We start from the raw sequence: 133,966 nt of genomic DNA, 5'->3' as shown, positions 1-133,966 counted from the left end.
AGTTTTATAGATAAAAATGAACATCATTCACATGTTGACAACAAGAGGCTTGAACAATAGTTTTCAGAGCCAATCGTGACAATCCTCTCAACAACGTACATATCTACAGTCGGCGATAGTGGATATATACAAATAAGCTGCTCAACACTACGTTGAGTGAGTGTTTCCTGATGGACGCCCACAGGAAGGTGAACTTGAGTGGCAGCTTGGCAGCCACTGGTGGAGAGATCCATCATGTCATGACAGGAAGGAGAGGGCTCTGACGTCTTGGCCTGCCCTGAGAGGCCAGCGCCTGTCAGCTTAATGAGGCTCCCACTGACAGGTGATGTGGTTGTTAGGTTGTGTGTGTGAGAACGTACGTGTGTGGGTGTGGATTTTCACAGAGGTTGAACAAGTACCTCGTTAGCATGACTTCCAGACCTGAAATGTCTATTCTATCCTCTTTTGTTTTCTTTTTGTTGCTATCCTCACATATGCTTTTGTCTCCATTTATATCTCAGACTTTGGAGATTTTCCTTCTGTCTTTGTTCATCCCACCTGTGTGTAAATAAAATAGAAAACTATCACAACTTCCTCAAAGTCGCTCTGACCTAAGCCACTCCAACCTGTGTGAGTGCACCAAGGCATTTTGCGTATAAATAACTCTTTGACCTCTCCATTTTCAACTTCCCTTTTTCCCTCTAGTGCACCTCCCTGCTTCTGAAGCTCTCACCTATTCCCATCAAACCACCCACTCATCTTCCTTTCCCCGTGTGCAGATATTAGGTTCACACAGTAGAATATAGATGAGTCCACCATGGACATCTCTATTGATTTCTCCCACACCACAGACACCAGGGATAATGAAAGGACTTTCCTTGCTTCTCCCTGAGTAGCCTTATGTCATATTTCTCCAGGAGTTCTGGAAATGGAAGACAAATTGGAAGAACTGGGCCCAATTCCACTGATATGATCGACTGTGCTTGTCTAATGCGTCCACCGAAATCTTTATAAGGTGTGTGGCTTGTACTGTAAAGAGCAGAGGAACAGGTAATGAAAATATTTTAACTTCTTTTTTCATCAGCTGACTTTTCACTAAACTTTGTCCCCCGTTGCACCACCTGCATTGTAAGCTGTGCAGTTCACAATAAGTACAATAATTTGTTGATTCCACAGAGCGATAAGCAAACTCCAGTGTATAACTTTTAGGCATGCAGCAACAGTTTTCTGTGTGAAATGACATCTCAGTCATTCTTTGGCTGACTTTTTAATGTTTAGGACCATTTTGGCCGAAAGGCATAAAGGCATAATGTTATGCATAATGGCATAATGAGGCAAAGCTGTATATCTCAGAAAAAAAGGTAGCATTTTCACAAATGGAAGATCAGACTGTTTTATCTTCACATAACCCTGTTTGACTGCTTAGTTAATACACTTTTTTCATTTAGCATGAGGACTAACTGATGTGTTTGGCAAATGTAAAGCTATCTGACTAATGTGGGCTGGAGTTGTTGGAACATAAACTTCCTCAAATTCAACAAACTCTAACAACACCCAGCTTTGGCTTCCACACCATGGGTAATCACTCCACGGTGCATCTGGTTGTTGTGAAGAGGGCGTTTTGAACCATAATCTTTAACCCTGCAGAATAATACAGTTAGTTAATGATATACAGATGCTTGGCCTTGGTAGTCACACTGTTACAGCTGTATTAACTTACCTACAGCAGCCCCAGGGATGGGCAAAGGTAACATAACCCAGAATTCACTGCACCTGTTTCTCAAGTAAATGTTGCCAAGAAAGTGACAGTTCCTAAAAATAAGTTATTGTCACATTTTCGCAACCAATTTGTCATCCCACAAAATATACCCAAAAGACAAGTACACTCATTTCCTAAAAGGCTTTGAGACAATGTTTTTGTGAACAGATTGGTGTAAATACAGTTATATGACTGTTGTTAAGCAGCCAGCTGGGAAGTTTATGTCACTTTCACACTGATTGGATGGTGATTCAAGTCATACACTGTGGACTGATGGACTGCCCGAAGCGATGGTGGCCATTTGGGAGCAGCGAGGGGCTGATTTCTCTTCTTTTAATCTGGTCGCACTGGGCTGGGTGTGTCCTCATTTGGTCGCTCAGTGCTGTAATGGCTGCAACACTCTGGAGGACTTAATTACTACCCAAGCAGCGCTCAGAGACATGCTTGGAATTTGTTAAAGCCACTTTCCTTTTAATTGTTGCCATTTCTTCTCTAAAAAAGAAGCCTCTCTTTTGTTTCCCTTTGAAAGGAGTTTGGAGAAGGGCAGAGCTGAAAGGTCACACTCAAATTAAGATAAAACATAAACAATCTCACAATAAAGCTAAGGTCTGTTGGCATATATTTCCTAGATTTCTGTAAGTCTGTTAGTTCTTGTACTGAATGAAAGACCTCACTTAGAATTTACAGTATTGAATAGCATCTGTGCTTAAATATGTTGTGTCCCTATTGATTTCTCCATGAAGCTCAGCTCAGATAGAATATTGAGCTATTCAGTTTGAGCCAGCACAGACTGTTCTCCCTCTGAATTTCACTTTCTCTGTCCCAGAGGGGTGCCTGGTTTCTACAGCACAGCACTGAAGGAAAAGAGTCTTATCATGGGAACATGACAAGCAGGGTGCACGGTGCTCGTGAATGATTGGTGGCGATGCCTGCAGGTGTGAACTCTCGGTCTTTTCCATTTATGATTCTTCATCAAGCACACAGATGTGAGCTGATCAACCCTGACAAGCAGTGACAGGTTAACACTGATGAGCTCAGATTCGATGTAGAAAGATACATGTTAACTTAAGCACACGGTTTAATGGCTTGGGGTTTTGGTGCCACAGAGGCATGCAGAAGGTGAAGTGTGACGTGAAAACCGTAGCGTCTCCTGCTTATTTTCACCTGACCACATTGTACTTCAAGAGAAGCTTGTTCTGAAGATTTAAAAATAGCATTAGCTGTCCATGTAACCTCATTTTAAGTACTCCTCTAGGAGCTTTGCAATCATAACATGATTTATCAGAGTCGACACAGTCAATTCCTTTGCACTCACAGATCTTGCTGCATATGCTTTTGGTCATGAGATTATTTATTTGCTTATGAACACACAGATTGTTGACAACTTTTTTCTCACAGTAAAATCCTGTCACTTTTAATTAGACTAGTACATTTATCCATTTCAACCCAGCTGTATCTGTTACTGAAATACTGAAATACATCATTTCCATCCCTGAATTAAAATGAAACGCAGCAGAGTGAATCTATCATTTAGTCCCCCATTATAGCATTACTCAGGCCACCACTAATGCAATTCTTTTGTTTTAATTACATGACACCATCATTCTCAAGGCTGGTGAACACTGACGCATATCTGAAAAGCTGAATAACAGGACATTTCAATCTGTACTTTGACATTCTCTATATTATATAGGAAATGCACTTGAGAGAAACCTAATGTTTTATTTCTGTTAGTATTGTATATGTATTCCTCTCTTATCACTATCTCTGCTCTGTTTTTCTATATCTTTTGCTGCTTTTCCTGGTTAGTCATCTCTTTAGTTCACAGAAAGTTAGAAAAAGTGAAGGGGTTTAAATCCTCCATGGCTTTTGGTCAGTTAACTTCTCATTTTGAAACCAGACTGGCTTACCTTACACTGCCACAGATTTTGCAAATCCTCATCTATAATGTTAGGACTGCTGTTCCAGGAATATGGGATTTTGCTGGAAGGTTCCACTGGCATTTTCTCAAAAGGTCACCTGAACCATTCACCACTCAGTTACATGACTTTTAGACTATGCTTTTTCACTGATACAGTGTGTCGATAGTATTGGCACTTAAGTGTTATAGTTATCGATTGCAGGGCAGTGCATTCAGGTTCATCTGTACAGTATTGTGGCATTTCAAAACTACTGAGTTTGAACTGGATACACTGATGAGAAATGGTATGAATATTTTCTTTAAAGGGAATTAGAAGAAAAAGTAGCCAGATACCAATATGCTTTACTGTTAAATACAGTCAGTTAGATTCACTGCAATCTAGGAGTTGTTTTGTGATGACTGATTTTTTTTTTCTACATTTGCTCTTGGAATATACCTCAAATCCAAATTCAAGTTGTAACCAGACTCCAAGATACACTCATATAAACCCAGCTGAAATTAATGTAGTCTAATGTTGTCTTGCCATAAGGGCTCCCTTCATGAAGATGATACTGTTCAGTTTTTTTTAAGACGTGTTGATGTATGGTCCTTATGGAGAACAGTTTGGGCTGATGTTGAACTACAGCATGATATAGAGAAGGGGTTGTTATTTCTAATGCTTATTTCTAGTTTTTACAAATGGATTTCAGAGGGGTTGTCCAATGGAAGTGGAAGCTTTGTTGCTTGCTTAGATAAGGTAGCTTATCTAGTGATGTGTCTGTGTTACCACTTGGCTTTTGCTTGGTGGGTTGTGCATTATGTTGCTGTTGGTAGCATCATGCTGTGTAATTTAACATGGAGTTAGCTGGTTCTAGTCAGTTAGCATGCTGGTAGCTGCTCATATTGGACTGAACTTGTTATAGAGAGTTGTCTTGAGAACCAGAAAAAGGACCTCTTCTCTATCTTATGGTCCCAACTCAATGAAATCCAGTTATTGAGAGGGCAGACTGCTGGACTATTGATCAGGCCAGTGCATAGATGAAACTGCCATCATAAAACAGATTTATTTTTAACCATTATTTATCACGGTTTGGAAAGGCATAAACAAATGATTTGGTCCTGCTGACACAGGCATCAGGAAGTGCTTGTATGTGTTGTTGGGAATAGACAAATGATGTATTTTGTTGTTTAATTTGGAGGACTTGTTGGTACACTATGTGAAAAACAACATATTTGTGTGTGTTTGTGTGAGTGCATGTGCGTGTGAGTGTGTGTTTGTGTAGCTTCAAAGTGTTCATTACTGTAAATGGATCAATACTAGTTTGTGGGTTTTATGTTAAATGTGTATGTGCGTCCCTTATACAAAAAGGAACTCATAATGTGTATAGGTTACACACTGTTTAGGTCTACTGAGCAGAGCAGCTCTGACTCGCAGCTCCAGGAAGTGTTTGTTTCTGCAGCCAACCCATTGCTAAAACCAAGGACTCACTTACTTTTTCCGCACTTATGAAAAATGTGTTTGACTGTAGTTAAAAGAAGATCAGGTCATATTTTATATCGTATTAATGTAGAAAACGAGGTAAATCCAAATGGTTTTCATACTTTTTCTTTCTATTGTACAGTGCATCCTGTAGACACTGCAGTATTTTTGTAGTATGATTGCAGAGACACCGAACGATATGTATGTAAACTTAAAGAACATTTTTTTCACTGTATTCCAACAGAATTTATTGGAACTATAGTATAGTAAAACCAGGACCTGTCTTGAGCATGAAAGGTCAACTGGTGCAAGTGGACTTGCTTTCATAAGTCTACAAGGAATTATTTCTTTTTTCACTACAGCCATGAGACAGAGTTATCTGTGCTGTATTCTTGGCCTTAACAAAAAGTCAAAATTGTGTTTTTTCAATAATTCAAATAACTCTCATAGATATCATGTCTGGAAAAATTTATTAGTAATGACACTGTCTGGGTCGCTCCGTTTTCTTAAATACCAGGCCTTTTACCCTTTAAAGAACTTTCAGTAATTGGCAGATCAAACAAAGAACTCAGAGTACGCACACAGAGATGTTTCCTTTGATTGCCTCTGTGAGGCTGCTGCATATCTATTCATATGCATATGTGTGTATTTCTCACTTTTTTTGAGCTGGACTGCGAACATGTGTGATTGGACACACAAATGTGAATGTGTATGCACATGAATGGATGTGCTCAGAAATAATTGGTTCGGTATGTGGAATCACCAGTGGAACAACAGAGGACAGGAAGAGAGGAGAGAGAAGGAAGAGAGAGGATGCTTTGCTTCAGCTCATTAACCAACGCCTGTTAGCTTGGAAATAAATTGGGTGAGATTCCACCACTGGAGAGGCTGATTAGTTCATTTTTCTCCTCCCCCCGACTGATCCGTCGTAGGTGTAGTGAGGCACGGCCACTGTCTCCCTCTCACTCTGTCTCACTTACACACATGCCATGTGAGCCCAAGCACGCTTACACTCAGATCAGTGGCCCATGGGCCCTGGAACAGATGTGAATGAGGCAGGTGTCAGATGACATGCAGCCTGCCACAGCTCAAAGGTCACCTAGACCTACAGTATCTCTGTCTGGCTGGGCTCACAGCCAGTGGTCAGAGCTTGATCCAGCAGGACTGATAGCTGACAGAAAACTTGAAGAAGAGGGTAGAGTGAGGGGACTGCTTAGAGCACTAGAAAGAAAACAACATAAAACCTTCCTCTGTGATGCTGGTGGCTCTGCAAAGACATAGAGTACTTTCCAGCAATGCATTTGGTCTGCTGATCAATAAAGTATAATTCAGAGAGGAAGTGCAATCCAGAATTGGGATGATTTTTCAAAAATGTGCATTTGCTGCAGTAATTGACTTGAATATGTGTTATGCTGCTTCATATTACTGTTTTAATGCGTCTGTCTATACGCACTGTACATCCATGTATGTTTACTTCCCTATACCCACTTATATCGAAATCATCTGAAGTAATCCATTAACAGTCATCAGTAGACACTGCATGAATGAATACACCAACCATGAAAGCAAATGTACAAGCAGGTGCACATTGACATGTTAACTTTTTATCCTGGGACACACGTGACAGAAAGGCCTTTTTAAATACAGCATGCTCAAATGTCCACACATACATTAATGGTCAGTGTTTTTGGGCAGTCACGGAATGATCTGTCATTTTGTCCACGCGCTTCACCTACCCCCTTAATAACATCATTAATAAGTAAGTGTCAGTCCTGAGAGATGGGTCGATAAACAATTTGATGCAACATGCCTAATGGAAACTGGAGTTATTTACTATATTCACCTGCTTATAAATCTACAGATTAGACACTGCTTTCTCCTTTGATGGGGACCCTCCTACTAAAGGTATTATGCAATACTTCTTTTATTTACCTAGTACTTTAAAAACAACACCAAACTGACCAAAGTACTTTACATGGAAAATAAAATCATAATATCTCAAATTAAAATCAATGTGATCAACAGATGAAGTAAAACCACACTACAACACAGAGTGCATTCTATCAGACTTAACTATGTATAGGTTGTAATAGTAAGGGAACAATCACCCCAGCACTTGTATTTGGCCCTAGGAACCTCTAAAAGAAACTGAAATGATGATCAGAGGGATCTTGTTGGTTTGTGCCATTGCACTAAGGTAATAAGGAGGAGACAAACCATTTAGGGCCTCAAAAACAAAAATCAACAATTTAAAATCAATTCTAAAATGGATTGCATGCCAGTGAAGAGAGGCCAGTACTGGAGATATATGCTCAAACTTCCTTGTACCTGTCAGAAGACAAGCAGCATTTGGAGACAAGAGAAGGATGACTGACTGACACCAGAGTACAAAGCATTACAACAGTCAAATCTAGAAGTGACAAAAGCATGTATTGCTATTTCAAAATCATTAAAAGAAAGGAATGACAACCGCAGCTGGAAGAAGCATTCACAGCTGAGTTGATCTGCTTATCAAACCTTCAAGTTGCTATCAAACATCACTCCTAAGTTTTTTGTAGTTGTCTTCAGATGAGTAGTCAGGGGGGCAAGACTCTTGTCAAAGGCAGTTATTGTCACTGGATCACCAAACAGCACACACTGTTTTCATTAAGGTTTAAAAAGTTGCATGCCAGCCATATTCTCAAGTCTGTCAGACAGTCGAACGACTGTAGTGACATGCCTCTTGTTAGTTTAGGTAAATATTTATTTCTTCATAACAGATCCCAGTGGAAACGTATAATAAAAACAGAATTGGTCCAAGAACAGATCATTGGGGGACACCACAGGAGAGGGGGTTGAAGAGGAGGAACAGGTACCAATATTAACAGTAAAACCATGATTCCATGATCCACTGTATCGAAAGCAGCAGTAAAATCTAAAAGAGCCAACAGAACAGAATCTCCTGCGTCCCTAGCCAACAAATTGTCATTGCTGATTTTGAATAAAGCAGACTCAGGACTATGTTTCAATTTGAAACAGGATTGAAGTTTTTCTTCAATGCCATTATCTCTCAGAAAAGACTGGAGTTGAGTAAATACAATCTTCTCCAGAAGCTTTGACATAAAGGGCAGTTCAGACACTGGTCTGAAATTAGAAGAAAACACTAAAGGATCTAAATTTGTCTTTTTGAGAATAGGCTGGAAAACAGCACCTTTGAATGCTGCTGGTACTCACCCTGTACTTAGAGCTAATTTAATTAGAGCCAAAAAGCAGGCCTTGTTGGCATGGAATCCAAACAACACTTTGTTTACATGTGTTGAACCATCTCTGATAGCTCAGGTAAAGATAAAGGCTCAAACTGATCAAAACCAGCTGAGGACAAAGGGATATTAGCTAGCAGAGGAAGTCCTCACATGTTGCTTCTGATGCTGCAGGATGTGAAGGAAGGTTGCGTGAGTTGATGACAGGATTGATTGTACTGAACAACACCTGAGGTTTGTGTCAATTATTGACCACGATGTTGGTCAGATAGTTTGATTTGGCAGTTTTTACCGCCTTGTGATATTCCAAAAGGCAGCCCGTGAGATAGTGATGAGAAACATAAAGTTTATCCTTTTTCCATTTATGTTCAGCTTGCCAGCATCTGAGAGTCATATATTCCAATAATAGAAATGGACAGCCCGTGTAAGATCACAAAGTCCAATGTGTGACCAAACTCATGAATAGGACCATGTATGACTGTCAATAATATTTAAAAAGTCTTTGGACAGTGGGTCAGCACGGCAACCGATGTGAATACTAAATTCACCAGTGATTACAAGTTTGCCATGTTTTGACAAAATAAAACCCAAAAACCTGTGCTTGCATGGGTTTTCAACAAATGAGTGAATACTAAGAAGGGTCATGTGATCATACACTAGAAAAGTTGACACAATCCAAGTGACATTCAAACAAACAGCCGAATCAGGGGAGACACTAACACACACAGGAAAGACTGACAGCAAGCCACAAACAACAGCTTGTGAGATAGTTGAGGTCTTTCAACTGTATATAGTTTTTTTTTTTTAAACTCAGCTATACAGACTTTGTCTCATGTTTTCTTAAGTAAGGAGTTAAACAGCAGTAGAATGATCCAATCCTGCACATATAATTAATGAGTGAGAGAGAGAGGGAATAAATAGTATAAACATCAGCAAAGAGCAGTGTAAACGTACCTTATTTGCAGATGATATGATGTTATATGTGTTACTGAACAAGTCTTGACAGTAATAGTGATCAAAAGTATGATGTTTCAAGATCAGCTTTAGAAGAACCAGACTGGTGCAAATCTATCAAAAGTTGAAACATGATAATGCATTCAGATAATGTATCGTTCTGTCATTCTGGCTGGTCAATCAATTACTCAAAGATACAACTTTACTACTAATCTTTACTTGCAGTACCATTACTGCTGAATTTCAATAGAGGGTTATTATTAAATTGTAATAGTAGTAGTATCTTAAAGTGGAGATAATCTTTCAAAACCTGGGTGCAGAAATAGTATCTTAAATTGAAGTTAATATTGTAATATTATTTATTTACATATACATTATGTGTGCAGGGCAGTGCACTGTTGCCTCACACCATGAAGGTTCTGAGTCCAAAAGCAGAAGAACCAAAAAGAACCTTTTTTTTTGGTGCTTTTTTCATGTAGTCCAGCATCCTCCTACATTCCAAACACATGCATCTTGAGTTTAAGTTAATTGGTGACTCTAAAGTGCCCATAGGCGTGTATATGGAAATAAAATCAGGTCATGTGGTACATCAGTTAACTAGTTTTTATTTGCCTACATCACACCCTAGAAAATGGATCAACAAAATTTTGCAAATAAACAGTCATACTGAAAGAAGGTAAACAGTAGGCTAATTCCATTGCAAATGACCAAGACCCCCAAGACCCCCCCCCCACACACACACAATCACAGGTTAGGAGACATCCAACTTTGTGGGTTACTGAATGACACACTCATGCCAGACTGCTGGGGGAGAGAGTTAAATGGATTAGTCATGCATACACAGTTCCATCTCTGTGTATGTGTGTGTATGGTCTTATGTCCATACACACACATACATGACTACTGGCTGGAGCATCACTTGCTGTCACAAAATCATTACAGTACCTTTGTGTTTGATATAAGCTATCAAAATATTTAGAGGTCTGATGTTTTGCTCTGTTGTCTTGTTGCTGTGTAATCTCTACCTGTTTCCATTTCTTTTCAGGCTTTACAACACTTTGCTGCATCTGTTCTGAAAAACATGAATTCAAATACATGTAGCAACAATGAACACGTAAGAAGGACTGAGCTGATCTGGAGTTGGCCACTTCTCTTATCATCTTTCTGTGTCAGCCCTCCTGAGTGACATGCAGCCTGAGTGGACATGGCACTGTCATCTGACTGGGACCAAATGAGCCGTAAGTAATGACAGGGGACACCCAGCCCATTGGCTAATTGTCCTGAATAATGAGCCTGGTTCTCCTCTCTGATTGGTGTTAGAGGAGGGATGTTGGCAGTTGGCAGATCTATCCACAGTATACGGCAGTGTGTCACTAAAATGGATTTGTCGGATGACTGCCAGGGTGGCAGTAGTCTAACCTCCATTTTCTATCCACCCACTGCAACATGAACTCTGTGTTTGGAATAAGCCCTCACACTACTCTGCAGTGCATGAATATCCCTCTAAGACACCCTTTGTTTCAGGTTTGGCTTTAGTGGACTTATATCCTGAGTCTTAGCTATTATTGGGAGCTGAGACAATTTCATACTAAGTTTTTCTGGGTTATTGTCATAAGGAATTGCATGTACCTGTAACTGAACCACCTGTTTAATTGGTAGAAAAACACCTACAATTTCTGAGAATCTGTAGCTTAAGCAGTGTTGTTTTTTAAGAGTTTTTGCAGCATAAATCTACACAAAAACAACTTGGGGAAAATGGTTTCTCTACTACTACAGTAGCAGGGAATGTAGTGTGGTTAACTGGTGTATTACATGCGCTGATTGTAGGTTTACTGCTAACTGGATTGTAATCTCTATTTGAGTGTGGCTAGCTCATACTGGCTTCCTGCTTGTACTCTTGATTGGGTCGTCAGGATGCAGCCAACTGCTGTGTTACATGCAGAACACAAAGCGATTGGGAACAGCTGCTGACAAATGTGAAGAGGTGGTGGGTGGGAGACAGGATAGAGGATCGGGCTCCGCGAGCTCAAAGACCTCACACTGGGTTCATTTGTTTTTCATGTTTCAAGACTTTTGTGCGCTGCAGTCAGATGCTGTCTATAAGTAACAAAGCAATATGCAGAGACATGCAGGTATGGGAATGTTAAGGTCCACAGAAACAAAGACAAGCAGGAAGATAACATGAATTGTAGTTTTAACAGCTGAAGAGAATAATATGACATATAGGCCTATTGTGATTTTATGTTAATTGAAGATCTGTGACAGGACACAAAACCCTGGTGTCCCACATCCACACCTGCCCACCAAACTGACCCCCACGTCCTCTGATTCCACCTGGCTAAATAAAGTGCATACAGTACCCACAGTGTATCATCCAGTGATTGTAACACAGGGAACAAATGACTCTTAGTTACAAACATTCAGAACAAATTCAAATGAGATGGCAACCTTTCATCTAACACTGAAACTCTATTGTATTGTATCCAAGTATATCTATAAATCATTTTCCGTCCATTTGTGCCAAGCTCAAGCTAAGACCCTGACAGCAGATTTATGTGACAGGTTTTGGTAAATGGATGCAAAACTAGAGACAGCTGCCTGTGTTACATTGTTAATGGTTGGCACTTTTCATGGCAAATCAAAACCTCTTTATTGTATATGCTCAGCAAAATGTGTAACATAAAGCACATTCTCTGAAATACCAAAATATCAAGTCAAGTGGTATGACAAAACACATCAGCGAGGCACTGTCATTCTTTGTATTTTTATGTCATCGAGCTTATTTTGTCCTACATGTTTTCCTGTCTTCTCTCCCATGTCCACAGCCCACCCCTCCTCCCACTTTCTTTCCTTCACACACTTCCCACTCACAGTCTGCTCATCAAATCCACCACACACACACGCGCACACACACATGCACACACACACACACACACACACACACATCCATGCACCTCCTCAATCCATAGCACCTTGCAGCACAGCAGGTTGCCTTCGCCTGTCTGTCAGTGCCTCCCCCAAAAACCTACCCAGAACCGCAGTAGTATGACTCTATCAGCAGCCAGGCTGAAGCTGGCGAGCTCTGCTGTCACCCCCTAACTCCCCGCCCCCCTGCTGAGCCAACCCACTGGAGCGTGACCACACAGGTGGGTGACAGCAGCATAGTGCCAACTCTGAAAGGAAGTGGTGTGACTCATAGATCAGTATAAATTTGTCTTAAAATATCTAACAGAGAGACTCAGGTTTAAGTTCAACTGATCGAACCACTTTGCACTGTGTCTCAAAGCTACAAGGCAGATGTTCCAGAGGTGAATGTGAGTGTGACTCAAATACATGACATATATATATAGTACATGTAAACTGAATTTTATGTGTAAAGTGTTTCCTTCATTACAGTGACCACAGGGTCTGTGCAATTTTTTGTTGACGTTACGATGTCATTATCAGAGTTGGAAACTAACACATTACCTACTGACATGCAACAGTAATGTCAGTACTTTCTTCAGTAAGAAGTCCAAAAGATTACAATTCAAAGTAACACTGTGATGCTTTGATATTTTGGTCAACCTGGAAGTGAACACTGGCTGGTGGATGGATAGCAGCTTGGCTCAGTGTGTCTGCTGTATTTTCTTGTGGTTTGTGGATGTGCAGGTTTTGGAGTGGTACAAGTGATTTAATTTGATTTGTTAAAATAAAAACACTGGTTATAGAAGCTTTAACTTGCAAGTAGGCCTAAACTAGTATGATCTACCTATTAATTAGATTAATTTAAACTTGACAAAGTTGCAGTAACCTGCTAGCAAACACAATGTTCTTATTCAAAAGTGCCATTTGAGTTTTTGAGTTTGTGGTCAAGCCATAATTCAAAACATTTGTCCATATTCTCCACCATAAGCCTGTAGTTTTTTAGCTGAAGTCGTAGACCTAGAAGTTGTTGCAGAGGGTTGCAGCAACATGGGCAGACTGGAAAGTGACAAAATGGTGTGCTTGGCCAATTACAGCAGTCTTCCTCCAATGAGCTCCTGTAATGGAGTGAAAACATGCCCAGGCTGTTTTCTTGCCGCTTTCTCAATCTATGCTCAGTTCTCAGACCCTAGGTTGCTCTAATTAGCAACAAGTGGGTAAAGTCAATTGATTCATACCATCTCAATGATGAAGTGAGAGAAGGGGGAATGGCCCATCAAGTCTAGCACCCATAATGCTTTTCAAATCAGTCCATCTCGCTGTCTGTATCTCTGGGTTTTTCCAGTTTGTGCGTCCGGGTCACCATACCCAGCTCTACTTGTCTGGATAATTAGCTGCCTGGTCCTAGCTGCCAGACGGTGCGCCCCATGGATTTATGATGGTGATGGCTGGCCTGGTCTCAGGGGGATGGTGTGTGTTTGTGTGCGGGTATGTACCAATGAGGCCAAGAGAGACACGGCTGTTGTACTAATGAGGGGACACAGGGTTATTTACGGCAGGTTGGGCCAGTGTCATGGATATGGAGATAAGGCAATACCAGGGTAATAAATCATTAAGAATATGTGTTTGGAGGTGTGTGTGTGTAATCCAAACATTGAAATGCTTTTCAGCAACAGTCTCTCTCTCATACCTCTGCTGCAAGGACAAGAGAGGCTTCAACTTTATGATTCACTATCTCTCATGTCTACTTAATCAGTTATTTGTATTTGAATAGAATACATGTCTGTAGCAATTTTGTTAAATTATATATCACCCTTTATTTATTTTGCTGTGAACCAAACTGAAAACCTTGATCCTCTCCTCCACCATAGTGACTCATCTGTATTTTCAGTGCATTACAATGCAATTCAGAGCCGACAGTGAACATATCCATTGGCTACAGGTCACTGGGAGACAGGTGCTATATGCTTTTATAAAATATGTTGTTCCTGTAACATTTATGAAAAAGGCTTGTGGCTAGCATTAGTGTGCTGCTTCTTTTTTGTCACAAATGGGAAACAGAAGAACTTCAAGGACATTAGTGTCATCAAAATGCAGGGGAAGCGTGAATTGTTGAGTGTACACCAGAACCAAAGACCACTTTACTCTGATCTATGGGTTATGAAATGTACTCTGAGGGTTTTAAGCATACCCTGTAGACAACAGTTTAATCTACCAGCAAAAAAAAAATACTGTCTTTGAAGAGCACTTTCACTGGAGAAATGAAAAGTTCTCGTTAGAGGACTCCTCAAGTGTCTGTGCTGACAAGCTTCACCTGTCTGACCCATTCAAGGTCACCGTCCATCTAATCCACCACTGAGACAATTAGAATAGTCTTTTTACACAGTATGTGTCTGCTGTTGTGAAGAAAGCTTTTATCTCATAAAAAAACATTTTAACACAAAGCTCTGACAGTTATTATTGGCAGTGAGAAAGGAATTCATGTATGGCTATGAACTGGCTGTGCTGTCGTTTTGCCTCCTTATGACCTTATTAACCAGAAGTCTGACCTTCATCCTGACCTCACTGTTTTTCCTGCTTCAAGTTAAATTTTGGCTGTCAGCAAAAATGCAGACCTCTGACCCCGTGTGCTGTTGTAATTTATGTTATTTTCAGCCAGACTGAAAGTTTTTAGTTTCATGTTTCACCCAGAAAGAGGATTTATGTTAGAGCTAACATAATACAGTAGCACAATATGCTATCCACCTATGTACTTCACAGACCATACAGAAATTAAATTACAACCTTATTTGACTGTTGATTATAGTCTTAAGCATAAGCAGTTAAAGGTCCCTATTAGGGCTGCAATGATAACGAGAGAAAATCGAGGATTTCAATTACAAAAAATATCCTCGAAGCAAATTCCTTGCTATCTTTGCTATCACATGCGTTATCGGACCTGGTCCGCCTAGGGAACGTTGTTCCACACGGACCGTGATCCCTGTCGCACAGCGCTATGGCAGAGAACGAAACCATCCGTGAAAGGCAGAAAATGTCCAAAGTCTGGGATCGTTTCAGAGTTAAAAAAGATGACAACATGGTGTAGTGCGTGCATTGTAAAGTAGAAGTGGCGAACCACAACAGCACTTCGTCAATGCTTCAACATCTGAACATCTGGTTGGAAACTAAGTAGTGAACTAAATGAATAATTCATGTTAAACTGCATGTGAGCAATGCACCAAATAAACTGACTCCTAAAGCATCCAGTGTTGAACCAGAGGGGCCAACACGAGGTAACGTCATTTCAAGGTAACACGTCGTTTCTGTCATGAATTACACAACAGTATTATTGTTTAACAATGCAAACGTCTGTTTTATCCTATTACTCAAGTAATTGCTGAAATATTCAGTAGAATACTCAAATCCAAAAATGATCGATAGCTGCAGCCCTAGTCTCTATCACACAACCAGTGGGAACCAGTAAGGGACTAAGTTCACAGCCAACTTCGGTTCTCATTTTTCAACTAAACCTGCCCTTCCATCTTCTGATTGGCTGGACACACCTGATCCAGGTAATCATCAGGATTGTTGCCCTTGAGGAACATGGGTTGGCTGCCCCTGTTGTTTTCAGGCATGGCTAATCTCAGTAAACAGTGTTTGCACTATTGTAGCACTCTTTTCAAAAGTGCACATGCTTGTTTTAAAAATACCATGAAGTAAAAGCTGTACACTGCTACTGGAAAATCCACACAGTTTAGCATGTAGCCTGTTACTCTGCACCAGATAATTCCCTGAACATGCTCTTGTCAGATTTCTTCAAAACCTACAATAGAAGGTGAGAAAAAAAACATGGTGCCGTGTTGGCAGGAATCAAGGCAACCACTTGAGGTTTCAGCTTGAAACACACAATGCTGTTTTATGATTGTTAATATTACTTATACAACACAGATATGTGTTCAAAGAAGAAAGAAAGAAAATGGAAGTTCATGCTGATACAAGCACCAGAACATCAATATGAATGTGACACTGTCAAAGAGTTTCATTTCTGGTCCACTTAATATTCCCATCTGGCGTCTGTTAGCTCCATTTTATGTAGATAGCATTTTGAATAGCTCACTAGGAAAATGTAGTGTCAATGAATTACACCACATTATCTTAGCAACCTAGCTTTGTCATTCAGATGATGCGGCTGTCATCTGTGTATGCCTGGACAACTCTGTTGTCGTGCTGTTTGCCAGCATGTCCTGTTGATGTAGCCAACTTCGGCAGTGAGCTGTGACTAATGCAAAAACACATCTGACATCTGGCTTGCTGGTTTTAAATAGACGTTGGCTGGGTAAAGAATTAATATGCTCTTTTCTCAGATGATGATATTTACCCTGAGCACATATAGATGTTGTTAATGTTATACATATGTAGATACTGTACTGAGGTGTATTTTGTTTCTGAATATAAAACTCCTGACCAATTAATAGAAATAGTGGAAGGGGATATGAAACACCTTCAAATGAAAAGCATTTTTTTACTTGCCAGTTTCTTCTTCTCTAAAAGAGCTAAGGTTGGCCAGTATTCATAAGAAAAAAAAAAAACATTAGAGAAAAGACCAAAGGGAAGTAAATTGGATTTAATTTTCTATAGTGTCATTTTTATTTTATCCTTTGAATCCACATGTGACCCTCAGATTTATCCTGGGGCCACTTGTGGGGCTTCTAACCTAAGTTGGAAACCTCTGCTCTAGTATAAGCTGAAAAACAAGTTTTCTCTAATTGTCAGACTTAAACTTCTGCAATAATAATAAAATTATATTTCATAGATATGGAAGACACAAATGGTGACAGAAAAGACTGATAAACATTAAAACACCATTAAGAAATGGTGTTTTAATGGATATCAATCAACTTAAACTCTTTATGTGACCTCTGCAAGATTTTCACATTGCTGAGCATTTATCTTTCCTACTTAAAGCTGCCAACAGACAAATGTAAGTGATTAGATAGCTCTGGACATAATGGAGCATTTAGCAGCTAAAGAACCAAACATTTCCACAGTGTGAGTGTTCTAGCACTCACCCTGTGGAAATAGTAACTGTGGAATAAAGTAAATGCTGGATCTATTGGCCAACATGACTTCTCATGTACAAGATGTGGTCAGATTGTGACAAAATATTATATTAATGTAAATTCAAGAAAAGGTCTATATACTACCTGGAATATTTTCACGAGAATCTGATACTGATTCCAAAAAAATACTTTGTTGTTCTTTGGTTGGATTCCTCACATATTTTTTTTATCTCTCTAGCTTTCCACTGACATTACACTGGCTAGATGCCAGTTGCAGAGTATCACTCTTTCACATCCATATTCTTAAAAACTTCCTACAATGTTTTAAGTCCACAGTTAAAGCTGTGGACCTCTGCCAGCAAACAGGAAAGCTTATGAATAAAAGGAGGATATCTTTAAGGCAAGGTGGTGGTTTGATGCATGTTCACTGTGCTGTAAAAAATTCCTTGCCTTTAGTCTCTAATTACTCTTTTGTACATCCGCTCTCTGCCTCTTTCCCCCCTGTTGTCTTTCTCTGACCTCAGAAAAAAATAATGAAAAAAAAAAAAAAATCATCTGCTCAGTATCCTTTTTTCCACTTGCCCTTTTTTTTGTTTTTAGTATAAAGAGCTAATTCATCAAATGCTTCACATCTACATTGTCCTCAGGCCTCCTGACATTGGGGGAACCTTTTGTTTTTGTTACTACATTCTACACTCTGTTTTAAGGTACTATTAGTCAAACGATTGTTTCATTGAATTTTGGGGTGGGTGGGTGGGCCCTATGTGCTGTAACTTCAATAGCATCTGAATTGTAATGTATCAACTATAAAACAAAAATAACACATTATGCTGTTAATATTAAAATAATAATTATTTGATCACTGGAGGCTGATCTTAGGTACCATTCACTTCTTAATGGTGTCATGTATCTATAACCCATTACAGATGAATAATTAATCAACCATTAACTGAAGCAAATGATAATTAGTGCACAGTCATTGTACATCCCTGGCCTCAGGTTACTGTACTAAGAACATCCTGCAGTGCCAGCTGAAGACAAAGCAACTTAAAAAAAAAAAATTCTGTGGCTATGTTTTCCAAATTCATGCTTCAGTCTGCAGGCACAGCTGTGGTGCTTTTATTTCTTCCAGACTGTGTGCTAGCAAAGTGTGGTTTAAGTACAATAAGCCAGCTTGATTGTAAAGAGTTGCTTTACCTCTGATTTCTTAAATTATTGTCTGCCAGCATTTACCAGCTGCAGTGACAGTGAACAAGATTGAACTGCTTCTGAACAATGATAATGCATCATAAAAACCAGTTTTGTGTGCTTGTTCTTCTACTACATTTACTACAGGACCAGGTACAGTGTATTTCTGCTAATATTACCCATCATACCCGGTGGCCACATCACATAATAACCTGTTCAATGCAACAACCAAAGCATGTTTTTCTAATTAGTTATACAAAAGTACAGAAAGACTCCATTCTTTTAATCTATGCATTTTCAGCTAAACAGTGCTTTTTTTTAAGAATAAACATATGACAATGACCCAAAAACAAACTTTTACACCTTAACAAGTTTAAGTTTGTGCACATCAGCTTTTTCATGCAAAGCACCTTTGATATATTAAAACAAAAAGAAGAAATTACAAGCATATATACCTGATCCAGCAGGGGATTGTTGAATATCCTGCCAGCATATACTGTAACAACTTTGACAGCACAGCTCAAGGGCCGTGTCATAACTAACCATTTTATGTAGTCTGTTTTCCATTTTTAAAGGGATCTATGTACAGTGACATTCAACAGATTTACCAATTCATTTTTTTCTGTTTCGTTTTTTTTTTTAATGTTGTTTTATTGCAGAAATCACTTATAGTCATTGTTCCCAACAGTGCTAGGTTTCCTGAGGTTGGTTTTAGAAAGTGACTGGGCAACCCTGAGCCATATTTCATGGACCTGCAAACTGACTCAGAACATACAGATAAATAAGATATAGCAATGCATGTCTTCACTCAGTTTTTTTAATATTGACAGACTTTTCTGATTAATAAAATCAAAATGACAAGTTTTATGAATGCTATGGGCTGGACTATTTCTTTGCTGGGCACAATGACTACCTGGAGTTGCCGCTGGTTGCCAGGCAACTAGACACAGACAGAGATGGGATGCATCCTATAAGGCTGCAAAAATACTTATTAGTTTTAACCATGTAACACATCCTCTGATCAGCTCATGCAACCAAGTTCTTCACCAAAAACTAAATACTTGTTCTTTGGCCTAAGCCTTGTTGTACTAGATGTCATGTTTTTAATCCAGCTAGCAAGACAAACAACTGAAGACATCATCTCCAGACTGAGAAGCATGTAGCATATTTGATAGAATATTCCTGATGTTTGTTGAGCAATTAGAACATGAATTAAAAAAAAACTAAAGTATTATAACTTAACTTAATGCATGGAAAAACAGAAAAAAGAGGAGGGGAAAGAATAGATAGGATAGAAAAGAAAGAAACCAGTGTAGTGATCTTTCATCATAATCCTGTTGCTGATGAATAATTTAAGTATCTCCTTGCAGACATTAATTTCCTATCATCTACTTTGCCTCTAATTCACTGGGAGAATTAATGAGGATTGACATGGCTGCTCTTTCTTGTGCCATGAAAGCCAACATGGAGCTGTTGATAAGCAGGACGTGCTGCTGGAACAATGGACAGCTGGTTACAGCCTAATCATTTCTTTTACATTTCATCCCAGTTTTCATTAGCTTCTAAGAAAATAGGGCATGAAAATATATAATGTAATGCTAATTATCTGCAATAATAATTACTATCAAAATGATCAAATTATAACATATGCTGCATTTCATTTTTAAAAAGCCATGTGTTTTGTAGGAAATTAAACATATATCATCGTCCTCAGGGAGCATTTTCTTTGAAAGGTCACCTGCGGTGTAGTAGACATGTCGAGGACATGCAACAGATAGGCCATCAGTTTCAAAGATTGATTGCTCGCTGCGGCTGTTAATGATATGTCATTGTGCTTCTTAGCATTCTGTAGATCTTCACTGTTTTTCTTCAAGGACATCAGGGGTACACAACAGCATTTAAAATGACATTTCTGAATAGCAGAAAGAGAGATGCTGGGGAAATAAAGCGAGGACAGTCCAAAAAAAGGCATCACTGTCACCAGTGCTACCACAACAGTTGAAATACATTGTTGTAACATAACATTGCACATCTCTTAGAACTCATGATTTTAGGCGGCAAGGAAGAAAATAATGCTAGGGAGCGTGGCGTGTGTTCAAAGAACTGTCATGTTGCAGGCTCAGCAGGAGAACGGAGTCACGCTGACATTAACATTATAGAAACCCAAAGGTACCTTAAAAAAAGATATAAAACTGTAGAACACTGAAGGAGAATTATCTTATTTTTTTATTTTATGTTTTTGTAAAAGTAATAGTCACTGGGGTTTTTTCCTGTCTTTTTGCTTTTCTATTAGTACATGTCTTTTCACCATCACTGAAACTTGACATATTTTCTGGCACTTCTATCCTCTCCGCTTTAGTTGGGGACGTTTCCTACATAATTTGCAGTAATTCAGATCCTTCGGAATGAAAAAAATGTATCTGTACAAGATATGAAGTCAACACTATTCTTGGCACTTGTGACAGCAATTTAATTGAAATGTCAGTCGCAAGGTGGGGACTCCAAATCCACAGCATCTGTGTTATTGTGTTATTGTCTGTCCAATGTCCTCATCTCTTTCTCTTGCTCTTCTCGGCTCTTCCTTTCTCTTCCCTGACATGGGGTGAGCCATTCATCGCTTGACTCGCTCATTTGACCTGTCACCCCAACGACAACTGCTGACCCTGAGCTGCTTCTCCAATTAATCACCTAACCTTCCCTTCACGCCACCAGCTGACCCCCACCCCTTCGCTCCCATCCGAGTTGACCCATGGCGACTGGAAAACGCTCGTTGCTTCCCCTGCCCATGAGGGTTGAAGAGAGTCGTCCACCATTCCACATGACTGCCAGTATAAATCTGACGGAAGTAATTACCCATCACCCTCTGGGCGTCATGAGCTGGCTTCCCGCCCCCTCTTCAACTTCAGCTAAGTTCAACCTTATTATACTCAGCTGGGTGAAGAACTGCAGTGCATGAGTGGAGAGAGTCGTATTTAGAGTTAATTGCCTCTGGCAGGTGAGGACATCAGTTCCACTGTGTGCCCAGGCAGATGGCTCACTGGAGGCAGGGTCAATCAACTAATTGTAAAGTTCTGATAGGGCTTTGGGGAGGTGTTGACCTACAGCCGAGGTTGAGGGACATAAGACAGACTAAGCGGCTAAAGGTCGGCATAAGGGACAATTTTTATTTCACTTGCTTCGGAATTTTCTGCATGCCCCTAAATCATCTTTAGCACATTTCTGCACCTCCAAATATCAACTCAAGGGTGTGTGTACACACTTTTGCAATTCACAATACACACATACATCACGCAGGTGTGCATAAACACATGCACCTACCGTATAAAGCAAGGCCCCACTCAGGCACATGTCCTTGCAGTTGCCTCGAGCTGTGGCCTTTATTGCTCAGGGAATTGGGAGAGATGTAAATAAAGTTGTAAGCTGAGGTGAAATTACTTTTCTGGCAAAAACAAAAGGTAAGGAAGCCAATACAGAAAGAGGTGAAAATAAAAAAAGAGAAGCCAGAGGTGGTAGTCAAAAGGGACCAATCAACACCAGCACATAAACACACACATTTGTCTTCTGTGAAAAATAAAAGCCATATACTTTATTTCTATCTCCTTTTAATATTGTCTCCTGAGGTTTGTTTAGGCACAGCTTATTCACAGTTTTCATTCTACAAGCAGCAAAAGGAAAAAGTACAAGGCAGGCCATGGCCAGACATTTGGACACGATATGAAGCAAGATGGAATGGGAGGAGTCGGAGAAGGGTGAGGTGAGATGGATGGAGCGTACTTCAGAGGCTAGAGGAAGAGTGATGACAGGTCAGGTGTGCCCATGGGGCTTGTGTCAGTGAATAATCTTTCCATTAGCGTCAACTCATTTAAATAATATGGATCGCTCAGCAGACACAATGTTGCTACAAGAATTTTAAACCTTCAGCTGCCTTTAAATAAGCAGAGGTTTAAGAGTAAACTGTTGGTCAATGCTTTCCTACTATTTAAACTGCACCATGTCCTGCTTTTTGACTTACTGCTGTAAGGATGACACACTGATATTTCACTGAAGTACTGAAGGGCTTCTTTAGATTCTTGTTAGATATTCAGGTCCATTACGACTGTTCAGCTACATATAATGACTGTGTTTCATCATGTAGGTAAGATCTATAGTTTAATGTTTAATGTAACTGAGGTTTCAGCAAAGACATCTAGACATTTTTGACCAGCAAATAACTAAATGTATCATTGCTGGGACACTGTGTTCAAGACATCTTCCATTTGATTTGTTAATATTGCATTGATAAAATCCTACAAGACATGGTATCTTGTATGCCAATATGATAGTGTGTGATTCAAATGTTAAAAATAGGGCCACACTGCTGCAAATTAAAAAAAAAAAATCTGTGTCAAGCAGGCTGGCAACAGTCAGAAATAGGAAACCAGTTAATCTGAACAAATAGGTAACAAATCCAAGCGGGGTATTTGTATTTTGGATTAACAGATTAGCCAGAAAATATTATTTATCTGTTGGTTTGTCAAAAGTCTTGTATTACAAGACTTCTTGTCATGGCAACATGTTTGTTATCTGGAGCCTACTCTGCATCAGGTTTGCTCTCAGCCTTTTCAATGTAAACAAGACAACAGAACAAGCTATTGGTCCATGTCAACCCAACCTTAGAACATTTCCTTTGTGTCTTCATTCTTCCTAAGGCTGGCTACTCATAGATTTTATACCCGATTTTGAACCCGATTTGGTTAAGATTTGAAAATCTTCTAGTGTGTAACCAGCTTAGAGGAATTAATTGAACCGAACCGTTACAAATAATGGTAACAATGAGTAATGCAATACAGCAACACCATTATTTTTGGTGTTTTACAGAGTTGCCCTGTGTAGGATTCAAATCTTTATATCCCTCGAAGCTTCCAATAGAAGACCTCAGTCTGCTGGTAGCAGAAAACTGCACTCTGTCTTTGGATATTTGGATACAGCCAGAGAGAAACAAGCTGATTGTGGTTTTTAATGTTAACATATAAAATGGCCATGAGAACATACACTGGATGAGTCAGTCCAACTTTTCTAATCCACAACTCCAAAACCAAAACTGTCCTTAGATCCTTAGCCAGGATTAGAAATTCTAGTATAACAGATTTGCTGTTGGATTTGTTTGGAGACGTACCAAAAATACCCTCTGAGGAACAAGCAAAAAGTAGAACACAGGAGTATACGTCTTCAAAGTTACTGCTGGGAAGGCACAGTAGACAAATGGGCAAAGGAACAGGTGGAACTGGACAGTTTATAAACTGTGGGCTGATTAGGAAGTCGTTTACAGGTGAGGTGAGTGTCTCATGAATGAGAATGGAGGGAAAGAGAGAATCCAGAAAACTTTCGAGAGACATTAATCTGAGAAAATGAGAGTGTGGGTCAAGGCAAATCCAACATGACTAGAGTAGGAAACATGGCAGAATAAATGAAGCGACAGTGAAATAACAGTTCACTTTGATTATCTGACTAGTATGATATTCAAATTACTTACTGTATAAAATCACTAAATCAATTCAACCAATGATTTTTAAAATTTTTTTTTATCATATTTCATTACTTCCATCATTACTCAGGTTAACAGCCCACCAGTGTAATTACACGTCACTGCACTGCACTGGACATAAAGTGAGAAAGTCTAAATGGCTGTTTGAGCATGAAGCTGACCAGTGCAGTTGTAGGCAGGAGGTCATGGATGAGTTCACGTTCAAGTGGTTGCTGCTTTGAAGTAACAGTAAACAGTAATAGTGTTTTAGATAATCAGTTTTTAATTGAAGTTTGTTGGAGTTGCTGCAACTGTGAAGGGCCACTTTTACTTTGCTGATACTGAGATAAACTTTTGTTTAAGAGACAAAAGTTTGCGTTGTGTTTTCTTGCTGACATTTTTTTATTAGGATGTATAAAAAAGTATGTGTCACACAATATCAGGCAGGAACTAAGAAAGCCCCTTTGTTTACTGCGATGTTGATCAGACATCATTTTAGATGGAATATGTAATGGCTCTAAGCGTCTAGGAACTGGTGTCTCTATGATAGCATATCCATCATAAAACGTGATAGTCTCTCATTCCACTCTCAGAGGCTCAAAGTCACCCCCCCCCCCCCCCCCCCCCCACAGATTATACATTCAATCCACTTGGGATCTTTCTATTTGTCTTGTGAATTGTTGTGCTGTTGATTCACTGTGTTGTGGTGACGCACCCCAACCAAGGAGGGTGACTGTTGGTGAAAGCATAAGATCTAAAGCCAGATATGAGTGAAACCTCACCTTGACTTTGACGGGTAACTACAGGAGCAAAACAGCAATGGGTTGCTGTGGGTGAGTGGGAGAAACAGCCAGTGAAGGTTTAAGGGGTGAGTTAAGGTGCGACTATATTCATTGGGCACAGTGAAAACTCTGGTGGACAGGATTTTTCCAGCCATAACTCATTCTGCCGTGCAGCCAGTGAACCACAGTAGACATAGCAAACCAGTGTTGTTTCTGTAGGCTATTGAATTGTTTTTGTTCTCTTATTTTAGTGCAAATGAATTCAGTTCAAATTTGAGTGCAATGCTTTTAGCTCAAGCTCCACGATGAATGTATCAAATGAAGTGTGTTACACAAGCTCCTTGGCCTTGGGAGAATGGTTTTGCTTTCCACTGAGCAGCCCTGTGTGTGTGTGTGTGTGTGTGTGTGAGTGTGTGTGAGAGAGAGAGTGTGAGAGAGAAAGAAAGAGAGTGAGAGAGTTCATGTGGTGTTTGTGTGTTTCCACATATCTACCGTATGTGCGCAGACACTGATGTGCATTAGTAGGCAAGCAACAGGGATCCAAACTGCTTTCTCAGAGATGAAAGTAATGAAAGTCGGGTTGCCATGGCAACCATGATGGCAACTATAAATCATGTTAATGGTGCCTCTCATTGTGTCTCCATCTTGATCAAATTCAGGTGCTGAAAAAATTGGGCCCTGCCCAGAGAGCTGCCTAGTCTGTCAGCAAAAAGGAGTAATGACAGCAAGTCGTAGTGACAAGTTGATAGTTTCATGTGTGTCTTCTGTCACTACTGTAATATCTCTCTTTAGATGTTGGGTATCACTGCAGATGTGTTAAGAGTTGGACAGTAAGACAGAGTGTGTATGACTTTTACAGGTACAATCATTGTAGCTGACAATTCCTGAATCAGTGAATGTATCAGATTTATATGTTTTCCTGAGACCCAAAGGCAGAAGTGTGTAAAAAAAAATTGTATATACAAATATAATCACAATGTGTCCACAAAAAAAAATTATACTCTGTGTGTATCAGCAATGGAACTGATTCCCTTGACTGGTAATGAGAAAACATACCCTTTGTGTTAATGTTCCTTTTTCAGAAATATAAATATATACATAATAAATATTCATTAATCCAATATTTTGGGCACTTGAGGGCAAAAAGCTGTAAACATAACACTGACATTATCACATTCTAAAGTTGATATATTTTAATCCCCGAGGGCAATCAATACAACAAGGGTCCAACAAGATTGATAAGAGTGGGGGAGTGAAAAGTCGAGGAACTTACAATCAAAACAGAGAGTGTAAAGATGCTAAACCAGTCCATAAACTTCAGTGTGAGCTGTATAATTGAGTGATATTTCTCTTTGGGTTTATCACTACAAGTAAATGTGAATGTAAATGTTCTACCTCAGTCAAAACAGTTGGTAGATTAGTAAAGAAGTATTAGCACAGATATGAAGAAATACTATTCATTTTGCTGCTTATCCATGTCCTCTGAAAAAAAAAAAAATCAAACTGTCCTTTTATAGTAGCTCTGATTTGGTCTCCACCATCTCCTGACAGCCATGTTGCTCTGCAGCTGCAAAGTGATGTTCACCATCCAGTTTGATGTTCACCATCTAGTTACAGTCGGCTAGTTTGGTCATGGAAATGGTATATCAGCATTTTTATGAAAAATAAAATGGCTGTTGCAGCCAAGAAACATATCCTTCGGGAGTTTATTGTAAAATACAGCCAGTGAATGTGGAAATTGTTCAGACATGATGTATTGTTAAGCTTTAATATGACCAGTAAACATATATACTGTATTTTATCTATATCATATTTTTGCTGCAGCAATAACACCAGTCCCCCCACAGAAATCAATAAAGTTCATCTCATTTTCTTCCTTTACCTTAATAACAAGTCAGCAGTAAAAATGTCTTCCACAACCAATGACACAGGCTCCGCATCTGACCCAATCAACAACAAATGCAAAATGATATTTTCCGTTTTTAGCACCTCCTTTGGATTATTCAGTGTAATTTCAGTCAAACTGTAAGACATCATGTTGCTAGTTTATCAGTTGTTCAAAACTTAATCACTTTTGTCTGAGATATCATCAGCACACATACTGTTTGCAGCCTAATTTAGATAATTAGTTTTATTTTGGAAAGATACACAAAGCAGTGTTGAGAATGTGATCAGTGTAGCCAAACAAACCATAAAGCAAACAGTAAGAAACCCACAGTTCTTCCCTAAAGATGGAACACACATCTATATGTTTGTTGTGTATTACTGAGCAGTAATTCAGCTGAGACAGGTCAGCCATGTTGTTTCTGGATTTGTCTTTGTTCGTGTTTCCAGTTTTATCCTTGAAAATCTGCCATAGTTAATTATTGTCATCAGCACTGTGCAGGTGACTCTGTCTGACTAAACACAGTTAAGAGAGAGAAGCCTCTACAAATAATCTAGACTGGGATAAGGATCAGTGACTACAATGTGTTCTTTGTTCTTAGGGCCTTCATTTTCGGCAGGGGGGCAGCACAGTCCCTGGTGAATGCTCATGTACACATACACACACATGGCCATGTACTGTGATCTCTCTCTGACATGAAGGGGGCAGCTGCACTGAGGCATGACCAGGGTTGGAGGGCATGAATCAAGATCACCATAAACAGAATTAAAAAGAATAAATACTTAGCTATCGTAGAGGCCGAGTGATTTATTCTGCACTTTCACAGTGCTGGCTGAACAGCGGACCCCAAGAAATCAATATGTAATTATAGACATCCTACCCTGGGCTGTTCCTCTCCCATCCACCCCCCACCACCTGCCCCGCACCAATACCACCACCCTCAAAACAAATGTCAGAACAGCACTGGGCTCGGAACAAGAAGAACAAAAACTAAAGAGTTTAGTGAGCACAACCTCATGTTTTTGTGTGGTTGTTGTTTGTACATGTGCACTATGCCATGCTATACTGAAGCCTTTTAATGCCAAAACAATACTGGACATAACAAACAGTCATATTAGGTTTATGTCATAAGATGTTCCAATAAAAAACTGACTTGAAAAGTCAAAACAATAAAATAGTCAAACTTTTGTTAAATGAGTAGTTTGACATTAAGATTGAATAAAGGCATGAAATGGGGTAACAGTACCTGGCACCTCTAAAGCTGTTACATGCATACAAGATGCCAAATGACGGTGATGTGGTTTCGGTTTAATAGGGTGGGTTATTTGTTAGACTATTACTTGATTGGACAAGTGATGATCTAAAGTCGCTAAGTAGCTAAGATGTATGTTAAAAACAATGCAGCTCAGGCAAAACATTTGTAATTACCATTTATGACATCAATTCATTATCCTACAGATTTCCTGGGAAGTTTTGATATCAGAAGGACACCAAGGCTGAATCTGACTTTCCTTATTTTATCGCTCCTCAGTTGACCTGGATGTCATTCCCAGCAAGACCAGTCTTTACAACCATGTGTTCTATGTCCTAGGCTAATGCTGCCTCTGCAGACACTGGGAAGACTGTAAGCCCAGATATCTAGTGCAACCTCGCTGTTTTAGTCTGGGATACACATGGAAGATTTGATTTCATCTGAAGACCCATTTACTCATTGGTTTCAAGACCAATACTTATATATAGTTGGGTTATATACTAGAGGAAGTATAACCGAGGATATGTGAGTGCAGCCTTTCACTGAAGTCTGTTACAGATTGACACACCCCTTAAGATTGGAGGAAGACATGAGATTTCTTGTCTCTTAAAACATGTATCCTGGCTCCTCTGCCCTTGCAGCTTTTCCATGCATCTTACCTGGGTGGGACTAAGACACATGGAAAAGATGCAAGTGAGGGAAATGTGAATGCAATTAGTGGAAATGAGATTTAGCCACTCTGTGTACACATTGGTGTTATGTGCCTTGCTAGCAAGCCAAAGCTTTTTTCAGTCAAATGGGCTTTCACAGTGAAGTTACTAATTGTGAAGACTGACAGTTTTTAACCATGATTAAGTGACCAGTTTAAGAAAGAAGAGCTGACATGAAAACAAAAGATTGTTTTAGTTGCTTTTTGGTCAAAAGTAAATCTTCCATGTGCTTCGCAGACTGGGGCTTGCACTGGATAGTTGGGCCCACAGTGTCTCTTCACTGTCTGTTGAGGCAGCATTAGCTCAGGTGATAGAACACATGGTTATAGAGACAGGCTTTGGTGGGTGCTGTAGGCCCTGACACATTGATAAACCACTGTACAGGACTGAACTCGGCTCATCGCTCTGTGCTCACGCTCACCTAAATCAATGAGGTAACCAGTCAATGCTTGCCCACACTCTGGCTATTGCCGAGCCCTTATCTGGCCCCGACAGTTTAACACTGACCCCCGCCCAGGTAGCAGAAGACACACTAATCCATCTCTCCTAGCCCAGACAGACTCATCTCATTTCATTCCTGCTATCTCCCTCTTCTTTGTCTCTCTCAGCCTTACCCATTCAGTTACTCAAACACCTCTTTCAGTCTCCCCCTTCATGTCTCACACAGTTTCATTTTCTCTGTATCTGTTATCTTTGTAATCATCCATTCCCCTGCTGCAGCATTTCTCTCTGTATCCTGATCCATCACTAACGCCTTTCCTATCTTCCACGCCTCATGCAAAACTCTCTCCCTTTCTTCCCTGCTATCAATGTGGGTGCCTCTTGGTCTGGCCACGGGAGACAGGACTCTGGTCAAATTGACACACACATCATTGCCTATCAATATTTGCTCTAAATGAGGGCTAAAATGATTGAGAATTGGAGCTGTTTTGATTTGTCTCCCTCTCCTTCCGCCTCAGGCTCCAGCATTTGATTACAGCGAGCCTCAGTCAAGCTGCAGAGGAATGTCTGAAAATATCTATGTATCTAGAATAACCATATGGGAGTGAAGTCATTTGATGCAATGCACCTCTCTGATTATTGCAGAGGAGCAGGTAGCAGACTGCAGATGTATAATTTTATCATAGGTGATGCCTGTAAAAGCAAAAGACTTAAACAACATCTTAACACTGTTTCTATGGTGAATCTGTAAAAAAAAAAAAAAAAAAAAAAAAAAAAGAAGTACCACTGATAAGCGAGCTCTGTCATCATCAAGAAGATATTTGCACTTGGCTGGAAAGCTAACCTTACAGCTCTATGGGATTTTTTTCCAAAAGGTTCTCATACCTAAAAAGTAAAATGTGTGCTTGTTGGTGTTATGTGAAACAGCTGAGTTTCAAATTGAACTCGCGTAAGAAAGAAAAGTGAAACATTATTGAAGTTCAATAGCTGCTCAGACATTTCAAAACTACAAATCTGAACCTCATGATGACACTACAGGTCAGGGGATCACCAAAGTAAGGTGGCTTCATCATATGTGATGACTACAAATTTCTGTTTGCTGCCTATGGCAGTCCATCCAGTTGATCTTTCAGCCTTGGCCACAGAATTGGACCAAATGACTGACCTACAGTACATTCCCATCTCTAGAACCATGCCACAATGCTGGCTGTTGGCACAGGAAGAGACATGAACCACAGCATGTCAAACCCTCATGGTCTTCCTCTATTTTGCAACAGAATATTAATATTACATTAATTCATGTTCTGTTTTCATAGAGCTGCTAGTCATTATTTCTTCATTATCAAGGTGGGTGAATTTGGCTGAAGCAAATCCAAACACATAAGCTACTACAACCTTGAGCCAGCACGACCTCATGTTTGTAATGAGACTGTTTTCATTTGCCGTAACATGAAATGCTGCAGTTTAACTGAGCTTCAGTAACTTTTTAAAACGTGACCAAAAATGTGCAAGGACTATTTCTATAAAATGCATTATTCATGATTTGACAGATATTGTTTGTGGAGTTTAAATCCTCAATGGTGCTCTCGAATTTCTGCCCCTTTCCCACCTCCTCACTTCTCTATAAAAAAATCTGAAACAAATCTGTTGCTTTACTACTGATAGAAGCAAATATTTGACAAGAGCAATGCAGGATGAAGCCCTCTGATAATGGAATCTTTAAATATTTCAAATATGGGACCAGAGAAAAAATATTTAACTGAAACTAAGTAGTAAGGTGAAGGTGACAGTGTGAAAATAAAATCTGGGCGAGAGAAAAAGACTGAGCTATATGTGTCAATGAAGTTCTTCAGCCTGCTGTCACACAGGATGTGTGATGACAGAGCTATGACATGCTGACTTGAATAAGAATTAGAGAGATAGAAACTGAGAATGTGGAGAAGAGGCACAGGGATGCGAACAAAGAAATGGAGTAGAAGGAAGGAAGAGTGAAGGCCTTATAGCCAGTGGGAACTGGCATTTAAGATGCATTGTGGCAACTACGCCTATTTCAACGGGGGGAAACTCATCTGTCACCCTGCTACACGATAGCAGTGTTTTCCCCTAAATTCTGACTTCTGATGGTAATTTGGTATTTAGTAAGTGATGTTTATCTCCCGTCCTCCCTCCCACACTCTGTAATAGCTGCACATTGGTATTCTGGTTGGCTTTAGGGAGCTACTGTAAATAAGCAAGATGCAGCCTCTGTTAATGTATTTGAATTTAACAACAGCTCTCTGTTATGTGATCTGAAGTGACAGCAGGTCCCACTGACAGGTGGCGGACAAAATAAACATACCTGCTTAACACCAGCATGTTAGCAATGTGAGCATGTTGCAAACATGAGCATACCGATATTAGCTCAGTCTAACATTTAGTTCAAAGCATCGCTGTACTTACACGGCTGCTATGGCTACAGAGTCTTAGTGATAAGTTATTTTATTCAAATTATTCAGGAAAATGAACTACATGGTCCTTCTCATCTTGAACTTTGCCTAAACTTTCAGAGTTTTTAAGACACGAAATAAAAAGGCTCTGCCAAACTGGCAGTGAACCCAAGAACAACATAAGCTTCTACATTTTTTGTTAACTTTGGGGAGAATTTTGACATGTTTGTTAAAAGAAACTCCCCAGTCCCCCCCCCCCCCCCCCCCACTAAGCCACAACATGCCAGTCTTGTCTTAACATTGCTTTTTGCAGTCATAATACTTAGAGCACCTTTGTGTGTGTGTGTGTGTGTGTGTGTGTGTGTGACTGGCTGTGCTTGGAGACAAATTTAAAAACATGCAGGTGGAAACTCCCTTGGTTGGCTGGATTGTGGGCCACCTAACAGGCTGCCCTCAATATGTGCACCTGAGGGACTCTCTGTCTAACATCCTTGCCACAGGGGACAGTTCTCCTTCCTTTCCTCTTCACCCCTTCACCTTGGACGTCATATACAACACAGAGTCTTGCCATCTTCAGAAATATACTGAAAGCTGCCCATTGTATTCAGGTTAGAGACATCACAGAATATCAGACACTAATAATGAGCCGGTTTGTGGATTAATTTTGCCATAATCCTCTTCAGCTCAACATCAGCATAACAAAAGAGCTGGTGGTGGACTTGGTGCCTGTTAGTCCCCTCTGATCTGCAGTAAGGAGGCGTAGGTGGCCATGGACTACAAATACCTGGGAGTACAATGGGACAATAAACTGGTCTCTACTGTTCTGCCCAGAGTCAGCTGTATTTCCTTAGGAGGCTAAGGTCTTTCAATGTCTGCAACACCCTGCCACACATATTCTGTGTGTCTGTGGTGGTAAGTGTGATCTTCTATGCTGCGGTCTGTTGGGGCAACAGCATTAAGAAGGCTGACATGAACAGGTCAGACAAAGTCTTCGGGAGGGCTGGTTCTGTGCTACTCATGGAGCCTGGACCCTTTACATGTTGTCTCTGAGAGGAGGATGTTGTCTAAACTCTTCTCTATACTGGACAACCCCTCCCATCCCCTGCACACTGTGCTGGCTGACCAGAGGAGCATGTTCAGCAGAGATGGTTGTCCTTCTGGAGCTTTGTCCCATCTCCACACAGGATCTCTGTAGCTCAGCGAGAGTGACCGTCGGCTTCTTGGTCACCTCTCTTATTAAGGCCCTTCTCACGTGATTGCTCAGTTTGGTCGGGCAATCAGTTCTTGGAAGAGTTCTGGATGTGCCAAATATCTTCCATTTGAGTATTATGGAGTTTAATACATTTACAATCATTCATATTAATAATATTATGTGGCACTCATTGATAAGAAAAAATGCATTTCAACAACTGTAGCACCAGGCTGCAACATACCAAAACTGAAAAAGTGAAGGGGCTCTGAATACTTTCTGAATGCACTGTACATACAGTACATCTACTTGGCATGTGTGGGCGAAACACATCAAGTCTCTGTTTGTGTCTGTAAAGTCATAGTAGCTATTTCAGCCCTGTCTCTTGAGCATACAGCAGATTCATCCAGTGCTGTCCAGAGGCACTTTCCCAAAAGACCTTTGCACCAATGAAGCAAAAAGGCCTCAAATCAAACCAGCTGCATCCTTTGCTTTGGGCTAATGTGGCACAGATATGAAGGCAACTCCACTCTTCCTCTATGCAGACTGTTTTCATTCACCCCTGAGCAGAGCCTTGTACAGCCCAGCATGGCAAATCTCTGTTAGTTGCCTCGCATTTTCTCATCATCATTCCTCACCTAGGGAGCTGGATCCAGCCGTGGTTGCATATGTGGCAAAAGGCTAAGAGAGAGAGGGAGAGAGTGAGGACAAGACAGAAAGAGATAGAGGCAGAGGGCAATGAAACTTTCATGAGGAGCATGGTTGGTGTGGGCAGCCACAATGAAAATGCAAAGATTGAACTCTCCAGGACTGAGGGTGGGGTGAAGAGTAAAACAGCCTGGAGGCAGGTGGAAGAGGGGAGCAGAGGCAGATGAAGGTTTGGGGGAGTCAGGGAGTGACGATAGCCCCTGGATGTGGGAAAGGAAGAAGAAAGAAGTGCTTTATAACTGGGATTCAAATTCTGCTATTCCTCTTCTTTCCCTACCCCTTGTATTGTTTACTCCTTGTGTTTTTGTTCCCTGTTTCATTATTTCATCTCATTTGAACCTCCTGCTCTGTTATAGTCCATCTGCAGCAGTGCTGCACCATCCTCAGTTTGTGGTGGCATAGAAATTAATATCCTACTATGCAGTTTTGTTCTGCATAGTAGGAGCGCTGAACATGTTTGCTTAAAAGAAAAACAGCATCATTTCATTTACTTCCAATTGTCATCAGTCGTTTGCTTTTAATGTCCAGATCTCACTCAGAACATGTATCCCAGCTGTAATAAAAATCAACAGCTATTTTAGACCTTGTACGCTCCAATCTGCATTTAACTAAAATTGATCTATTCATGAAACAGTTGATAAAAATGTCTTCCTGAAAGCTGTACTGACTTCGGTTTCATCTCACAGCCAAACTGAGCAGATGTTTGATGTCCCCTCCGCCTACTGCAGCAAGTTGAATGCAGAGTAGGTGGCAGTAGTACAGAGGCACTTGAGAGATGATTTTTCATGAGAAAAAATGACTGACTCTAAATATGGTTCTGCCAATGGTGGCTGCAGGAAATGACCACAGGCTGGAGGAAGGTAAAGAAGACTGGGCCTGGAGGTGGCAGATGTCTAGGTAGCACCTCTGAGGATGTCTCCAGATTGTCTTCCAATCCTTTATCGGATCTCTACACACACACACACAGAATGAGAACTGCACCGGCTCCACTGTTCTCCCTCTTCGCATCATCTTGTCTCCCTCTTCCAGGAAATGTGCGGTGCCGTGTTATGATCGATGGGTTGCGTTCAGAGACAGAGCAGCCCCCACTGTTTGTTTGTCTCAGTTACGCATGGCTGCAGAATGACAGCTGGGACCAGTGAATGGTTTTGAGTCTGTCTGGCAGGAAAAGTTGGTTTAACTTGTCCTTTGTTCCAAAGGAGGAAAGAGACGAGAGTGCCTGAGTGTCTGATGTCTCTGATATAAATACCCTATGGTAAACCATATTCACATTGGGCACTTGAAGAATTTTCAATCTTATGAGGTGTTAAGAAAATTTATGCTTTAGTCCAAGCTTCCTTACGCAGGAAAAGAAATCAGTCTGATGTTAGCTTTGCAAGGGTGTGTATTCAAAATATTTGCCATTAGATGGAGTCTGTTTGAGGAAGGAAAAAAGGACAGGAGATGTGTGTTTAGTGTGTGTGTGAGGATTTCAGTGCTTTAATTGCTCATCTCTGTGCACACATACATGCTTATTCATATGTGTATATGCTGTCAAAGCATAAAAAAGCAATCAGCAAAACACACAGACCTAGAGAGATATGTTTTCAATCTGAAGGTCTAACTCGAGAAATGAGAGTCTTATCTGTGTTGATCTGATAGTAAATTCTGTTTTCACAGGCCAAAAATGAAACCCAAGCATTTTCTGGTGATCACAATGATTTAGTGATTCATTAATTACCATTATCTTGACAGTTCTGTATTAGAAATTAAGCAAATCTACACTTAAAGATCCCACACTGCAATCACAGTGCAATAGCTAATCTTATAATAACATTTCCTATGTAATCTAGTTCCATAGGCAAATTTGGCTAATTTGGGAGACAGAATGATCAAAAAGGATTTGAAACCTACGTCACTGGTGAGACAAAACTTTATTTTGACAGTTATCAAGGTTTTGTTGTAAAGCTGACAAACAAGGGGAAAATATGAAGGAACAATTAGCTCTTAATTTTTAAGTTGCTTTCTGAAGTGTTCTTCTTAATGTATGCATTTCTGTGACAGTTAGTGGCACTTATTTATTCTGTCTGCATTTTTTATTTCTGAGGGCACTGTACTCCACTCAGTGCTTGATAGACATCACCTTCACTTGACTGTTTTGTCACACCTGTTAAAGTATAATAAGACTGAAGTTTAAAGGTTGACAAAATGAACTTACATATATCTACTAAGGCATAGCCCATATATTTAGCAGGTATATATAGTACATTAGTAAACAGCTACAGCTAATATGTAGTACAGGTTTATCTTCAGTCAGGACCTAAATACGGTGCTAAGGAGAATCTGGGCCAGTCAAATGTCATGTTAAACTCATTTAAATGACCACTTCACCTGCACGCAGGACTACTACACACTCGACTGCTCCGAAGCTAAGGTAGTTTCCTCATGCACTGTATCTGTCAAATTGTGTTTATACTGCATTATTTGCATGATTCTGGATGAACAATAAAATTCTGAATTTCAAGTTAGCACCCCAAAAGTATTAAAATTTTAAAACAGACAATAAAATGTACCAGCCCAAACCAAGTAAATATACTGCAGCCTCATGTGGTCTCCATGCTACCCTTGGCTTTGCACACGTCAAAGGATTTCTCATCAGAATGGAAAGTTTTCAAGCTGGTAAAAATTATACAGCTGAACACAGTTGTATCATCATATCATCATCCTCATGAAACAAACACAGATGAAATGTTGGCTGGCAAGCAGGCTTCACGCTGCTTTCGTATCTCATTCTGACACATAATGTATGAATAGTACAGCATTCAGTATGCTGTATGGAGGTTTCATATTTATACTATATGAAAGATACAACTGAAGTAATAAACAATGAAGTCGTGACCAATATGTCTGAACTGTGTTGCATGTACAGCACACACATACAGTATTTACATTGATCTTATTATATAGATGTAAATTGATATGCTGTATGCATAAAACATGCATGAATTAATGAACAGCCCACAATGATAATAATAATAATGTAATATTTACAATACAGTTAATACATACAAAGATATAAGATATAGATACTGTCATTGTACTGTACCATCTGGTGCAAAATCTATTTACATACATCTGGCATGCCAGCACATCAGTGTGAACACAAACATACTATCAAACACACATAACAGATCTGCTGGAGCAGTACATCAACATAGATGGTGCAAGAGAAATAACCACACACATATGAATCCCTGCTTTTTCACTGAAGCACACATGAGCTGTATATGCAAATAAATCCCTCCCCTCCTGAGACCATCTCATACATTAATACACAGGTAGTGGAGTTGCCTGGGGTTTCCTGTGCACCTTTCCTCTTAACATTTGACAGTCTCTCCAGTTCCCACACATCTGCTTAACACATGTAGCCCTGAGCAATCACTTCCGCCTGACAAGTGTAAGAGGAGAGGTGAGAAGAGAGGGGGAGAAGAACTGGGGAAGTAGGTGTCTCCAGAGACTTGGACTAGCATTCAGAAGCACAGCTTCCAGTCCTTGAGCCTGGTATCATGTGGAGCTCCACCAGGCCTTAACAAGGAACAGAAGTCTTTAAATGTACCTTATATATGTCCTCAATTTCTCTGGGATAAGATAAAGCAATTTATTGGTGATTTGATTGGTTTTGTGTTGCAATGGTTTTGCAACACAGTGGTTAACTGTTAACTGCATTTGTGCCTCAAAGCTTGATAGTACTACTCCTAACCTGTTTTTCCCCTTTCCAGGTGGCTTCTATGTGCAGCTTTACATTTTATTTCAACATTATTATCTGTGTCTGCCAGTTATTATTATTACAGCAAAACTACATCAAATAACAGCACATAGGTTAACTTCAGTGCTCAGAGTTAGTTCTCAGTGTTTCTTCAATCCCTTTTCCACAAAGAAAGATTATTCACATCTTAGAGTGAGCAATCAAATTCATGCTAAACAAATGTATTTTCCTTTTTAAATGTTTCATTTTCTTTGACATTAATGTCAATGTCACACACTAAAGCCTGCGTGTCTTGAATATTATTAACCGTTAAATGGTGCTCAGAGAGCTATTTATTTAATCCCTCAGAGACATCACAGACCTTAAGAATCAAACAAGGGCAAACATCTTTTTTTTTAGTCACAGATAGGGAGAACCAGATGGATGTATCTTTGGTTACAGGAAGAACAAACCTTGAGTATGTCTGCCACTATATATATGTGCCTATTTGTGTATGTGTGGGTGTGTGTGTGTGTGTGTGTGTGTGGAGGGGGATGTTATTGCTGAGGGCAGAAAATCAAAGAGAAGAGAAAACAATACAGGCTATTCTATCCATTTTCTCCCTTGGTGGTTCTCAGAGACAGTCTTCTCTGTAGATGCACCGCCTTCTTTTAATATTTTTGTCCTTATTTATTTATTTTTTGTCTTTTCTATATTTTCTGTTCTGTTTTTCTCTGTGGTGTCTGTAGCCATGTTTTCTTCCTCTCCCATAGTCATTTTCTCTCACACTCAGTCTCTCTCCCTACTGAAGCTGTCTCCTCTTACTCAGGAGAATGCTGGTTGTGCCTGTAACTTAAAACGGTGCCCAAAGTGAACTAAATTAATAGTGACATGACCCGAATACACACACACACACACACACACACACACACACACACACACACACACACAAAAACTAAACAGGCTAAACACATACATCTTCTTCAACTTATGTAGAGCATTGCCCCCTTGTACCAACACATCCTGGGAAGATGTTCCTACTCTCAAACCACTTCACTCCAACTACCAGCTCAGATAAACTGTACTTGTCACTTGTAAAATATCCTCAATTCCTCTGTTTGCTCTCTGAGTCCTCACTCTATCACTCTCCCACTCCACCAGCGTGATGTGACTTTTAAAAGAAGAAGAAGAAGTAGAAGAAGAGGAGGAGGATAGGGAGGGAGGGTTCCTTATGGACAGGCTGGTTCCTGTCCAACCATTTGTGGCTTCCATTAGCCCAGTCCATACAGCCTCACTGGTTTCACAGTACATTTCCCTTCATTCACTTTAACACTCCATTGGGTCTCAAAAAGAAAGGGGTGGGGTGTAATTGCATTTTGAGTGATGTTTGTGTCATTACTTTGCTTCAAAGTCAGTGGCAACAACAATTTGGCAACACATGCTCGGCCTGCTTTAAAAGTCGCAGCTGGCAATTTGGAGCGGAGACAAAATCTCAGCCGAAAAAGTCACTTCGTACTGATCATCCTCTCTAGCAAATTCTTGCTTCTGAACGAGGAAATATAAACTATAACCATACTGCATTTACTTAGTTTAGTTTTTGGAACTGTTTATAAAAGACAACATCAGAGCTTCATTTCTCTGGGGAGGAGCATTGTTGCATGACATTAGTTGACTCCCAAAATTCACACTGAGCAACAGTCTATACGAGCACATGCAGGTGGACAAGTACCAGATCACCACATATACTGTGTAAATACACAAAAGCCACTAATGTTTTATTATATCATGCTGCCATATTAGCTGTCCTGTCAGCAATATTTTAAATGTATGTTTCTCAGTCTGTGCTCACAGTGCTGCTGGGGAGGATTTTGTTGTTTTTACACTCCTTTACAGGCTTCATGACCTTTGAACTCTCTTATGCTTGAGTATTGCAGGCGACAGCAGAGTGCTTTTAGTCTGTCTTCAATGCAGTTGTTTAGGGCCTTGTAATTGTCATCATTTGGCTTGTTGTCACAGCGGTGATATATAAATCTGTGCTTTTCTACCATGCGAGAGGCATCTGATATTAAAATGTGATCTCCTTTTGGCATAATGGGATGCACAACATTTTGATGACTGTGTCTAAGCTAGACTTCATTTACACACCAAGCAGACCACAACAGTTGCATAAACACAGCTGTTGTTTATGTTTACAAAAGCTTGCAAGTGCCAATTGTTCCTCGGTTTCAGATTCAAAAAGATAATAGAATTATGTGCTTAATTCCTACTCTGAAGATCTAGAGATGGCTGACCAGAAATAGGCTGCTGCTTGTCAGAATAATGAGGGAGTCATTTACCGAGCGAAGAGATGCTGAGCTGGACTGACCCATCAAATAACCACATTCCAAACCAAAACAGCTTTGGTTCAACTTGTCTATACGTCAAGGAGCATTTCCCTCCTCTTTATTTCCTTTGCATATGTCCTACGCAAAGGTCGACAGGCGCATGTGTGTAAGCTTTTACTGTTTCACTGTGGTTTTGCTGTTCTTGAAATACTAATGATCTCAGACAACAGGATCAGACGAGGCCGGAGGCCGTGGGCTAAGGACACCAGGACCTTGGCAGCGCTGAGGGTGTGAGGGTAAAGATGCCTCCCTCACTTCACCAACTGTCAAGACAATTACGACTGCACCTGTAGCGTAGAACTAGATAAATAAGGCTGAGGAGAGACAACCAGCAGAAATATAGCCAATCATAATCTGCACGCTCACAAAACGCTTGGGCATTTTAGCAGTGACAGGATGTGAGTCCAGTTTTTGCATTAAAATAAAAGAAACTGAGATAAAAGGAAAGGCAGGAGAGCTCAATTGAGTGACAGGAAGGAGAACAACAGAGCAGCAGCATGGAGAAGTAGAGGTGGAGATAAAAGAGACAGAGAGAGAGAGAGAGAGAGAGAGCGCTGGAGAGATGTGCAGCCAGTTGCGGCTCTGGGGGGAGTCTGCGGTTACTGGCACGTCAAGCAGCTGGTCAGTCTGCGCTGTCTGCTGTGTGCGCCTTAAAGCACGGCTGAGATGAAAGCTTTCCACAGCCTTAGCTCTTATACACACACACACACACGAGCACACGTGTACACACGCACCTCCGTATGTCATCCTCTCCGTGCGTGCACCTGCACGACTCCAATTATCGCATAATAGATCTCTGAAGTTGCTGTTGCCATTGCTGGAACCAGACTCCCTGCATATCAGATGAACTAAACCACTTCTTCAGGTGTGGAACACAGAGGCGAACTTATAGGAAGAGTGGGGTCGGTCCAATATTAGCAGTCCGCACGGTGCAGAAATCACATACATCGCCTGTAATAGCTCTCATTCATCACCACGCTCAGAGACCAACCTTACGCACGCAGCGCCCTTAGCCAGAGACTTATTGCTCGTTGTCAGCGTGAGGGACACTTTATAGATTCAATTCATCACTGACCTCATCAAGTGCACAAAGAAAACAAATTGGGATGAGAACTTGCGGTGTTTGTCATTAGGTGACATGTGGCCTATTTTCCAGCCCCATCTCGTCACGCACTAATTTGAAGCGTCGACGCTGCAGGCTGCCGCACAACGCAAAGACATGTAACAGCGCGGCTCCACCGAGAGCGCACGCTGACTTGTATCTAGATAAACAAATCGATAAGCAGCTCACTCTGTTCCATTATCAGGCGGAAACGTTAAACTACCAGCACCAACAGCGGGAGCACAACAGCAGCGAGGAGCCGGAGGAGGAGGAGGAGGAGGAGGAGGAGAAGGAACAAAACAATATGAATTCCCAATTCATTTGAGAGCAAACACTTACACTGGCAGCTTATTGATTAGGAACAAGTTGGGTGGAAACTATTAGTGTTTTACTGCTGAATTCAGCAATGCTTTGTCTGCAGTGTTGAGACTACCTCTGCCAAAAATATCAGATATGGGACTAAAGTTTGGGAAATTCACACCAGAACTTCAAGTAGATGTGATATTTCTCTCCTGTGTTCAGGTTATTGGCTTGTCTTTTATCTCTTATTATGGTTTTGCATTTGATGTGATATAAGCATCACCAAACTCCATATTTGTGCCTTTGCTAATGCAGTGCCTATCCTTGTCCGACTCCTTAAGAACAGATTGTAATAGATTGTTTTCTACAGAAAGGTACTTCCTGTTAGAACCATGAAAAAACTCGTTTATAATGTTTAAATAAGAAATCTTCACAGTTTGAATGAAGCTGTGATCTAAGTGTGGTAAAGACTTCCATTTGTGGCAGGCAGAGGTCACTGCGAAAGTTGGGCTGCTCTGAGAGCTTCTGTAGCTGGTACATACATACATATATATATATATATATATATAAATATATATATCTATATATTTCCCTGGCTATCTCTCCCTCATTATCTACCTCTTCTCCCTCTCTCTCTCTCTCTCTCTCTCGCTGCCTTTGTTCTTTTATATAAACAGTCTCAAATCATCACTGGTGTTACTATTTTTGCCAGTCTATCAAGGTTTCTTGGTCACAGAGGAGTGTGGAGAGCAGCAAGGGAAAGAAATGTTCACTGAGATGTAGGATGCAGACACACTGCTTATGTTATACCTGCCCTCAGAGCAAAGGGCCCTCGGGGCTGAATGTGCCCCCCCCCCCCCCCCCCCCCCCGGAGACGGAGACAGATGGGAGAAGAACAGGGAGTGGGTGCAGAAAGAGTAGATGCTGTCTGGGTAATGGTTAGGCAAACTCTTAACACTGAAGACAGATGAAAAGAATTAGCCTGGAGCTGGGCGTGTATGAAAAAAATCTGGGTTTAAATCTGGGTATGTGGTGTCATTCGGGGAGGAAAAGTTGAACCTTTGAAAAGTCAAAAAGGAAAAAAAAGACTTTGATGTGACTACTGAATAAAGTGAAACTACAGAGTAAGTGTTTGAACTGGTCCTACCCTCTCACCATGTTAATTTCATCTGGAGGCATCAGTTGAGCTAATGATCGTTTTGGATTTGTGTCATCCTTCTATGAATTTTTATTACATTAACTTTAGACAAAGCCGTGCTGTCTGTCCTCTCATGTTTCCAGTCTTTATCCCAGAGCTAACCGGCTTCATATTTAGCACAAAAATGAGAAAGTGGAGTCAATCCTTAATGCTTAGAAAGCATTTCTTTTCCAAAATGTTGGACTGTTGCATTTAGCAGCGTGCATACAGGAGCAAAACAAAAGCACACTTATGTTTTTATTCAGTATAATACTCCTGCAGTGTAAACATATATATTTTATATAACATATATATTTTTTTCTTTTTTGGTGAAAATGGGTCGCATTTCTGTGCAATGTGAAGCACCTGCAGAGTCCTGTAATTACTAACATAATTTATATTAGTCATACTGGTTTCCTCCCACAGTCCAAAAACATGTATGTCAGGTTGATTGGTGACTCTAAATTGCCCATAGGAGTGAGTGTGAGTGTGTGTGGTTGTTTGTCTCTATGTGGCCCTGTGATGGACTGGTGACCTGTCCAGGGTGGACCCCTGCCTTTCACCCAAAGAGAGCTGGGATAGGCTCCAGCAGATCCCTGTGACCCTGGTTAGGAAGAAGATGGTGTAGATGGTGGATATTTTTGTATTTTGACACTGCACTGTATCTGTACCACTATAGCTATACAGTAGATTGTCTACACTGATTTTTGCAGCCATGAGATTGTAATAAAAACAGCAAATCCTTATGGGTGATAAAAATGGTGGTGATGACTTTGTTCTTCACAGACCTTCTGCACAAAGCCAAGCTCTGCTGGGACTAGGGCATATGAAAGCCAATATCTTCCTATTTACATAGAGGTCATACACAGTCCATATTACATAGTCCACTGACTTCCATGTCATATGAATAACTCAGAGGCAGGGAACAGACGTCAATGCTCAAAAAGCCATTTTCTTTCTGTCAGACATAGAGACCCGTTCAGACCAATTTAGCTGTGCTTTACATTATGTATAGTCAGCAAAAGAAACAGCAGGGGCTGATTCTGACAGGGATAAATTATTCAGTGCTTTAATGAAGGTGCATAGGGGTAAATTTGCTCTGTAAAATGGTGGATCCATGGGAAAGGAAGTGCACTGAGTGACTCAGGACAAACAGAATAGCTGTAAGGTCACAGAATGTCAATATTAATAGATGTAAAGCTACAGAGAGCTGTACTAGTCCCCAAAGGTTAATGCTACTGACAGGCTACATGACATGACATCCATACAGACTGGCTTGGCGAGACGAAGGTTGGCTTAAAGGTGCTCTCTTTCTGTAGTGTTATTCCATCATGATGACAACCAAAGACCACAGACAATTACAGTACATCCCCAGTGACAACATGGCTGCTGACAGACAAAAGCTGCTAGCTGTTCAAGTGTCATTTATGTGATAAACCGCATATTCCAGATTTTCATAAGTTTTCAAAACACAAACAAAATGTTTTTAGGCATGGTAGTCACATGCAGTGTCAGATGGACTGATCACCATGTTTGTCGAGATGATTTTTAAGTTGCCATGTCATTTTGTAAAGATATTCATGATCTACAGAGAATGTGTCCTACTGTCCTACTGAGTTTCCTGACATCTAAACCATGAAGTTGACGTTTTTCTCAGTAGCTGTTGGGTGGATTGCTAAGAAAAAGTTTAGTTTGTCATATCACTTTGGTTTATGACCAAAGAAGACCACAGAAGTAATGACACTCAGCAGCCATCATCATGCTTTTAGTGCTAATTAGTAAATGTTAGTAAGCTATCAGGCTAAAATATACTGTATGCAAAAATAATAAAGCAGCTTTTCAAACATAAAGCCACCACAAGACAATTGCCCCTTGGTGGTTGGCTGCAGTGTGGGTCATAAACCCCGCCCCCTCCATATTAGCAAACATGATATGAGACCAACTACAAATTAGCTTTAAAAAAGTTAAATACATTTTTTCCAAAGGTGATTACCAGGTGATTTTTTATGGTCATTGGCATATTTATTCTCAAATAGGCCTATATGTTAAGGTTAGCATTTTTTAATCAATTAAAGTTGTTTTCACTTCTTTCACAAACAAAAATTCAGGATAAGCAGGAATAAAACCTCAGAGATTGAGTATCAAATGCAAGGATGTTGCCCCAGAGGCATTTTGAATTACCTAGGACCAGCAATATCCCTGAAAAACAGTAGGTAATTTCATGTGTAGTTATTGCTGGGCAGGTTGTAAAAAATTACCCACACATGCGCTCCAGACTGGATTTAAATCACTGACCAGAGCAGGTAATATTTAAATCAACCCAGCTCCCCTAGAGAAATAAATCCTGTTTGAATGGAGTTTTAGCCCAGTAAGACTAAAGAAAGAAATACATAGATCCAAAGTCTCTGTTAGGTTAAGAGTCTACTATAGCTTACTCATATAGTATATATATTTTAGTTGTGTAGATATAAAAAGAAAGAAATGAACAACAAATTACCTCTGACAGTTTGTTTCAGAGAGCATCTTTGTTTTGGGTTTAGTGGTTTCAGGGAAGAGGAAGGAAGAAAAACAAATTATCAGAACAAAAAAAAAACAATAGTGAATTATTTCAATCACTCTGCATTGATTTTAAAATGACAAAACCATTGTGGTTATTAATAAGGACAAAGGTAAGTATTGATTTCACCAGTATATTTATTTTGCAGTATTGTATAATGGGTGTAGTTACATTATTTTAGAATGAAACTGCTCATTTCCTTTTGAGTGAGCATTTATAAATGATAATAGCAGTGTAATTTTATGTGCTTCCTATCATCTGTAATGCATGATAAGACTAAACCCACTGATGTATTTGCAGTTGAGCCTCATTACATTTTTAGAAATGAGCACAGATTACATATGATTATGTTTCTTCACTGCAAATTAAATTATGTGAATAGGACATGAATTAGAAACGCCCTTTTCTGTTGAAGGCCATGGCCCTAGCTCTTTCTTCTTTCCTCTTCTGAAAGCTGCTACTATCAGTGCTATACTCAGAGGTCACAACCATGATGCTGCCTTCAATAACCTGTCATTTCAAATAACACGTGTAGTAATTTACTGTTGAAAAAAGTCACTAAAATGTCTTATAAATCATTTCAAAAGTAGTATCTTTCTGCAGGTACTGGATGTGGTACAATTTTACTTTATTTCTCTATAACCCTATAACGCCAAATGTATCATATATGATACATGAGTTTTTGAGCCCTCAAAATTACTAAAAAATTGCATTGTATCACATATGATACAAATTGAAACTCATGTACCAAAATTAATATTTGAAAATTTTTTTTCTTGTTCAGAATGACCAATAAAGGCTCCAGTTTCAAAGAATTAGAATTTTCTATCAATTATTTAATGGCTTGGGCTTTACAGGGATAACTTGGTAAAACATTTGAAGCATCTTACTAAGGACCTAAGCCGCCTTAGGAGGAAAAGTCATCTCTGACTTTTATAGATAGAACGTCTGTGTTCAGTGACCAGTTCAACTTATTGCCCAGGTGCACACCTAGATATTTGTAGGCTGGCACCACCACCAATGTCTGCACCACAGATATTGATTGGACAAGGATGGGGCTTAGACCTTTGAAAATCCACTACCATCTCCTTGGTTCTAGAGATATTTGGCCTTTGTCCTCCTCTTCCTGTCCATTCCTGATACATGCGGCAATCGCAGTATCATCAGAATACATCTGAATGTGGCAACACTCACAATTGTCTGTGAAGTCTGCTGTGTACAGTGTGTTCAGGAGTGGTGCCAAAAACCTGTGGAGCCCCTGTGCTGCTCAAAATCTTACCAGAGATGCAGTTCCCCAGCCTGACAATCTGTGGCCACAGAAAAATACACATGGATCAACATCATCTATAGGCGAAGACATAAATTAGATAAAATAGATTGGTGCAATTCTTTAACTATGTATAAAATGGCAACTATAAGTCCCATTGTCAAAGTTAAGTTCACAAGAAACTCCATTCAACTTAAAACACAAAATGTCTGTCTTTTTGCTAGTGTACATTACATCTGCTGCTTTTGTTGCTTAGCAACACAAAGATGTTATGGATCTGTAACAGTGAGGTACTGACCTTCAACTAACTTGACAGTGGACTTTGAAGAGGACACTGGTACCCAGAATGGTTGCTATGGTTTTTCGATTATATGAGAAATTAGTCCTGTTCCAAGCAACACAACAAATTACCACTCTGATGTCTAAATATGATTCTATGTCTTTTGATGATCTTCCTCTTTACAAAACACATGGTGGTAATGTAGCCTTTTGTAATAATTTCCTTTCAGCTGACTTCATTTTGCCTTATCCATTTGCCCTTTTGAAGCAGCAGCTTCACATTGTACTGGATGGTCTGTTTTCCCTGGTGTTTTTTTTTTTTTTCAGCGCTGTACCTGATAAGAAGTGCTGTGTTCCTCCAGGATAAGCTGTCTGATGTGAGAAAAGCTTAGAATCCTGGAATACATCCATTTTCTCAGTAAACATGCTCACATTCATACACATGTGCACACATGCCATTGAAAACTGGCCATACTGTACTGTATGGGATAAGGTAAATGATTTGAGATCACCATGCTCAGAGACTGAAAGGCCCAATCACAACAGTAAGCTCTCATAAACGTAACATAAATATAAACGGTGATGAGGACTAATCACAAATGCAGTTTACAGTTAGGGCAGATTTACTATGAAAATCTGCAGTAATCTTAGAAACAATAGGTCTTTCATCAGCTGCAGTGAATATTGTAAGATGACCTGAATGCTAAAATTCTAAGAGCTAGTTGAGAACTGTCTTTAATGGACCTTTAATGCTTTAAAACAAGAGCCAACAAAGTAGTCTCAAATACGCACATGATAACTGTACATGTGATCAAATACTAACACACTAAGGGTAAACTAGGTCCCAGCATTGCTGATTAAAATTTAGGACCCTATCAACAGTAACTCACCACAATATACAGTGGGTACGGAAAGTATTCAGACCCCTTTAAATTTTTCACTCTTTGTGTCATTGCAGCCATTTGCCAAAATCAAAAAAGTTCATTTTATTTCTCATTAATGTACACTCAGCACCCCATCTTGACAGAAAAAAACAGAAATGTAGAAATTTATTAAAAAAGAAAAACTGAAATATCACATGGTCATAAGTATTCAGACCCTGTGCTCAGTATTGAGTAGAAGCACCCTTTTGAGCTAGTACAGCCATGAGTCTTCTTGGGAATGATGCAACAAGTTTTTCACACCTGGATTTGGGGATCCTCTGCCATTCTTCCTTGTTGTTCCGAAGCCACTCCTTTGTTATTTTAGCTGTGTGCTTAGGGTCATTGTCCTGTTGAAAGGTGAACCTTCGGCCCAGTCTGAGGTCCTGAGCACTCTGGAAGAGGTTTTCTTCCAGGATATCTCTGTACTTGGCCGCATTCATCTTTCCTTCAATTGCAACCAGTCGTCCTGTCCCTGCAGCTGAAAAACACCCCCACAACATGATGCTCCCACCACCATGTTTCACTGTAGGGATTGTATTGGGCAGGTGATGAGCAGTGCCTGGTTTTCTCCACACATACCGCTTAGAATTAACACCAAAAAGTTCAATCTTGGTCTCATCAGACCAAAGAATCTTATTTCTCATAGTCTGGGAGTCCTTCATGTGTTTTTTGGCAAACTCTATGCGGGCTTTCATGTGTCTTGCACTGAGGAGAGGCTTCCATCGGGCCACTCTGCCATAAAGCCCCGACTGGTGGAGGGCTGCAGTGATAGTTGACTTTGTGGAACTTTCTCCCATCTCCCTACTGCATCTCTGGAGCTCAGCCACAGTGATCTTTGGGTTCTTCTTTACCTCTCTCACCAAGGCTCTTCTCCCACGATTGCTCAGTTTGGCTGGACGGCCAGGTCTAGGAAGAGTTCTGGTCCTCCCAAACTTTTTCCATTTGAGGATTATGGAGGTCACTGTGCTCTTAGGAACCTTGAGTGCTGCAGAAATTCTTTTGTAACCTTGGCCAGATCTGTGCCTTGCCACAATTCTGTCTCTGAGCTCCTTGGGCAGTTCCTTCGACCTCATGATTCTCATTTGCTCTGACATGCACTGTGAGCTGTAAGGTCTTATATAGACAGGTGTGTGCCTTTCCTAATCAAGTCCAATCAGTTTAATTAAACACAGCTGGACTCCAATGAAGGAGCAGAACCATCTCAAGGAGGATCAGAAGAAATGGACAGCATGTGAGTTAAATATGAGTGTCACTGCAAAGGGTCTGAATACTTATGACCATGTGATATTTCAGTTTTTCTTTTTTAATAAATTTGCAAACATTTCTACATTTCTGTTTTTTTCTGTCAAGATGGGGTGCTGAGTGTACATTAATGAGAAATAAAATGAACTTTTTTGATTTTGGCAAATGGCTGCAATGACACAAAGAGTGAAAAATTTAAAGGGGTCTGAATACTTTCCGTACCCACTGTAATTAGAACATAACACAAAAAGTAACATAGAAGTTTGATTATTGTTTTTGATGTTTATATTTACAAACACTACGTACCACATACACATAAGCTGAAGAGCAGGACAGAGACAATAATGCTGCTCTGAACTCTAGTATACATAAGTAACATCTAAACTACCACATTCAAACAATATATCAATACAATAAATATCAATATATTCCCACTAATTAAGTAGTATAAATGAAAACAGTGGAACACTGTAGGTATTAGTCTTGTTAGCCAGGCCATGCTGATGTTTCTGTTGCTTGCGATGCCCAGTCACTGTTCAGGGGAGGGGTTCGGCTAAATGTTTGAACTGGAGCCAATGGGCCCTCAACTTTTCAGACATTTTCAGTCTCTGACACAGGTGCTAGACATTACATGTTCTTCATCTAGCTTGTAAAACCTTATGAACATTATAGGAACATTCTAACAGCTAGGGTCTATTTGCAGTTACATAAGAAAGTCAACCTTCCTGCCTTCCTGTGAGTTCAGTAGCTCCAGCCCCATGTATGATCCACATCTGCCACATATTCTCTTGTCATAACACAGTGGGATAAAAAAGGCTCCCTCTGGTCCCCTGGGGCATCGCTGTCAAGGACACCTGTCTGCTGCTGTGTTTCCCTGTGTTCTGCCGCACTCCAGTCAGCACGCTGCCTGATTACATAAAACACTGAATGCATGAGAGTGTCCTACAGCAGGATGCCTAAGGCTTCGCCAGTCATGTTGTGCAGCCCCCACCCGAGTTCCTCTGCCTCCTGTCCCAGACTCACTCCACCAGCTGGCTGCTCATCTGTCTCTGCCTCCACCTCTCTGTCTGTGTCTCTGTTATTTCTACCTCAGAAATGTTTGTAAGGATGGGGTGCATGCTTGTTTGAGTCTCCCTGTGAGTTACCTTGGTCAGTCAATGTGTGTGTGTGTGCGTGTGTGTGCGTCTGAGTGACAAAGAGGTCGGCTCTAATTAAAATCAGCATTTGTTGCCGCGGGGAATGGCAACAATTGTCGTGGCGACAGTCGGCCCACTCAGTCCCCCAAGCAACAGAGCTCCAGCTAATGAGAGGGGAAGACATGGCTGTGCTGCCAGAGAAGCATGAGCTGTTCCGTCTCATTTTATTTTTCCCCTTCTGTCTTTAATCTCTTTACATTGAGCTCATAAATGCTTTTGTTTTTCATCTCTTTGTCTTCCTCTGACTCTACGCTCATGTATCTTTCTTTTGCTCTTGACTAATTTAGTAGACCTATAGGCATACTTGCTATGCTTTGTTTTCTGTTCTCTCTCCTATTTGGTATCGTCACTCCTCTCTCCTATTTTTTCCAACTATTATGTAACTGTCCAATGACATCCAATTGTCTTTTAAATGTTCTTCATCTTGTTCTTCTTCGTTTTTGCTATCATTGATAGCAGGGTTGCATCTACTCCTTCCTTCGTCTCTTCCTTTTCCTCATCCCTGTCATAATTAACAACTTTACTTTCTTTGCAGTCTGGTTCTCCTCACCTGTCCTTCACTCTCCTTGGTGAAGTAAGAATTAACATTTATAATATGCTTTGGTGTGTCTGTGAGCATGTAAAGACATTTTGACAATCAACACATCTATCTGTCTCTGGTCTGCAGCCTTATCTCTGTGGTGTTGGCTCTGTTTGCCTGCAGAAATACCACCAAGTTTATAAGAAGTTTTAAGAAGGCTGTTTAATGAGAATACTGATTAAACGCTTGAACATGGACGACAGAATACTTAAGTGGCTCTTTTTCATGACAAGTGCAGCCATCCAGCAGCATTATATTCCTGCCTAGATGGATGATTGCCAGAAAAATAGGTGACATGAACAAATTGGCCCTCCTCATCTTGCTAAACTTTGGTTAGACATGTTGGATTGGTTCTTGTTGCATGGCTTTGCTAGGGGAGTAGTGCTCACTGATGAGCTTAACAAATAGTTAAGCTGAAAATGAACAGACATTGTAAAAAGCCCACATGTAATTCTGAAAATGCCAGGAATGTCTAATTGCCTTGTCGATTTAAGAACCACAAGGTCAGCGGCTCACTCTCTGAGAGAAGTATTTTCCTTTGTCTCCTACAGAGCTGGTGTTTTGGGGCTTTGCATAATATGCTTTGTCTGCATGTCAGTCAAGCCTTTCCTGAAAATGAAAACCACATTGTGGTGCTCAAAATGATAACTTCTTTATTTGTGTTTTAAGAGCCACCACAATATATAATTCACTCCCCAGCCCAAGGCTTGATATGTGCAAAACTTTGGTGTCACAACTTGCATCTAGCAATTTTCTTGTTTTCCTCTCTTAATTATCCTTTTTTGGCGTTCATTCATCATCGAACTGGCCATTAATTTATCAGGAAGCTATAGCAACTTTCTGTGTCAGGTCTACAATCTTATTTATTCCCCTCGATTGTTTGTTGCTCTGAAACAACAATGAAAAGGCCAAAATAGCGCTGACCATAATTAGCTTTCACGAGGCTGTCGATGTGTGTCTTTAGCATTAATAAATCAAGTGTTGAGTGTATTTTATTTCTTTAGTATTGAGTAATACCCTAAATGCCAAAGCTTTTTGTGGCTTGGTTTCCAATCAGCGAGGAGCTGAGTTAACCTGCAACTTTGAACGTGTCATAAAAAAAAACCACAAACGTAAAAGAAAGTACCTAAATTTAAACTTCTTTTTCTGCAGTCGGTCCATACCTCTCTAAAACTTGGCGTTAGAAAGAAACTTTTTGTTGGCTAATAGTCATTTATCCGATATGCAGCCTTTACTAGCCCAAAGCTCAATCACTTATTTAGCACCACAGAGTAAACATGATAAACGCTCAGAGTAGTCTCTTCTTTCATTTCCAAATACACAGTCTGATGTAACTGTCCCTTGTGTGTCAGATCTTGGTAAATGAAAAACACTCCCCTTGCAGTACTGCAGCTTGCATTAAAAGCTTTGGTTCTCATTTGAATATAAGCCACATAAACCCCTTAACTTTTACCCTAAAGAGAGTTGTCTGTTTTGAGTGAGTAGTCGAGTCAATGTTTCAGCTGATGGAGCTTTAGCGTCAGAAGGCTCAATACCTATAGATCGATGGGTCTTGTTTATCAGTGTCACAGCTGTCACTCAGGGTAGGAAGGACTACAGCTTCATCCTCAGGTGTAGCTGGAGCCTAGAGTAGTGTGTCTAGACTTTAGAGCTGCACTAATAAATATTTTATTTAAAGAATGGACTGAACGACTGCTTGTACTGTCAAAGGTGTAACTTGTAGGAATAAATGTACTAAAATTTATCACCCAACCCCCCAGTTCCTCTGAGGAATATTTCAGCTTCTTCCAGCTCATGGTTTTAGTTTTCTGGCTAAGAAACCTCATCCAACAGCAACAACAGGCAGCCTTTTTCAATGTAAAAGCTTTGATTAACCCATTCTATACTACATTCAGTGAACAGCAGACAAACTTAGCAATTAGCTAATATAACAGCGACAGATTTAGCTTATAAAGACCAAATCAAATGAGTGCCTATGTGGTTCTGTGTTTGCTGGCAGTGAACTTTTATAATATATAACACTGGATCTAGTTTCACAGAAGTATGCACCAAGCCATGATGAATGGTGTGATGCAGCCATGACACATAAGATTTGGAGATCTGCAGTTGGTTGAGGGAGAGCATTTTTGGTAGACATCACATTAGTCACAACACACATGAATCACTGCTACCAGGGTTTGAGTCACTTTAGCTTTATTTTAGCACTCTCAACAGGCCTAAGTCCCACTTTTCCAATGAATTCCATGAGCCATAAGTCAAAGATTAATATTATTCTGCATTTCTTATCTATTTTATATAACATGGACAAAATAAATGCCATCCTACTGCACAAAACAAGTACAACCAAAACTGTCAGGCTGTGCACCTGCAAGAGAGGCTTTTCCATCTCTGTAACTCATACATCTGCATGTCATTAGAAGGAAGGAAGGAAGCCTGTTTAACAAGCATCTCTGAATCACTCCTAAGAATTGAGCTGAAAGTTTGATTAGACTAAAAATATGCCCACCTCAGTGTATGGCTCCAGAGTTATTTATGAATCTTCCTACACAAACTCTCAGCAAGTGGTAGACTGTCTCCTTTCGGTCTGAATGGTATCATCTTTTTAAGATGTCTTATAGTTTCTCTGAGTAAATACCATGTGTAGTCTAACAGATTGATAAGTATGTAGAATCTGATGCAGGACTTTTCCTTTTAGCTTTTCACATGGATTCATTTAGAAGGTGTCCTCACGTATGCTACAGAAATTATTTTATGTGAGCCATTTACTGACAAATCCAGGGAGACCACCACTTTAAGTAGCATCTTTTTTAATCACGTTAAGTGGCAGAGAAATGATTGAATATGTGTGCCAATGGACCTCAAAGGTGCAATAAACCCAATTACTGCTGTGAGGAAGCCAAATCGTTGCTATTGAGGATGTACTTCCTTGTTTCCAGCTGCACCTAAATTACAAAGATTTGTTTTCTGTGCAGCAGACAGTGAATTGAAAGAGGTTTGAAAACAATCAATGGCTTTATAGATGTTTGTTATTTTACATTAAAACTCACAAATCTGTATTTCATGCCACTACGTTTGCAGTAGCCTATACTGTCAAGTCAAAATTTGAGTTTGTTTGTACATATATATATATATATATTGTATATATGCCATACATGGCAATAGTCATCTCCATTAGCTCTCCAAATATCGGTGTAAGATAATTAGTGATGGCTTATTTCCACTTATCTCCTTCAGTTTCATGCACAAATGGTTCTCCATGCACCAGTTGTTATGCACATTTGGCACAAGGAAATGGTAGAAATTCTAATATATCTTTTGACTGGCACGTGACTGGAGAGTTTGTGTCATTAACTGTTTATCTCAGTTAACCCAATATTCATTATGGAAACACATTTTGTTGCATTTTCTTTTTGCTGATTTTCTTAAACAACTGTGCCTTTCCCACTGTGACAAGTCAAAATCTCTGCTGTGAAAAAGAGTGCTGTTGAAGGGCTTGCACTGTACGTCTTTAATACAGTTAAATGCTTTTACTCCTGTGCCTAAAATTCAACAGAGCATGAAAAATATGTGTCTAGACCTTAATGTGTGAAAGATCAAAGTGAACATCAGGGTGGCACGTTGGATAGAAAGACCAGTAAATGCAATTATTGGTCATGTTGGACTGTCTTCAGGCAAATCACTTCATTCTCACCTGCTCTGTGGCACAGCTGTAATAAGCCTACCCCCTGGAAATCAGGAAAGAAATAGTTAATTTTTTTTTTTTTTTTTTTTACTGGATTCCAGCTGGGATCCAGTAAGTGGGCTGTGAAATGGAGATAAACCTGCAGAGCCTCCACTGACATTCATGTATGAATTAGTTAAAAGCCGCTGGAGGCAATAATGTATCAGGGGGCACAGGATTCCTGGTGACTCCCCTGGAGGCCCATCAACAGGGCTACTGCTGTGCTCTCCCTTGTAATGATATCACTGGGTATTGATCAGTTTAACATTTGCAGGTACTTGTTCATAATCAGATTTCCTCTCGGATTATAGAATAATTTCTCTCGCAGTGAGAGCTGAGGGGAAAGTCGTAGGCTACGGCAGCCTGGAGCGTCATGTCTGTGGCTGAACCCCGAGTTTCACCACACGGTGGCCCTGTGCCTCTCCCTGTCGACGCTCCTCCTCGCCTCCGCCACCGTAAAACTCAGCCTCCCTCCCTCCTCCCCTCCTTCCACCTCCCCCTCGTCCTCCCTCTACTTCCACTCCGTCCTCCCGTCGCGCTGCGCAGAGACACAGACGGTCCTCCAGCTCCGTGCAGCCCGGTGCGAAGATGGTTGGCGGCTTGTGTGCTCGCAGGTTGGCCCGCCGGTCGCGGTCCGCCCTGATCGCAGCTCTCACGGTGCTGCTGGTGCAAACGCTGATTGTGTGGAACTTCAGCAGCCTCGACTCCGGCGAGGACAGGGAAAACGGAGGCTCCAGCGTGCGGGAGAAGAGGGACCGGGTCGCGGGCAACAAAGCCGCTGGCAGCGACTATTTCCAGCACGGGGTCCGGCAGCGGCAGCAGCATCTTCCTCCGCCTGGGAGGGGGACGTCTCGCCACATACAGCAGCCGGTAAGACAGCGGCGCTGCCAGTGTATTCATATCATGTCCAAAAAGAGAGCATATCTCGGCGGGGATGGAGCGCGGAGGGGTTGCCAGGCAGGTCAAAACATCCCCAGTTTGCGCTTTTGTGGGAGACGAGCACACGACCGGGCCTCTGAATGAATGAGTGTTTGATTGTTGTCACTTCAACGGAGGGGAAGCTAGACAGACGCATCCGAGAAGGGCATCCTCGGCTGATTGCTAGCTGAGGACAGGAGCCTCACTGCGCCGTTTGAATGAGCCCACTCCAGCACAGACTCCGGGTTACAGCGCACAGCGGAGTTTGAAATCTGGACTGAAGCGTGTAGTTTTCTCCGGGGCACAGTGGCAGCATGGCAGGACGCATCCTTTCACAGGGCAGTAGCTGTAGAGGTGCCTGAATCGCAGGGGTCGCGGGCTCGGGTTGCAGCTCATACCTGTCACAGTCTATTTAGTATTTTAAGTGGAATGGGCTCCAGTAGCTGCGTGGCTCAGCAGCACAGTCAGCGCAGGCCAAACTGAAACATAACCTGCTTTGCAGAGTTGTTTTTGATGAGTGTCCAAAGAGTGGAGTCATCTGTTGTTCGTTAAAGCACAAACAGTTTATTGGTAGTGGCAACTTGAAACCCAAAGACCAACATATTATGGTGGAGCCAAAGCCAACAGCAAACCCACATAATAAATATCTTAAAGACAATAATTAAAGAACAGTGTCCACCGATAAGTCAAAGAGCTACTGTCTTACTATGTTCATTGACATTTTAAAGACCGTTTCCCAAAATCCACATGTTTCTTCTCCCTGTGCTCTGGGGGCCAGCACGACAAGCGGGTCTTGTGTTTGTGCTTCTGTGCAGCGTGTGATTCATTTTCACAACTTGATGTCTGGAATTAAATTCTCGAGAACTGAGCTTCTCTCAAGCAGTTAGGCTGCCCTAAAGAAATTGGACACAGTTGTTCCTGGCAAGCATGCAGCATTTTCCCTTCATAAAGCTGCCAGCCATTCAGCTATAGCCTGCTCTTCAGCCGCCATGCAACCAGTAGATAACTGGCTTTGATGTAGTGTGATACACTGTGGCCACGGCGCACAGTCACTTGGAGCTGTGCACTGTATCATCTGTCTCCTCTGCAGATTTTACAGTGACTCATTTGTTTCATGTGGTAGGACTGTTTGTCCCACCTGCCGGCATCTCCACAGTGCAAAGTCATGCCAAGGACGTGTTACATTTGAGTCCGTTGTCTATTTTCTGGCATTTGGAGAATCCTCTAATGAAATATCACTGTAATATCCCTTTAACAGTCCTGTGGGGACCTGTGACTGTGGTGCTCATTAGTGAGTTTACATTAGAGCACTTTAGGGTGTTGTTATTCTTTATTGTATGGAATTACTCTAATATCTCTATAAGGACTGTACATAAATGATCTGACAGGAACGGTGGATGAGTTGTGTCAGAACCTGTTCATGCTGCACCAACACTGATTTGTCCTGATGCATTTCACTATTAAAACACACAGTGGAGCTGCATCCATGACCTTTTAAAGAAGGGCTTTCATCCCCGTCACCACAGGGCACTTCACACGGTCTGTATGCCAGTCAGTCCACCAGCCAATCAGCCTGCTCTCTGCCTGTCAGGTTGTCAACTTGCTCTCTGCAGTTCTGTGGCCGCCAGACTCCTAACATTCAACTGGTCGCCCCAGGCGACATGCATTCCCTCAACTGGTTAATCACTGCTTTTTCATTTTTTTCTTCGCCTGTGAGCAGTATGTATGTGTGTGTGTGTGTGTGTGTGTGTGTGTGTGGCTTAGCAAGGCAGAATTCTCCAGCCTAAGGCTGACGCATGAGCACCAGCTGATGTTATAGGCAGCACCACGCCTGAGAGAGTGGAGAGCAGCACTTTGATCCAGAATAGAATGAGCCAGAAGCTACAGTATGACAATAGCAGCATTTCTATGGGATGGCTCTGGATGACAGGAACTCCAATTGTCATTAGTGTTTGTTTCCTGTTGTGTGTCTTTAGGGAAATACTGAGTGTGGACATTTTCTTCCCTGGTTCAGTAAACACCATGGCTTGATGTTCACCTCTCCTTCGCTCCATATCTCAGTACAATCACATGAATGATATTTATTTAGCTGTGAGTGTTAAGTCTTTTTCTTCACTGACTGCAGCTACCTGTTGAAAAGCCCCTATCACACATTTCTAATTAGTATTTAGCCTGTCTTGTTGTGTTTTGCATTTTTACAGGAGATAGCATCACAATTATTATTAATAGGTGCTTATTAAGGCAGTCCTGGTGATGGATGTTGAAAAGTGTGCCAGAATTGAACCAGCCTGCCTTCAGCAGGAGACCTAGTAAAGTTTTGAAAAGCGTCTGCCTCCCAGCTCCACATCTTGTTGTCAGCGTTTTCTTTCCATTTGCCTCCATCTTGATCCCCATGTGCCCAGTGGGTGTCTAACTCATACATGCTGTAAAGAGTTTCCGTTAGTCATGGTAATACACGTAACATTATCTCTAATGTACATTTTTTCCATTGCGCTGAGTTTTCCTAATGGTTTCCATTGGTAAAGATGGCATCACAAATTATTTGGAAACGCACATTTTACTATGGTTTTCTATATGGTTCCACAGTATGTTGTTAAACCACAAAACAGCATACACCAGATTTTACCATAACGAGGTTTACCACAGCTACTTTCCAACACTGGTACTCTTGGTTTTGCTGCAGGCCTAATTTATAATTTTATAGTAATAAAAGCCAGTGGATATTTTACTTGTATAGTTTGTGAATAACAGAAGATTTTGTTCAGTGCAGATTAGAGAGGAAAACACAGGAATTAGAAGAGCAAGAAGTGCAAGACAGTCTCAAACTCTTGTCCTGTCAGCTCTTTGGGAGTTCTAATATGTGTCCATAATTAGCCTGATATTTGTATATTATATAACCCTTGAAAAACACTTTCTAATCTCATGGTTACCTTTAGTGTATTCAAAGTGTCTGTGGGTGCTTTTTTAGAATTCAGTGGGACAAAATGAGCATATAGTTGTTTGACAAAACCGATTTAAAAACAGTCAGAACATGAAAGGGCCAGAAATTGAAATAATTTGGTGAACAATAAAATCATGATTGGATTATCTTTTAAATTGTATTATGTACAGTACATATGTTTTGTATTTGGGAGCTTTGTTGAAATCCATTGTCACTACCAGTCTATTCTCCAACCAGCACCACAACCACAACATGATTCATCCGACTGTTCATGATCACAGTGCTGACTCACACTCACACAGTCCAAAACTCGCGCCCAAAATTATGTAGGCTATGGATGTAGATGCAGGGAAGCAGCTCTACACAAACACACCCACACACACTTACATATTTATAGTTACCCACACATATACCAAAAAAAAAAAAAAAAAAACTTTTTCGGCCAATTTCCTTTTTTGGATTGTACTTTAGTGCTGCCACATCAACTGTGACAAGTGAGGCATACCTTATACAGTGCTCATAAAGTAGCTGGTTTTGGAAACGCACAATGCACAACTGTGTGTGTGTGTGTGTGTGTGTGTGTGTGTGCGTGTGTGTGTGCAGTCACCAAACTTTTGTGAACATGTATTAGAGCTTTAAATTAAGGTTACCTTTAAATGAGACTTAGAACTTCTCTTTCAGTGTGAGGTCAATTGAAATATTCAGTATGTTTGCATCTGTGTGAATTCAACTTTCTCCATATGTGACAAAATTTAACAGCTTTTTGGAAAACCACAAGTTTCTGGCAATTGCACTGAGCTATTGTATTGTGTGCAACCAGCAAATTAGGCTTTTTAGGCTTTTTTATTTATTTTTTGCTAATTTAGTAAACTTGGAAAGCCAAAGACACTAAACCTTTCTGTATGATGTGTGGAAGTGTTGTGGATTTGACACTATTGATGCATAAATGTACAATATGGCTCAAGGACTGCTCCCGAGCTTCAGCTGTAGCTGTCTTAGACTAACATTAACCGAAAGTCTCTGAAGCGAATCAGCTTAGGAACATTAATTTTTACAACATTAGTTTAGGATCAAACTGTGTATGTTGAATTTGAACAGTTTGCCTCTTAGTTCCCATCTATTCAGGCTTAAAAGTTTGAGAGTGACAGCTCTTGTATGTATTGCGTATTAAAAAAAATATGCTATTATGTGGTATAACATTTTAAAGGATGAAGCGTCTTTTTTAGGGTCAACACTCTCATGTTTCATGTCCTGAAATTTTTTTTACTCACTTTATAACAAAAAGGCCTTTCTTACCTTTCCCACATATCTTTTATATTCACTTCCTTCTCACATTGTGTTCTTGGCGGTGAAGATTTTTCCAGTGTCATTTCATGTGCCAGTCATTGTCAGTGCTGGTTTTTGTATTATAGCAGAGCCACTTTAGCAGTGGTAATTGGCAGTTAAATTGGCACTCCCTGAAAGTAAATCATATTGGAGTGTGAACTATTCTACTTTAACCAGACCTTAAAACATACATAATTACAGTCCAGAGGCACCAAAAAAGATGCACTGTGTGATTTAAAATTTCAAACGTCTCAATCATTACATCAATAAAGTGTTGCTCTGTAAAACCTGTAATGAGAGAAAAGTAAAGTACAACCTGCCCGTCAGTCCATCCATCTGTTGTTGTGATTTCACACACAGCGAGCTTCTTTTTCAAGTGCTGTTAGTCTCGGAGAGAGGTGGGAACATACTCTGATCTGAAGGAGGAACTGCGCGGCTCAGACTTGAAAGAGACACATCGAGAACTCAAGACACTTTGATCTGGAAGTGTAATTTGTACACATGACACCATCCTTTAAAACCTGCAATGGAAAAATATTTGATTATTATCATAATGCACTATGGAGTGCAAAAACCCTGCCATGTTATTTCGCTAAGCTGACCCTACTTTTATGCAGAATCTAAGTTTCAGTGTGGAATCCTAAAACTTCAGACATTGCGTGGTTAGACTGAAAGTCTGGGTATCCATTGCAGTTCAAACATTGCAACACAGACACATCCCTGGTAAACAGTCGTAGCACAGGTGCCGAAAGGACTGCATGCCTCTTCAGTATGCTATCCATGTAATCTGTTTACAGCAGAGGCAGCAATCTTTCAGTTCTGATGTTATGTAAAGGAGGAATAGTCATTCAATTGTTCAACAGGTGTCAGGATGTTAGAAATACCACACATACACTCAGGAACAGAAAACACACTGGCATGACTCACACAGGCCTGGCAATTATGTTAACTCTTAGGAGAAGAGAGAAGAGCAAGTTCCATTATCCTATTATATATTTAATCGTGCAAATGGATAACTGCATCATCAAGTTAATGGCAGTGTGTTGAGGGTTTAACATCAGCACAGTATGTACAGTATTCTACATAAAAGTAGCTCAGCAAGTCATTGTGTAGCTGGTGCAACCTAACCTGACCATGCTCTCATTACATTTCAGAACTGACTAATGCAATTTAATCAGCTCTGAAAAAATAGTGAGCAGGCTGCAATGGGGCTGGAATATACACTCAACAGCAATTTTTGAATAACGCTTTATCACCAACATAAGAATGTTCTTTAAAAACCTCCAGCTCACTGCCCAGCAGGGCTGTCAGAACTGTCACTTGACAGGTAGTGGAGATACAGTGGAGAGCACAGTCCGACGTGTTCCCAGCTGTGAAGGCCACAGCTGTATGTGAGGCCTCATGTCCTGTCTGGACGCAGTGGCATTTGTTATGTTTCGCTTATTTATTCTGGTGTTTCCTTTGTTTTGTCACCTCTCTATATATTTCAAAGCCCAGAACTCATTATTGTCATAGATACATGAAAATGAAAATGGTCATGTCACAAGTAGGAAGACTGGCATAAACCTAGAATCAGATCAGGGTCTTTATGATTGTACATTTCTACAGAGCGTGATGCACATGTCTGAAAAGGGCTTATCAGACCCGTTATCCTTTCTCCCCTGTTAGACTGTGTGTGAGCCTGCATGTCTGTGTGTGCTTTGCGCTCAGCTTGACACCCTTGTATGCCTCATTTGTAACACTGCAAAACCAAAGATCATAACTACTGTTCATCTCTCTCCTGTCAAGTCAACTCAAACAAACCTCACAATTATCACCAGTAAGGGTTGTGTAGGGGCGTCAACACCCTCGTTACTTGCGCACACAAACGCACGCAAAACTATCACGATGACTTCAGCCCAGGCACCTCTGTGCACCCCCCCCCTCCTCGTCTTCCTCTCATCCTCCCATCATCCTTTGCTGCCGTTACAGATGGTTTCATTCCCCAACACATTAATAACGCATCATCCAGATGAATGAAGCTATATAATACCTAGCGTTGCCAATAATCCCATAGGTAAGAGGCTTAGCAGACAGCCCTGACAGACAGAGAGAGAGACATAGTGAGAGAGATAGGAAGATGAGGCTGTGGGGGGAGTCGAATTAGTTTTATCCATGTTGATATTTAGCTGAGAGCAAAAAGGTTGCACACACACATGTGCAGGTTGAGACATGATCACCATATGGAGGGGTTATAAGGCCAATTGTTCAGCTCCCTTGCTGTTTGGTAGTTTTAGGGTTATCCCTTTAAATAGATCTGCTTTATTTTTTAAAAGCAGATTAGTGCCAACTAATGTAAAACACCACATGGATTACATAATGTTGTCTTGGTCACGATCTTCTTCTCAATAAAAACAAATGTGGTTTTAAGCATAATTCAAAGCACACCAAAATGATTGCAGTGTTTTTCATTTTAATAGGATTTAAAAAAAATAAGTCAGTCTCTCACTTTTTAAAATACATGTTAATTGATGAATATGTAAAAATAAAAACATAGTGCTAGTAATATTTAACAGATCCAATGGGTGTAAATAAATTGCCAGAGGGAACAGTAACTTGTGAACATCTTCACTAGTTTTTTTTTTTGTGTGGAGTCTTTTTCCCTGCTTGACACGTGCAGTTGAAGAATTAACACAATTCAGTGTTACATTGTGGATGGAGGCAAATTCTTTAAGTGAACACTAAGTAATATTACAAAGGAAGAACCAAGATTGTGTTTTTCTGTTTCTTTGATTTCTGTTTTTTATGTGGGTAGGGCTCTTTGCACCAATCACAATTTAGCAACATTTGAATTAAAGTCAGATAACAGTGGGGTTTATGTTGCAGCACTGTCACCCACATCTAATGAGACCACAACCGCACAGTCATGATGAAACAGATTGAAGTTTTTGAGAAACTCTTAATTAAATTATTCTTCATGGAACTGCAATACTAAATCGCTGAAGTTCTCCTTTTAGATTTCATGCAAAGCTTAAGAAGCTTTAAGACCAGGTGTTGGAGAAAAAAAAATCACTTCCAAGGTGTCAAGTTTCATTTCTAATAATGCCTTTTGAATTTAATCTGATGTATCCAACGCACTCAGACATTTTGAATCCAGCAATTCGTTATGAGCATTAAGCATGGAAATCACTATAGTGAAAACGGAACCACTGGTGACACTAAACATAGCAATTGGTTAGAAAATGTTAGTATAGTAGTAGTATAGTTGGTTAATATAATGTTTTGTTGATTGTGTTGTTGATTCAATACACAAATTCTGCAGTTGACTTGTAGTTTAGGGAGAATCCTATGGTCTCAGTATAATGGAACATAAATTAATTTAGCGTTGAGGTGGGACATGATGAGAAGCCGTACTAGCACATTCCTATCGGGTCAGACGGCCTGTGGCGGCAGTCGTATATCCTTTTTGTTGCTAATTTTTCAGGCCTCACAGTGTGTACTGCACTTATAGCCTCTATATTGAAGCCCCTGCGGTATTCACCTTGAATAAATAGAATCGAGTGTGTTTGTCTCTGAACCGTAATGGTCACGTTGCACTGAAAAACACTTGACAGCCTTGTTGTTGAGGAAGCATACGACAGATTGCCCACTTCTCTGAACTTGCTACAATGCTGCTACGTTGACACTCTGATCCACATTCAAAGGCACATGAACATGCAATCACACCCACACAGACTAATGGCAGTGAACATGAGCCACTGCGTTGCTATCTCCTCCTCAACACACCATTTACTAATCCCAATGTATTGTGTAATTTTAATGCTAAGACAGGGGGTTGGTGACAGAAAGAGAAAAGACTACATGGCAGTATAGTAAAGACACAGGGTGATGACACGTCAGCTGGGTAGAGATATGGGCGAACCAGCCTGTCAGGGGAAGCTTCTTCCAGTCCAAGAAGAGACGGAGAGGAGAGAAGCTGACAGCAGCGCTTTTATTCTTCTTCTTCTTCCTCCTCCTTTTTCTCTTTTCCTCACTACTGGAGCAGAATGGCAACAGCCCAGAAGACTTTATCTGTGATTAATAGAGAAAGTGAGCAGAAAGCGAAAGAAAGCGCAATGAAGACAGGCAGAGAGCTAGAGATATGCAAGACAGAAGAAACCTGAAGGAAGAAATGGTGGGGAAAAAAAAGAAAAGATAAATGTCTCATCCCCTCTACAAATCCGACATCATCTCAAATCCCTCTATAATCCTCAGAGGAACCTGGTTTGGTTTGAAGCCTTGTTAGTGTAGCTTGGGCCTTGTTGGCAAAGACTGTGGTTGGAGACTGTTCTTGGAAACTAACCTGAGTCCAAATGGTCTCCATGCATGCAGGGATCAGATCTGTAATTTTCCTCTCTGCTGAAGTTTAAGATTTAGTTAAGCTGATGCCAAGACACTGATCAAGCTTGTTTTATCAGACATCTGTAAATTGGAGCACTCATTCAGGATTATACTGATGAGCCAAGGTTTAGGGTATCTGCTCAGTGATCCCAGCTTTCCATTGCCACTTGTGATTCGGCTGGTTCAGTTATTCACCATGTTAGATATTTGCTTCTGATGCCTATTTTGAATTATTCACGTTTAACATAGCAAAGTGGCCGATGCTTTTGAAAGAAGACAATTTTTGTTATGATTAATGATGCTATTGAATCCTACAGATTTTGCACAGCAATTTTTAAAATATTTAAAATCTTTTTAAAAGGTTTTTAAACATACCAGATTTGTCATTATTGATAACAGTGAATTATGCATACAAAGGGAAGCCTCAGACGCTCAGAATTGACATGTATTGCTTTTTTAATATGAAATGAAATGTGTACACAGCAGCAAAATATGAAAATGTAACTTGCATTTCTACTGTTATTTACTTATTCTAACAGTTGATAGTTGTCACCTGTACAGCAAAGTGGCAAGTCCTAAAACCAAAATAATGAGCTGTAAAACACTACATAGCTTTGAGGAGAGCTGCAGAACTGAATGTGTGTGTTTTAATTATAAGCAAAAGCGTTCGCATTATATATGTTCATTTGATCCACTCTATATAAAACATTGTGTGCAGCTTTAATACATAATAAGGTAGTTAAAAGATTCACGTGCTCAGTCTCTGCTATAAGAATGTCTTAAACGTGTTAATAGGGTGCTGTTTGACTTAACCATTTATAGCTAGCTAATTTGCATATATTGCACCCATTACATAGGTATGAGACAGTTACTGGTACATTGCATGTGACAAAATGAGGGGTTGGGTCATGTTGAATAATCTTTCACTGTGAGGTCAGTGAAACAGTTCAGCTGAGGCTGACTTTGCCTCAGGGCAGTCTCTGTAGAGGATGTCGGAAGGTACACTGGAGACAGCTGGGACGTGCTACTTAAATGTACAGACTCATACAGACCATCAAAAATCCACCCAAATGCATATGTGTTCATACATCCTTTGCCACGGTCCTGAGCATACCTTCTGTGCTTCTGGGCACACATTTGTAGAGTACATAACATCATAATACTCTCCTTCCTGCATCACAAAAAAGATTCACTCACACACTCTCTCTCTAACACAAACACACGTTTGCATGTACACAAAGGCCTCTATCTCTCTACCTCATCCTGGCTCATGCACAACACACGCACTTATTTGAGCATAAATAAAATGATAAAGCACTCCACATGCACCACATGAATAGCTGCTCTTCAGTATTCACGTCAAACAATCACGACCAGCCGGAGAGCTGATACTCATTACTGAACAGGTGTTTTCTCCATTGGCAGTGCATTTAGATCCTGTCTGCCCTTCGTGCCTGACACCCCTCTCCATCTCAAGTGCAGGGCTCATGAAGTCTTAATGCAGACGCCTGCTGTCACGTTTGCATCCTTCACCTCGATTACTTCCTCACCCTCTTCAGCCCCGCATGCTCCCACTCCTCATCTCCCCGGTCGTCCTCTCCTACCTCCTTTTCTTCTCCAACCTCAAGAGGGGATGTCTCACCGCGCCACTGAGTAGTTCACTGGTTCCCCAAGATGCCGCAGGCCTCCCAAATCAGCTTCAATGAGGAGCCCTGCAGAGGCTGTCGCTGCCGGGGAGAAATTGCGCTGTAATTGAGCTGCGTGATAATAATACGTTCTTCTCTCTGATTTCCTGCCAGCGGTGAATCATCAACACCATCATCATTGTGCCATCACATCAGCAACGCTCCACAGACGCTTCCACGCTGCCGCCGCCGGAGCTGACCTGCTCTTTAACTCCATTCACTCCCTCTCTCGTCACTTGCTCTTGTTTCACTTATTTTATTCCCATTTCCTTTCTCCTTCACTGTTTTGCCAGTCCGTTCTCGCCACTACTCACTCCTCTCATCTGTCTCCAGCCATCCTTCCAGTTTCTGTTCCATTTCATCGGACGGTATGCGGAAATCTAATGAAGGAAAAAAAGATGTGTGTATGTTAGGGTAGAGGAAGGTGAGGGGAAGATATTTAGAATGGCTGATCGTGTATGAATATAATGTCAGTATGCCTGTTTGCTACATAGTTAAGGCATCCATGCTCCTATGGTTGGGAAAGCAGGGAATCTTGCTAATTTTATTTAACAGTTTGAGTTTCCTTTTTGGAGAATGATTTGAATTTTAAGTCTTTGAACATTTAACCTGTAAATCCTTTCTCTTGCTTACTTTCACATTTGTGCATTCCCATATTTACATAAAGGGCATAAAGGTTGTTGTGTTTCCCTTTACGGCAGTTTGTTAAGGATGATGGAATGTGCATGTGTGTTCATGTACATGACAAAAGTGCATGAAATTGTGGCTGAGTGAAAAATTATGAGGATTGAAAAACATGGTGGCAGAAAGGGGGAGTGGGGGAGGGGGGTTGAGACAGAGGGTTAATTGACTTGGAGACGTACACACGCAGATGTAAAGAGAAAAAGACGTTAGAAAAAGGTTAAAGGAAAGCAAAGGCTTGCCAAGACAGGTCATAAACTTGTCTGTTTTTTGTGTATGCCTGTGTGTGTGTGTGAGGTGAGAGAGAGCTCCTAGCAGGAAAGGAGTTTACACACAGCTTTCAGTGCTTTAACCATCCTCATGAGAATTGCCTTTCCATAGAAAAGAACCATTAGGAAAATCATTGACTGCTTATTGGTGTCAGGACTCTATTTGTGTTTGTGTGTGTGTGTGTGTGTGTGTGTGTGTGTGTGTGTGCATGAGAGCGAGAGAGAGAGAGAGAGGGAGAGCTCAAACAAAGAACAATACTGCTCTTTTTTTCTCTCTCTCCCCTCCAAATAGTCAGTCTAGCTTTCAGGAGGGTGCTAGGGCTTTTTTTGACTTCTCTCTTTGTTCTCAACTTTCCCCCTTAACTGCTGTGAGTGAAATCCGTTTTACTCCCACAAATAGGCCTACAACAATCTTTTTATATAACTCTCAATTTATCCACTGGATAGATGAATACGTCTTTTTTTACACTGGGCCAAGTAGGTCTTACAACACTTCTCCAGTAACATTCATACATGCTTCATGGTTTTGTGACGTCATCTCTGGACTGGCTGCTGCCGTTGGGCTGAAAAGTGAGGACACTAACCACATATTATAGCTGTACATGCAAAATAATAGCAAATACCTGGCGTGTAAACTGTATAGATGTAATTCAGCATGTTGACTGAGTCAGGTTATTAATATTAGACTGCCGCACATGTGCACGTGTTCAGGAGACATACTATTGAGAGAGATTTGGTCAAGGCAATTATAATTCAAGCAGGGCACGTCTGCTTGCTTAGCACTCAGTCTATTTGCCTAAAAGACACAAATGACTGCAATTTAACAGCAATAGAGGAGGACTGTAATGAGTTGGTAACTATTTTCCTGATGTGAGTGGCTCTAAGGTGGGAAGAAAAATCAAAGGAATATGACTATTTTCTCTGGCATTTTGTTCAGCAGCAGCAATGGAGATTAATTAGCAGAAGGAGATTATTACCTTCTCGAAATTATTCTGTTACATTTTTTTCTTTTGTTTTTCCTTAACTTATATATTTCCATTTGATACCTAATGGGAGAGCATGGTGGTTATGATGGACCCTGGTGTCAGGTTATTATGTTTACTTTCGTAATAGTATTATGTTTAAAAGAACAGATCAACATTTTAGGAAATACACATATTTTATATAGATTAAGCAAACAAGTTATAATGGGTTCGTTAGTGAACTATGGAGTTGGTAGTAGGAGGAGGATTTCATTACCTTTGGACAGACTTTCCATCACCCCCCTTTTCCAGTTTTTGTGCTAAGCTAAGCTAACTGGCTGTAGGCTAAAGCTAAATATTTATATTGATCTTCTCATCTCATAAGCATGTTTCCCAAAATGTAGATGCATTCCTTTAAATGTTTTCTACTGTTTTTGATTTGTTTTTCATAGCCCTCAATACGACAGATAGCCCTCGATTATGTCATTATCTAGCTTTCTGGTTGTGTTAGTTCTCACATTTCTTTGAGTGTCTGTCTTTTTGTATTGTCCAACTTTACTCAACAGTTGAGGATAAACCTATTCTTTGCCTGGACACTGCAACCTTTACCACTTTGCTGAATTTGGCTTCTCTATCTTATCACTGGCAGTTTGAGATGAGAGCTTTAAGTGATAAAATTTGGTTGTTGTTGAACCGAGTGTGTGATTTGAGGATGCACCTTCCTACATAACAGGCAACAATCAAAAATCTGTAAAAGGTGTTTACATCTCACAGTGCTGGGATTAAGGCCTTATCAGCTTTCTAAAACCAGGATATGAAAGTTGACAGTTCATTGTTGACCTTGGACACAGTGGCTGACAAAACACTCTCAACTCAAGGCTCGATTACTTTCTTATGAAGAAGCTTTTGACAAAGTGTGTTCAAACTCGTGTTTAAATATACTGAGCACCATGTACCATGTAGAATTGTGTTATTCAGTCTAGGGCTGCAACGAATCCTCGAGGAAATTGAGGAATTCGATTACAAAAAATCCTTGAGGATTTGTTTAATTACTATCACTTGCGTTATCAGGCCTGCTCTGTCTAAGGCTCATTGTTCCACACGGGCCGGAATCATTGTCTTTATACGTATATCAGTATCAAAAGTTGGCATTATGGCAGAGAGTGAAAAAGGCAAAAAATGTTCAAACTTAAATAAGATGACAACACGGTGCAACGCATGTATTGTAAAGTAGAACTGACGAACCACAACAGCACTTTGTCAATGCTTCAGCATCTGAACAGAAAGCATCCAGTTGTGAACCAGACCGGCTCATCCAGCAAAGCCAACTCAAGGTAACATCATTTCAAGGCAACCTGTTGTTTCTGTCATCCATTACACAATAGTATTATTGTTTAAAAATGCAAAAGTCTATTAGGTATTTTATCCGAATACTCGAGTAATCAATAGCTGCAGCCCTAATTCAGCCAAATATTAGTGCACTCATTTGCATCTAAATATTTGCCTGTCAGATGGTTGAAAACCCCTTTTCATGATCAGAATTGCAGGGGTCTGTGTCCAGTCCAGCAATGAAAAAAAAAGTTACATATTCTCAGTTTGAGCAGCAGACTTTAGTTTATGACAGACAGGTGTGAGACTTCGTGAGGCGTGAGGTTAAATTCAAAGCAACCCTAGGGGCAAAGAGCTGCCCTTTATATGTTTCCTGCTGCATGTGGTAAGTGTTAAAACCATCTGGGTGGGACCAACATCATGCAATGTAATAAATATGTACATGAATAGAGTAAGAATAACTAATATTTACATGAAACAGCTGCCTGTAAGTAATTGAACAGTACATAATGATGTGTATATTGTTGTGACATATGACATATACAGTGGTGTGGTAGTTTGGCCTACCTATAAATACTTACTAAGGAACTATAAATACTGATTTTGAGTTTGGTAGCACGTCATATGCACCAACATAACCTTTCATTGCTTATTCTGAGGCTTCCAACCATATCATATGATCCTGATAGGCAGATGGAGTTTGCTCATTTCAGTCTTGGAATTGTAGATATTCAAAGTTTCCAGTATGCTGAGCACCATCTGTTAATAAGGATTGTGTGATACAGTCAAAAGCACCAGATTAAGCAAGTAAGTGGATCTTGAGCTGAAATTGTCAACACAGTATAGTTTTAACATGTGCCAGAGGGTAAATAGGAAACACTAAAAACACTGTAATATCCTTAATGCTAGCCTGTATGTAAACGTAGTTGGTGAGTACACCATGGGGACCCAGAGTAAGGTTTACATAACTCATATGTCAAATATTCAAATGAATGTAAAGAATGGGGTGGCTTTCATATAATATGGTTTCATTTGATTAAATACAATGATTTCTGCATTTCTATTCTATATAATAAAACTACAGTATGTTGTTGTAGGTGCAGTATATTCAGCAACGCTGCTGCTCATCTCAGTCATATATCTTGAACTCTTATTCCATGCCACACTCTTTGTATACACAGTGGACACACTGCACAGGTTGTGTGTTAGTTTACAGCAGTGACACCAAGGACAAATCTAGTACATTTGTTTGACTGAAATTTTAAATAAGAACATAATCCCTGTGTGATGCTGCAGTCATGTACTCTTTATGCTGAATCATAAATGCAGTGTGTGTTAAGATGACTGACATCAAACCTATTCCAGTGATGCTTGTGCTGTCAGCCATAGGGAGCTGCACACTGCACTGCATATATCGCGTACATAAATCCTCTACAGTGTTACTTATGCTTTAAGGATGAACATTTGCACTGTAAGTTTATGAGGGCCATGTGGCTGCATACATCCTTTATGTGTGTATGGAAGTGGATTAGGATGTGGAGGTACAGTATGTGCATGCTGCACTGAACATCTAAGGTCAGGGAAGGTGATAGGTCTCTCATCTTGTGTATTTATGTGCGTTTGTGTGTTTTGTGCTGCAAATTGCATTTCAGCCTGCAGCGGGCCCAGTGATTCAGAGGACACAGGCTGCATGATGTGCACTGTCTTTGACCCATCTCTACAGCAGCTGTTAATATAACACTGCAGCTGTGTGCTTGTTTACGTAGGTCTGTGGAGATGAGGGGAAAGGGCCATGTAAGTGTGGATAAATATTTATATTTGTCATACATTTGTCAATATTAGTTTGCACTCATTGTGAATGAAATGTGCATGTGTGTGTTTCATATGAATGTACAGCTGTGTGTACTTTTGTGCCTGCTGGGTCACTCCAGTCCCTCTGTGCACTTGCCAATGCTCTGCTTTGGCTCCCAGAGGTCCCAGAGGATTTTTTGCTGAGATATGCTGACAAATTGATGGTTGTGGACTAACTGCTCTTTCTGTGGCTGGCACCGGCCATGACGTACTCTGAATACCAAGCATTGGCCGTGAGCACTTTTCCCTGTTTCTTTGTTTCTCCTCAAACATACGCACACACACACAAACAATATGATAACACTGAGCAAACCAGAATTTCAAATGGGCCCAGCTTGAGAAAAAAGCTTAAAATCCAGCCTAAAATCTGGATCAAAACACCTAATCCTCAACTCTGGGGGATCTGATCTGAGTCACTGCGGGGTCTGGCTATTGGCCATTACTCTATTCCTCATCGCCTTCTCTCTCGGCCTTTCTCCCTTTTTCTCTAACGCCAGCTCATGCTCTCAAATTTTGGACAGCTGTTTCACACTGTGAAAAGGAAGGAAAGTAGCTTTAATTTTCCCAATAATGCCTCAGTCTGTGCATCTGCTATGTCAGAGTGATTAGCGTAGCAGAAGCTGTCTTTACTATAGTGACAAGACCATATGGTTTCCGTATGTACTAGTAAACATTAGGCTTGATCTGCACTTTGTATTAGAATTAGTTTTACATGATGATATAATCATTAAATCTTTCCTTCGATACACCAGGAGCAAGGAAAATCTTTTGAAAATGATTGTCCAGGATGAGTTGGGAATGTGGAGGGTTCATCTTAGGGCCTTCATCCAAAAGGAAAAAGTATGTTTGGGGGGTAAATGTTCAATAGATGTTATAGTATTGAACTCTAGAATGTAATCTCACACACTCACACACTTCCAAACACATCCACACAAGGCAGTCTTTGCATTGACACTGACTGCAGCCAGTGAAGCTCAGCTTTCCCCACATCGCTCAGTAAGGGTGCTCCTCCTTGCTGCATCACACAGTCTCACACACACAGAGGAGGCTCTGTGCGGCTTTTGAACAGTTTCTCCTAAGAAGGAAGGAGTTCAGCCCCAGCCTGGATTTGGTTTGCCACACAGTGCCTCACTGTAGCCAGCTAACCGTGCCTTCAGCTTCTGAGCCTTCAGCTGTACCAACAGTCAGCTAGCCTCCACCACTTGCCAAGGCTAACCACATAATTACTGCACTGGTTTGACTGAATCGCTTCACAATGCAGCACAGAAGCATGATCCTGCAGTTGCAGAGAGCCGCTTAAGCCAAACCCTCAAGCACATGAGACTACGAGGCAAAAGTTTGACCCTGCAGTTGCAGTGTGGTGAAGATAGAGTCGACTTTCTCAGCTTATCTTTCTCAGAAGGCCGTGGATTAGTAATCCTTGGGCATTGTCGCAGTGTAGCCTAGCTCAGACTCTTTCTTATGGATCAGCATCAAACAACGTCAACACACCAATATCGCAGTTGACCTTCTCCAAGTTGTGGTAGGAAAGTGTGATTGGTGGTGGTCACACTGTGGCATTCCTCTGGAGGGCTGGAGAGTCACTCTGTCTACAAACCAGAGCATAAAAAGAGACTAGCCCAACTGAGGAAGCTGATGTTTCAGTGTGTGTGAGGTTGCCAGATTTATATCTATTTGCATGTGTTCCTGAGTGTCTGAGCTCTTTCATATCTAATTGTGTATACTAAGTATGTACATGCACGTGTGAGTGGACACAGATGACATGAATTTCCCCTGGCTGCACCCAGTAGCCATAACAGGAAAGGAAAATGTAGACAACACTCAGCCAGAAAATACTTAAAGTCTTGGTGGAGTCACTGATGTAACCTGGGGACTTCCTCAGTCTCTTGTTTTTCTTGCATTGTATAACATCTGAAAGCAGCACAACCGTCAGGAATGACAGATCTACACAAACTGGATTACTGTGTCAACTAAATAAATAATTAGGTATTTTCCTGTAACTTTAGCGGCCTATATTTCTATTTCTATTTATCATAGGATGATTATATGGTGAATGCTTTGATTTCTATTGACTTCGATTCACAGGTTAGCTGTTTTAAAACTGTGTGAACATTGCAGGAAATATTTTTAAAGAAATATTAAATGCAGAGCTTCAATCTGAGACTCTTTTGTGGTTTATCTGTTTTTGTATATACATATGTACAATAATTATTCAGTTTGGTGCCTCAGAAACTTTGACACTGAGGTCAGTGTGTTGCTGGGATGGAAACACAGCTCATTGCCTTTTCCTTTCCTTTCAGCTTCTAATTTTGATGATTCCCATTACTGGATTACAGGTTGAACAAGCTAAGCTTCAAGAATTGGTGCTTTCAGTGAATTCTTTGCATCCCTCACATAGCAGAGACTACAGCAGTTGTGTACTGTAAGTAACATCAGACTTTGCTTATAAGCCACGATGAACATCATTGTGGTTAACAAGGCCTGAGTGGAGCCGCTGATATCTTACACCCCCCCAAAACTACAGGCAGCAAAAGACAACTCAACCCAATGGCGAAAAACAGCCAACATTCACCTTGTTGACTAAACCCAACTACTGATTGTAAAAGAGAGGTAGGGTGTGATAGACTACCCGAGGACCACACTAAAGTCACAGTAAAAGTCCTGCTGTGCAGATGGAAAACGTGTAAAAGATTTTTGCCTTGTCAGTCGCTTTGTAAAAAAGCAATTTCCTCTTGTTTCCATTGAGGTTGGAGATAAGCCAGGACTCCCAGCACACCCAGGAATATCTTACAGATCCTACACACTTCCTGTTATAGAAGAGAACAAACAGACCTTCACACTACACACACATAAACACATGTGTTATAACCTGCAGAAAATGTGGTACACATGGACCTAAACCTGTGCACACACATACAATCCAGACAGCTGATATCAGGTGCAACACCTTGTTTTTTTTTTGTTTTTTTTTTACAGATATTGTGATTATCTTACACTAAACAGGCCTCTTTATTTAATCCAACTCATTTACTCAATGCCATTATTCCATTTTTTATATATACACCTCTGCTGTATTCACTTTTGGCAGCAAGATTTGTTTGCAAAAACCAGCGTACATCATTAGTAAGATAACCCGCTGAGCAAAACTGACAAGTGCAAAAAAGAAAGAAAGGAAGAAGAAGCAAATGACAACCATGATGTAATAAAAAAAGTTTTTCAGAATAACTGCGTGGGAGGAGATTTGCAGTGACCTAATTAAAATGTTGGAATCCTGAGAGGAATCAATTAAGAAAATGTCAGTTAGGCTGAGCCAGAGGAGGGGAGATTAAGCGGCGCAAGCTCGTATGCTGTCTGATTTTGGCTCTTCTCTTTTATCATTAGTGCATGGAAACAACAACGAAGTGGGTTGGTGTTGCCCTGATGTTAACCCTTTGGGTACAGAGAACAAGGATAGCAAAGTAATTGTGCAGATTGAGAAAGTTTTAATAATCTTAAAAAACAAAAAACTCTAATGAAAATGGAAATCTAAGACTAAAACAGAAACAGACAGGAAGCTACAGGGCTTTGCCAAAATGGTTCCATCTTCCAGTTTAAGCAGTTTAAGGTTTCCACATCATTACTGTACAGGAGCACTATAAAAGTCACAACACTATTAGCATCATCTAGCTAGCATCCTTGCTGACATCCACCAGCCGTCCCACATACATTCTCCCCGTGGGGAAGCTCCATATGGGGCCAACATGTTTCTGCTGTGCTGGACAGGACGGGGCCATACGGATGCTGTCGGGCTGCGTGTAGCATGTATTAGAGCAGATGACAGCAATGGTAATGTGTCGATTGCCAGCATGCAGGAGGAAAGAGATGGGATGAACAATGAGAGGGAGCTGAACAGGAAGCAGGGGGAGGACAGAGAGGAGAGGGATGGAAGGACAGCTGGTATTAAAATTGGAGTTAGTTATGGACAACTAGGTGACATGTTGCCATGAGGCAGATAACAGGACTCTGTGGACCAAAGATGAAAATGGGAAGCATCGGTGAGGCTCTGATGCCAAAAAGTACAAGATCTTTGATTCCACTTTCCTTTGAAGTGTCCATGAAAATAACACCATGTGACATGCATGAATTTCAGCATTGCGTGAAAAACATATCCAGCATCTCTAATACTGAGGATTCACTGTCTTCATTGACTTGCACAGCAATTTCGCACTGCTTTCTCAATAAGCACTCACCTTACTTTAAATTGCAATCAATTCAGAAATCTGGATTTCATCAAAGTTTTAACAACGAAAACATTCTGTACTGTAAACGGATGTTATATCTCATCTACTGGATAGTAATTGCAAATGTGAATGGAAGTTTGTGTTAATATTTTTGAGTGAGCTGAAATGGAAGTTAATAGTCCCTCTACACTCCAGCACCCTGTGAAATCCAGGCCTGTAGTGTTTGTTCAGAAGCCGTCCATTTCCACGCTGCGCTACACAAACACAACAGCAGGTGACTTGTTTCAATATACCAGGAACCAGATTTTTGCCCAAAACCTCAAAGCAGCTGCAGGAGACTTTACATAATTTCTGTCATCACTCCTAACTTGTGAACTGGTTGGTGTTGTGCTCTGCTGTCCTGTGCAGTCCCATGCAGCAGCGGGTTTGTGTTGCTGGTTATTGGTTTTAGTGTTGCAATAGCTGGGGGGCTACACTCAAGTTAAGCTGTCACGCCTATAATAAACAGCAGATTTCACTGTAGAGCAACTCATCTGTTGGTGTGTGTGTGTGTCTCTGTGTGATAGAGAGAAAAAGACACAGCAGATATAGTACCTTAAGGGGAACAGTCTGACTGCTGGGGCCTCACAAGGTCCTTTCACACCCACCTGTTGTTATATGCATTTTATTTTGCCCATTAAGAGGGAGGCTATGACTTTTTCACTTTGATGGCAGTGTGGCTGCCACGATGATAATGTCGGACACAGCTACTGAGTGAATAGTTTTCTACAGAATCATAGTTTCTAGATCATCAATCCCAATGACTATGTTTAGTGCTAATTAGCAAAGAGTAGCATAATAACACACCAAATTTAAGATGGTGAACATAGTAAACATTATACCTGCATGTCAGCAATGTTATTCAGAGCACACATTAGCATTTAGCTCAAAGCGACACTTTGCTTCAGTACAACCTCAAAGAAGTATTCCAGTAGCTGTAAGGTCTTAAGGGCTATTTACTAAACCTGTTGCAACAGCAGTATTCATTTGCATACACTGGTGCCTCTATTGTGACCATGTGGACTGAAATGGCACATAGAAGAAAGTGCACCTTTACTGCTTCTGAAGAAACCAACCACCATATTTCCAAACTGCACCCATGTCATCATCTGCCACCAAAATCATTTTTGATTTCATTCAGCAATGGAAGAATGCAAGTCTCCCTCATGATACAACAGTCAACAGTATATAACAAGTTTTTGAAATTATATGTGGATTAACTGTGGATGCAAGTGATGTGATTGTAACAGCTTGAAAGATAATAATACTACCTGATGATAAAGTTAGTTAGAGGTTACCTCATTTTTTATTCTGTACATATTTATATAATACGGTTTGCTAATGTTATGATGCCACTGGTATGAAAATTAGCAAATGTATGGTGACTTTTTGAGCAGGGATTGAAAATATTTGGCAATTTTGACTGTAACAACTTCCCAAATTCAGACTCCCACTTCCCCATATTTTTGAAGATTAATAGTGATGAAATGCCATGATTTGTGAGGTTTTTTTTAAAATTATGTAATACTTTGATGTCCTCGGTATTATTCACTTCAACTGTCATTGATGGAAACATACACTTGTTCTGTTTTCATTAAACCATGCCTGATATTTGATAGATGTCCTCTCACTAGTATTTTTAAATACATTTTCCTCATTTGCACAATTCTCTCTCTTTTTCGTCTGGGTCTTGTTTAATTTTCCTTTTTCTGTTCACCTCTTGTTTTTTCTGTTTAGTTTGACACAGAAGCTCTGTCACCTCAGCACTTCTCCCACTGTGTGTGTGTGTGTGTGTGTGTGTGTTTCGTCTTCTAGTGACATTTCCGTGCCAGGTGTGACAAATAGCAGGCAGAGAGGAAACATTTATTCCCTGTGGTGAGCTTAATTAGCCTATCAGCTAAGTCTTGGCACCAGCTTGTTTTGAAAACCACACACACACACACACACACCCTTACATGCACACACATTTATCCTCAAATAAGAATTCACCAACAAGACACACATACACAACAGACAAATCACTTCAGTACATGAACCACATAGATAATTGGACAGTACAATTAAATGATGTCTAAATCACAGCTCCAATCCTTGTTTTCTTTTCTCATTTTACATCCAGAGGGACTCAACTGTAGCCAACCTCATCTTTTCTCTATTAAAAGGTTAAATCATTTACAAATTACAGCTTTCTTCTAGCAGTTAGCATATGGTGGGTGTGTAAAGGCCATACAAGGCCAGCAGATGAGACTGGAGCAGAGACAGTGAAGAGAAACAGCATGTGTGTTCCTACTGTGTGTAATTTTATGAGCAGTGGATCACATTCAGTGCTGTTTTACATCCCATATTCATCTGCATTTATCAGTATGCACATGTGTGTATACATGGAAACATCTGTCCAGTGCTGTGAGTGTTTGTTGTTGTGCCAAAATGCACATCTGCAGCTTAGAGATGGAAGCTGGGAGGGAGGGGGAATGAAGGAAGAGGAGAAGGATTCATAGTGTCCAGTAAACCTGGAGCCAAGCGAGACACAGCCAGTCCTTCTGCTAATTACACACACACATGAAGACAAACGCACACATGTTCTTAAATGTGCTGTCAACTGAATGAGCAGTATTGTTCTTTGTCTCTTCTCTCCTCAATCTGTGTACAAATTACAGGTATTAGTGGCTCCCTGTCTACCCCAGTCTTTCTTTCTTTCACACTGAACTGTGGCCTTGGCATGTCTCTGTGCATCCCTGCTGAGGAGAAGGAAATGAAAGCAAAAAAAGTTGCTGATGTCTCTCCCTGCTTAGCACTGGATTTCTGGGCTTTGATGCCAGCCAGGTGGTGGAGGGGATATTAACGTGCCCTTTGGGGATAGAAGGGGGGGGTGAACGTTGTAATTTGACCAGATTGAGTTGCAGCTTGTTTTGGGTGCGGCCTGGTCCGGCAGCCTTGCTGGCAACAAATGGCTTTTGATGTCAGCATTAAATGGTTGGGTGGGATTTTAGAGAAACTCCCTGCTGTTCTAAAGTGGGATTAGCAATGGAAAGTCAACACTGAGAAGAGAAGAACTTTTTGTTTTCCAGCACATGTTTGCTTGTAAATGATTGTTGAAAGGTGTTTTCATGTTTTAAATCCACAGTTAGGTTGAAATAGCACCTGAATTCAACGGATTGATTTTTGGTTACATCAAGCAAGACTAGATATTATGGTGAAAATGAGGCACTGCTACATTTTCTAGATATTATCAGTCCTGTCCTTCTTTGTCCAGCAGCATGTTTTCATTGTCAATATATCTGCCTCCCCACAATAAGACTATGTTCATAATCTTACCTGGTCAGACAAGAGTTAAAATTAACATGTGACTCACTGGTTAATGAAGACAATCCACTTTACCCAGTCATGGTTTGACATGACTAAGAAGCCAGTTGCAGCACGGTGGATGAGTGGTTAGCACTGTTGCCTCACAGCAAGAAGGTCGTGGGTTTGTGACTGTGTGGAGTTTGCATGTTCTCCCTGTGCTTGTGTGGGTTTTCTCCAGGTACTCTGGTTTCCTCCCACAGTCCAAAAACATGTATGTCAGGTTGATTGGTGACTCTAAATTGCCCATAGGAGTGAGTGTGAGTGTGTGAGGTTGTTTGTCTCTATGTGGCCCTGTGATGGACTGGTGACCTGTCCAGGGTGGACCTGGAGTACTGTACTTCCACCCAAAGAGAGCTGGGATAGGCTCCAGCAGATCCCTGTGACCCTGGTTAGGAATAAGCAGGTATAGATAATGGATGGATGGATGGATGGAAAAAGCCAGTCGGTTGCCAGGAGATTAAGAGTCATTATAGAGAAAGGAGATGCAGCTCAGATGTGGTTCTGTTCCTCTACAGTCATTGCAGAGTGGTGAGAGAAAGGATGTTCCCATTTAGTGCTGTATTCACCTGCATAAAACAACAAATGCAAGCAAACTTGTCATGCCAGCAGCACGTCAAGAGGGCTGGCACTGTCAATGTCAGTCACTCAGTCCAGTACTTTTGTCCAGAGAAAAATATTTGTATTGGTTGGGTTGGCATGAAAAGTTGTATAAACAGTCATGGTCCCCAGAGGATGGACCATGCTGATTTGAGGCTGACATTTCTGGTTTTGCATACATTGTCAGGATGTCAGTTATTAGATGGAATGTAATAAATTGTGGTAGAGAAATGCAAAACTTTACACTGTTTGGAATCTAGCAGTACCTTGTTAGTGATAGACCTGTGAATAACATGAGTGACAGAAGTGTGATCACAGCAATGTTTTGAAAACTGGTGCCAAAATTAATACTAGGGTTAAGCAGGGAGTAGCAGCAAGGTAATATTTTTCTAAACAAGATTATGAAAAGAACCAGTAATTCTTTTCATAATTATGCCTACTGATATTTTCCTAATTATTGCAATAGAGGAAATAATTGTGTTACATAGGGCCTAAAGAGTCCATTTGAGGTCCTCAAAAACAATAAAAACAACTTAAAGTCTTTCTGCTGTGCTGGACAGTGGTGCCTTGAATCATTTAGAAGTTTTAATGATCTGGGTGTCAGACCAAAAGATTGTATCAGTCGTCTCTCCTCCCGTTATTGCTAGCTGAGGTGCTTAACTCCTCACCTTCACTTTCTCCCTCTCCCATTGCGTTCCCTTTTTGCTCTGATCTTTATCTCCCTGTCATTCCATCGGACAGATAACGCCGTAGACTTTTGTGACTTAGATTTGACACCTGGGACTTTTTACAGTCCTCTCAAACTGTAGATTATTTATAGGAGTGTACTTTTTTATTCTTTGGTGGCCAAGCATGACTGGACATGTGCCTCACTGCATAAACAAACAAGAGTGCACAGCTGCTTGGAGAAAAGTCATTTGTTATGTGAATTTGTAATATGACCACATGATGTGACTTCCAAATAAATTGATTATAATCATTTGGAAAATTATACCCAAGACAAATGTTTAACTGCTCAGCATGCAAAAGGCATTAAGCAAATGTAAATGCAACAACTGGACCATTCACACTTTTTGAAAAGTAATTTTTTTGTGTATTTCTGCTTCAGTAAACATTTGTACTGACAGATTTTCACCCCCACTTCTCTCAGCGGATACCAAACCAACAACTGTCTCCACAGGCTAGTACTGATTACTGTAACACAACCTGAGCTGTTTCTGTCTGAGACAAGAAATGATTAAAACACTGTGACCTGACTGAAAATATCCCCTTAGGCATTAAGTGGGACCCCAGAGAGATCCACAGTTAGGCCATAGTGATTCATGTATTTATGCATACCTGGCACCTCTGTGGAACTTGTCCAGGCTTGGTGCCTTTAAATAAGGCTATCACCAGGTCACTATGTTAAGTGCCTGGTTTACTGTAATTTCCCCTCTGCCAATTATTGGTCAGAGTGTTACTGTTTGTTTTAAGTACATTTTAAGCAACAACTGGCAGTGCAACTCACTTTGCACTGCTGCATCTGAATAAACCTTCCTCCTGTTTGTTGCTCTCCTCCCACCTGTGCACCATACAAACTGCACTTGGCACCAAAACACACCGATGAGAGAAGCAACTATCAAGCTCGGGGAAGTGGGAGCGCTGCTTGCACTTGTCAGTATACTGCGTAACTGGAAGTTTCTACTGTCTCTTCGGTTTGGTCTCTTAGCTGTCCCTCTCTATTAGCAAAATAACATCCAAGTAGGAGACCAAACTATTCATGAAAACCTTTAACCTGACATGTCCATCGGTCAAACCATTTTTGGGCAGGCTCAGCCTCCACCTAGTCTTATGATTGGGCCACAAATGAATTGTTACATTCACTCAAATGCGTCACACCTCTATTGACATTCATAACTTGTGTGAGCCACATTGTTGGTGTGCATTCAAAAATGATACCAGCACGTCTGAAAAAGTAGAAATCTAGAGCAGATGAAAACACAATAAATAACCTTTTGCACTCATCTGTTTGTGCAGAAAGTATAATATGCTGTGACTCAGTGTGCATTATGTACACTGGGGGGGCCTATGGTCTTGCTATCACCTAACGCCTCACAGACACACACTCCAGTCCTGTATATCAGCCAAACTCAGCTGTGTTGATGATTCAGTCACACATGCTGAGCTCTCAGTCTAATCACAGAAGCTCAGCACAGAATCACACAGAAACTTAATAGTCTTTTCCTTCTCCTTTAGAGTTTCATCAAATCTAAGGAATTGTTTTTCTTTTCTGTGTGCTCTTGACTCTGGCTGTTTGTGACCTGTAGCCTTCTAAGTAACTTGCAGCTGTCTAGGCAGTTGGTATCATTGGACAGGCTCAAGCTTACACACATAAGCCTCAGGTGATTAACATTGTCTCTTCCCTGTGCTTTCATCTTGTTTTTCAGCACAGCATCAGTCTAGCAGAGCACAGGAATTAATTTCCTCTACAGGTGTAAACAAAGCAGATAGGGTCCTAACCTCTGTGCACAGTTCGCCTGCTCTTCTCCTGCTATTTGAGTGACACAGGTCACTGACAATTTCTGTCATTTGCGAAATTGTGTTCCCACAAAAAAATGTATCTTGTTATTGCCTGTGCCTGATGTAGTCAGGTGGTGTTCTGTTCCACAGCCAAATTCTTTTTGACACCTCAGAGGAGATAGAGAGATGTGTGACAAGTCATGAGCCTCATTTGAGCTGATGTTATGATGTATGTGGTGCAGCTGAGTCACCAGGAAACTGAAACATAATAAATGTAATTTAAAGGTTCTTTATGTTCCCATGGCAGCAGAGATATAATAGGAAATGCACCAAAACAAATTAAAGCTGGACTGGTATTAGTTTTAATAATAAGGTAATTTTTTCCAGATTTTTTTTGTTTTTGTTTTCTGACATCAGGCAGAATTGTCTTATACCTGACATGGGTTTGTGACATTATGTCATTCTGTGAAATAATGCAGCATTAAATTGCCATTTCATTGATCCACCCTCAAAGGGTTATGTTGTTCAGGTTATTTTAACAATATTGTACAACCCTCATCAGTAACTTTGTTCATTTGGTGGAAAGGCCATGGTAAAAGAAACAAGTGACTAATTTTTTTTGCAGGTTTGCCAATGTATGCATCGCATTTTTTCTATTTTTGCGATGCACAGAAGTGAAAGTCTTGTGCTCTTACCATATGGTTGTCTGTTAATAAGCAGAGTTTAATTTAGAATTTGGCTCCAATGCACATTATCACCAATGTGAGGCTCTAATTAGATGAAATGTCTAGCATTTGCTCATAAATCACAGTATTGGACAAGCTCATCTGATGATGGAACTAGAGGAAAAGTTTATGTGTCACCAAACTTATCATAATTTATCCAAAACTGAACCTAAAAGTCTGTACCGCATTTCATGGCAATTCACCCAAGTTGTAGAGACATTTTACTCCAAAACACAAATGTCATAGCAGAGCTAGAGGAAAGGTCAGGGGATCACAAAGTCATTAGGATTAATTCTCTGGGAAAGAGGACTGGCCCAAAATGGCGACCCAAATGACAAACGCCTTTCCCAGAGCCCTGCTGCTAGTCTGATAGCTGGTTTGTTCAGTCATGAGATGAAACTAAAATACTTGTATCAAAATGTTTTAATTGGTCATCATGGATTTTTTTTTTTTTTTCACTTCTCTGTATTTTGTGTGTTACACAACAATGGGCTTCTGGTGGCTTGTCCTGCTATTGTGGAAATGAAACCAAAAGCCCTCACCACTGTGAAGTGATTTGCAACTCATTAGCATGCTGTAGTCACACAAGGGCACAAGAGTGAAACGTGCACATGCAAAGAGACATGCACCGTATTTTTTATTCATCCTACAACCAGAGCTTGTCATTTTCAGTTTAGCCATGACGTGAAAGAGCTGGCCCACTGCGACCTCTGCTTCTGGGTCACACTGGGGTCATGCTGTGTCACCGCTATGTCACACAGATGCCTGGAATCTCAGCAATGAGATTCTTACACACTCAGTAAAGACCTTACATCATACATTCACATGCAGTTCCCACAAGTCCATTAATGCAGAAGAAAGAAAGGGGATAAGGGGCCCTATCCTGTCAGGGGTTTCTTCTCCCCTTCTCTCTCTCTTTGTTGTTCTCCTTTATTCCTCTTTACTTTTATAGTTTTTCTCCTGGTCTTTATCTTTCTACGTTTCCTCTACCCTCATCTACTTGTAATCCTTCTCACAGCCCCCTTTTTTCTTCTGTCTCTGTTATTCTTAACCCCTGCCCCTTTTGGCGCCACAGTAAAAAGTTTGTGAAGAGCACATATACGCTCATACAAATACAAACCTCTGCACCCCTATAGATCAGCTGTAGGATCCTACTGTGGCGTCCAACCATGTGGTGTCAGAAAGGACCCTAAGTTTCTGTGCCATTCAGCAGAGGCCCATGATGTCACAGGAAAATCGCCTTCATCTCACACACGCACACACATGCGCTGCACAGAGATGCAGCCCATCCCCCCGCTCTCCTTCCTTCTCGTCGCTCGCTGAATGGAATTGCATGGCTGTGCAGTTCAATCACTGTCAAGTGCAAAGAAAAGGGGTCTCTTGTGCAAAATTTCATGATTCACAATTGATTAAATAGGGGTGTCATTTCATGGCTGAACAGGGAGGTGTGCAGAGAGGAGAGGATGGGGGGGCGGAGGCTTTTTCATGCCCTTGTGAGGTATGGCTCAGAAATCGCCTGATGGGCTCTATTCAGAGCCGGAGATGTAAAGTTCTGGCTTTATTCACAGAGGAAAATAAGAAGCCGGTATAAAGGAGAGGAGGGGGTAAAGGACATTGTAGCAGAATTGCCAATATCTTCTCATGGCTTGTTAAAGGGCATTCATGCCCTTGAGACATATAGACCTAATATACTGTATGTAAGCCGTATGATTTAGATTTTTGTTGTCATCTGGAAATGCCCAGGGTCTCCCCGCAGGGAAGCAGAGGAAGACAGACAACAGAAAATGGTGTCGAGAAGAAAATATGTTTTTGAAGGCTTGAGTGGGTATATATCATTTCACTGTACTCTACAAAAGGACATTGACTGCAGTAGTAATGAGGTTACAGAGAAATATTTCCGCACTGTATTGTGGGCACTGTATTGAGTTGCAAACCTCAGATTGTAATCGATGAGGTTTTTTGATTGCAACAGTTCTATCAGAACTGTGCTTGACCTTGGTCAGAAATAATATATTAAAAAATAAAAGTGACCTGAAGTGTCATATTTTCTTTAAAAAATAATTTCCATAAGAGGAATTGTAGCCATTTATTGTGGAAATACCAATGTCAGCATAAGCAAACCCTGTAGTCAAAATCACTCGTGTTCACTAATCTACAGCTTTCTACATTATACACATTTAACAGTGAGCGGTGAGGTGAAACTCTGAATACCTATGAATCATTATCATTTTGTGTCGTCACTAAGCTGCAGAGTTGCACAGTAGTAACGTTTGCATTGTATTTACTGCCTATAATAGCAAAAAAGAAAATAATGCACTCTATATCTCACCACAGTTAGACATCGATATACAGTATATTAGCCATGTTAAGCTATTTTGGCACACAAGTTAACATTCATAAAAACAGATTTCATGCTACTATGAATATGTTTCTATGTAATGGATTAACAATTAGCAATTAAGATTCTTATGAATCAGCTAAGCGTCTAACCCCAGCTCTTTTCCTAACCCTATCCTTAACCTGACTCAAATTTTCCCCTCGCTCGCTTTCTCAGAATGTCCTCATACTGATAGTATTATGCTCAAACTGGCCTTCACAAAGGTAAAAATACAAAGTACACATACACACTCCTGAGTTTCAAGACTCACTTATCCTCAGCTCCTAGTACACACGCCCTACGGTGCACACACACACACACACACACACACACACACACACACACACATAGACACAGTAACTGAAGGAAACTGTTTTAGTGCAAGTCACATTTATCCTGGGGTCTTTGTATGTGTGTGTGTGTGTGTGTGTGTGTGCTGAGTAATCCATCTATGTAAGCTGCTAGGATGCCGAGTAAAGATTTTTAAGAGGAGAGGGGGAACCAAACCTCGTGAGGCTCATGCAGGCCAGCCTCACTTTTGCCACATGCTTTGGGGATTTTTAGCTCTAACATTGTTTTTGCTGTGAATTTTCTTGTTATTAGTGTGTGCTCTGAATAAATCTTTAAGGTTATTTGAGGGCATTTCTCAGCTCTATCCCTCCTTAATCCAATTTAGGGGAAAGGTTCCAGAACAAAATAATCTTGATATGAACACATTTTCAGTGTTTTCCTATTTTTTCACTATAGCCCTTAGTTGAGTTCATTTCCACAACAGTGAGCAGATTCTAAATTTAATTATGCCCATTAAGTGACTCATTTACATTTCAAGTATTTATCTGATGCTCTTATCCACTGTGACTTGTAGTAAGTGTAATAGATGATTTAGCTTGAATTCCTGGATTTCAGATGTTCAAAACAGCGAAGGGTAAGGATTTTGATGGGAAATACCATTGGTGTAGAATGTTAATGTATCAAAGTTCATTGGTGGCCACAAAAAACAAAAGATGTTTTGTTATTAAAGAAAAAGGCAATTAAACAGATATGTGGATGTGTGGAACATGTAAGGAGGTAGCAATGAACACCTGAAAGACTGGACGCAAAAGATAGTCATAAAGTATTTCTCAAACTGCCTGGAAAGGAGAGAAGGTTCCCATAAACCTGTTTTATTATCCTGAACCAAAGCTTTACTGTATTTTATTTTGACTTTTATAGATAGATATATAGATAGATTTAGAGATATTTTTCCTTACCTATGCAATGCATTTGGATTAGCTGCCATGCACAAATTCTTAAAATCATACAATTTGCAACCCCTAGACTTTATAGGAATAGTTTGTCATTTGGGGAAATAGTCTTATTTGGTTTCTTGCAGAGAGTTAGATGAGAAGATTGAGACTGCTCTCAGGAGTATGTTGAATATGAAACAAGAGCCAGCAGGCAATGGACTTAGTGTAGAGACTGTGAGGCAGGGGCACAGAGCTGCTGAACTACGTTGATCTATTGCTTTAATCTTCTTAAAGATCTGTAACATGATATCAGTATGCTACTTGGTATTATGCAGACTGTGTTATCTGTTGATAATGGCTTTAACCAAAAACCAGTTCAGACTTCAGTCTACAAAATGTCCATTCATTAGCAAAAATAGATTTAGCTAATGTTGAATATATATAACATGTTCCAGTGTAAAATAGACACAATATGTACTTTTATATTGGCCTGTAAATTTTGAGAAGATACGGGAAAAGTACAGTCTGAACACACCAACACAGTTTTCAGACTTAGTCTAATAGCCTATATAACTTGGGTGTGGGTTTAAAGCATATTAGGAGCGAAGCAAAAGTATTTTCTGATTCCACTGTGGCCTTGTGGAAACTCCTTAGAGAATCTCCCACAGTTGATACATTTCTTCTTATGTATCTCTGTGTTTTCCTGCAGATAATTACTGTGTTACAAAACATTACTTTGTTGAGGAAGAGGAACTGCGTTCTGACCTTTTTGACTGTGCTCACGAGTGGGGAGGTTTGTGTTTTTTCTCTCCTTTCACAGTTAAAATCCGTGCACGCAGATACAGTCGGTGAAGCCACACAATTACAACACAAGACTGTCCATCACAAAACTGTAAAAATTCAACAGCAGTTTGTGAATTCACCTCTGCCCTCTTGTCTTAGCATATACCCACGAGTCTCAACCCCAGGATCACAGTCTCTGGAAGACTTTGATCTTTTCTTCCTTGGATCAGATCTTTCAGATTTTTTTCGTCAGCATCTAGAGGATGATTACAATCATTCTGTCTTATTGAAAATCTTCCTTGAACAAAGATACATTTTTTATATATATTTTTAGTTTTCAGATAATGCATCCTTTCTCCTAATTTTGTTTACCAAATTGAAAACTGTTGTTTTCAGCTCTCATCACTGCCTGTCTCTTCTAGTTGTTTGTAACCCACTTACACACACACATACACACACACACACACACACACACACACACAAAGATGAAATCCCTTTTCACCACTTTTGCTCAGGGGCTAGTTTCAGGGCACACAACTAGAGACTTCTGTGCATACCAAACCTGGACTGATCATTCTGAGCTGCCACTGACACATACACAGTTACATTACATGGGACCAGCATTCCTCCAGATTTAGTCTCTGAAAAAGATAGGGATTGATGGGATTGATCGAAGGGAGAGGAAGAAATAGAAAGGTAGCAGCAACAAAATATTCACAACTAAAACACGGAATACCATGAAAACCCTACATAGTGAACTGAAGCATTGTATATCTTGTGAAAGTCACTTAACTGACGCATCAAAAATATGTCTCTGTGACTCATCTTTGTATTTATTTGTGGTTCAAGCACGATTGTTCTTATTGTCAGATTAGACAGTTTCAGTGCTTTGATATCTTTATGTAGGCTGCTTCTTATTGAACTGAACTGAGGCTCAGCCTACTTTGCTGTACTTGATAAATCTTTCTGAATAAGAGTGTTTGATACCTTAACTGTGACTCTAACAACGTAGAAAAGAACAGCTGCTCTTGCCCCCAAAACCTTCAGCTGATAAGCTGAGATAAGTACAACTTCTAAGAGGTTACTAATGATTTACGTCATCCCAGCTCTACCCTGGCTCATTTCTCCTCGAGGTGTCCTGAGGTCCTAGAGCAGCTGTGATCTAAAGTCTGTCGGTGTATCAGTCTCCTGTGTCATGCCAGACGCCACATCTTGCTCAGAGTATTGCAGGGATTCAGTCCAGGTAATTAATCTGAGCTCGTTAGCCACATGGCAGGCAGGTCGTAACAGAACCTGGCCTGCACGCTGCTGAGGCGACTCAACACCCACCTACACACACACATCACAGTATTCCTTAACAAACTCGCCTATATGTTTATGTACCTTGTGCGACTATGCGTCTGCATGCTGTCTATACACCACCTTGTGATGACAGAGTGCACACTACTGGCACACGCAGATGCTTAAAGGGGGTAAAACTGACACAGTGCGTGCTGCTACCTTTTTATCTGTCATATCTACCATGGGACTGCAACACTAAATGATGGCATTAGGGAAGAGGGAAGGTGGTGGGGAGATGAACTGCTTTCCTTCCTAGAGCGAGGGATGGCACGTGGGCCAGGGGAGGAGGTGGAGGAGGAGACTGGTGAAGGCTGGACAGGTGCTGAGCGAGAGATATGTGCACTTTTTTCCTCTAATACACAGGAGATTAGGCAGAATGGAGAGAAAAAGAGCAGGAGAGAGAGAGAGAGAGAGAGAGAAAAGGGACAGGTGAAATATTTCCCCCTGTGGAAGAGGAAATGAGGGAAAGTGGGAACAGCCAGCTCTGTGTTGAGAAATGGACTGAACCATTCCCAGAGGGGGTGCTGAAACTCCCAGCCCCACAGGCTTCTCTCTAAATGTACCTACCAGTGATGGATGATATTAACGTTTACCCCTTCTGCTTTTTCCTCACTCCTCAGCAGAGCTCACTGTGTGTGTGTGTGTGTGTGTGTGTGTGTGTGTGTGTGTGTGTGTGTGTGTTTGTATGTGTGTGTGTGTGTGTGTGCGCACGCGCAGCCAGCACAACACATGCCAGACAATCCTGGCTTGGACTCACCGACACTCCCAGGCTGTAGAAAACATATCCCACTGCAACAATCGATTGCTACCCCCAGCTCCCAGGCCCATCTGCAGTCCAGCGCCGCCCCTATCTCCAGTGGCTGCCACTGCTATTAATTCTGTCCCCCACTGGTCTCTGAGATTAAGGAGCAACACAGCAACTGGAGTCCTTTGCTCACAGGAGGGAAGGGAGGAGGAGGGGGCTGAGTGTGGAGATTGTTTATCTGGAGGAATCTCCTCAGTGCCAGCTTACAAATACTACCCATTTCCACTTCAGCACCACGTAGGGCTAACCTCGCCTCACTCTGATCCGTGTCAATTCAATTGCAACAAAGCAAAAAATCATCCTTGTGTTGCTTTTTGGTTTTTCCCCAAGGAAATTAAATTATAGCCACACAAGGTGCACTCAAAAAAAAGTTGTTTTAAATGCAGTAGTCTCATGCTGTTGTGATTAATCACAGTTAATGAGTGGGTTAATAAAAATATTTATCAAGAACAACTTTAGCAGTCTAATAAGTATCGATAAGACACTTATCAGACACAATTTCCCAAATATTTGTTGCTCAAATTCTTATCTTTCAGTTTCAAAGTGTTTATTTGACACTCACTGGGCTGTTTGACTTCCCTACTTGTAAAAACCCTTTTTCTTTTTTTTCCTTCTAAAATTGTAATGAGCTACTGTGATTAATTACTGAAAAACAAACCTGCAATGTGACCAGTCAGTCACTGTCACCTGCTGAGCTGAATCAGATGGATCTTGATGCATTTTGTCTCATTATCAATTTAATTACTAGATTTAATCGTCTCGCTCATTAAGTCCATGGCCTTTGGTTTGTGATGTAGCACCACTGCTTGTTTTCCTGGGAGCTAAAATGGAAATAGGCCCCCAGTTTATGAAATATGAAATATGTTTATTTGCTTTCTTCCAGAGAGTTAGATGAGAAGATACCAGTCTCATCTCAATAAATATGAATATTTACTGAACATACATTAGACTGACATCAATCTTCTCATCTAACTCTCAGCACGAAGGTGTTTTGCCTATAATTTCATTAATAAGCCTGATATTTCAACAAAACTCATTTAACCAATTATTCTGATTTTTTTTTTTTTTAAATTCATAGCGAGCAGGAGTAATAAATGAGTCGACAGCTGTTTCAGCTAGGTTACCTGTCTGCTGTAAATAAAGCAAATTTGCTCCATTAAAATGAGTTGAGGGACATTCTGGTGCTGTTGTTTTTTTTTCCCACATGCCCACTTGGGCAATTTAACCATGTCCCGCAACTTTGCATGACTCCAGCAGTGGAGCTCAGAGCAGGAGTATCCGTTTCTCCAGGGCAAACACATGCTGCCTCTACTTTGGGTTTCAAAGTGTTTTTTTTTTTTTTTTTTTTTTTTTTTAGCTTAAATGAACAGCTAAAAAGAAAAAGAGCACACACACTGTACACACAAAATCATGAATGCACAAAGTCATTTTACCTCTGCAAACATCCAGTAAGTTGCACTGCGTGGATTAGTTTCCTAAAGCATTCCCTTTGAAACTCGGCAAGTAAGGATTTCTTTTTTAGGTGATCACTGGCCTAAGCAGCTGTTACACACGGGATTAGCAGGTTCTGCCATTCAGACAACACAGTGTGTTTAAACTGGCAGGGTGAAGAAAGTAGCGAAAGACAAGGAGGTGAGAAGAAGGGGAGAGGTTATGACAGGCAGGAGCAGAGATGAGGTTGAGAATAAAGCGAGGGGGGAAGGGGGTGTGAGAGATGTGAAACAGGGAATGGATGATGAGAGAAAGGGAGTAAGATGTGGAGCAGAAGGGATGAGAGGTGAAAGGCGCAGAGCAGATGGGTGGAATTGGGATGTGTGAAGAGAAGTGTGAAGAGAAGGAGAGAGGGGGGAAAGAGGCGAGCAAAGTCCAAGTGAGAGGGCAGAAGAGGCAGAAAGCTTAAAACATAGCCCATGTGAGAATCAGACCTCTGCCAGGGAAGCAGCTTAGAAGGAGCTCACAGTGAGAATCTTCACCCTGTACTCTATTCAGTTTTTGTTTCTTGTTTCACTTCTATAATATCATCTCCTTCCTGTCTCTAAGTGTGAAAGTGTGTCATCTAGCCACCTTTGTAATTGTGCCAGTGCAAGGTGTTTGCAGAAAAGGAAGGTTGATGGGCTGATAACAGGCCTGACTTTAAGGGAAAGACATTTCAATGCTGAGCGCCTGGCTCACCATGCACAGCATCTTCACTGCTTCCCTCGTGTTTCTCACCTCTCCTGCTTTCCTTCTGTCTCACATCTCCACTTAGCTTCCTCCCCCTTTTCTGTCCTCTTTTCAGTCTCTTGTAAATTGAGAAACACAACAGGGAACCCTGTTGTTGTGAGCTCTATCTTTTCTCGGCTGCTGTTTGTCATTTCGTTCCCCCCTCATTCTCACCACTCCGCCTCTTCTCTTGTGTGTCTCGCAAGTTGTGCAACAGTGGTGTGGCAGCGAAGGCAGCATTTTTAGTTTTTCATTTGATGCATCGCGGCACATTTCACCGGAACAAGCCAGCGCTTCTTAGGAACTCATGTCTCGTGTCAGCACTCCCTACTTTCACTCATTACCCTTTTTCCTTTTTCTGCTCTCCTCTCTGCCCCTCCCTCGCTTTCAGCCTGTTCTACTGGAAAGATAAGGAAATTGTACATTCAGACGTTCACGCACATACACTATCTCATACATGCAGACACAAGTGCAGCTTTTCCAGTCACTCACCACACCGCTGCAATTTCACCGCATTCTCATGTGCCTCCAGTGAAAAAGGAACTGTAGGCATGCATGCACACCCATAAAAACACACACAAACTCACAGTTGTATGCTGGCCTTTTATCCTTTCTTGGTAATTTGTTTACAGAGTGCTGGGCCCATTTGCAGGAGAATTTAATTGAAACCAGGGCTAATCTAATGATGGCACAGAGCGGTACAGCCTCCAACCCTGCATCACCTCTAGTTAGGTTGCACCTTGTAGTCCTCACTCTCAATGCATTGCTACTTCATTTCATGCCTCACGGTTCAATGCAGCACTGCCCACTCATACATGCTACATTGATTGTTAATCCGACATTTGATATGCACCATGCTCACTCAATTCTGATCTTGTTTTTCTTGTTTGTGTCCACCTTCCTACTCTTTCCTCCCTCCCCTATGTTTACCCATGACTTCCCTTGTCTTTTCCTTCCTCTCCTCACTCCTTGCTGCAGGATGGATATTACTCCCACCGGCCAAAAGAGAAAAGTAGAGTCGACAGCAACAATGAGAACTCTGTGCCCAAAGACTTTGAGAACATAGACAATAGTAACTTTGGTGCACGCTCGCAGCCACACCGGCAGCCCGTCAGGGCCACTAGCAGCAAGCAGCAGCAGGAGCATCTGCAGGAGAAGGCCCATGCCCAGAACTCTCCCAGCCTGGGCCGCAGTTCAAACGAAGTATTGCCTGTAGGCCACCAGTCTCTGGTGGTCAGCAACAATGCGTCCTACCCAGGTGGCCCAGGTGTTGCGGGAGTGTCGCAGCAGCACTACCGTGCCTCACAGGCCCAACAAACCCAGTCACAGCACAGACATCAGCACCCCCACAGGAGGCAGGCGACAGCAGCACCACTGGAGGTGACCTATGACCAGCCACCTAAGTGCGAGATCAGTGGGAAGGAAGCCATTTCAGCTCTCTCCAGAGCCAAGAGCAAGGAGTGCCGGCAACAGATCGCTGAGGTGTTCTGCAGACACAAGGAAGGGGCGCTAATGCCTGAGAAAGTCACTCGCTACTGCCCCCTAGAAGGTAAGTCCACTATTGTAATTAATTACTGCATTATTTGATTTCAGTTCAGTCAAATTCTCATATCTGTGAAGATAGAGCAGTCAATTTATATCCTGACCTATATTCCTATATTCCTCAGTGGATGGATCGATAGCTCTCAAGCTGATCACAACATCTGATATTTAAGATTGTTGGTCATGTTCTGTGAAGCCATTTTTGGTACAATGTCTAATGTCATAGATACCCCTGAATCCCCTTTAGAGACCCTTGAAAGCTGATTTCAAATCTAAAGTATTCCTCTTTAGAAATTCATGTTATGACTACAAAGCAATAATCAAAGTTAAAGTTTGGGAAAAAAAATATTATAAGTTACTATTAAATGAGAGTGTAGTCAGAAGCTTGAAAAACTACACTGCTTCATGAGGTATGTGTGGATTTGGATCAGATTTCATTAGTGCTGGTAATATAAGCAAACACCCCCAAGTGTCATCACATTTTAATTGAAATGTTGCTAAACTCTGATTGGTGCTTGAAAATAACTGAGTCCCAGCTGAGCCCTGTCCTGTTTACACTGGTTATACAGTGAGAAATCCATACAACCACAGAAATATTTTATGTAAAATATCCAAAATTATTGAAAATTTGGCAGAAAAAATTTGGGTTAATGTAGGATCCCATTGTTCTGGTTGAGTAAATAGCTGTTTACCAGCCTTTACCACCTCACAGCTTGATTTTTAGCTATGCCTTCTGATTTAGGTCAGTGGACAAAGAGGGATATGTTGTGTTCACTGTGTTCATGCTAAGGCCTTTCTTGCTGAACACTTATGGTACCATAAGGTAAATAAGGCTTCCTAAATCTCGATGCAGGTCAAATGTTATACAATGACACCAGTGAAGATAGAGAAGATAAGGAATTGGAGTCACGTTTAAGTACTCCTGCCTGCAAGCGCTCATCTCAGTTCAGTTTTTACAAATAAATCCATGATCAGGAGACACATTATGATATCTACAGATGATTTTCTAGCTGGCTTACTTAAAGTACAAAACACAACATAAAACCTCCCTAAAATAGAGGTGACAGATTGCCAGTGTCCTTTCTTGGTATTGTTTGACATTTAATTTTTCACATTATTTCTCCCAACCCTGCTGTGGAAGCTTTTTTCAAAAGGAAAAGGAAAAGTAATATCCGCAAAGCTAAGTATAACCTGACCAGGTAGGATATTTGCTGTTATTGTAATGGCAGCTCTTGTCAGAGACAACAGACAGGCCACACACACTTTTTTTCCTGAAAATTTATGAACATCTGCGATATGGTTGTGCATTCTCTAAACAAAATCTGCTCCATTGGTAAGTGGCAAGCAACCATGTTTAAGAGAACAGCGCATACACACACATGCATTTACACTCATGGACTGGACTAAATGTGGTGCTGACACCAAGGGAGAAGAAGAAAGCCGTTATACATCCTTCCTTCTCTAGTCACATACCTTCCCAACCCTTGATTGTGTTATCAGAAGTCATGAAGCAACAGTGAGTTAGCAACTTTTGTACATTCCCCTTTCCAAGAGCAGGAGTGAGTGTCGTTTGATTGTGTCTAAACTCCTGTCATCTCACACAGCAACTCACCATCCCACTCACACTGACAGTTTGATCAAAAGAGACAAAGAAATTGAAAAGGGCTTTTCCCTGGTGGCTGGGCTGTAACAACACGACAGCTAAATTAAATCACTTTTCTTTTTTACTCTCCATCTGCCTGCCTTGTGCCTGCTAATGTGTTATCTCTCTGTTTCTCTCTTCCCTGCTCACCATCCTAATTCAAGTCCTAAACTTGTTAGCAGAAAATTGTCCAATTTGATTTGATCAGTATTCTGTCCTTGAGGCCCTGGGTAGATTAGCAATTGTGTTAGTCCTGGTATTAGCATCATTGAATACATGAAGAACATGTTCAGTCTCTTTGTCCCCCATATGTTATCGTGGCAAATACTCATATAACAAGGTGGTGATGTATTAACTGGATGGGATGACCTAATGGCCTTGTACCAACAAATATCTGTATATACATCATATCCACTTCATAATAGTGTTGTAAATTCCTTACTGCTACTGTTATAATTATTAATATGACTTCGTTTGTGGGTTCGCATCCCGTTCACATCCCGTTCCCGTCCCATCCCATTCTGTGTGGAGTTTGCATGTTCTCCCTGTGCTTGTGTGGGTTTACTCCGTGTACTCCAGTTTCCCCCCACCGTCCAAAAACATGTATGTCAGGTTGACTGGTGACTCTAAATTGCCCATAGGAGTGAGTGTGAGTGTGTGAGGTTGTTTGTCTCTATGTGGCCCTGTGATGGACTGGTGACCTGTCCAGGGTGTACCCCTGCCTTTCACCCAAAGAGAGCTGGGATAGGCTCCAGCAGATCCCTGGGACCCTGGTTAAGGAATAAGCGGGTATAGAAAATGGATGGATGGATGGAACTTCATTGATTTAGTCAGGCATTGTTTAAGTAGTCCATGGTCCTCAATGGATAATTATCAGGCATCTTATCAGACAGGTAGGGGTCCTAAGAGACCACGAGAGAATGAGTGAGAACATTCAGTGCGGTGACTGTGTAAATTACTCCTTCAGATATAGAGATTGCATTCATGAAGAAATACCAGTCTCTATATAATACATATCTGCCCTATACGAAGTTCTGTTCTCCAGTGAATATTCCACTACAATTATAAAGTGACAAACTGCCACCCTGTGTCCGTCTGCTCTCTAACCGGAGTAGCTGTTGTGGATAAAGTGTTCACAGACTTACCACGGGAACCCCTATCTACCCAATTCACCAGCTTGCTCAAGCTGCTCTTAACCTGCCAAATCCAGACTGTAACTGGGTCATACTCTGCACACCAGCTAACAGCTGCAACTAATCCTGAGCCTCAACAGTTTATCTATCAATCTCCATCCATACCAGCTGTTATATCACCGACAGACCCTTGGGCCCAACCAGTCATTATTACACAACTGGTGTATCAACAGCCGATCTATCAGTCGAGTCAAACGCTACCACAGCATTACCAGCCTCAGGTTCCTCCATCAACATCACAAGCCTATCACTCATTGCCTCAAACACCCGGTCCAGCCTCATCCACAGAACACCTCACCACAGCTGCCTTACACTCTCCATGCGTCCAGGCAGCCTGTCCCAGTGCCTGAACTACCCAAATTGTTCCATGACAGTGAGAGAGAGTTTGCTGATCTGAAAATGGCACTAGACCACCTGCTCAGCCCCTACATCGACTGTGTTGTCAACTGGTCATGTTGATCATTTGCTGAGCAACCGACCAAAGTCACTGAGAGATGGCTTCACGGAGCATCTCCAGTCTCAGGGCTGACTGAAGGCTGACCTTCAAGATCTTGCTGACAGGATTAAGGTGAAGGCTGAAGCTCAACGACTGTCTACAAAGATGGCACAAAGTCATCAGTCTGAAGGGTCACAACTCCCCAAGAAAGAGAGACAAGTCCCCACCTTCAAGCCTCGCCATCTGCTTATCTCAGTCTATCATGATTCCAACAAACCTAAAGCTAATAACAGCCAACCTCAAGATGTGCTCCAGTCTAAACACGGACCGCATAAATCCAAGATATGCCTCTTCTGTAAAAGCGGTGAGCAATACTTATGACAATGTCCGGACATAACCCAACGCTCGACGGAAGAGATCCAAAAATGGTTAGAAAAGGGCAAACGCTGCTGTAACTGTGGTCAGACCAACCATCAACCAGATTCCTGCACTCTAAAGAAGCTATGCAGTGAATGCCAAGGAATTCACCTCAGGGTTCTCTATGGTGCTGTCACATCTGGCTTTAGTATCTATCTTCTTACACCAGGGGGCCATACTATATCCACCAACTCCAAGCAGGGTGGGAAGGTGTACCTAAAGGTGGTGCCAATCATTGTCAGCCAAGGTGGGAAGTCATTGCAAACCTATGCAATTCTGGATGATGGAGTTGAACGGACAATTATCCTGCCAGGTGCAGCTAAACGCCTGGGCCTCAAAGGTAAATCAGAGGTCTTCACCCTACAGACCATCTGCCAGGATGTGGCTCACCTTGCTGGCGAGTCAGTTAATTTCTATGTAGCTTCTCTGGTGCAGCATACCAAACACCACTTGATCAAAATGCCTTTACAGCAAGTCAGTTAGCACTGACAGACCAATCATACCCCATGGCAATCCTCCAGAAATGCTATTGACACTTGAGGGGCCTGCCGTTGCCTAAATTCAACAATGTGCAACCACTGCTGCTAATCGGTGCAGATTACACCCCGTTAATTACTGCCCAAAGCCCAGTCAAATTTGGTTCTAAGGGCAGTCCTGCTACCATTCAGACAGCTCTTGGATGGGTACTCCAGGGCCCTAATGATGATGCATTGTCTGAGATTACATGCTACTTCACTGCCCCGAAGCCGGTAACAGATGACTTGCACCAACAGGTGGAGCGTCTCTGGCAGCTAGATGTACTCCCATATAGGAATGAACGGTTAGCAGTAAGGTCCCGCTCAGACCAAGAGGCAGTGAACACCATTGAGGCACGCACAGAAATAGCAAAGGTTGGCGAAACACACAGGAATGCCACACCACTGCTCCGTGTCAAAGGTGCCCCGCTACTCAGAGCGATGCCCGAGGCCGTTATTCCAATCCTCCGCAGTACAGAACGGCGGCTATTAAGGGACCCAGCCCTAGCAGAAATCTATGAGGCAGAGATACAGAAACTCATCAACGGAGGATGTGTGTCCAAGCTCAGCTTAGATGGTGTCACTGCCTCCAATGAATCATGGTTCATCCCACATCACCTCGTCCACCACAATGGCAAGGCCCGTTTGGTTTTTGACTGCTCCTTTGTCTACAATGGTCTCTCTCTCAACGAGCAGCTCCTCCCAGGTCCAACTCTTGGACCATCACTGTTGGGTGTCCTCCTACGCTTCAGTATGCTGTTGCAATCAGTGGAGACAATGTGGAGAGCAATGTTCCACCAAGTCTGTGTGTTATCGGAGGACAGGCCACTGTTGAGGTTTGTCTGGAGAGGCCTGCAAAGGAAGAAGCAACCCGATGTCTACTAATGGTGTGTCTTGCCATTTGGTACCACATGCAGCCCATGTTGTGCAATATTTGCCTTGCAAAGGCACGCCAGGTACCACGTTGAGGGCAACGAGGACATCCTGCAGTTCATAGAGTGGCACTTTTATGTCGATAACTGCCTACAGAGCCTTTCGACCTCCGAGACAACCAGACTACTGGACAAACTGAGATGGTGCCTAGCAGCAGGAGGATTTGAGATTCCGACAGTCATTTCCCATTTGCCTCCCTCTGCCCGGTCTGAGGGCACAGAGCTATGGCTGGTTGAAAGAGACTCCAATTCTCAAGAACCAGCTTTAGGTCTACAATGGCGCTGCCCCACAGACCAAATTGGTTATCGAACTAAACCAGCAGAACGGGAGACTCCCACGATGCGCCACATTTACAAGGTATTAGCCCAACAATATGATCCCGTAGGAATCATTATCCCCTATACAACACGAGCGAAGGTTCTCATTCAGAAGCTATGGACAAAACAGAGGAGCTGGGACAACCCAAACCTCCCTCCTGAAATCCTCGGGGCCTGGTCCAGCTGGGAGGCAGAACTCCCTGCATTAGCTAACATGACCATACCCCGGACATACGTGCCACTGGAAATCGCCACAGAGTTGACGGAATATACTCTCCACATTTTTTGTGATGCTTCTGAGCAGGCGTATGGCTCAGTAGCCTACCTAGCCACACAGGTTGGAGACACAGTTCACGTGTTGTTTGTCATGGCGAGGTCCCGAGTGGCCCCAAAGAGTCGATGCCACGGCTGGAGTTATGTGCAGCATTGGCAGAAGCTCAACTGTCCTCCCTTATACATCAAGAACTCACTTTAAACATCTGCCAGACCTTGCTCTGGACAGAGTCCACTACAGTCCTGACCTGACTTACATCTGAGTCATGTAGTTTTAAGGTCCTTGTTCAGCTGCCGGCCGTTCCGGACTATGACAATGTCAATTAAGGGACTTTGTAATGTCGTACTGAATTTATTAGGTATACATAATAGCCATGCTATTCTGGGGGCGGCTGCTGTACATTCCTTACTGCTACTGTTATAATTATTAATATAACTTCGTTGATTTAGTCAGACATTTTTGAGTAGTCCATGGTCCTTGATGGATAATTATCAGGCATCTTATCAGACAGCTAGGGGTCCTAAAAAACCACGGGAGATTGCATTCGTGAAGAAATACCAGTCTCTATATAATACATAACCTGCCTTATACGAAGTTCTGTTCTCCAGTGAATATTCCACTACAATTATAAAGTGACAAACTGCCACCGTGTGTCTGTCTGCTCTCTGTTCACAGCGTCACATACATTACAGTCACAGAGATTCTCCAATAAATAGTCTGTCACTTTTTTTTCCTTTTTTTTTTTGCATTGCAGATTTCAAGAACAGGAAATGTTATTGTATTGTTATATTGTCGACTTCACTGCTATGATTTATATGCTTGCATACCTAGCTTTGGATGGTATCAGAGAGCAGACACCATCGCCAAAACATTTTCAGATGCAATTTGGTACAAGCCCTATGGGACATAGCTCAGCTCTTGTTTTAACCTTTCATATGAGCAGCTAAGATGGAGGGTGGGCAAGAGCCTGAAGTTACACAAGATGATGGAGGAAGCGAGAGGGGTGATAGCAGGTGAGGGAGATGCAGTTTAAAAGATTGATGGCGATGGGAAGAATGATGAACAGTGATAAGTTCAAAAGAAAGGCTTCTGTTTTTCCTTCGGAAGAAGCCCGCTTTCTCTTCAGGTGTAAAATTCTAACCATGATGCTCTTCTGCAGACAAACTCACATGCTCAACAAAACAGTAAAATTTAAGTTCACACACACACATGTGCGTGTAGCAGTGCTCATTAGTTCAGCTAGCTAGCATCGCACACATTCTCAAAGTGCTTTGTGAAGCAACTGGCCAATTATCCGTGTGCAAAGCAAACCAGTGAACCTTCTTAGCGGGCCACCAATTACTGTTCAATCTGACACAGGCCATAGCAGATTTCCCCTCTGAGCTGTCACACACAAACATGCAGAGAAAGAGAGACCACAGCCTGAAGTAAGCACAGTATGAGTGACTGACAGGAGCCATGACCAATTGGAGCCAAGGGAGCATGTCATTATCCTCACCCTTGTGGTCTGCCTTTAAAGAGAACCATGTTGGACACCTGCCCTTATATTTGAATGAATGACATCAGTTAAACAGGAGAGTCCAGGCCTTCTAATCCCCTCCCTGTCAATTTATAAAGAAAATACATGTTGGACACTTGCCCTTAAATTTTGACTAATTACAGGACCTCAGGGCCAAACAAGGAGCCAAGAGATTTTTTTTTTTTTTTTTTTTTTTTGAGGAAACATCACCTCAGGGGAATAAACAGTCTGTACTTCAGTATTCCCTTAGCTTCCTCTACTTCTTCAGCACAGACAGGCTCTCGGGAACCGAAGTCCCAAATTATAGTCATTAATCTCCTTAAGGCACATTCTGTGAACAAACATGTCTCATAAGCTGCGTGTGCACATTTGCTATAATAACTGAAGATTTAAAAACAAACATTGTGATAATGTTCAGGGGACTTGATGGTGCAGAACAGCTTCGAGGAAGGTTTGTCCAGGTTTTCTTTTTTTGTTTCTGAGTGGTTAGGGGTTGTGCAAAACTACACAATACAGCTATGTGAGGTTACAAATAGTTCTCCAGAGATGATTAGTATATGAATAGTTTAATTTGATAGTGGCTTTGCAAGCCACAACCAAAGCTGTGTTTGCCTGTATGTCTATGTCTATTGTTGTCATTTGTGTGAAATCCAAGGCATCTTTTGGGAGTTTTGCCCGAGAGGAATGATAGCACATTGTCAACCCATTCTCCACCCTGAAAGCCCCGGAGGAATTGCTTCTAGGATTCCTTTCTGAAAGAGTATAGTCGTTACAGTGTGTGTAATTTCTGGTTAAAATTGTCATAGTTCCAGTTCAATAAGAAGAAAATGGATGAATAACTCATGGTGTTGTTGTTAAGTTTTGTGCTTCATTGCAGAACTGAAGTAACTGTATAGAATATCTTTTATTCATTTATTTATTATATTTCAGTTATAGCTAGCCTTTTTATCCCAATGCATAACTGTGAGCAATTTGGCCTCCTACATCTATTTTAATTAAGTGACACAGTAAAGAGAAAAAATACCCATATTATACAACTACCTCTGTGTTTTTCAAGGCACAGTGGTTGTATTATTACCTTACAGTATGTCCTCCACAAAGCATCATCATTAATTAGTTAAGCAAGTGCTTCCACAGTTCAGGATAAGTCGTCTCAGAAACAATTTAAAATTCTAACTGAATTGTGACATAACGGTTAATTATTATGAATATGCTAATAAAACTGACTTACCGTGTTGCTTAGCAACCTTGTTGTTTAGCTATATTCATTCATTGTTTAACGGAAGAATAACACTGAATTACCACCAATAACTAATATTCATTATGATTTTGTATTTCCTTTTTTTTTTTGGCTCTTGAATAATTTATAGGCTTTCACCATCTTATAATCACAATGCTGTTTTTGAGGCTGCTCACATCTTGTCAAATAACAGATTTGATTTTGTAATCAAACATGCAAACAGGCCCTGATTGTATTACTGATGAAGAATGTGTAAATTACAAGCATTGAAAAAAAACACTAATATTCATATTTATGAGACGTTGTATTTTACCTGCACAGGTAAAGCCAATGCGAATGTCCAGTGGGATGAGGACTCTGCTGAGAGCTATCCACATAAACCAGTGAGAATAGCATTTGTCCTGGTCGTCCATGGGCGAGCTTCTCGCCAGTTTCAACGCTTGTTTAAAGCCATCTACCACACCTCGCACTTCTACTACATACATGTGGATCAGGTGAGCTACACATGGCCTACAAACAGGACTCTGAAATATAAAGCCAGCCAAGCATGTTTAAATAAATTTTTAATTTTGATTTTAAAAAATTTAATTTTTTAATGGAAGTTGAGTTAAAGTAATTACATGTTTTTTGTTAGGGCACCACAGTGGCTGAGTGGTTAGCACTGTTACCACTGTTAGCACCGTTAGCTCTGTTACCTGACATCCTGTCATCCTTTCTGTGTTTGCATGTTCTCCCTGTGCTTGTGTGGGTTTTCTCCAGGTACTCTGGTTTCCTCCCACAGTCCAAAAACATGTATGTCAGGTTGATTGGTGACTCTAAATTGCCCATAGGAGTGAGTGTGAGTGTGTGAGGTTGTGTGTCTCTATGTGGCCCTGTGATGGACTGGTGACCTGTCCAGGGTGGACCCCTGCCTTTCACCCAAAGAGAGCTGGGATAGGCTCCAGCAGATCCCTGTGACCCTGGTTAAGGAATAAGATAGATAATATAGATAATGGATGGATGGATGTTCTTTGTTAAATGTGCTTTGTTTTTAAAAAGCATTTGCTCAATCTCTTATTCTTTCAGCGTTCTAACTACCTGCACAGGCAGGTGCAGGTCTTAGCTGCCCAGTATCCCAATGTGAGGGTGACACCCTGGCGCATGGCCACCATCTGGGGTGGTGCCAGTCTGCTGACCATGTATCTTCGTAGCATGGCTGACCTACTGGCCATAAGGGACTGGAGCTGGGATTTCTTCATCAACCTCAGTGCTGCCGACTACCCCATCAGGTAATAGAGGAGCACCTCAAACCATATGGAGTTCAGTTAAAGGTGAGAGGGGAGGCCTGAGGAGAAAAACAGTCTGGTAATTTCTTTAGACCTGTCCTCTAAAGAAATGAGGTAAGAGCCAATACACGTATCTGTAAATCTGTGCATTGGACATGCTTTTCTCCTCAAGAAAGCAGTTACAAAGCATGCACAACCATAGTAGATCACTCCTCAGTCAATACTGAAGAAATTCAATATACACTAGTCTGGGCCACTGTGGTTAACTGTGAGCTTTAAATACAGAGTCACTACAAACCAAACAGATCAATGAAATAGAACCTCTGCTTTTCTCAAACCCTCTTCAGTCACACCTTCTCTTCCAAGTCCCTGCTTCCTTGTTTGCACTCCATTGAATGGGTTACATGGTGAACTGATTACAATTTAATTGCCCAGGGTCAATAGCTATTGACTTTCCAGTGCTGTGTAATGTACAGTCTGAAAGTCATCTATCCACTCAAAAATGTCCCTTTTAAAAGAGTGTAAGAGGTAATTAAAAGCCACAAAGTCTAGGTGAACTGGACATGAAGTCATGGAAATAGGTTGTTGGAGGAGAAATTTCGTGACTTGTACTTTTTATGTGAGTTTACAGTCCTTCTGGGAGTTAAGGGTCTGCTGGGTTTTTGATGTAGCTCTGCAGCAGCCAATTAAAATCCTCCCATTAAGGAGAGAGTTATCTCTTCTGCGCAGCCAGATGTCCACCAGTTGAATTTAGACAAGCTGTAATGGCCACTGGGTAAAGGAAGCTGCAGCTGATGTCTCCACAGCTGGAGCCAGGATGCAGGGGCAAATGTGGATGCTTTTCACAGAGCAGTCCAGTCTTGCTGTGTTTAGTTGTTTTTGACATATCACTGAATGCTCCTGACATGCTGTCTTGTACCTTTTTTCATGTGCATGTGTCTGTGTTTCTGCAACAGAGTGTGCACATGCGAGTTTGTCTTGGTACTGTATCTAGGTAGTTCAGTGTCTCAGCACCTGTCTGTGTACATGTGTGCATATTTATCCTGTCTATCAGAGCATGATTAAAGGTAATTGCAGGTGCGTGTGCCAAGACACTGTTTTCCTTCTGTCTTTTGCCTGCTCATTTGCATGAGGGTGATATTGTGGTGAGAAGGGCTGACAGTGAAGTTTGTAAATCCCATCTGTTGGGAAACGAAACGATTGATGGAGCGAAAGAGGGAGCCGAGAGGCAGAAATGACAGAGAGAAGCAAGGGAGCGAGAATGAGTAGTTAGGGAAGGCAAATGAGAGGGAAGTACATGTTTTGGATCTATGCAATATAAAAATATGTAAATTGAACTCTTGTATCTTTGCTTAGCAAGTGCGTTTGTAACCACAACTTGGATTCGACCAAATAAGTGCTGCATATGTACTGATTTGAACTTGCAAATGTGGTCCTTTAAAGTGGCGGGCCTGGCTTCAAGCCCCTGTGAGAAGGAGCAGCCTTGCTACTTGAGTGTCCTAAAGTATGAAACTAAAACCCATTCAGCTGTTTCGTCGCTGAAAATCCTTTATGATCAAGTGAAAAGAGACATTCTCCCTCAGAAATAAACACATCAGCATGACATTGTCATTATGGACTTACTATAGCACAGAAAAACATGCTGAAAAAGCACATGCCTCAATCTTGTCAGACTCTAAAGCACTACAACAGCATTATTCTTCCAGCCTTTTGTCAGTTCATTATTCAATAACATATTATTGTTCTATTTATCACATTACATGTATCCAGCTAATACAGTCCAACTTGCAGGAGTATTTACTTAACTTAGAGTATGGTTGGTCCCTGACATGGTCCAAATGCCACTCATCTTTCCGCTGTGACAGTGATGGTGCATCCAGGAATGCGTGGGGCTCCCCTGTCCCACGCTGCCCTGGCTATTGCAGTTGTTATCAGTGGGACTGGAGACAGGCATTATTTCCCCTCTAATTCCCTGATAATGTCTGTCCTGCCGCATGGATGACTCTCAAAGGCAAACCCAGAGCCCCTCACACCGGCAGAGTGGCTGTGCTTCCAAGGGGAGATCTACTGTGTGTGTGTGTGTGTGTGTGTGTGTGTGTGTGTGTGTGTGTGTGTGTGTGTGTGTGTGTGTGTGTGTGTGTGTGTGTGTGTGTGTGCGTGTGCGTGTGTGTGTGTGTGTGTGTCCAGAGAGGCCAGAGGATGATTTATACGCTTGCTTTGTCAGCGAGTACAAAACTCTTTCCCAGCTTTTATCTACATGGTCTCCTTGCTTTTACCACTTTAAAGCCCCTTTCATAGACTTTACAGCAGCTTTTAAGAAGTCTGAGCTTTGTGAGACAATGACTGGCTGCAGGCGTCATCACTTCCAATCTCTCTCACTGTGTCATCTGTGTCTCAGGAAAGTGCATCTGATCTTTTAGCTTTATTTCGTAAATGATATGTGTTGTTTCCTGCTGTGAAAAAAGACTTTAGAACTCAGCCAGTTCATTTAAAAATATACTTCTAAAAATTGCTAAAAGCCTATCAGGATTTTTAAATCACTGAAATTATGAAACTTTCTGTTTTTTTCATCGTAAAGATGATAAATGTGTGGTCCATCTCTCATCTGTTTGTTGTTAGTGTGAATGTGGGTTCACTATCCCCCTCTGGAATTAAATATTTAAAGTCCTTGTTATAAAAAGGGTGCATTTTGACTTAACAATAAGAACACTGGAAGTAAAACAATGGCATAATGATGATGTTTAATTGGCTATGATATTGAAAAGGTGCACATTTTGGGTGTCAGGTGAGGTTGAAACTCAGCCTTGTGTGTGTTTGAATACCGCTGTGAGACAGAACAGCCACAGGGCTGACAGTGAGCAAACTAGACCCAGTGGATGGGGTGACCACTCAGGTGGCAAATGCGGAGCTTGACATGAATTCACCTCGCTCTGTGTGTGTGTTTGTGTATGTGTGTGTGTGTGTGTGTGTGTGTGTGTGTGTGTGTGTGTGTATCTACAAATATTTATGTGTCTCTCTGCATGTATTGTCGCTGTCTATACCGGCAGATACACATACACGCATACACAGTGTGTATGTGGATTGGTAGATCGGGGTCAAGGCAAAAATCACAGCATGTGTCTGTACAGCATAACATCGGTTAGGCTTTATGGCTCAGGACTTCCTAAGATAAGCCCCCCCCCACCCCAGGCTATGAAATTGCCCCTTCAAGAGAAAATGACATTAATATGCACTTGTCCCTCCCCCCACTGATCCTTCTGTGTTTCACCAGAGCCTCACTGCTCTATTAGAAAGGCAAGCCAAGTCATCATGAAAGCCTCCACCACAGATGAAATGTTAAAGCCACTGACTTGGGCATAGCCTGCAGAGCAAAGCTTTTAGCCTGTCTGGCCTGTATATGATGGACTAGACGTCTGTACAATGTGAGAACAGCATGAAGTCATTCATCAAAATCATGGAGAGAACAATCTTTTGTATAATCCTAAATAGTTTTAACGGCTTGAAGTGAGTGAGAGACTGACAATCTACCCAGATGGGATCTTCGTAATTGATCAGGATGTGACTTAAAGTCTCTGTAAAAATACTTCTCTATAATATTAGAGCATCCCTCAATACAAAAATATATTTGCTTATTGTTGCTTGAATGTCCGTCCTTCACTGTTCTGAATTTTGACACCTCAAGGTTGTTTTTACATGTATCTGCTCAAGGAGCCTAGTTTGTCTAGGCCAGTATAGTTCCTTTTAACTGCACATTCACATGCACATCATAGCTACCTCATGTGACCTGCGTCACCTGTGCACATCCTCAGAAAGGAACGTTAAGTGTGCGTGACATGCAATTCATGACATGACTGGAAGTGTCAAATAAGATCACCAAAAGAATGAATAAAATTTTGGCAAAGAAATGTAGATCGAGCTTTTCTGGGTGACATACTATCTGCAATGTCAACGCTGCTGTTTTCTCTGCCATCAACAAAACTATTTTACTGTTGCCATTTTTTTTTTCATATTCTGCAATTGTACAGAAGTTGAAGTTCATGAAGAAGATGTCCAGGGATGAGCAAATTCTAATCTGCCTATGAGAGGATATACTTGTGGCTTAAAACTTACATGTACAGTACATACAGGATTTTGTTGCATCAGTTTCCACATCAGTTTTTAAGCCAATTATATATCAATATGCAATTTACACAAGTATAATGTGGAAATTTAAAACTTGGATGTTAAAGAGAAGTATGAGACATCTTTTGTTCAGGTCACATGTTTGACATGAAAAATATTTCCATATTACTTTTAAATATTCACGGTTAAATTAGGAAGAGTCAAAGTTAAAGTTTGAAACAATAAACATCTTAAATTCATTAAGGGTTAACATTGATCATGACTCTGTGGGTGTGATTTCATGATATTTGATTGACCCCCACAACTACTTATGTTATGTTATGTTGTGAATAAACTATGAAAATATCTGTGCACAAGTATGTCACATCACTTTTTCACTGTGAGACATAGTGAAACCCACAAAATTGTCTTTTAAAAAGTCTTTTAAAAATGTAAGTGTGATGTATTTGCAGATGGATGTACAAATACATACTTTACGCTCTGTTAGCTGCATGCCAGGCTCACAGTCAGGTGGGGGGTTTTATTATGAGCAAGGTTAGCTTGTTGCCCCATATCACATTTGATCTATCATTCTACAAAAAAAGGAAAGAGTGATTGTCAGGTGGTCGCAACAACAAATGAGTGATAGTGTTGCTCTGTAACTGCTCAATGTGGGATATAAGCAACTGCCTGCTAATAACGTTGCCAGGGCAACATAAGAGGTGATGATATGTCAAAGTTGGGATCACAAGTTGTTTGCGTTTCCCTCTACACTGCAAAATCAATGTTCCATTTCTAGTTAGGAGTTGCCATATGTTTTCCAGTGAAATGTAAGTAATTATCTTTCATTTCAGGACCAATAACCAGCTGGTGGCCTTCCTGTCCAAATATAGAGAGATGAACTTCATCAAGTCCCATGGCAGGGACAACGCCAGGTGAGATGGAAATTTTGAAACATTTTAATCTCCCTACAACACCCAACCTAACATCATCTTTGACTTTTTTCTTTGACTAGCTGCCTGAGTTTCTCTCTCTTACTCACAAACTCAGCCGCACCTACTTGCACACAGTGTGCACTCCTGCCTGCACGGCAGGGTCGCTGAATCATAATACAATTAGCTCCCATCTGTGGCTTCATTAATTAACCTTCCTAGTGGGGTGAGCTAGCGAGGTCACTGCCAGACTGGCCGCCTCTGCTGCCACCCTCTGCTCTGCCTCATCACACTCCAGTGGCAAACCAGTCATCACCCGACACTGTGGGAAAAATACCCCAAAAACACAGAAAAAAAATGTTAAAAACCCACACACCCAGCATGGATGCCTGACTCAGAGTGATTCAACAGTACCTTTTTGTGTTTGCAGTCTCAGGATTGTATTCAGTGCTGTTTGATGAGAGTAAGGCTGTATTGTTACTGATTTAATTCGCTATTAAAAACAGCAATGATTCTGGTAATCCACCAGTATATGCATATGCCTGGGTGGTTGAAATGTCATCTTTACGTTTACATGCCCCTGTGAACTACAACGTTAATACGTCACAAGTCTTTGTTGCTATTCAGAGTCTGCCTGACCTGTATTTGACTTTCTCCATCTCCATACATTCACAGGAGCATCATCCATTATGTATGCACAGTGTCACTCTATAGCGCTTTTGGCAAATATTGCACTAGGAATTTAATAAAGTTAGTGAGGTTGAGTGTTGTCTTCATATCCTCCTGAGCATATTTTCCGTATGTGCCCTAATCTTTTTTTATTACCTCTTTTGCTTTTCACCAGTATTCACCAAAAATTTCTTTTAGAAGAGGCAGATCAAGATTGGTTAAACACATTTTCACCACTGTTATTAGAGCCACTCAAAAGTTGCTTTTCCCACTAAAAGAGGACAGTGTTCCCTGGAGTTTACCGTCACCAAGTGCCTCTTATGACAAGCACCTCTTATAAATGCTTCCTTTTTTGTAGAAAGTAAAAAAAAAACAAAACTATAGGGAGGACATACAGATGAGCTGCTGATTATGAATAGGAGTATATAAACAGAACCAGAAATGCTTTGTTTTTTTTACCATTCACAGTAAACAACAGTTTTTTGTATATTTAAATGTATTCATATCTGTGTGTGTGTTTTAGGTTTATCCGTAAACAGGGTCTGGATCGTCTGTTCTACGAGTGCGACACCCACATGTGGAGGCTGGGTGACCGTAAAATCCCAGAAGGCATCAGTGTGGATGGTGGGTCCGACTGGTTCCTTCTCAACCGCAAGTTTGTGGAATATGTCATAAATTCCAAGGACGATCTGGTCACCAGCATGAAACGCTTCTACGCCTACACTCTGCTGCCTGCTGAGGTAACAATCACACACACACACACACCGCTTTCACACTTCGGATGTTTCTTAATGTTAGACTGACAGGTAAACACTGCATTGTGCTTCCACTGTATCATTTATAGAAGAAGCATATACTGTTCCTTCTTTATTGCCGTGTTAGATGTGCAGAGGGGAAAAATAACTTAGAAATTGACAAACTGTAAAATGAAGGAAAGATGTCAAGGCTGACTCCTTCAGCTGTATGCAAAGATGAGATGAGAACTGAATGATGTCTGTGGGAAAATTGTATGTTTATCATGAGCTGCTCTGAATCCCAGTTCTCTGGCGCTACTCTATTTCCTCAAGTGAATTGAATGGTGTAAAAAATAAAACATATACAATTTTCTAATTTTGTCTCCCTGTCTCTGCACCTCCCCTCTCCCTATTTCTGCCTATTCATTTCTACTTCTCATCTTCCAGTCATTCTTCCACACAGTGTTGGAAAACAGTGCCCACTGTGAGAGCATGGTGGATAATAACCTGCGCATCACCAACTGGAACCGTAAACTTGGCTGTAAGTGCCAGTACAAGCACATTGTGGACTGGTGTGGCTGCTCCCCTAATGACTTCAAACCTGCAGACTTCCACCGCTTCCAGGTAATGAAAAAACATAACACTAATGTAGAGAAACTCACTTTTGGCTTGTATCAGAGGGGTTCTCAGGGTTTCAAATACTGGAGACATTGTGGTAATTAAAGAAAAAAGGAAAAATGGCTGACTATCTTCATATTTTCTAGACTTGTCCTTTTATTTTTTATTTTCTTTGGAATCTTTGGAAGAAAACCTAATTGCACTTTCATTACACAATACCTGGGCAAAGTTCCTGATAAATCTATGGCCCAGATTAAATATCTTTTAAAAATACTTTCAACATAAAAAAGCCATCACATAGATGACTGGTCTGCTGTTGTGAGTGGCACTGAATGGAGAAATAGACTTGTATCTAAAAACTTCAACATGAACAATACGCAAAATACCATAAAATGGGTTGTACAGTATATGTGTATTTATAGGATTAATTGTAAAGCAAATTTCACAATAAAATTCACAACTACAGTTGTGTACAAATATGCATTTAAAAGTGCATCCGGAGTTACATAGAAAGCAGGCTGCTCTCAATTACACATCTTCAGCTTCTCTTATTGTAAATCCAAAGGAAGTTTGAAAGATCATTTTTTATTCTCAAATGTCTGAATCGAAGTAAGCGTGAATTTGGTGGTAAGATTGGTGTTTTTAATTTAAACCTTTACTTAAGTCTGAAACTTCACTTTTAGCAGATATAGTCCCTGTACTTTCCCAAAGTACTCCAGATAAAAAGCTGTATCTCCAAGCATATGTCCTTCAGAGACAACAGATAAACCTACGATGTAAAAATACATTGCTTTGTCAGATGTTTGAAGCACACACCCCTCGGTATGTTGTGGGAAATCAGCAGCGATCATTCTCTACCTCTTTAGGTTTGTCCTCTCAGCCTCAGCATCCGGCTGGTTCCCACAGCGTTCACAATCAATATGTGCAAAATGATGTCTCGATTAGTATGACCCTGAAAAGAAAAAAAATTAATAGCAATTAGATTCTTTTTGCCTTGGGTATAGAAGAGAGAGGAGGGTTAGTTACCTCTTCACACAGAAGGTGAATGAATGGCAGTGAATCCCGGGACTGCACAGAAAATCAGTATTGCAGTTTGACTTTTAATGTGCTCCTAAAAAGTAAAAGCTGCGGTACAAAGTAAAAACATTCTGCCACAGTTAAGTATCACTTAAAGTCATATTCTTTAAGTACTGTGACTCACTTCTTGCCCGTCCTTCACATACCAGCCAAAGCAGTCACACTGACCTCAGTTCTCCCTTCGTCAGACCCGTCTGCCGTCTGTCTCGTCTCAGTCTCTGGCAGTTCAGTGCCAACACATTACCACAGGTCCTTGGCACTCCCTTCTGGGTCTGGTAGGCACAGTGGTGTGCAACCCTGGGAACAAAGCAGCCTTTCCAGATATCAGCCAGGCTGTGGTATAAATAGGAATTAATATCCTATTGAGTGCATGATCTGAGTCAACTTGAGTGAAGTAGTTGGGAAGATACAGAGAAGTAAAATAGCTTTAAAATTTGTTTTGCAGATGAGAGGAATAATTTAAAGTAGAACTGTGGAGTTTCCCACATAGTGATTTTATTAGTGTGCTCATCTTCAGACAAAGTGGGGTGATGTGCATTTTGCGGTGTGTTTCAGAATTAGGTGTATTTGAGATGTCTGTTGGCAAAACAGGCTGTGACAGTTTGGCTCTTGACTGCTTAGAGGGCAGTATCAGAAAATACAAGGTCTGGACATGTGTAAACACTAAACCTCTCAATGTTTTTCTTGAAATATGTAGCCAGTCACAAAGGGTTAATGCTTCATCTGGTACAACATAAAGCCACATCAGCAGCCGACAGTCGCCGCTCAAGCATGAGAAAGTGATGAACTCCAAAATGTCCACCGCTTCATTTGGTCTCCTGTGTTTTTTAGCAAGTAGCACCAAGGTGTTTGGTGCAGGTATCTATGGGTAAATAGTTTTGTGCCTAGAAGTGAAAAGATTTCTTTGTGTCTAAGCCAACCTGTGGAGGCAGCAGATTTCATGATGCACCATCAAGCACACAAGAAAGAGTGTGGGAGGAACAGAGAGAGCGAGAAAGAATTGGGTGGAGTTTTGAGTCCAGGCAGAGTGACAAACACAAGCACATCTTCAAAAAAATAAGATAATGAATGGATGGATCAACAGAGAAAAGCTTAATAAAATACAATAGAAGAAAAATGTTATAGTCAGGACACTATCACTAAATGTGCATGGTCAAATGGCTTCTAGACCACCTCTGCAAGTGATTGGCTCACAATCTGCCCTCCTGGTCCTTTACATCCATATTTAGTGCTATCCACTTGTGATCAGATCACTCAGGATGCTTTTCAAAGTCAAGTGTTAACAGGTTCTCTGTCAAAACAATTGGTAGTCGAGTTGCATTGTGGGTAATGCGGGCACAATTATTTGAGTAGGAAAAATCAGAAAAAAAAAGATGATATCTCTGGTTTTGCTGTATTGATTTTCATCCTTTTTTTTCTTTGAACTACATCCCTCATAGAGGTCACGTCACGACCCGTCATGACCTCAGGCGTGGGAACCACTGGTATAGATTTAGTACATATGGACTATTTAGTCTGCAAGTGAAAGAGCAAGTGAGACTGAGGAGAGAGTAATTTTGATTTAATGTATATAATTCATTGACAACTCCATACAGAAAAGATTTACATTGTTTTTATCATCCGTCTTCTACCACCACTTCTTTACCTTTTCTTTATTCTCTCCTCACACATCCCTTCAACACGCATCTTACACATCACATTTTTTCCCATGCCATCCTGGCACACTGTCATTTCTTAATCTTCTCCTTTTTTCTTCTCCTTATCTCATCCGTCCCTGCCTTGCTGTTCTGTTCCCTTCCCTCCTGCCCTCCACCTTTTCCTTTCCTCTGCAGCAAACTGTGCGGCCCACCTTCTTTGCCAGAAAGTTTGAAGCCAGCGTAAACCAGGAGATAGTGAACCAGTTGGACGCCTACCTGTTTGGACAGTTTTCCCAGGGGACGCCGGCACTGAACTCATACTGGGAGAATGTGTATGATGAGCCAGATGGTGTGGCCAGCCTGTCGGACACACAGCTCACATACTATCACTCCTTCTCACGGATGGGCCTGGCCAGGGCGACGGCGTCACTGCAGGGAAACCCGAAGGATCACAGCTGCAGGTTTGTGTTGTAAACACATGCAGACAATACTTCTATTCTCTGTGTACACCCATCATTGTCCTTATAGCATCATCCACAGGTGCACTTCAGTTGGTTTTTGCTCTCAAAAGTCAGCCACACCTGTGTTAGCATGAGAAACCACAACCTATCTTAAAAACCCTTTGTAGCTCTATTAATGCACTGATGTCCGGCATCACATCATAGAAACAGAATAACCGTGAATAGTTCCAACGGGCCACTGGGAACTCTGGGTAATGCTCTTCAGTATGCAACACAATATCACACTCTGGTGAATTTAACCCTGATATAATGAGCTCATGGGTCATGGCACTGACAGTTGTCCCTTCTGGCCACTGTAATATTAGTAGAAATATATAAATTCCACAGTGTTGTTAATATTTCTGGGTAAAATGAGAACGGAAAAGCACACTATCCTTTCATATTTACTGTCCAAATGCAATATTTCAGCTTCATGTAGCTGCATGTCAGGGTTTTACAGCTTCTGTTTTCAGGTGCATCTGGTCTAGTAGTATTTTAGGGTAAATTTTGCAGCCGTTTCTTTGAAACCTAGAGTCAAAGTGATTTGAAAACAGTGACAAATATGCTGATTCAAAACCCAAAGCAGAGATGTAATTTGCTCATTTGTGACAGAAATAACCATGCATCTTATAAAAAAACATCTTACTTCGAAATAATAAGGCAAACATGACACTGACAATTTATGGAGGAGAGCAGTTGTTTTAACAATATCTGAAGACACACTATGATCAGATCTGCTGCGGTTTTTGTTGGTAGCCATCCAAGCTGTTGTTGCTTATTGTTCCCCTAAGGAAAGTTCCACAAATCCACAGGTAAACTAACTGATAGCAACTTTAAGAGCAGTGTCATTCACACAAATCTGGCCTCTCTGTGTCAGCTGAGATGCTTTAGTACGGTAGGGCATTTAGTGTCATGGCCCCCCTTAAGCACACTGCTGCATTGTGGGTGTCCTGTAAGGTCCTGTGGGTAAAGCTGAGCAGAAGAAGGAAGTATGTTTCCAACTGTGAAACTTCAAAACAATCAGTCAGCTACAGCTGTTTCTACTCGGCATCTGTTAAAAGAGACAGACCAAGGAAACGTGGCTACACACATAATGTATGTGTGTGTGTGTTTTTATGCATAGCTCTGTCATTGCCATTGCCAGGAAAATGCAAGCAAACCTAGTCTTTAATGTTTATGTGTTTGTATGTTATGTTTGTGTTTATGTGTTACGTTTTGTTGCTGTGTACACATGTATGTTTGGCTTCCTGTTATAAATACACAAAAACTGAAGTATGTGCGTGTTAGCCTCATTAAGCCTTTGGGTGCAAATTCGAAGTCAAGATGAGGTTTGTGAGCTGCCTGAATACTTCCTCTATTAGTGGGTTTTAGCATCTCTTTTCAAAGTTGTTTTAATGATGTTTTTCTATAGCTGAGACTGTGTTTTTTCATTTTATTTGCACTTGAGCTATTTAAACACAGAAGAGGTGGAGAGATCATGATAAACATACCTTTCTGAAAGCAGGATTGGGGAAGGAGGATAATGGTGTTTTTTGTTGTTGCTGCTGTTGCTTTGTCCCACATGATAACAAACTGAATATACTTGAATTTTGGATTGATTGGCAGGTTAAACATGACATTGAAGACATCACCATAGCCTTTCTTTCACAGTTTCTTTGGCATTCTATGCACAAACCAATCAATGAGTCAATAAATGAATTAGCAGGTGAGTGCTACTGAAGGTATTTCCAGAATCCTTAAAGACTCTTCTGACTATCCATCCATCCATTATCTATACCTGCTTATTCCTTAACCAGTGTCACGGGGATCTGCTGGAGCCTATCCCAGCTCTCTTTGGGTGAAAGGCAGGGGTACACCCTGGACAGGTCACCAGTCCATCACAGGCCCACATAGAGACAAACAATCTCACACACTCACACTCACTCCTATGGGCAATTTAGAGTCACCAATCAACCTGACATACATGTTTTTGGACTGTGGGAGGAAACCAGAGTACCTGGAGAAAACCCACACAAGCACAGGGAGAACATGCAAACTCCACATAGAAAGGCCGGGTTTCTGTGAGGCAACAGTGCTAACCACTCATCCACCGTGCTGCCAATATTTTTAACCCACTCCTGTAACAGGTCATCTATTTTCTAATCTTAACATGGTAACTTGTTCAATTTGTAGAATGTAAATGATTTTTTTTAAATGGTATATCAGTTGTGTTCATTCATTCATATTCATTTCTCTTTCCAATATTTATCTATGTACTTAAAACAATAATATTTTAATTGTGTTTTAAGTTAAGTTATTACCCTTATTAGTCCCACAATGGGGAAATTCTATTGCCACCCAGGGTGCACACACACCCAGGGAGGCAGGCAGCCGGTGCTGTGGTGCCCAGGGGTCCGGTGCCTTGCTAACACCATCTCAATTGTGGTGTTGAAGGTGGACAGGGCACTGTAGGCTATTCACTCCATCCCACACAGACCTGAGACTCAAACCTGCAATTTTCAGGTTACAAGTCTAACTGCCTATGAGTGTAAGGTCAGAAATAGTGTATATAGACTATTACTTCAACACGAAGGCAGGCAAACAGTGACTGCTCCAGGTGAGGCTTGAACTCACAACCTCGGCATCACTCTGCAGGTTACTGTCTTATAAGTACCGCGCGCTGACCGATTGCGCCACTGGAGCTGTGGTTTACAAACATAGCAAGGATATCTTTTATTTTTTGATTTTGATGTTTGAAGGGTTTTGGGTAATTTAAGGTAGTAAAGTACCTTCACCAGGTATTTCTATCTCTGATACTTCAATATGATGGAAACATATGACAGGAATATGTTATCCATGTTATCTGGTTGTAGTGTTTTCCAGGTTTAGGGGCTGCCTCATTTAACACAATACACAGACAGAAAGGCAGTCATGCTACTTCACTTGCCAGGAAAATGCAAGCAAATGCACCTGAATGGAACCTATGAAAAATAAAATTTCTCATAATCTGTGGTGTAGTATACACACATGAAGGCATTACTGATACTCCTCAGTGTGTTGCAAGATAAGTATACTGTATGATTCTTGTTTGTGAAGGTTTGAGGGCGAAATCAGGAGCCAGAGCATATAATAATACAGTGAACTACAATGAGTCAACAGTTGCAGTGAGGCATTGTTCAGATTAAGCTGAAAACAAAAGGAAAAGAGCATGATGATATCTCCTGTTTTAGGCCCACTCTGGTTTATAGACCATTAAATACACAGTGTGTGTGGCGTGACAACCAAAGCCGCCTGGAGCCGTGTTATTTATGTTTTATTGATCTAGAATTACGCTGATGAAGGCAAGTAATTAAAACTGATAAAGTTTATTCTTCCAAGTCTAAAGTAGTGAAAGCTGATGAATCTAAATCGAGCCTTGGTCTGATGTCTGAAGTCTGACCATATATGGTTATGTGTGGCTATGTGTTTAGAATTCAGATGTGCCACCAACAGATGGTTGGATCAGCCTCAGTGTGAGACTGGAGCAACAGAGAGGAAAAGGCCCCAGAAAAAGATCTGGCTCTTTTAGCAGCCTGCTGCGACTGGAGAGACTATGGAGTAAAAACTTGAATGGAGCTTCTGTGCAGGCTACACCCCAACTCTTTCTCACTGCCTCTCACACTGGCAACCGCATCTCTTTCGCAAAAGACGGGAGGGCCTGAGAGACAGGGATGGAAAGCAGGATGACAGAAGGAGAAGAGAGGAAAGGTGCAAAGAAGAAAAAGCAGATGGGAGATGAGAGAGGAGGGGAATGGAAACAGTGGGAAAGGGAGCAGGATAGGATGGAGTGTGCTGTGCTCTCCTTGTGTGTGTAAATATTTGCTGTTCTGCTTGTCAGGGTAGCATTTACCAGGACGGGTTGACTCCTGGTCCTTTAGTGGAATACTGATGAGACCCTGAGCTCTGGGGAACAGAGAGACAGTGTGTCTGTGTGTGTACACACCCTTGCTCGTAAAAAAAAGGAGGAATAAAGATGTGTTTAAGAAAGCAGAAGAGACGAAGGATGAGAAATCTGGGCAAGAAGGAGCGTGCAGAGAGCATCTGTGGAATGTTCTCCAGCAGTGCCCACCCTGGCCCCTTTTTTGTTTTTCCAGAAGTCACTGGTTTCCCCAGGGGCCTGCCCCTGCCACGTATGAAGCGACACAAACAAACAACAGAGGGGCAAGACCTTCATTTAGCTGCAGCTGACTGGATGACCCAGTTCAACTTTCTTCCGCAAGCATATGTGTTTACTTGGACCGTGTGTGTGTGTGTGTGTGTGATCAGAACTCAGACTAAATCTGCTGCCAGTACAGCCTGTGAATATTCTGTAATCTTCTATTGCTCGCAGACCACTGTGGTCTCGACTGTCACACCTTCTTTAATCAGCCCTGTCACTTCTGAACTGCAGCATACTGTATTTTGAGCTAGACAACACATTGTAAAGCAATAATTAGCATAGGTTTGATATTTACCTAGTTCGGTGGAGGTTTTCAGATGTACCTGCACTTTAATTGTTCACCACGGTTGACACGTCTTTGACGAATTGGTTTTCTGTTAAAGGTTATTGAATTAATGTCCAGCATTTTACACAATCAGAGCAAATCAGCTCTCTACTAACCTTCACTGAAAACATACTGTAGATCAGCATCTAGCCACTTTAGCATGTCCAAGGCTGGTGCCTTCCAGACTGTGTCCAGATGAGTCTAGATATTCTTTGTCGGCCCAAAGCGACACAGCAGGCAGGTTGTGCAGGTGCCAGATTTGCTAACAGACTTTTTCTTTTAATGCTCTGCCAGGTACTTCCCCATGGGTCACCCAGTGTCAGTGCATCTCTACTTCCAGTCAGACCAGTTCCAGGGCTACCTGGTCAAGCACCATGCCACTAACCTGGCAACAAGCAAGCTGGAAACCATGGAGACCTGGGTGGCACCTAAGAAGAACTTCAAGCTAACCGCCCCTCCTACCAGCACGTTCAGCAGGTTACAGTTCGCAGAGGTGAGTCAGCATATTGGCTGCTGAAACCCAGAGTTTATATTTAATTTACATTAAGTCGGTTTGTTTGGCATGAGTCACAAAACAATCAGTCATTGCCAGTGTCAGTAAATGAGATCCATTAAAACCCTCAGCACCACACAGGAAAAACATAGCTCTTCAGCATATAATTAAATGTAGGATATTCCGCTCATTGCCATGATGACCTTATATTCATCACTATAGCGACCTTGCCAAGACTCATAGCGCCGCATCTCCACACAATTAAACCGGTGCCTGTAATGCCCTTGTAAATTTTAAATTGATTGAATTCATCCAAGTTTATAGGGATGAGCGCTTCCTGTGCTGCTTATTTGTTGTTTCCTAATAGAAAGTCTTCTCACCTTCACACTGGAATGCTTTCCTTGATTGTCTTGTTATGTTAATCTGTGTTCCTGTTTACCACAATGCCTGTTTAGGATACAGTCGCTCTGCTGTGATGTGACAGCCACAGACTGTCTTTAAAAAAAAAAAAAAAAAAAACAAGGACAAAATTTCTGAGTGAATGTAAATTGACCTTTTTCGCTGCTTTATCAGGCGCAGCTTTGTAGGAAGCACAAATGTCAACAAATTTGCGAATGAATTTGTTTTCTTTGTTTGTGCCTGTGGACCACACTCATAACACCTCAACACACCCTGTTTGACCTTTTCTGGCGGTCTCAGTGAACGCAAAGGGATCCAGACACCCAGTTGCCATGTGGCTCCCTCTCACTAAGCCGTGTTTGTGTGTCTAGCCTATGAAATTGTGAGTGACAGAGAAGTGATGTGAGCTGTGGCTTTTATCTAAATGCTCAGCCTGAGAATGCATTCGCTGTCTGGCACTGTGCAGGGACTGTCACTCAGTCAGTTTGTCCATCTGTCATTCAAAACGAGAGCAGAAAGAGCATAAATAAGACAGCATGTCATAGCTGCAGCAGTAGCTCTGTGCGTTTTGTCAAGTTGGAAGATATGACCCATTATACTCCACCTATATGCTGGGGTTTGCTAGATAAACCATATAGTTGGCTTAACAATGTGTTCCCTGTCCTCCTCTAGATATAAAGGAAGACAGATGTGTCTTTCTTTCACTCCTCTACCACCACCTCCCAGCTGCCTTTATAGGCCTTTTAATAGCATGATTTAGTGTAGGACCACAGTTAAAATTAGTATTTCACCTTAAGTCAGCCTTGACATTGAGAGGTAGAGTATATTCTTCTGTGTAGGATAAATTTTACATGATTGAATGACACTGTTGGTGATGGTTTTAGTCCTCGTTCTGGCACAAACACATATATTGTGGCATGGGATGTAGAGGAGGTGACAAAACAATAGGCACACATTATGATAATATAATCTAATGCAATTCCACAAACTGCAGCTACAAAAAAATACTTAGAATCAGCTTTTGTATGACACACAAATATTTACAATATACGTTTAAAAAAAGAGTCATGTTGTTGCCAGGTGGATATTTTCACCTGCGTAGCTGTTTCCCCATGTTTCCAGTCTTTGTGCAAATCAAGCTCACCCTAACCTCATATGGATCACACAAACATAACAGTATGATGTGAATAAGTGTGTTTCGCAGAAAATATTCACTGTCATGACTCTCTGCTCTCCACCCTTTCTTCACCCATCGTTCCACATCTTTATTAGCAAGCATCCATCCATCTTGCCCACAGTTCATCAGTAGAATAAACAGTGCCCCAGGGGAGTCCTCTGGTGCCGCTCAGGAACACCTGAGTTTGATTACCCCTCAAAAAAATGTGCCACTAACAAGCCTCTGAATTGAGCCTTAAGGGGGAATTCCTGCTCTATGGTTTTAAGTAGGGCCAGATGTAGACTGTCCATGCCACTGCCTGATCAAATTGACCTGTCTTATTTAATGGAGGTGTCAGACTGTGGGCACCAGCAAGCCAGTGACATGGAATAAAGGTTTGCAGTGTCACTGGGTCAGAAGGAAGGAATGGAATAGAGGCAGATTATCAGATGGAGAGCATTTTATGTTTTCTGTTAGGTATGGAAAGGAAAGGATGGAAGGAATAATATAGATTCTAAACATGAATGGTGGGGCATATATGTGAAGTGTTATGTCATTAGTAGGTTAGACAGAAGGAGCTCTTTCTTCATTTTGGCAGGCCAACAGTGGCTAGTAAATGAAGGGTAAATCTGCATAAGGCTTGATTAGGTGTTGGTCTTAAGCCAAAGCTAACTGGGTAAAAACAGAAGGGACAGGTTGAGTGTGGAGCTCATCACAAGCTATAGGCTGAGGCTGAAAGGGGCTAGAAGTTAATCCTTGTGTGGCCCACTTTCATAATGGAAGACACAAAGTCTTGCTAGTGGTTGCTTTGACTATATACCTGGAATTTAATCACAAACACAGTGATGTACTAGAAAGAATGAATTAAATATATGAATTGTTAAACTTGGTTTATATGGTTCAAATATTTCAGCAAACATTGAGCTGATGAAAAACGATGACGTGTACATGAGTCATGTGAATATCCTCAGAATCTTCCTCTCACTACTCTGACTGTATTCACACATCTGCAGGCTCTCTCCCAGTGAATTACAGTGAGATTCCTCTGTCAGTACTCCCTTCATTCTTTCTGAGGCTTAGAACGAGAGTGCCACCAATCAATTGGCGATGTAGTGTGTGTGTGTGCCGGTGAGTCAGCCTTGAATAAAGTAATGAGCTATAGAGGTGCCAGACAAGAGAGAGTTGATTAGTAATTTAAAGAGAAAAGACCCAAGTTCCAAGGGGCAGAAATGGCAGAGGTTAGTCCAGAGACTGAGATGAGAGTGAGATGTCTTTTACAGATAGCCAAGATGCACACACTCTCTCTTGATATGTCTAAATTATGCAAGTTGTGTCTATTTATACTGTACATCGCAATCTCAATTCTCAAAGGATGTAATACAGAGGCAGTTCCAGTCAGCCATTGATCGTCCAGCAGGGTGAGGCTGTGTTAATCAGCCGCCATTGTAGAAATGAGCGCTTCCTAAAACCGCCATCCCTCTCATATTTCTGCCAGCACCCAAGACAGTTTTCACTGTCAGTGCATGTGTGTGTGTGTGTGTGTGTTACCTCCTTCTCTTTCGCCCTTACTCCTCATCAATCTCCCTGTCTCTCATTTTGCATATTGCAAGGTTTTGCAATCTCCGCAATACAACACACACACACACAGAAAACACCTCCTCAGCTACAGGCTTGACCGTAATGAAGGTGCTAAAGGCTTTTACAGTTCTCTGGATTTATTCCCTTTTTTTTTTTTTTTTTTTGCGTTCTTTCATTTAAATGCACAAACCTGTCTAGAGCGATATAATACATTTTCTGTTATCACATCATAAGTTCCAAAGACATAGTGTATAACTCTCAGTTCAAAGAAACCTACAAACTTGTGTCTACTAAATGTTAATTATGTAAGCTTACTTAAATTAGCTTATTGTTCCCCTGGCAGTCCTCCAGTGTGTAACAGGCTGGCAGCTACTTCCATGTTCTGCAACCAGAGGCTCTATATGTCTCATAATTCAGCAAAGATATGTTTGACTTTGGTATAATCTGTTACACTTTTATATTCAGTTTATTTATCTCAAAAGTGCCACAGAGAATGCAGTTTTCTGTGTGTGTCTGTGTGGAAGCACTAAAACCTCATTTTTATGGAGGTTTCTTCCCTTAACTCCCTTTTTTTCTGCTGATAGAGGCTGTGGTCTCTGCGTCTGCATATAATCAGTATCTTTCTCTGTATGAGTTTTTTTCTACTGGTATAATCGTCTTCACTGCGGTTACTGTTGAGGACAAATATATTTTTCACATTGGACACACTGGTGTTCATTAAGTTCCATGTTTATACCTCTGAAAAGTGTTCAGAGAGGGAATGCATTTGATTGGAGATATGGTCGGTCTAGTCATCCAGCGTGCCTCATATTCCGTTATAAATGTACTTAGACATGTAATAGCAGCAGCTCTGGACAAATAAAACTTAAACATGCAGCAGGAAACAGTCAGTCATGCTTGTCAACTTATTATAACATATTATAACACTGTATAACCTCTGTGTAGAGGGCTGGTCTGGAGTGTGGTGCTGTTTGATGAAAAGTGGATGTTGAAGATTATTTCCCATGACAATTCAATGCAGATATTGGTTATCTTAGTAATAAGGTCAAATGTTGATGCATGTGTGTATGTTACTTATTCATGATCACTGTGCACTACCCGCAGCAGTGCTTGTGTTTTTTGCCTTTGCCTCATTCTTTGTCTCTGTTCTTACCCCATTCTGTCACTCACTATTCTCTCTCCATCCTTTTTTCTCACCGTCAGATCGGTACAGACTGGGATGCCAAAGAACGTATGTTCAGGAACTTTGGCGGCCTGATGGGCCCTATGGATGAAACTGTGGGCATGCAGAAGTGGAGTAAAGGTCCCAATGTCACCGTCACAGTTGTGTGGATTGATCCCACCAACGTCATCGCAGCAACCTATGATATTCTGATTGACACCAGTGCAGAGTACACCCACTATCACCCACCACTCAACCAGCCTCTGCGACCTGGAGTTTGGAGTGTCCGCATCCTGCACCACTGGAGTCCTGTGGCTGAGATGCACTTCCTTATTGCCCCATTGGCCTATAACAAGCACCAGCCCATACGACAAGGTGAGAAAGAGCCTCTGTGGTTGCCACAAAGCTGATTTGTAACTAGCACTTGTCATTTGTTTTAGTCTTAGCATAACACAAAATGACTATTGATTGTGTTATTTGTACTAATAGTCCTGCTAGACTTATTGCACTGCCATGCTGTTCCTAAATAGTAGATAATCATTCATCAAAAAGAAAAACCTAAGGTGTTCCTCTAAATACCAAACATTTCACTACATATAGAGATGCATACTGTGCATAGACCTTCACAGTGCAGGTTAACACGATATAGTCCTGCAATGAACCTTATATTTATGAAGCTTATAATATAGGCGTTTGTTGATATATTGTAGTAAAGTACAATTTCTTACAATTTGTACAAGTACTTTAATTTTATGCAACCTATTTCTTCTGCTCATCTACATGTCAGAGGGTAATACTGTACTTTTTACTCTGGTGTGTTTATCTGACAATTATATTTAGTTAGAAAATATAGAGCTTGAAAACACATAGTGGTCATACTGGTGTTTGCATTTTTGTATTTTATTTTTGCATGAACACCTACAAAAACAAAGTAACACTGTGAAGAAACAGTTGCTAGTTTAGGTGTTCCCAAAATTCTGTAGCTACACACACACACACACACACACACACACAGACCCTTGTATTTTCAGCGGTGCCCTTTCTAATAAAGCCTCTAGGCCTCTGCAGACCCTGGTTGTTTGTCATCAAGTCACCCTTAATAACCCAGCAGAATTCTCATACATACTAAACAGAGTGTTAAACAACAGCACAGTTAGCCCTCCAAAAACAATGACACAATTAAATCAATCAGCCAGCATGGATAAGGGGCAATACTGCATTGTTCAACTCCATAATCAGCCAGTTCACTCTGAAAGTCACATGAGAGTTGACGCTAGCTTCAGTATAATCGCGTCTTTCTCCATTTAATCATCTCACTGAGCCGTTTAAATGATGAAAAGAAACAAAAAAGTCACAGCTTTTGTCTCAGTGGACAGCAGGCATTCTGTTATATGACAGTGTGTGTTAAATATTCATTATTACATTCTGGGTGTTTAGGTGTGTTTGCATTACATAATTATGGTTTAGCTTCCAATTTATGTTTGGCTGCAGTCAGCTGTCTTTCCTGTAGTGTTGTAGCTCAGATATAGGATTGATATCAGGTACACATCAGATACACAATGCTGCAAGTTTAGTAGGTGCAGTTGTTGACCCATTGGTAATTTGTTTGTGAACCACTGACACAAATCAGATGGACAACAAACACTCCTACCATAAAACAATATCCAACATCCGACCCTTAATAACCATAAAGTTGAATTAAGACTTCTCTAACAGTTTGAACAAAAACTAACCATTATGTTATTGCCTACAATAAGCTTAGGAAGAAAAAGTATTCTGTTCTTTTACATGAGAAAATGCCACAATAGCAATGTAAACAGTATCAATTGTTATTGCATGTGTTTCTAAATCGTATTAGGTGTTTTATTGCTGTAGCTATTTTTACAGTGTTGTGTACTCTAGAGCACATCTTATGAGATGATTATTTTTTTGTATATGGTAATATAAATGATCAGTAGTGCCTTCCATCACTACCTGTAGGGCTGCTGAGTTTCATTAATTACTTAGTGTGGTTTACATTTAATAAGCCACTGCTGTGTTTACATTACCAGTGTTAATACATTTTGTTTTATATAGGAATATAGCAATGCATAATTGAAAAGTTTGAGTTAAAACATTTTCTGTGTATAAATATATAAAATATACCCCACTTTAAATGCACTTGCATACAGTGTTTAAAGCAAAGCTACAGTCCAGTATGAAAATAGAAAGAAGTCTTTGAAATGAAAAGTTGCTTTCAGAATAAAATCATGCTTATTAAACTCAATACACTGTTCCAGTATGACCAGTATTTAATGGTAGTGAACTGTAGATAATTGTTTCTGACATTACTGAGGCAGTTAATTGGCTTTTGTTAGTGGAGGTGTGCTTCTGTTACACTGCACTTTAGCAGTGATAAAACATTTCAGTTGTTTTATCAGAAAAGTAAAACACAGCATACACAAGCACGTACCTTTTGTACCAGAAATCAATGCGCATTTGATGTTCCAATATAAGTGCATCAGAACAATTTACCTAGTTGACTTAGATTATAATCATATTTTACAATATAAAAAACATAATTATTGTATAGAGAACCTGTGTGTCTGTAAGGAAAGATTATAGTTTTTGTCTAATAATCTTTTATTTAATTCGCAGTGTGTGTCTGTGTGTGTGCGTGTGAGTTCTGTGTGCGTTCATCTTAGCTATTCCACCCACACTTACTGCCATGTCTGGCTCCAGGTTTCCCTCCTACATGCGGTGCCAAGAAGTGGCCTCCTCCTTCATTGGCAGCAGACACACACACGTGTACTGCAACATTTTATGCACAAACCCAAAACTCCACAAGGATGCATGACTTCATGACACACATCTACCACAAAGCTAGCAGATATGAGCTGAACATGCCTTGCCTTGTATGACTGCATCTTTCTGACACCGGTGCTGAAAAGTGCTGATGGCTGCTACCATCTGGGTGAGAGGGAGTTTGTGTTCCACCACCATGCTTATAAGGGATGGCTAGCACCCCAGTTAGAGGGCCAGTGAGGAATTTACAGCTTCACTGGAACGCAGGGTGGAGAAGGAGTTTAAAAGAGAAGCTGTGTGTACGTTTCTGCCTTCCTGCGGGGCTTGACGTCTCACTGTTTTCAAAATGTCAGCATTGCAGTGGCTTGACATACCACATCAAATAATGGGATTTAGGGAGCCTGCTCATGAAAATCAAATTAAGCAATTAGCAACCAGTTTAAGCTTTTCAGATAATAATGATTCATGTTCTTTGCTTTGATATTTTAATGGTCATGTCTCCCTATTTTCCTTTTATCCTTTTTGTTTCCACTCTTTCTCCCCTTGTGCACTCCCTCTGCCTTGACCACTGGTAATCATGTCTTCATACATCATCTGCTCTCTCTCTCTTCCTTCTTATGTTTCTACAGAGGATACTCTGAAGTTCCACAATGGCCCAGCAAAAAACAGCTACATGGAGCAGAGTTTCCACAGCCTCAACCCTGTGCTCAACATCCCTGTCAGCCTGGGCTACGTGGAACAGGCCAAGAGGAATGCTGCTCTGACCGGCCCAGAGCTTGAGCACTGGATAGACAGCTTGGTAGGCGAGCTGTGGGAGGCAGCCGATGTCTGCGCTGTGGGTCCTACTGCCTGCCCTGTCATGCAGGCCTGCCCCAAGAACCCTTGGAGCTCCCTGAGTCCGGACCCCAAATCCCAGCTGGGAGCACCACGTGCGGATGGACGCATCAGGTAGCAGTGAGGCCTCCAGCTGGACAGGAGGCCACGGCACAGAAGATTCACTGTTGATTTATATTTATTTAAGGCGATAGTTGTAGGCAAGACAAGGAAGTGTTCTTCCTCTCTCAGGAGAAGAAAACAGAAGAGGGAAACAGATGAAAAAGTGGGGTTTTTTCAGGAGGTTTGTGAGGGTGTCTGGACAGAAAGTGAGGAAAATGATTTTCAGATCCTCCCATGGGGTTCCTCCTTTTGGGGATTATGCTGGCTTTGCTATTTCAGTTTCTCAGTGTATTTATTTTTCTTCTCATGGCTGAGTTTTACTGTGATCAAACATTGCAATTTTCAAGCATTTATTTTGCTGCAGTATGAATCATGAAGTCAGCTTTTAAAGGCCTGCAGGGGCCACAGTGGTCATGTGAGTGTTGATTATTGACACTGGTAGCAATTGAAGTTCTGCTGCCGTAAGGTCTTAGCTGTCAGACATACATAAGAGGTGCTGAGGCCTGGTGCTGAATTCAAAATGCATCCTTAACGTTTATGTCAAAATTAACAAAACAAGAAGATACCTGAGTGCTCAGGTGCAACCAAACAATTTAAAAAGGGCGATTCAAAGCAAATTTTACCTTTGAAGAGGAAACTCTGAAAAACAAACATTTTAGTACAATTAAAGCCAATTAATTCAGTCCTCTGGTAGTTAAGTGAGAGTTTGGTTTGTAAATCAGTAGAATAAATGAGCAAGTGCAGCACAACCAGGATGTGGGACTGCAGAGGCTGGGCTCACTCAGGCCTTCTCAGAATGATTACTATTTGGATTATAATATACATTTTAATATAGGTATTTAAGTGTTCAACATTCATCAATGCTTTGTTTGTGGTTGTTTACACCGTGTGGTTTCATTTAATGAATGAGATGTTGCAGCTGGTAGAGGACAGAGAGAATTGTTTTGTCCATGGTTTGGTTGTTTTACCAAACTGCCTTAATTTGACCTTAAAATTATGATCTTTGTTTTCACTGTCTGCTTTTTTACGTTCCTTCAGTCATTTCAGTAACACTTTCTATTATGTACATAAACATTTAAGAAGTCTCAGAAATTGTGTGAATGAGAGGAGATGAGTCCATGAGTCACTATTTATTTATAAGTTTATATTAATACTGATATTTTTAGTCAGTGACTAAATAACTGCAACGCTGCCTTGGCAGCATGATAAATATTTTTTTGTAAAGAAAACCGCCTTTATTTACAAAGGCCAACACCCCAAACCTATACTGTACGTTTTTATGGCCCGCACCTGTGTGTTAGTCAGTGTTGTCCTGTCTGAATAGATCTTCTCGTCATGGTTTTTTACATGGCTGTTTGCCAAGTGCACCACAAGAGAGAGCCACTCTGACCTGTGGTCAGAGGTCAGCTACCTAACAACCTTACTGATCAAATGGGGTGGACAAAACCACTCCTCACAAGAAAAACATTGGAAAACTTCTGGATCGAAGGAGAAGCTGTGCTTTTTGGTGTTTTATGCTTCCTGTCAGTTTCAGAATGATAGTGAGTGGTTAGTGATCTTCATGCTGTGACAATAATGTACAATTTCAAGTGAATATTATATTGTGTCTTGATTGACAATTGCATAATCTATTAGATCTGATCTATGACACCTCTTCAACTCTACAGTTGAAGTACCTTTTTCTGCCATCAGACCATATCTGGACATTTGAGACGAGTTGATTCCATTGTACCACAACACATCCTGAACAAGAGGTACGGTCAGACATTTGTTTTACTTTGAAATAATTTTCGTCTGAAGCCAATTAGGAGTTCAGTCTGTGACTGTCAACATTGCTTAGCCACCACACGAGCTAAGTGAGTATTTTTGCACAGGCTAATTAAGAGACATTACTGTTCATTAATGTCAGGTTCACCTTGCCTCTCTGTCGGATGTGTCTATTATAATTGCGATCATTCCTTTCTTATCAAATCTACACTGTTTCTGGGATTGGGTTGTATAGGTCAATTTTGTTTTCCATTGGCCAGTTTTTGCTGCCACCTTTTAATTTATAGTGCTGTCATGCTCTGAATATGTACATCACACAATACATATGATTATGTACTCTCAATGACAGTTTTGGAAAAAGGTAAATTAAATAAATGTAACTCATTGTGAAAGTCCTATTTTGTAACAGAATGATTAACAAATAAGAAGATGTACATAGTTATTTTGTATTGAAATATTGTTTAAAATGTATTGTACATGTAAATACAGATGTGGTTAAATGACAATGAATTATTCAGTTTTTGAAGTGTCAGTAACTGGGCACAAAGAGTGAATCAACGGTGTTTATTGATCAAAGTACATAACCTGTTTCTGTGTTTTGGACTGTGACAGCAACTTTGCCCAATTTGCCTCTCAGAGAAAATCACATGCCAGATTGTTGTCGTTCTTGCTGGAATGTATTGTCGAGCAACTGTTGCACAAATTTTTCTGACTAATGTTTCCCCCGTTATTTTTTTCAGGGGAGGCTCTGTGTGCCTTAGCTGAATTTTAGAAACTTCTCTGTCCATTAACAGAAAATCCTTATTTTGTTACTTGTTTTGACATTGTGTGAAAAATACCATGAGTCTGTCAAGTGATTCACTGGTACTGCAACACCAAAAAGATGTCTGCTGTTGTAAATATCATCAGGCCTTCTGTCCTTATCAGCTTCTATTGTTTGTTTTTTTCTTCCCTTTGGGGGATTTGTTTTGTTGTACTTGACTGGCTTGTTTTACTTTTCTCTGACTGCTTTTTAGAAATAAAATGATATGGAAAAAGAGCTCTACTCTTTGCTACAGGAGTAATATACTGTGCATGTGAACATGATGTGGCTAATAGCAAAACCTTAAGGTTAAACCTTAACCTGAAGCATCTGTCCACCATTGCTCTGTTTCTGATTATTAAATATACGTAGCTGTGTAAATATAGATCAAGTCCATTTAGGAGCATAATATAGTGCATTTGTATGACAACATATACAAAATTAGTTTTGACTCCTTACATTAGTGTTTACAAATACAAAATTAGCAATATATTGTATTTAAATTATATATGTAATTAAAACTAAATCATTTTAATTTTTATATTAAAAACCAATCAAATGACTATGAATGAATTTTACAAAGGGTTTTAGTGCTTTCCATCTTTGTTTTGGTTTTTGCAGTTCAACAACTTTAGTATTTTGGTTCACTCTCACTGCTCTCTTTAGTGTAGAGGCAAGAAAACAGAAGCTGAGATAAAAAACTACTGTATACAATCAGCTCAGAACCGGACAGCAGACAGACAGCTAGTGTATGTGGTGAAGCATTTAGCAGAACCAAATATTTCCCTCAGGAGTTGGTGGAGACCAAACTTGAATAATAGACTAATATGTGAAAAGTGGTCAAAAACAGACCCCCAGACCAGAGACCCTTCAAGGAAGAATTAAACTTCTGTTGGAACATCACTCAACTGGAAAATGACAAAAAGAGACACAAAACAATTATATAAGTAGAAACTGACACAAAATGATTAAAACCAGATGCTTGTATTGACAACAATGACAACACAAACTGATTACCCTGTTGGTGATGCAGTAAAGAAGGGGAACTTTAACGCATCTGTGGGGTCCATTGTCCACTGTTTCATATCGCTGTATTAATATGCAACTTTTTGCCAACTTCTTAACAACAGCTTATAAGAACAGAAAGTGATAGATTATACAGCGTTTACAGTGTTTTGCAACAAGACCTTGACAGGAAAGGATAAGAATAAAAACATATTTTATTAGTAATAATGATACATAAATGATGAATCTCACAGTCATCACAATTTGGGCCTCTAACCATCACTTAATGCTGTAAGTATTTTCCTCAGTCAAACTGAGGAGGTTGAATCATTAACTGTGGATACAACTAGTTGCTCCCATATGTTTTCCACCAAATTAGCTTCAATAATTGCCCTCTCACACAGATTCTCACCCAACACCCACATCATAACAGAGCTCTGTAATGTGTGGCTACAGGGAAAGTTAAACCATTTCAAATGAGTAATGGCTTCCTATAAACGGGGCAAGCCAAATCATACTGCGCATTCATAAATCCAGCTATGCTGTTCAGTTGCACTTACAGCCTGCATCAGAACAAAAGCAAACAAACAAAAACAAAAGGTAACCTGTCAACAGAGTGTGTGTGTGTGTGTGTGTGTGTGTGTGTGTGTGTGCGCGTGTGTGTGTGTGTGTGTGTGTGTGTGAGTTGCGTGTACAGCACCAACAAAGCCCATCCGCTAAACCTAATAAATTCTGGCTTAGTATGCTGTACATGTATGTGTGTGTATGTGCTTATGTTTCCCAGGTAAACAAGTGTTTGAGTCCGAAAGTAAGTATGCAAAAAAAAAATCATCATGCCAGTACATGTATGTGTATGTGGGTGTGCCAGTTAAGGTGCATGTGAAGTGATATGTGTGGCCTTATGCTGCTGAATTCCCCCGCAGCAGGATGAGCGGTATTATGTTTGTTCGACTATGATGTGAAACAGTAAAAGCTATCCTGCTGATGTTGGGAGGAAATGACTCGGATTAATGGCAGATAAACACTGTGATGATCATTTTCAGCTTTTAACTCTAGCTCACTCACACACATGCTGCTTGATTAATTAGCACTCCTGAAATAGAAAGAGATTGTAATAAGAGTGACAGTAGGCATCTCTGTCTCACTAACGCAGCCATCTGCACATGAAGAACAAGGGAGTGCAGGTTTGTTGCTATTAAAATGTTATTATAATCACAATACAACAAAAATCCAACTTTCTGATTAATAATAGTAATATCATATGTGTATTACATCCAATAACACAACCATATTACATGACAACATAGTAAAGTAGAATATATAGTTTTACTTACTATGCCATGAAAGAATTCTGACTTAAAGGTTCAATGTGTAATATTTAAAGCAATAAATTATGACCAAATGAAATATAGTAACCATAAATATTTTTTAAATCTAAGGAGAGAGCGGGTCTCCTTTCACAGAGGCAGCCATATTGTGCCACCATGTTTCTACAGTAGCCCAGAATGGACAAACCAGACTGGCTCTAGACCAGGAAATGTGTATTGTTTTAAAGGTGATGGCCATCGTACCCTCCCTTGTACCCGGTTGCATTCTACAATCTCACCACCTAGATGTCACTAGATCTTTCACATTTTACACATTGTGCTTTCAAAATCTTATTTATTGTGAATATAAAATACCAATTTATTTATAACAAATATATATACCATTCCCTAATATTTGGTTCAAGGATAAGACAGTGTGTATTTTTGTCACTGTCAACAAGTTACAAAAAAATACCAAAACCAACAAAGAAGTTATGCTATTGGCGAGTGTTGGTTGTGAAATTAAAGCTTGATTTTATCCCTCTGAACCATGGAGCTCCATTAAAAATACATTCATGAATCACAGTGTTGCACTAGTTGTTCATTCATTACAATGCATATGGACACTGCAGTTCATTTTGACTCAATCCCACACAAACAATTCTGCTGCCATAAATCTTTAGTACAGCATCAAATGTGCATTATGCCACAAGAGAATATATTCCCCTACATACACACTATTTCCTCTTCCTTGAGTAAGTTTTGCTAAAAGCTACAGTCATCATTTTTTCTCCTCTATAAAAACTTAAACATATTTGTGACCTGTTTTTTAGGTTTTTGTCTTCGGTAAGCATCCACAGAGCAGCCAGTCAGAAAGTACTGATATATTGTTAGTTTTCATGGCATTTGTTCACAATAAGAGAACTATAGTGTAACCAGCTTTATTTACTTTTGATTTATTGTGTGAGTGATTCTTGGAAGATCTTATTTTTTTAAAATTGCTTTGTGTGGCTGAAGATTTTAGTATTACTTTAATCAGAAAAAAAATATTAAAAAATCAGTTTAACAGGAAAATATGTGCATACTGGTATGTAGATCTAAAAGGTCTCCTAATGCTATCTCCCTTTGTCTTAATTACCTTGTATCTTTTTTTCTTAACCTCACAACTTCACTATATAAAATGTGTAAATTTGAGAGTATTACACATTGTCTACGAACATCAACTTCTTTTTGATAATAGCTATTAATATTGTAATTTAATAAGCAATACGCTTTACTCAATGTCACAAATTCATCATCTAATAGTAACACACTTGAGTGAGTTCATCTTTAATTGTTCATCTTTTGTCGCCTGCAGTTCTGAGATGCTGAACATCAAGATTTCACATCATTCCACAGCTAAAAATGATACTACTATAAAACTTAATTTCCTCATGGTCCAGTGAATGTAAAATGTCAGAAACTCAACAACGTTTGTAAATTGCATTTCCAGGATCGAGCAAAAAATTGATTGGAATATTTGTTGTAAGCATATTGTAAAATAATCAACTGTTTAAATAAAAAGCTTAATGAAAGTCAATTAAAAGATGCAACATCTGAAACTGCAGGAAATGATCAAAAATACGAATCAACTAAACAAACAATTTGTAATGAGTGTTACAATGAAATTTGCAATGTTGCAATATTATTTTGATTCTGGCACATATATTGTACTCTGATGTCTAAAGTAACCCTGCATCTGAAAACAATGAAAACTTTATCAGTAAAGCTTCCAGCTAATGTGAAGCTCACAGTCAATCCAAAAAAGCATCAAGTGGCCATGTGCCCACTAGTGCCAGTCAGCTTGCCAACACAAAGATATACACAGATGGTCAAATTTTGATGCGTTCCCATGTTTGAAGAGTCTGAGACTTTTGTTTTTGAAGAGCACATTAAGCCATAGTCAATATTGTAACTGGTTCTGATGTTTTGGGTTTCTACTTACTTGCTTTGTTCAAATCTTAAAATTCGAGTAGAAATTTCATTTCCTGCAGAAAATTCAGTTTGATTGCTGAAAGCTGTTGCCACCGCTGCTGAGAGGATCATTCAAGAGGATAACAGAAGTGAAAATGAAAACATATTTCTAGCTGTAAGCGATGGTGAAACATTTAAAGATTTAGAGCTTTGTTACAGGCCACATGGTGGTGCCCCTGATAACATGTTACGTGTTAAACACATCCCCCATGGGACATCAGTGTAACAGCAAGAAACAGGTTGAAACTCTACAGACTCATTCACGGTCCGATTCTGTACATATGAGTCATATTTAGCTTCAGTTGGATGAAGCATTAAAGAACTACAAATTACATCAGTTTGTTCAGAAAAATATTTTAAAATAAAGTTTTATGCGTGAAAAAAGTAAAATTGGTGAAAATAATGGGTCTGGCATATAATAACCTCTATAATAGCTATCAGCCTCCAAGAATGTACTCCAGAATTTTCCTGCTGTGCCTCACAGTTACCAAGTAATTAGTAAAAATGCACAGTGATACAGTTTAGCAAATATTTCACTGGTGGCATTATTGCTGCTGTATTTGAAAATGTAAAGTATGTGACTATGGGGCTGCTACACTAAGTTTCATATCTGTGCGGGTATCACTTTTTTTTTAGATAATCACCATTTTCAAAATTAATATTCATAAAAAATATTTTTTTAAGAAATCAATGATGACAGATGTCAGCATCGGAGCTACAGTTTCTTTACTTACTTACTTTGAATTAAGACAAACCTCATAATATAAAAAATCTGCCCCAGTATGGTATATGAACGACAAGGCCAAACCCCACAAGAAGCTTAGACTGAAACTATATCTGTGATGCTCTTTAAAGATTTCAAAGAAATAAATGTGCTCAGTGTTGAGAACCACAGTCAGTGTTGAGACGTCAGTAAGCATTGGGTATCTTTTTACTATCAAATACATTACTGGATACAAAAGTAACAATAATCAAACGTACAATTTTAAAAAATAAAACAAAAGGTTAGTATATTTATTTCCTATTGTCATTCCCACTTCTTTATTCTTTTAAAATGACACTGCATTTTTCTCTGAACAGCTCCACGCTCTGGTACCATTTCTAGGAATTCAGTGATGCATTCGAGGGTCTGAAATGTATTCAGTTTGAAGAATTTGTGGCATCGCAAGAGTAGGATATGCATGTGTACTTTCATCAGCTAAACTGAATGTGTGATGAGCTTCACTGACTTTCTCCTTGCATGGTTGTTATGATCCAACCACACTCTTATGAATTTATGAACAATTCTTCCTTGCAACATTCAGCAACACCACTGAAAGCATTGTTTCCCTGTGACTTGTAAAAATCTACACTGGGGCCAGTGAAGCACTCAAACTGAGATGAAAATTGATCTGAAGCTGGACTGGGGGAAACTTCCATTTGAAGCCACTATTACCAGCCACTAGAAGATTTAAAAGAAATGGAAATGGTTGGACTTTGATCACCATCTAGCTGGTAATAACACTGATCTCTCCTATTTTTTTTTTTGCCCAGTGGACAGAATAATGACATGATCTTTCAGGGGCAGCATACACCTGCTTGTTCTGACAAAAGTGAGAAAAAGATCCTTGATGGTCAAATTCAGTTTGAAGCACTTCCACACTGCACAGATCAAACTTATACTGCCATGCCAATATATATCCAGCCAGGCAGAAAAAGGCAGTACATGCTTGTGAGCTGGTGTAGGTGCTAAATATTTCAATAACAGCTCACAGACAGTGAGAAAAAGAACAAAATGCCAGGAGATGCGGCAGGGCCTGGCGTGAGGCACTGTGGGAGCAGCAGTGAGGGGTGACAGGTTGGTGCTGGTGTTACATGAGGAAGTGTCTCAAAACATCAGCAGTCGGAAAGAAACAGCAACAGGAATTTTAAGAGGGAGAAGAGGGCCAAGGCCAGATGGCACATAGGTCAGAGAGGTTGAAGAAGGTTTCCACCCAGCTTCCACTTATACACCTGCTGGTACAAGGTGTGTGTGATGACTAGAGAGGCAAGAAGAGATGAGCTTTTTATTCTCATTGACAACATGACCGTGGGCAAGGATATCTAGCTGAGAATAATGTTAGTTCATACACAGTGTTCACATAAATGTATGTATGGAGAATAATAATGGGAAGCATTTGCATGGATCTGCTGCACATAAAAAGAGAAAAGAAGCTTCAACTGGACAAAGAGCCCTTTCTAAAGAAATACTG

General features: G+C 40.7%; 1 protein-coding gene and 1 non-coding gene across 2 annotated transcripts; one reads left to right on the top strand and one right to left on the bottom strand.

The window, feature by feature from the left end:
- The first annotated feature begins 54,332 nt into the window (after nt 1–54,332).
- xylt1 (xylosyltransferase I) lies at nt 54,333–127,647 on the top strand. Its single transcript, XM_026304309.1, has 11 exons — nt 54,333–54,660; nt 91,249–91,819; nt 100,620–100,792; nt 101,364–101,566; nt 106,519–106,599; nt 107,789–108,005; nt 108,447–108,623; nt 111,527–111,792; nt 116,628–116,826; nt 121,163–121,496; nt 124,535–127,647. Exons 1-11 carry the CDS (start codon nt 54,379–54,381, stop codon nt 124,855–124,857), a joined length of 2,826 nt encoding a protein of 941 aa, XP_026160094.1. The 5' UTR covers nt 54,333–54,378; the 3' UTR covers nt 124,858–127,647.
- On the bottom strand, nt 114,420–114,513 carry trnai-uau (transfer RNA isoleucine (anticodon UAU)). The gene is made up of 2 exons: nt 114,476–114,513; nt 114,420–114,455 (listed from the first exon to the last, which is right to left on the bottom strand). It is a non-coding gene; the product is annotated as a tRNA-Ile (tRNA).
- Nucleotides 127,648–133,966: the final 6,319 nt, after the last annotated feature.

The sequence above is a fragment of the Mastacembelus armatus genome, chromosome 1 (genome assembly GCF_900324485.2).
Source record: "Mastacembelus armatus chromosome 1, fMasArm1.2, whole genome shotgun sequence".
Lineage (NCBI taxonomy): Eukaryota > Metazoa > Chordata > Actinopteri > Synbranchiformes > Mastacembelidae > Mastacembelus > Mastacembelus armatus.
The sequence above is the reverse complement of the archived record's forward strand: the minus strand, read 5'-3'. Positions and strand labels throughout refer to the sequence as shown.

What these genes read in the sequence shown, in the direction of transcription:
- xylt1 (XM_026304309.1), top strand. Translation starts at nt 54,379, where the DNA reads ATGGTTGGCGGCTTGTGTGCTCGCAGGTTGGCCCGCCGGTCGCGGTCC. An exon ending in ACTACATACATGTGGATCAG is followed by an intron (nt 100,793 to 101,363) that starts GTGAGCTACACA and finishes TTATTCTTTCAG; the next exon opens with CGTTCTAACTACCTGCACAG. An exon ending in CATGGCAGGGACAACGCCAG is followed by an intron (nt 106,600 to 107,788) that starts GTGAGATGGAAA and finishes TGTGTGTTTTAG; the next exon opens with GTTTATCCGTAAACAGGGTC.